The 144,179-nt window shown below is 42.0% G+C and overlaps 2 protein-coding genes and 1 pseudogene across 3 annotated transcripts in view; 2 read left to right on the top strand and 1 right to left on the bottom strand.

Annotated features, from left to right (window-relative positions):
- The window catches only part of cmtm7 (CKLF-like MARVEL transmembrane domain containing 7), a 15,054-nt gene extending 7,460 nt beyond the window's left edge, over positions 1–7,594 (top strand). The window contains exons 4-5 of the mRNA XM_033640237.2: positions 3,327–3,408; positions 4,845–7,594. Coding sequence (XP_033496128.1) covers positions 3,327–3,408; positions 4,845–4,858 — 96 coding nt within the window. The 3' untranslated portion in view covers positions 4,859–7,594. The remainder of the gene's footprint in view (positions 1–3,326; positions 3,409–4,844) is intronic.
- Positions 7,595–24,374: 16,780 nt separating this feature from the next.
- On the top strand, positions 24,375–143,806 carry nek11 (NIMA-related kinase 11). Its single transcript, XM_078171275.1, has 16 exons — positions 24,375–24,504; positions 26,275–26,445; positions 50,814–50,979; positions 61,005–61,123; positions 61,457–61,521; positions 66,218–66,344; positions 77,967–78,116; positions 78,694–78,772; positions 84,006–84,076; positions 88,864–88,986; positions 94,001–94,094; positions 94,639–94,762; positions 106,638–106,756; positions 118,677–118,737; positions 128,010–128,103; positions 140,874–143,806. The coding sequence occupies exons 2-16, from the start codon at positions 26,285–26,287 to the stop codon at positions 141,079–141,081; spliced, it is 1,761 nt and encodes a 586-aa protein (XP_078027401.1). The 5' UTR covers positions 24,375–24,504; positions 26,275–26,284; the 3' UTR covers positions 141,082–143,806.
- On the bottom strand, positions 36,666–38,759 carry LOC117265599 (uncharacterized; annotated as a pseudogene). The gene is made up of 3 exons (XR_013492112.1): positions 38,359–38,759; positions 37,895–38,182; positions 36,666–37,322 (listed from the first exon to the last, which is right to left on the bottom strand). The product of XR_013492112.1 is annotated as an uncharacterized LOC117265599 (transcript).
- Positions 143,807–144,179: the final 373 nt, after the last annotated feature.

Genomic DNA, 144,179 nt, shown 5'->3' with positions numbered 1-144,179 from the left:
TGTCTGTCTGTCTGTCTGTCTGTCAGTCAGTCAGCTCAGTGTCAGCCTCTGACGTACTGACCTCAGACCAGCTCTCACCCTCCCTGCAGTCTGAGCTGGGGTCTGTTCGCACGAGCTGTCGGAGCTGTTTGAAAAATACTCTGACGGTGCAAAACATAAAACTCAGGCCAGGGTTGTTTTTTCTTTCGTAAAGGGCAAATTCACCACATTTATGTGGATGTATAATCAGTGTTGATGGTGACTGTAGTCAGCAATTAATTTCTCAGTGTGTGTGTGTGTGATGGAGAAAGCTGAGTTCTGTTTGTGGAGTTGTGCCAGCGGTGCCTACGTGTACAAGGATACATTGCATGTAAGCCTCTGACACCCATAACTTCAGCTAGCTTATAACTATGGCTTTGTTGGTCAGAAGTTGGTTTGTTGGTCGTGACAAAAAACATTGACTGAGGAAATTACTGCAAGGTATTGAATCACAAGATCAAATTGTGATCAAATCACGAGGCTACTTAAATCAAATATTGGTTAAATTGTGTGCAGAACTGAAACAGTGTAAAGAGTATATGGCTGGCAACTCTCAGTTTCACAGTTACACCCAATTTATGCAATTTAAATGCTGTGTAGAAACCACAGTGTGCAGAAAGCGTGACATGGATCGGTGGTTTGGTGCGGCTTCTGCAGTGATGCAGACACTGCCCTGGACTGTCGCGGTGAAGAGGGAGCTGAGCCAAAAGGCAAAGCGTTCTATTTCCTGGTCCATCTCCGTCCCAACCCTCACCTATGGTCATGAGCTCTGGGTAGTGACTGAAAGAATGAGGTCACAGATACAAGCAGCTGAAATGAGTTTCCTCTGTAGGGTGTCTGGGCTCAGCCTTAGAGATAGGGGGAGGAGTCAGATATCCGGAGGGAGCTCGGAGTAGAGCCGCTGCTCCTTCATGTTGAGGTGGTTCAACATCTGATCAGGATCCTCCTGGGCGCCTCCTGTTAGAGGTGTTTCAGGCACGTCCCACTGGTAGGAGGCCCCAGGGCAGACCCAGAACACACTGGAGGGATTATATATCTCATCTGGTCTGGGAACACCTCAGGATCCTCCAGGAGGAGCTGGAAAGTGTTGCTGGGGAGAGGGACGTCTGTAATACTTTGCTCAGCCTGCTGCCCCTGAGACCTGGCCTTGGATAAGTGGTTGAAAATGGATGGATGGATGGAGTATGCAGAAATATTTAAAAACACTGTTTTGAAAAAGGCAATGCTCCTTTTTCCCTCGCCAAAATTTAGCGCAAAGTTGGATCATTATTTGGCCCTCTTTTCAACCAGATAGCATAACATGGGTGGTGCCAATGGATGCTCTGGGTGCTCCAGTTTAATATGATACCTCTACGGAAAATTCTGTGAGTACAGATTCTGTCTGGGCGGCTTATAAAGTCTGAACGTGCACTCAGAGCAGGGGCAGAGATGGTCACGGAGAAAGAACCACAGATTTTGCAGCTGCTGATCTCAGCTCTATTGGTCAATGTATGAATTAATTGCTTCTATTGGACATCCACATAAAAGATGGCACATTTTATCTTAATTGGACGGACTTTGTTTTTCATGATGCAGTTGAAAGTACAAGCCAAGGAGAGTAAGTTAGTCTTTGTCAGAGTTTTAGACTCAAGGTCAAGAATGAACATCAACAATCAAATGTGGTTGCTGAGAAGAAAAGCAGTTGCATATTAAATATGTTTGTGACAGGTTTAATTTATGTCCTGCAGGTTTGTACTCTGCACAAAATGTTATCGTCATCCTTTTATCTAATGATGTTGTGTGTGGCTGTGTAGAGCAGATGCAGAGTGAGCGCTCTGTCTGACCGCCCTCCATGCTAAAGCAAAAACTATTAAAATTCCACTGGGAGTTTCTCCGCCCTTCCTGGTCCTGTCAGTCTGTCCTCGCTCTTGTTACACAGGAAGTCACATTGACTTCACTGATAATATTGTTTGTCTGATTAATCTGTTCCCACATAACCTCACATCTCCCCTGAAAATCAGTCTTCATATTTTGTTGTTTTATTTGTAGAGCAGACTTTGCAAACTAACAGCTTCTGCTTTGTAAGAGAAACTAGTCCATACCCATTGAGTGCACAGTTGCCCACGTACAGTTTCACATGGTGTGTGTTTGGGATACAGGTCATAGGAAATTGCAGATTAAATAGTCAACTGAACCCATTAAGAAGAGCAATGTATTCAGACAGAGTGTTTGTGAATTTGATAGTACGATTGCTTTATTGAAAGTACAGTAGATTGACCACGTCAGTGAGTAGAAAAACGTGGGACAGACAGAATGACTGACAGACAGAATGACACACTGACAGTTTCCGTGATTATGTACAGCATACCATACCATGACTTAGTCATACCAAACATTAGAAAACACCAACATTGGTCCACAGGGGGAGCCACAGCGATCGGTCGCGTTTTAGCCATTTTGAAGCATTTTTCTGTTGTTATAGCGCCACCCAGTTGCCAATTAGAGTTAAATTTCTCCAGTCACCTTGAGGCGTCCTGTTCTACATATCTACCAAGTTTAGTAAAAATCCATATGGCGGTTAGGCCTAGATAAGAAATGAGCTCTCTAGCGCCCCCATTTTGTTTGATGGGGTCAATAATGGAGGGGTCCCCTCAGATTATGTGTGGTCATATGCCTACAAAGTTGCGTGGTGATGGGTGAAACCCTTGAGATGTTATACACCTTTATGTGATGAGCCACGCCCTCCGCAATATTCATTGCCTTATAGAAGCTCAGTTTTAGTAAGTTTTCCAACTTTTGCCAAGAGGGAACTTTAGATATTGGTCCCTAGATTATGTTCACCCAGTTTCATGCAGATCGCTCAAACTTCCTAGGAAGAGATCTATTTGAAGTGTTTTTCAAAAAATTCAAAATGGCGGAAAATCTATATAAGTGGAAGTTATGGGTTCTTGAGGCAAATGTGTTCCTCATGAGGAGAGGCATCTCTGTGCAAAGTTTCATGTCTCTGCGACATACGGGCCATGAGATATGCCCATTCAAAGTTTGACAGTGGGTTGCTATAGCGCCCCCCTTTGGCCAATTGATGTAATATAGCTTCATTGGCATCCTCCCATGACCCTCTACCACTGTGCCAAATTTCACATGGATTGACCAAGGCAGTGAGGAGAAAAACGTGGAACAGACACACACACACAGTTTTCATCATTATATAGTAAGATAATCTCACGGAAAAACATAAAGACCTTTGGTAACTTTGGTCTCTGTAAAATAACCTGATGCGTTGGATCAACATGTGACGTGTGTTCATGTTAACTTGTGTGTGTTTGCAGGTGTTTGGGTTCATAGCCACGTTCCTGATGGCCGTTAGTCTGTGGACGTCTTACAGTGTGACCTGCGGCTCCCATCCAACTGGTACGTCTCATGCTGCACCTGATTTTATGATTTAATATGTTTAATATTCAGGCTGGATTCAGTGAGGAATGCTGTTGTGCTCGAGGTCGACGGGGAACTGAAGAGCAGAAATTCTTACAAACACTGAACCGACTGTTTCAGACAGAATCTCTTGGTGATGATCAGAGACATGTGAGACGGATTCACATGATCAAATTATTTTTACTGCGGTCACAGTCTCATCTCTCTGTCTCCTTCTCTCCTCCATCTTTTCACTTCATTTCTATTACCCTTGCTATGTTCCCTCCCTCTATTCCTCACTACTCTGTACCCTTCCTTCCTTCCTTCCTTCCTTCCTATCTACCATCCTTTGCTTTTGGCTCATTTCCTTCCATTCATCGTCGCTTCCTTCTTTTTTTCCATCCTTGCTTTGCCCTGTTTTCCATACATCCTGTTTTCCTTCCTTCCACCCTTGCCTCCCTCCATCCTGTCTGCCTTGCTTCTATCCTTCTTTTGTTTCCTTCTTTCCTTCCCACCATTAATGCTCCCTTTTTTCTTCTTCTATCCTTCCTGTTTTACTTTCTTTAATCTTCCTTCTTACCAACCTTCATCCCTTCCCCTCATTTTTTCCATCCATCCATCCATCCATCCATCCATCCATCCATCCATCATCCCTCATTCCTTCTCTTCTCCTTCTCATCCATCATCCACCCTTCCTATCTTCCATTCTTCCTTTCTTCCATCCTTGCTTCCTTCCATCCATCCTTGTCTCCTTCCTTCCTTCTTTACGTACTTCCTTCCATCCTGTCCTCCATTCTTTCTTCCATCTGTTCTTCCTTCATCCTTCTTTCTTTCCTTCATCCCATCTTCCATTTTTGCTTTCTTCCATCCCTGCTTCCCTCCATCCATCCCTGTCTTCTTTCTTCATCCTTCCTTCCCTCCCTCCTTCCATCTTTCCTATATTCTCCCTTTCTTTCCTCCCTACATCTGTCCTTCCATCACTCCTCCTTTCATCGTTTTTCTTTCCTTCATTCCTTCCATGATTCTCACATTCTTCATTCTCCTTTTTTTCTTCCTTCCACCCATCCCTTCATCCATCCTTCCTTTCTTTTGTCCTCTATTCCATCCTGTCTTTCATTCTTCCTTTCTTTCATCCTTGCCTACCTTCATCCTTCCTTCCTTCCTTTCTTCCATTCTGTCCTCCATCCATCCATCCTTCCTTCCATGATTCTTACTTCCTTTATCTTCCCTTCCCTTCTTTCTTCCACACATCCTTTTTCCCATCCTTTTATCCACCCTTCCTTCCTTTTGGCATGCTGTCTTCCATTCTTCCTTGCTTCCCTCCGTCCATCCTTTTCTCCTTCCTTTCCTCCCTTCTTACATTCATCCTTCCCTCCATCATTCCTTCTTTCTTCCATGATCCTTCCTTCCTTCCTTCCTTCCCTCCCTCCCTGCAGGTGCAGCAGTGTAGTGAGTGACCTGTGATGAAGGACCCAGGTGGATGTGGAGGCAGTTTGCTGTGTCCTGGTTGATTTCCTGCCTAGCAGTCACCTGGATAATTAACCTGATTGGATGATAGTTCATACAAAGAAGTAACGGAGCAGCTGATCCAGGACCAGCCGTCGTTTCCAACAGCCTGAAACGTAAATATCCCTGACCATCACAGTAAAGCTCTGACAGGAAGTAGTTACAGTATTACTCCAGAACAAAAACATTTATTTACCTTCTGAAGTCACGTTTTCATGTTAAAGGTGCTCAGTCACATTTTAATCATCAGTGTACTCGTAGAATCAACGAATGACACCGCAGTGCAAATAATCCTTCACCTGGTACTGTTGTCATGACGACATTTCCCATCATCCCTGCTGTTTCCCACCCTGACTTTCCCTCCTTGGAGTGGTAGACATGTTGGTTTTTAGTTTTCCCTCCCTCCACCGTCTGCTGGTGAGGATTTAGAGAAGCTTTATAGAAAAGTTGAAGCAGTGTTAGCTCTACAAGAACAGCGCTCTCTTCCTGTCGTGTGCCATAAATCAATCCAGCCCCGCTACAATCTCATTAGTCAGAGTGCAGCCGCAGTCATGAGTCGTCTCTTCTGTTGTTCTTCCTCTGTGGTTTACAGTTCCTGGTTGATTTGCTCGATTCCTGATCAGATGTCTCATCCATTCCAGCTTTTTTACATCCTCCTTTCCTCGAGCTCAGTAAAACCCAGACTGGATCACAGATGTATTAAACTCTTTTTAAAAATCACTTTTCTTAACCGCCCAGCAGTGACATAATGCACAGTTTAGCCCTGTTAGCCTGCTATGCTAATGTTTGCTAGCATACTAAAGTATTCTATCATTCTAGTGTGCTGACAAACGTTAACAAGCTGAGAAGCTACAGAAAATACTTGCATGCTAATGACTTTGTTAGCATGCTAAAACATTACTCAGGGGCTAATGTGTGCTAAAAAACAATAGCATGCTAAAAAAATTATGTGAATTGAAACAAAAGGAGACGTTAGCATGCTAACAACGCAAACAAACACAAGAACTAGTAAAAAGTGTTGCATCTCTGTGATTAAAAGATAAACTGGTGATCATATTTTTGTTGTTGTCAACAAATCCCACATGCAGAACAACAATAAATTGATCTGCTAAGACGTACGCCTGGAATACTCACTATAGCACCCAGTGTGGATTAATCCGCCACTGAAAATAGTCCCCAACAAATGCACTATTTCCTCCTGTTTGTTGTCGTTTGTTGACAAGAAGAAAAATATGAAACAACACCAGCTGTATCCTTCAAATGTGATTTCACTGCTGTGTTAAAAATAAAGCGTGCCATTGATTGGAGACATCAGTGGTACGATCACCATCCAGTGAACTAAATCTTGTTTATCTGGGTGCAGCAGTAACTCCCATGAAGCATCACATTAACATCCTACAGTCAGACTGTGGAAATCAATCTGCTGTTCCCCTATAGCAGCCATGAGTTCAGTATCAAAGGACAGCACTTATTACAGTTTCATTACAGCGTGCTGTCCAGTTTCTCCTCACAGACGGGACCTGTGCGACTGTCCTCGGTGCTTTAAAGAAAACAAGCTGTTCCTCGTTTCAATTCAAATTCAATCTAAATTTTCAGAAAGCACATCAGTAACAGTTTTAAATGACGCCATGAAAGAGAGCAGTGTTCATATTAGACTAAAAAGTGATCATAAATTTGTACAGAGCCGTCAGGGGGTCATATGGTGCAGAAAACCACAACAGATTAATAAACTTCACAAAGGGTTGATAAAACATATAATGAAGAAAAATGTGCACATGGGTTTTATATAGATTGTAAGTACAGATTTGTATTTGTACATGTGGATTATACGAACAGATTAGAAACATTTATGCATGGATTATAAAACGTACACATTTATTAAATAAAGTTATGTACTGATTAATATAACCTACAAACAGATTTATACACGTGAGCAAAGATTTATAAACCATAAATCCATTTTCAACCGCTTATCCGAAGCCGGGTCGCAGGGGCATCCCTCTCCCCTGCAACACTTTCCAGCTCCTCCTGGAGGACCCTGAGGTGCTCTCAGGCCAGATGAGATATGTAATCCCTCCAGCTCATCTCTGAGAGGAGGCGCCCAGGAGGATCCTGACCAGATGATGAACCACCTCAGCTGACCCTTGACATGAAGGAGCAGCGGCTCTACTCTGAGCTCCCTCCAGATGTCTGACTCCTCCCCCTATCTCTAAGGCTGAGCCCAGACACCCTACAGAGGAAACTCATTTTGGCTGCTTGTATCTGTGATCTCATTCTTTCAGTCACTACCCAGAGCTCATGACCATAGGTGAGGGTTGGGACGTAGATGGACCAGTAAATCGAACGCTGGAGATCACGGTGTGATGAAGCCAACAGAACCACATCATCTGCAAAAAGCAGAGATGCAATTCTGAGGTCACCAAACCAGACCCCTTCCTCCTCACGGCTGTGCCTCGAGATCCTGGCCATGAATATCACAAACCAGATCGGTAACAATGGACAACCCTGGTGGAGGCCGACACCCACCAAGAATGCGTTTGACTTTGTGCCAAGTTTGCGGACACAACTTTCACTTTGGTCATACAGGGACCGGATCGCTCATAGCAGCGACCCCAGTACCGTGTAATGCTGCAGTAACCCCCACAAAACGAAAAAAACATGCCTACAAATTAAAACAAAACAATACACGAGCACACGCAGTAATAAATAAATGTATATTATTAACCCGCAGAGAGTGAAAACAAAACGCAGACATGAATTTATAAAAGACGTACAAAATAACAAAAGGTGCACATGCATTTATTGATTCATTTAAATATGAATCAAGACCTTGTATGTAGAGATAAAAAAGCAAACATATGCATGGATTAATAAACTGTATGTGCAGATAAAATGGAACACTGCAACATCCAGATTAAAAGGATATAATAATTATAATAGTTTTGAAAAGGTTTTAAAGTAACGCAGCATTTAACTGTCACAGCGTCTGAATGAAAGCACAAAAACTGCTGTCAGAAAAATAGTGAAAAAACTACAAATATTCGGTTTGATGCATTTAATCGAAAACAATCAGAAGTCACGAAGCGTTTGTACAATTCTCTCTGACTGTTAAAGCACAAATGTCTTAAAATACCTCTCCTGGTCTGTTCGTCATCCTCGCATGTTGTAGTGTTTTAACTATTTAGCTGACTGTGAAAATTCACCTGTGCTTTCATTTAGTGATTGTAAACTCTATTAATCTGTTCACTCAGATTTTCACACCATATGGCCCCCAGCTCGTCGTTTTCTGACCAGTCACAGTTCCTGTGCCATTAAACTGAAGTCCTCTGATTAGTTCACTAATGGCAAACAGTTTGGTTTTTAGTTCCACAGACATTTCTGATGGTGATTTGGTAAAGTGACACTGCTGCAAACTAGAGAAGTATATTCTAACCTTGTTAGGTTAGCTGCGTTCAGTGGCTTGAGAAAATCATTTGACTTTTCAATACAAGCTCTGGAGCTTTGTTACAAACTTTTTTGATTCGTCTGTTTGAGAAACTGATCAACAAAACTTTAACTTGACCAAAAAGGAGCCAGAGTTCTGAAATGGTAGATGTTTTGGGCCTCATTAGGTCCAAATTTCCAGACTTGGCAATTTCATCTGAACCTAAATTACAGGTGTAAACGCAGTCTGGACATAACGGCCGAACCTTGGTTGGACGAAAAGAGGTGATGTTGGTCCGGATCAAACTGAGTCATGGTTTGGGTTGTTTGTAGTGTGAAAATATTTTTCAGATAGGTTGGACTTTCAGACCAGTTGCAGGAACTTCTGGCAGGCTGTTGTCAGAACAGAAACCCCCCAAAATGAGCAGTGGAAGCAGACTTGGAGGAGACCAAATGTTTAACTGACATCTGGTCTGATGACTTTATAAAGGGTCAGTTGGAAAAAGTTATGACACTTTAAAATTATTACCAGAGAATGTGAGAAACAAGCAGAACCAACTGCATCAAATGTACGTACACAGTGTAAAGGTCAAAACACACCAGCGGTGACAGCTGCGCATCAAAAAATACGCCTCTATTATTTCAATGTACAACCCCACACCAACGATGGCTAGACACACGCCGGCGCTCATTGACACCCTGCCCCGTGGCACTTCATGCCACTGTTCTATTTCCAGCCTCGACGCCCCCAAAATTAAATGCCTTTTTCTTCCATGCACTCTCTGCTTGTACAGACCAGCTCCTGTAGCAGCTCTTTTTCTCTGCTCCTATGGCAGCTCAACTCCTCACCATGGATGTATAAAGAGAACTATATTCTGCGCTAAAAGACCCACAGTTTCGTCGTTATAAGGACAGTGGTCAAAAAGATACTTCCTTCTTCAGGTGAGAAATCAGTTTTGATTCGCGGCTGTCCCCACATGATTTTAAGCTAATGTAGACGTGGAGGAAGTACAGATCTGTCAGTAAAAGTAGTGATAACTTTATGTGGTTGTCTGTTGACGAGCTGCGACGCAACACATCCAATGTGTGCTAGGGGCGGCACTTGACATGGTCACATGGCGCGTTGCGCCGGTGTGTTTTCAGCTTAACAAAAACAAGAACCTTCATTCAGACTTTAAGGTGTGAAAAGACCCTTTGTCTAAAATCGGCACAATTTGATTTAAATCTGAAATTACCAAAGAATTCAACAGTCAAGAAGACTTTGAATCTGACACGACATTTGATGCCAACTTTCATCACTTGAAAGTTTTAGATACTGTGTGTTATGAACATACTTTAATCTGTAAGCCAAAAAAGTAGCTAGGCAGCTAATGTTTATAAGTTTTCTCTGAACTGTATTGCTATTATGTTTTTGCCAACAGCAGCTAACTTGTTTACGCGAAAGTTTTGCTCAACGCCAAAGGTAAAGCTTCATTAACTGGGCAAGATTAATAGGGAGGAACAATAAGCTAGTGGCCTAGAGTAAAACTATCAATGCTAACAGAGCAACAGCAGCATTTTTGTGGGGAATGAATCAAAACAACTTTGAAACACTGAAATAATTTTTGGTTTTGAATTTTGTGCTTTAGCTAACAAGCTGATTGTAGCCTCACTAGGCCCCGTTGTTAATTATATTAACACATTATTACTTGTTAGCCAGATAACGACTTCACCTCATTTTCTTTTAATGGAATTATGTCATAAGCTTTTCATTTTAACACGTATCTAAGTCACGTTAGCTAGCTTGCAGAGCTTAAAACAAACAGACATCAGTGCCATTTTCATTTAAATGTTAACCAGAGTTCTTCTTGTGACTTTAGAGTCAGTTAGCTAACCAATGAAAGTTCTGGAAAACAGCAAACTGAAGTTTAACTCAACAGATTAAATAACGACTGCAGCTGGAGCAGGTCTGCCTCTGAGAAATGTTTGTAGAATTAAAAATCATATTTAAACCTGGGTGCTGGAAGACAGAGGAAGTGGTCTGTGATTTCGTGGGAAACTTTTCTGCCATTTCTTGTTACAAAACTCTTGATGATGTGAAACTGAACTCTGCTTTAGGTCGGAGACGTTAATCCTCAGATTACTGCCTTACTGTTAATCAGATGCCAAAAATCTTAGTGTGATGCTTCGGACTTTGCACTGAATGTGTCCTTACGTTTCCTCTGAAGCAGCTCCGAGTACAGAATGAAGGATTTATGTCTAATCTGGTTAAAATCGAATGTTTCACTTTGACTATGACCACGTGGAAGTTTAGGTTTACTGAACAAAATTATAATGGACTTAAATAATTACTTACTTCTGGTGCATCCCTTAAAGCCCCCACACACTGTGTGACAACAGTCCAACAGCTTCACCTTGTGTCCCACTGTGAGATGCGTATGATGGAATCTTGGTTGAAGCATTACAGATTGTTTGATGAATGTCAAGGCCAGTTTATGCTTCCTGCAAGTCCACAAGATCAGCTTTGGTCCATGTGACATAAATGTTGTCATCTGCTGACGTCCACAAGGTCTACATTGACCCCAATGTGGACGTCTGTATGCACCCGAAAATTTGTTACCGTGCAGACTGTCTGAATGTATATGCCAGCTGCTCATGCTTCAGTTACAAACCATTAATTTACACACTAGTCCAAATGTTAGTTTGTGCACAGGTGGTTTGCCAAGCAGCAGAAGAACATTACAAAATGGATGCTTGTTTTGAAGAGCGGTTGTGCAAGGCCATCCTACGTCACCCACAGTTATATAATTTGTCTTATACAAAGACTGACAAATGGGGTTGAACTCCCGGTGAGAAATGACGCAAATGCTTGGGAGAGATGGAAATGCCCGTCATCGAAATGGGAAAAATCTGCAAGACAGATATGTAAAGGCCAAGAGAAAACTGAAATATAGGAGTGGAACGCCAGATTGTAGTATGTATCAGGGTTCCTGCAGATCCTTAAAAAGTCTTAAGTCATATAATAAGATCTTACTTGGTATTAAAATGTCTTAAATCAATCTTTTAAACGTCTTAAAAATGTGAAGATGTGGAAGGCAGGATTTTATGATCCTCTTTTTTTCTGATGTATTGTAAAACCTCAAAATAATTGGTTAAATCTACCAAATGTCTCCTGCTCTAATGTCACATAAATCAGAATAGTCGAACCAACAACACTCGGATCAGAAGATGCACAGTCTGCTAGCTAGCTGTCACTGTACCCTGGACGACAAAAATTGGCCATTAAACCAAGATTTGTGGCATGGCTGAAAACCGGTACAGGACAGTGCACATGAGGTGTGCAGTGTATTTTCTGCCAAAAAATTGTCTTAAATCTATCTTGCCATCAGCTGTAGGAGCCCTGTGAATGGAACTGTGTTCACATCCTCATGACCAGTACACGTCTGCAGCTGTCTGCGGAAAGTGACAGGGCGCTCGGGAGGCGTGCACTCTGGCATTGGAGTGCACCTGCCGCATGTCTACATTGAAAACAATGAATTCGAGGGCACAAAAAATCCGGCATGTGTACGGCCCCTTACAGTATTCACAAGTTTTCCATCTATGATGCTGAATCCAAAATGCCTCTATGCATCAGTCGTCAGACAGTTTGGTAGCGTGATTTTCAGTTTGTCATGATGTGCTAGCTTATTAGCAGAGCATCGGTTGGTCAGGTTGACATTTTAGAAATTAATCACACTGGAGTATAAACAGCAGTCTGCTGGCAATTGCAACCAATTTTGACTAAATGTAATTTGGACATGGTCTGAATCTGGTCTTGTTTTGGTACTGAGTGGACCCATGAAGACCTTTGGGTCCTATCCTCAGTACTAAACTTCTTAACTGATGGCTGAAGTTGGCAGACGTGCCTCACAGTGTGATTTACGAGCATCATTTCAGATTAACAGCCAAACTGTCAGCACGTCTCTCAGCCCAGAGTCACACAGTGTGTCGGGGTCTCTCCACTGTAACTCCCTGTTATAGTCACAAGTTTTCAAAAGCTTTTTTCTACAAAGTTAAACATTGCTGCTTTTCACTTTCAGATATTGTTTTTAACTTTCTGTGATGGAACAAGATGTTCACATATGCTGTGTATTTGCTGCTTCAGTGTACTGTATTTTATTTTTGGTCTGGACCAGTTTGACATATTAAAGCTTTATTTCATTATTAATGCACTGATACAACTTCTTAAACTGCTGATATCATTTTAGCTGAGCATAATTAAATGATCAAATCTGATGTAAATGAATGAATGAATTTCATTGTACAAAAATAATTGAGATCTTTGAGATTTAGTCAGTGTGCTTTGATTTCTTTAAGATTTTTTGTATTTCTATTGTTGAACTTTTGATATATAAAGTTTTTCCATCAGTATCTGCTCAGTATCCAGTTTTGGTATCAAATTAGGATTTATTTTTTTTTATTGGTGCATCTTTTTTTCTTTTTCTTTTTTTTTTTTTTGACCCTAACACTGGGTTTTATATTGCTGCCTGGACATTTTGTGTGGAACCAGAGTGAATCTGTCCGTCAGAGTTTGACTCTTTGTGTTTAAGAAAAAAGATTTCAGCTCCTCTGATGACGGAAACTTTAGCCCCGTTTCCACTGAGCAGTCCGGTATGGTACAGTTCAATTCGGTCATGATGGATGGTACCAACAGACCCGTTCCTTACCGTCCCTGACACACAGATCTGGTACTAAAAGGTGGAGCTAGAAACCCTGCAGTCTGATTGGTCAGTAGAGGACGCTCACTCTGGTTTTATGTAACCTCTGTTCATACATCAGTAAACTACAACTATAAAATGAAAGAGAAAAAAATAACTTCATTCACTGGGCCGACTGCCGGCAACTTTTAAGGTGGAACGTTAACTTGTAATGTTACTCAATGCATGAGTTGATGACGTGAATCCATCAGCACACCTTAAATTTCACTGTGACAACTTTGACCATCACTTTAGTTTTTATATGACACACACTTTTAGTAATGACTTTAAAAATATAGATTAATTTGGAGTGGATTATGTGAAGGTCATAGCAACACTAAACCCCTGAGCTTGCCTGAGAAGGACTAAATGCACAAAGCTGCTATTTTTCTAAGTGTTTGGTGGAAACGGGGCTTTAGAGCTGTAACTGTCAACATCTCATCATCATCATCGTCATCGTCTTTACTCCTTTTTGAAAAGATTCTTAACACATTAACTTTGATCAAAGATTCACTCTGGCTCCAGGCTGGACAAAACCAGACTGTTTACATTATTTATTTTGGCATGTCTGTATTTTCTGATGCTTAACGATGCTATCTTTTCTCACTGATGCAAAGTGACCTGATTTAAGGCTGTTTGTCCACTGGGGGAAACAGTAGGCTGGTAAATGGTTTGTAGTTTGGTGTCTAATGAGTACTGATCCAGGACCATCACATTATGATCTTAGGTGGACATTTCACGGCAGGCAGCTTAGAGACTTTTTTAGATCGGTGTAAACTAACAAAAAGGTGATTAACCCTGACAGAGAAAGGTCTCTTCCATTAAAGTTAAGAACAAACCTTGTAAAATCAAAGACAGCAGAGAATTTTTTTTCTTGATTCTGCAGGATTTTTATCAAGGTTACTGGAAGGGACTTTATTTGACGCTTTATAAATCCCTTAATGTTGAGCTTCAGAGTTAAATCTTGACCTTGACGACAGAAGTTGACAAAAAAAACCCATCAAACTTCAAGCTCTATCTACACCGATCAGCTGAAACATTAAAATCCCAGAGAGGTGAAGTTAATAATACTGATGATGTTGTAAGAATGCACTGTTCTGGTCCTGGCATTTGTGTGGATGCCAATCGATATGCACCACCCACCCAAACACTGTTGCAGACCAATTACACCCCTTCATGGCAGCTCATTCTCAAATGGCAGTGACCCCCCTCAGCAGACAATGCAACATGTCACACCATAAAGACTGCTCAGGAATGGCCGGAGGAACGTGACAAAGAGCTCAAGGCATCGAACTGGCCTCCAAATTCTCCAGATCCCAGTCTGATCAAGCATTAGTGGGACGTGCCTAAACCACAGGTACCCCCGATCCACAGTGGAGCGTCCTTGGATGGGACTTGCATCTGACATGTCAAGGGATGTCCTGTGGTGTCTGGCACTGGGGCGTTTGTGGCGGATCCTTTGAGACCTGTTGGTTGAGAGGTGGGGTATCAGCACGTCCCACGGATGCTTGATGAAATTGCAGTCTGGGGAATTTGGAGGACTCGTTGACACCATGAGGTCTTTGTCACGTTCCTCAGGCCGTTCCTGAGCCGTTTTTGCATTGTGGCATGGTGCATTGTCTTGTTGGTGGGCCACTGTCACCGGTGAATGCCATTACCGTGAATTGTACTTGATCTGCAACTGTTTGTGGGCGGATAGAGTGCATCAGGTGGCATCCACATGAATGCCAGGACCAAAGGTTTCCCAGCAGAACATTATAACGAGATGATCAATGTTTTACACTTCACCTGTCAGTGGTTTCAATGTTTTGGCTTGTTGGACCTTTTGATTCTATCACATGGTCTTATGGTGTTTTCTCAGCACTGTAAGAACGTCTCGTCCATTGCTTTAACATTATGTAGCCGGTGGTATAAGGAATGTTTGATTTTATTGAAATGAATCCTTTTGTTGAACTAAGTTTGTATTGACTCAATGAAAGGAACCTTTCTCTGTCAAGTCTTTTTGTTACTTTGCATCTAACTCCACCTCATTTTTATCACCTTAAAAGTCATCCAGAAGATTGTGTGCATCCTGCATTGAATTGAGAGACTGAAATGTCTGTGATTCGTGAGATGTCCATTGTCAGTTCTGGATCAGCACTAATAGCTGCTGAGCTATGACATGAAAAAAACACCAGTATGATCTGTAAAGCAGGAAGAGCCCAGTGGACTCAGATGCCCTGATAGTTCAGATTGTTTAGGTTTTTTTCCAAAGTGCCTTAATGTTCTGTTGTTGTTGAGATCGGTCCATTAACCTGCTGTTTGCAAGCTAATGGGGCAACTTGGATTCAGTGAGGAAAAACAAAAACTGAAGAAGATAATGGAACCACATTTAAAAAGGCGAAGTCTGTGCGGGTGGGATGGAGAAATGAAGCGATTTGCTATGTTTTAGAAGAAAAGATGTCCATAGTATTATAAGTCACATCACAAAGAGCTCACATGACTTGTGTTGTTTTTCTACATTTTTTAAAAGTGTGTTTAAACTACAAGTTGTGATTTGTTGCATGTTGTAAATTAAAGGCTCATTGCACCATTTCTGTGTCACACTAATTTCAGGGTTTGTTAGAAATGCAATTAATGCCAGATGAGATCTGAAAAAAAGCACAGTTAACCTGGGACATGGACATACAATTGATTTCAGGTGGAGCAGCTATTAAAATATATTTAGAAAATTATAGATGTTAATCTTTACAACTACAGAATATCCAGACACATTTTGATGTTTAACCCTGATGTACGTTTTTTGATGTGTGATGTTTAAATAACCCACCCAAATTAGGTTCCTGTGGTTTGGCCTTTTATCATAGCTCTGCTGCAGGTGACACAAAAAATATCTGGGTTGAACTCTTTTTCTAATTAATTTCTAAATCATATAGATTCAGTCTTCACTAAATATAGTATGTTTTACTATCAAAGACACATTTTGAACTCACAAAGCTTAATCATCAGTATATAGTAAAAAACTCCCAATGTTTATTATTAACATATTAGAAAGAACAAGGGTCCTAAGGTCGATCCCTGTGGAACGCCACATGACCGCTCCTGGATCTGATCTGGTAACATTTCTATCTTCATACTGAATATGAGGTTTTTAAAAAGGTATAGTGAATATCTCTTTTACAACAGATAAATATCATTGTAGCTGTTATATAATTCTGCATCTACCATCACTAACGCTTGAACCACACAGGAAGAACATCGAGAATTGATGATGTTTCGGGTGGAAAAAGCTCCAGTGTCTGAAAACTGAAGTGGATTTATCAGGTAATGCAAATCTTGTTCTAACAAAATCTCAAAACATCTTAATTTTTGCTCCAAGTTTGGTTTAAAATGCCTTAAATGTGTGAAATGTAATGACAGTAGCTAACTGTATGCTGCTAATTCAAGCTAACTGTATTGGGAGTTGTTAAACAGCTCATCTTTAGCCTCAAATTCCTAACTTTATACAGCCACCATTCAAGACTTGATACTAAAAACAGGTCCAAATGTCCAGTACTCGACAGGCTTAGATGTATTTTTCTTTTAGTGTCCCAGTTAATGAACTCACATAGAAGCACTCTGTGTGTTATTTTCAGTCTGGGTCATGAGAACATACATTATGGCAGCGTGAACAGACATCCAGCAGCTGATGGAAACAAACACCAACTCTCCTTGTGAGTTTACAGTCAGTGCTGATGTGCAGAGCCAAGAGAGTCATTTCCATGCCTGCTAATGGTAACTGCACTGAGAGCTGCTGTAAACATATGGACAAATGTAGACTTCACCAACCAGAGAGGAAAATCTGAATGTGGAATACACTGTATGTTAGGGCTGTTAGAGGAGCCATTTTGTCACGAATGGTTGATTTAATTTGGAGATAAATCTGAATGTGTATCAGTTTTACAAAAGCTGTGTTTAATGCACTGCATGTCAGGGCTGTCACTTTTATTAAAGCTGAGTCTGGACACATTTAGACTTTTACAAAATAACTATACTTATTTTTATCTTAAAACAAAACAAAATAAAACAAAAACACTTAAAAAAAACAAAGAGTAAAAAGAAAATTCCAAATTGGTATCAAAAAACAGGGCCATTTATTTATTTGATGTCTTGCATCTAAAATTGATGAATGGTTTTTAGTAAGAATCTCAGAGCTATCGATTATTGTCTGATGACGACAAAGCCTCAGCAGACCAGGGCCAGTATTTTGGGCTGCGACGTATTATTTTATGACTCAATTAGTCGCAGAGACAAATGCAAGACACAGGCAGAGGGTGGCCGTACGACCTTCAATTAAAGGCGCCGTATGTAAGAATGTGGCCACAACGGTTACTGCACTCAAATTCAAAATACTGCCGCGAGTCGTGTCCGCCCCCCCTCCCCTACAGATTCAAAGTTGCTGGACAGCGGCACGCTGGAGACTGATTTGTTTGCCCACGGGCGGCTGCCATGGCAGGCCGCGTCGCTGCGTCCTTGATCTTCGGTTTTCCAGCGGACCGTTTGAGCAAGTCCAGCTTCTCTGCTGCTAACGCTGTTGCCGGGATACAGCTGAGGAGGAGCCGGCTGCTAATTCTATGTACCGGGAAACTGCTAATGCTGCTTGCCGTGCTGCTAATGTTTGTTTCTCAAAAAAATCAGTCGGGTCGATGACCCACCTGCACATGGGCTACAATGTATGATCGAAAATGAGTAACAGTTGAAAGTATTGGAAATGTCCATCCCCATCTAGCTATGATGCTAGTTAGCCAGCTTTGGCTAAAGCTTACCTGTCGAGGAGAAGAGTAGCCACTTTGACATCCGATTTCAAATTCTTCTCCGCTTTCAACCGTCTCCACAAAAGCATCTCCTATATAGACCCTCGCTTTGCCTCGAGTTTTGTCTTGGCGTTTTTGGGAATTATAACGAGGTCGTTTGGGTTTAGTTGCACCGTCAGCCATTGTAATTCAGTCGTAACTGTTACTGATGCTGAGACTCTACTGACTGTGTGACTGGTAGACGGCGGTGGGTGGCGCAACAGGCCAAAACACAAATTCAAAACATAAACATGATTTGCGTACGGTAAAAAAATTTTTTAAGTGTGAATATTCTGGCTGTACTATTGTTGTTGGAGAGATCAGTATGTTATATGAACATTATTCCTTAGTCTCTGTGACATATTAGGAGGATTTTACGACTATTTGCTTTAGATTTCTTACATATAGCTCCTTTAACAAAATAGCTCCATCTACACTGGAATGCAAAATACGAATCTTGCCGGGCTGTAAAAGGTGATAAAGGCTACATCAGTGACACATGAAATACCACAAAAGAAGAATCTGAGCATGTGTAGTAAGCTTACTTTCAAAAACCAAACAATAGTAAAACAAAAGTAGCCATTCATTTATTTATTTATAAATATTTGATACTTATTTATTCAATATCTTTCTTGTATGTGGCCCATGTTGCTGCGAAAACGAAATGTGTCTTGTATTTAGATGCATGATGAGGTAAACACACACAAACTGGTGGTCTAATGTTGTTGTTGTTTCAGGAGCACGCCTATTACACAGAGTAACAACTGAGTGTTTGTGTAATTGAGGAGATGACATCATCGTTTCCAAAACGCTGGGTTTTACACACACGGAGACACAGTAACTGGAGTCTATAAAAATCTGAACCTCAGAAGGTGTTTTCAAAAATCTTTGAACCGAAATATCAGAGTGACTCACTGATGTGTGGGACGGACAACACGTAGAGGAAAAGATGTGTTTTCAAAAATATCTGTGTACAGGCCTGACTTATCAGTAAATGAGCAGGAAGGTAATTGATGGCATTAAATTATACATGTAGTAAAAACTCATATTTGAAAACATTTTGTTGCTCTTTTGCACTATGAGGAGTTACTGTTTCATATCAATGTGAACTTTGGGCAAAAATAAACAGTTTGAAGAAACAATTTGTTATTTTCGATGTTTTATAGAGCGACAGATGACGTACACGTTTCACTGAATTAAGTATTAAACAGTTGTAAGCTGCAGGTGAGACTTTGTTAAAAATAAATGCACTCCTTCACTCTGAGCACAGCGGCTTACACACTGCAGAGAGGAGTGTGTTTGTTTGGAGGGCATGATGGGAAGTATGAGTCACGGCTGCCTCTCCTCCCCATGGAGGCCGCTTCATTTCCTGAACTCAGCAGCTGCTGCTGATGGTCCGCTGCTCCACGTTCACAAACATCAACACCATGTTTTATTACCATGCTGATATGATGTGAATGTGAAGGAGGAACCTGAGCATGTTCACAGATACAGGACCTCGCTCCTGAGAGCAGAGCGCCAGAAACAACCCACATGACTCCAACAACAACTGAGAACTCACCTCCCCCATAAACTACATTCCTCTTCTAACAGTCCGTCACCCTCTGAGTCTGATAAATGTTGTTTTGTAATCTGTGATGAAAGGACACTTCTGCTTTATAATGGACACAGAGCTCTAAGTGATGCAACTTCAAGGCTTCATCTCTGAAATCAGAATTACTCAACAGTAGAATGAACATTTTTAAAGTTATGTTGAACTGAAATGTTCATTGTTAACTGTCGTATCTGTGGATATTCATCAGCTTTAAAGGGATAGTTCAGATGTTTTGCAGTGGGGCTGCATGAGGTACTTATCTATAGACATTGTATTGTCATTTTCAGCATGCTCCCAGTTTGGAGAAGCAGCAGGAGTACGGCCACAGACGCAGTGTACGGCTGTGGATGGGGACGGCAGCCAAACTATTTTCGCCACTTAAAAAAAATCCCATCCAAAAAAATCTGTCACCTCTCTCACTACTGTACTGTCTGGCTCCAAACTGTAGTTGGTACCACGCTGGTTAATATACGTTATGTTAGCTTGGCTGCAGAAGGAAGGATGGCGAGGCGTTGGGGTGCCGTTAACAACAGTGGCTTTACTGCAGTCTTCATCACAAAACAATAAAAACGGCCGTCTCATGAGGTCAAACAGCCCTGAGCTCATCTCGACACTTCAATCTGCTGACTGTCATCATTCTTTGCTGCGTGCATCTTCACCACGACACCCTGAGAGCTGCTTCCCTCCACATACACACTGAAGTACATGTCACACCTTCACAGGTTACCCACAAGGCCACTGCCCTTACAGAGGAATAAGGGTGAGCCGCTAACATGGTGCTAATTTTCAACTCTTGTCCTTAGGTAGGTTTTTACATGTAGACCTACAGTGTAATTAAAGAATGTGCAGTTTAAACATCACAAAACCACAAAACACTGGTATTTAACAGCTGCCTTCACGCTGCTCCTCGTTACTCTGTTAGTGTCTCGTCTTTGGATAAATCTGTGAAGAGGCTCTGGAGCCGGACTGTTGGTACATCTGAAAACTGATTTCAGGAAACAAAAGTTAATGAAGCTGTCAGAGCTGAGATGGTTGTCGCTCTGAAATGTGACAGTGATGCCACCAGACAGGCTTTTTGTCCGTCACTGTCAGCGCCTGATTTTATGAAGATGTACAGTGAGTGTAGACGGTGATGCTTTAGCCCGAACTGTCATGGAATATGAGAACTGAGAGAATCAGAGTGTGTATGAGTAACTGGGCTGCCTGTGTGGGTATATGGTGTCTTATTAATTAAAAACAATTAAGGTTTGTTGTCACTGTTTTTTTAGATCTTCCTCACATCTATCAAACTTTAACTGAGGATCTAAAATTACTGCTAACAACACTGACCTCCTTTGTATCCGGAGTAATGAGGTTTTACCACTGTAGAGACAGCTGGAATTAATCAGAGTCATTATCTGAAGCAGCTCAGCTGACCTTGGGTCTGTGTCAGAGAGCAGGTTTAACAAATGAATGGATGAACTTCATTTATACAGCTCCTTTCGTGCACAGAATGCAGCACAAAGTGTTTCACAATTCAGCATCAGAGACAAACAGCAAAGAGATAGAACCATACAGTTAGACAACACTCATTTAAGGAGACATGAGAAGAATAAATAATTTAATCAATTAAAAAAAAACAGATATTAGGAATATTAAAACAAATAACTGCTCGTTATAGATTATATTAAAGAGATTTGTTTAGAGTTGTCATTTAAAACTGTCCACTGAGCAGCAGGTCTGATATTTAAAGGCAGCGTGTTTCATATTTTTGGGGCGTAGCAGCTAAAAGAATCCTCCCAGAGGTTTCTGGAGTGACATCAGGAACAGTTAAAGAGCAGCTGCAGGATCTCAGGATTCGTGGAGGGACAGAAAGAGCCTTAAAAACCAGTAGAGGGACTTTAAAATCAATTGTAAAAGATACTTGGAGCCAGTGATGGTTACATAAAGCAGGAGTGAAATGGTCTCTGTTTTTAGTTTGTGTTAAAACCCTGTCAGCAGCAGCACTCTGAACGGTCGGCAGTAGTGCAGTGTCAGTTTTAGGTAGGCCGGGGTACAGGGTGTTACAGTAGTTAAGACGACTGGAAACAAAAGCATCAACAAGCTTCTCAGCGTCTCGCTGGCTCAGTCGAGGTCATACCTTAGCTATATGTGTGAATGATAGAATACAGTTTGAGTTAATGAATTAAAATGAGCTTTAAAATTGAGATCAGAACTTAAAATGACTGAGTTTGACAAGTGGTCTGCAGCTTTGGAAAGAGGACAGTCTGTTCCAAAAAGCTTTTGATACAGTTTCCCATAAAAGACTTCTGTCAAAACTAAAATCCTATCATATAGATGACAGAGTTACAGACTAGATACAGGGCTTTTAAAGTAGTAAGAAACAACAGGTGGTGGTAAATGGTGCCACTTCTGTCTGGAAACCGGTGACCTCTGGAGTTCCACAGGGATCTGTGTTGGGGCCTGTATTGTTTGTTGTTTATATAAATGATTTACCAGATATGTTACAATCTGATGTGTAACTTTTTGCGGACGATACTAAAACGTTTAGAATAATTACTAAGGACACCGACACAGCCCATCTTCAAGAGGATCTCCATAGCATGAGTAACTGGTGTGATGAGTGGTTATTGAAATTAAATTCAGAAAAGTGTAAACATTTACACACTGGGAAATCTAACGACAGTAAAATTAATTATACTATTGGAGAACTGGTGGTCCAGCATGTCGATGAGGAAAAGGATATAGGTGCAGTGGTCGATAGTTCACTTGAATTCCACACACATTTCAGAAAAAGTTAAAAAGGCAAACTCCATGCTGGTGATTATAAGAAGAACCTTTCAAAATTTGTGTAGGGAAATATTTTTGCCATTATAAAAATCCCTGGTGAGATCACATCTTGAATTTGCAAGCTCAGTCTGGTGTCCTTAGAAATTAAAATGTATAGAAAAGATTGAGAAGGTTCAGAGGAGACCTACTAAATTAGTCCCAGGTCTCAAAGAGTTGTCATATGAAGAGAGGTTAAGAAAACTGCAACTTCCAACTTTAGTGTACAGGAGACATAGAGGAGACATGATCGAGGTTTATAAGCTTGGTCATGGAATATATGATACCACAGTTGAGCCTGTTGTAAACTTTTGGTATAGTCGGTACGAGTTAAGAGGGAGCTCCCTAAAATTATTCCCACTAAGGTGTTTTTCTGAAAAGAGAAAACACTTTTCCAAAGGCATTTTTAAAGGCATGGAATGAGCTTTTAGAGGATGTGGTGCGGGCTCCTTCAGTTAACTCTTTTAAACACAGGCTGGATAGATTCTGGTCAACAAAGGCTGCTCTGTATGATTATACAGCTGATTTGTGATTATGAACTAATGTGATTTAGCTAAGTGTATTTTGGTACTGTATTGTATGATTTTGTTTTGTGCGTGGAGTCTGGTGGAGAGGATTTATGTCCTGTCCCAGAAATTTTCATCAAATTTCATTAAATCTCATTTAAATTTAACCCTGAAACAATAACTCAGAGTTTCCCTCCTCTCAGATTTAACTAACACAGACTTTTCCCTGAATCAGAGCCTCTGCTGTGTGAATCTCTGTCTCTGTGCCTCTCTGAAGAATCTGGAGTGAGAAAAGTCACCACCTGCTGGAGGAAACATCAGTGACAGCAGCAAATGTTGGAACTGTAAAACACAACAGGGACAGAAACAAATAAAATAGAGCAGATAAATTATTAAAAATGTAAAAATAAAAAAGTATATCTTTTATAAAGCAGGAAGGTGAACAAAGAGGTGATATTGGCCCACATTATTTTACAAATATTAATGTTTTGAACAGCAACACAGTCCTTAAAAAAATAGAAGCTTCGTTATTAAATTCACATTTGTGAAGGTAAAATTTTTCCATATATTGAGGTCAAGGATACTGAAATAAGTTTTATATTAAATGTTTAACAGTAAAAGTGATTTAATTACAGCTGGAATGATCAGAAAAATATTTTTGGAAACAAAGGAAACTATTTAATTGATTTATTTAATTTATTTTTCACCTAAAAAGTGATTGAAAATTTGATATTTTTGGACTGTTGGTTTTCAAAAGGAGCTGAGAACATCATCTCTGGCTTTAGGAAATTGTGATGGACTTTATCAAGTTATCAATAGGCTGATAAAATGATTAAGTGTTAATGTGTTTTCCAGAGGTGATAAATATCCAAATTTATTATTAAACAGGTTTAATTGCTCCAGGAAAATATAGGACACATACCTTTATTTGTGTGTGCAGTGCGGCCCTAACATGTGGTGCCCTATGTGAGTCTTCCCCTGACGCCCCATGTGTTAATTAGCTTTCAGTAACATCTTGTTCATGTGTTATAATAATCATATAAATCAATAATCAATAAAAGATCATTATAAATTAACTTGTTCACAAGAAAAAACAACAATAATGTATGAGATAATAATAATAAAAATGTACAAAGTAACTTTCTGATTAAACTAGGGATGCAGTGATTTTGAAATTCAAATTTAAAATAATAAACACAGAAATCTTCACTATAAAATGAATGAGCAGCTTTATAGTTACTCAGTCCTTCACCACACTTCACACCTTTGAATGAGCACAATTTCAACAACACACATTTGTAAAACAACCTGTAACACGACCTTCTTTCACATGAAAATCATCTTTAAAAATGAAAGTAAAAGACTTTTTACTTCAACACATTTCTCCTTCAAACAGCTGATTTATTCAAGTTTATCACCAAGAACTTCATTTTACAAGATTACACTGAACACGTCATGAGAACGTTATAATTCACCTTCGCCCAGTAGTACTCATTTTTACTGAACAGAGCTTGAACGCTTCACAGTGTAAATTAATGCAACCATCATCAGCTGTTGGGTGTGTCCACCGGCTGCTGACAGATAACGAGAACTAGCAACTGCTGTGTGTGTGTGTGTGTGTGTGTGTGTGTGTGTGTGTGTGTGTGTGTGTGTGTGTGTGTGTGTGTGTGTGTGTTCTCTTCCGTCTCCATGGAAACGGGCTCAAACACGGAAGTGCTCCGTCGCGTCTGCTGCAGGTAAACAAACCTCTGATCTCACCTGTTTATTTAACATTAAGCAGCTCACTTTAAAGTCTCATTATCGCGAGACGATGCGGCGAAATTCCCTTTGTTCTTTATCTGACACTTTTTGTCCCTTTGCTGGTTTAATCAGCTGATTAACAGAAACAAACAGCTGATTGTTTACGTGACCTCTTCACCCTGAGCTCATTAGAGTCAGAACCTGAAACTCTTCAGTTCCATTATCGGACAGAATCAGATAAATTAGTTTCAGTCAACATAATAAAGTCAGTGAGCTGCTGATACAAAGTGAAGAGGTGGAATAACCTTTAACTGCATATTGTAGTCCCCATAATGACTTACACTATATCTTTATTATATATTTATATTTTCTGACATGTTGATTGTCATTGAATGGTGGAGAGTAGGCTGACTCTGTTTTAAATCCATTCCTGGAACTGGGACCAATCATATCCTACAAAAAAAACAATCTCTTATATAACTTTTCAACACACAAAGTCAGTTTCTTGGGTGACACATTATTAAATGATTTATATTTACAGGTCTAAACTTGACCAGAATTCACAACTTCAAACAATAAAAAAATGTGTCAGAGCCATAGACTGTAAAAATAATGGACGTAACCACCGTGACCTCACCCACTGGTCTGTGGCATAGACTGTAAAAATAAAGCTAAGCTAGGTTAAAGCTAACAGTACGTACCACTAACATTGGTGTAAACATGTTCTGTAATAATCACGTTTGTTTTAACGTATTTTTTTAATGAAAATATCGGCCATGTTCTAAAACATCATTTTATCAGGTGTGAAAGGAGTTAGCTTTATGACCAAGACTCCTGTTTCACTTCCTGGTTTCCAAAAAGGCAGAAATGCTGCTCGTCCTGGTCAGCTTTATATTATTTGATAAATTCATTAAATCATTTTGCCATCAGGTGAGTCTCAACCGTAACGTGTCGACTCTGTCACTCTGACACGCTCCCTCAAAACATGTGACACCTGTGTCTATGGATCACACGTCACATGTTAGAGTGACCTTTCATTGTGACCATTCAGACACACCTGTGTGGTGATGATGCTGCTTAATCAGACACACCTGTCAGGTGGATGGATTATCTTAGAGAAGGAGAAGAGCTCACTGACACAGATTATAACAAACTTGTGACCAAGATTTGAGAGACATAAATCTGCTGAGTGTAGAAAAAAGTTTTAGATCATTAACTTAAAGGACAGCTCCGGCATTTTTTAACCTGGACCCTGTTCCCCCTTTAAACTGGTCGAAGAGACTGATGTGAACACAAGTATTGAAACTGTACTGAGGGAGGAGGCAGCAGCTGGCAGCCACGCAACGAGCTGTAATGGAGGCACATGGAGCAACTAAACATCATCACCGTTTGTCCATTAGACGTATTTTCTTTTGCCACAGAGCGTCTCAGATTGTTATTGTTGTGTTTCCTCACCTTTAATTTGATCCGATCTGTTTGTTGTTGCCTCGTTAAGCAGAAGTCTCGCTCTGAAATATCACGAGACGTCACAGATGTCACTTGTTGCAGGAAAAATGGGAGCAAAACAAAAGTGTTGCATTTAAATGTTTCTTCAGTGTATATTCAGAGGTGTGTTGGTGATGATGATGGCTGTGTTCCATTTAGTTCAGGTCCTGGTGTTGTGCACGCTCACGGAGCCTTCGTCAATGTTTCACCTGAGTTTTCCTACTGCGATGAGTCAAAATGTCCGCTGTAAAAAAGCTGTATCATCTGTCCTCGGTCCACAGGTGAGCAGACATGATGCCCAGGTTTCAGGAGGTAGAGTCAGGCCAGGCCCCGCCCCCTGGCACCGCTGGTCTGGTTGCTAAGCGATACAGCGTCCTGCGGAGTCTGGGCCGGGGGAGTTTTGGTTCAGTTTATCTGGTTCAGGACACCAAAGCTACAGACGGAGAGGAGCTGTGAGTACATCCACTTTTTATTTTAGTTTCCAGGTTTCTGATTCGTCCTCACGGATCTGAACAGGCAGCGCTCATGATGCTGCTGGTCTGTCTGTATGTGAAAGAAGAACTGAATCTACCTCTCAGTAATATAAAAATTACAACAAAGTTCTTGCACGTCAGAGAGTCTTATGACCAAAGAATCCTGCACACTGCACACCAGCGTTACGACCATTGAGCTCCTCTGTTTATAAACATAGTGAATTTACAAATGTGAAAATACACAAAAACAATAATGTCCAAGTTACACATCAAACAACAGGATATTTTATAATATCATTTTATTATGTGACTATAAACCAGACCTCTGCAAATCAGCAAAAGTAAAATAAGTGAGTAAAATGTATGTATTTAGAGCTTTTCTTAGACAGAGGTCACAAAGTGCTTCACAGGGACATTATACAACAAGACGGAAAACAAAAAGACAAAGTGACGACGTGTGCCACATAGTTAAAAGTGCACAGCTAGCAAAACTGTTTGTACCAAAAAACGTCACAATACACAAAATATGAATAAAAACAGATCACTGGTCTCATTTATAAACATTACATATACACAAAACGAGGCCTGAAGGAGTCGTACGCCACTTCACACAAAAACTGTGATGTATAAAAACAGACTTGATGGGAGAAACTCTGACACATGCTTAGCAACACTTTGGAGACGGGAAATTGGTGACACAGATGGTGAGATGGAGACCTCATTGTAGAAACTAGGGATGTCCCGATCCGATCCTCGGGTACCGGCTCCGATCACGTTATTTTTACAAAATCGGAATCAGTAATAAAAGATCAGAGGAATCAGGAGCAAAAGGCAGAGGAGACAGAGGTGCTGTGGCCAGATGCACATCACAGACTCTATTTTGTTTATGTTCATGTTGTCTTCAGTTCAGATTTGTGTTCATATTTACAGCGTGCTATGAATAAAAATGCCAGACAGATCTGTTTATTTGGTGTTTGTTTGTAAAGTTTGGAAGCAAAAGCATCATTTAAGAGGAGTTTATATAGTCATGAATGCAGTGCTGACTGTTGCAAGAGATGTTTTTTGTGTTTATGTTTTTGGTTTTTGTGTGTGGAGTCTGGACAAACTGGCCTAGTTTCAGGAACTCTTTTGCTATAGTTAAAAAACCTAAAGGACCATATGTCTGTATTTTGTGCCTGTTGTTATGTTAGTGTTATTTATTTCTACATCAGCTGCTGTTTGTCCCTGGAGTTCATGTATGATCAAGGTCAGTCAGCTGAAGCCAGTGATTGTCTAATAACGTGTTGTAAACTGGTGGAAAAGTTTCCACACACTTCCATGGACGTGTTGATGTTTGCAGCACCGTAAAGATGAAGCTGGGCGGAGCCGTGTTCATCCTGCAGTATCTAATAATAATATTAATATGTTCATAAAAAGTTGTCATGATGACATTATGGGAGTGAGGATGGTTCTGCAGAGAGTCACTAGATGGCAGCATCGACCTGTGAAGTGTCTCTCTCTCTCTCTCTCTCTCTCTCTCTCTCTCTCTCTCTCTCACACACACACACACACACACACACACACACACACACACACACACACACACAGGTATACTGACCAATCCTCGTCCAGCTGATCTGAGTTCAGGGACCGATGTCGTCAGGGTTTCACCACGTCAATTAAAAACCACATAACAGACTGAGAAACCTGCAGCTGTGAAACATCCAGTGTCTGACACGCTGACAGCAGGGCTGATATAAACAAGGATATTTGTACTTTGCTAAAATATTTCTATTTTATTCTACTTTATACTTCTACTCTATATCTCAGAGGGAAATACTGTACTTTGTAATGCTCTACATTTGTCTGAAGCTTCAGTGACTATTCAGATGACAGTTTTTCATTCACTTAAAGCCCAGCTTGCAGGTTGGAGACCATGGTGAATAAATGTGTAGGAAAATGATGTAGAAACAAACAAACAAAAAAAACCACATACACACTACAGTGACTTCTGGGGTCGTTTTTATGAGAGAATTTTGCTTCCGCATCTAAAAACCCACTAACTGGAAGTGACGTAGCGTAAGGGAGTCCGGCCGAGTGCGATTGAGTGTAACATTAATAAACATGGATCCCAGTACTAGTTTTGAGACTATGAGAGATTATGAGCCTGCTGGGCGTCCAAGAGCCCAGGAACAGATCAGGGTTAGGAGAAATAACGGCCACAGAACAGGTGTCTTCGTGAGCGACCAGCGCTAGCTAACGACAGCTAACGATGTCTAGCGCTGTGTTCACATCACAACAATAAGTTTGCCATCACGTATTAGGTTATAACAAAGCTACCAATAGTTCTGCCAGTATTAGATAACTAATGCTACTTACCCAGAACAGAAACTAATGCGCAAATATCAGCTTGTATCAGATGTATCTTGCTATGCGTGTTACATCTCTGCATTACGGTGTATTGATGAGAGATATGAAGATTTCCTGATAATGTTTTGTATGATAGGTGCTTGTGTGGGAACTGCCAGCCCACGGAGGCCTCCCTCTCCGCAGAGCCCGCCCGCCCTCGCACATACCCCCGAGGCTCGGGTCCCGCACATACCCCCGAGGCTCGGGTCCCGCACATACCCCCGAGGCTCGGGTCCCGCACATACCCCCGAGGCAAGCGGGCTCCGCCAGGAACATAATCCTCCTGTCCAAAATGAGCGCTGCACACGACAGCATTTTTGGTCACAGATGAAGGCGTGAAATTGCGCCTCTTCACCTGCACAAAATGCACCCAGGCACGAAAACTAACTCCACTCCTTTTTCTGTCCGGAAAACGGTGGACTCAATGTCTTGACAGACTCAAGTTTGTGCAACCTGCACAAACACAATAATTCGGCATAATCACAAATGGTGAAATGCACTGTTAACAACCGAAAAAATACTAACTCACAAGTTTACTACCACTCAGACTCATTACCACCTACTACTGCGCATTGGACAGAGGCAGGGTCAAGGACGCAGAGTCCCTCTCGTGACGTAGTATCAGGCCCTGTTAAAAAAAAAAGCGTTTTTAGAAGAGGAGCTTTCTCCTCTGAATTTTTGCCCTTATGTCGTGTAAACCATAATAAATTCTGAATTAACTTCTCATATGGTAATTTTCAGACAAGGTTATGTATATATTTTTAAAAAAATTTAACCTGCAAGTTGCATTTTAAAGAAAGTGTTTCAGCAGCAGGAGGCGGTTTCTGGTAACAGTTTTTTGTGAGAATGAAGCTTTTTGCTCGCTGTTTTTGCGTTTTTCTGAACTCCTCAAGTTGAAAAACTTTACGATTACAATAGAAAAAAACTGAAACACAACTCAGAGAGGAAAAGCGCCCCACATCATCTCCATTTTTTCTTCATTGTCCAGTCAGATGATCTGAGAGGCGGGCCTTCTGTGGTGGTCACGACAACACAGTTGGTAAACAATGGAGGAGAAACTGGTGGTAGTGGTTGCTGGATACCCAGAGCTATACGGCCTGATGATAGACAGCAGGTTGTCAAACTGCCCCTGAGTCATCCTAAAATATGCCTGTAAACGTCCATGATGGAGGAGAAGCTCCTGGACCAACTGGTGGTACTCCCCACAATTGCTCTGAACACAGAAAATAAAAGACAATAAGAAAGATTCAAGCAGAGGGCGGAGTCTCTGGGTGGGTCATGATAATGATGACTGAGGTGATCACATCTGTATGAGGCTAAATAAACTCTTTAAAACCCTCCTGGATCAGCTGAACAGTCGTCGTCACGAAGCTGAAAACAAGCTGTTTTTCTGACTTTCTAGAGATACGTGGTTCTCACAGGACAGCCACGCTACAAACACATGATGATCTTATAGACCATGATGCATTGCTGTAGATTAAACTACCCAACAGGATATAAAGGAGTTAAATGACACATTAATGCAGCAGGAATATTCATCCAGAAACATCAGACAGAACGCAGTTAATCATTGTGTTCAGTGTTCACCAGTGTTGATGTAGTTTTTTCCCATGAGCACCTGGGCTTTCTGTGTGTGCTGAGTACAGTTAGAGATTTAACACTGAGCTGTGTGATGTCAAACAACCAATCAGAAGTCACGGCTCTGGATGTAGATTTCTCCACGTTGTTACCGGCTTCTTCTTCTGTCACACATTTAATGCTGTTGGACTTCCTGATGCAGTGGACGGTGGTCAGTGATTGGCTCCCGTGTGGGGAGGGGATTGTTCCTAATTCCACCTGTCCAGGTCGGACACTCAGATCACAGAGTCACAGATCGATAGTCAGAGTTTTTCGCCTGATTGTTTGTTTCTCCGCATGAAAATGTGTCAGCAGCATCAGGTGGCTGAAGACTACACACTGACATACACACTGTCTGTCTGTCACGCTCTGTCGCTCCCACACACACACACACACAATCTCAGAGTGTTTCAGCTGTCTGACTCTGGGTGAGAGTCGACAGGATTCAGTTGGAGACAGACAGACAGACTGCACCCTGTGTCTCCGTCTGTCTGTCTGTCTGTCTGTCTGTGTCCCTCTCTCATGTGTCCACTCGCCCTCTGAGCTGAGAAGTCGGGGACGTGATGAACACGGAGGAGGTGAAGACTTCGTCATGTAAACCTGCAGAAACATGATGTCATCCTCTCCGTCTGGACTGACATGTGTGTGTGTGTGTGTGCTGCAGACACATAAATACAGAGCATTACTTATGATACCCCCAAAACATGTAGTGATATATGACTGATTGTGGTCACATTAACTAACCTGTAGATGTTTCCCCAGATCTGAAGCATTATGGGTATCACGTGAAGTACTCTGTTGGTATCTGTATCACTTCAGGATTACTGGTGTTGTAACTTTTTAAATGTGTTGTAACTCTGGAGAAAGGTTGCGTATTGGTGAGTCTACCTCTCTTGCATTTCACACAGCACTTAGAAAAAATTTGAACATCCACAACTCCACCTCCCTCCAAAGGCCTACTCCCCCCTCCTCCATTACGTCCTCATTACGTCTATGATACACGTAAGCGTTGGCAAAGTAACGTTAGATACACAGAAGAGGAGAGCGAGTGTAACGCTACAACCAAGACAGTCAACCCCGGAGTTTTAAAACTCAACCGGAGTCAGTGATGATTGATGAGTTTTAGAATAAAGTTACACTGCTAACATAAGTTAGAAGCGTTAATGTTACTAGTAAGTGGAAACGCACAAGGAAGATAACGTTAATGTTTCAAAGGCTATGCTACAGTAGGCTAACGTTAGCCATTAGCAACTGGATGCTGTGTTGTCATATCCACCTTATTTTTCACGGAAACACAGAGGCAAAACAGAACGCAGCCAGCTTCCATTTTTTTGTGCGACACTTCCGGTCCAGCACTCTTGACCACTGTGTAAATGGGAATTGCCTTGTTGTTTACCTTGTTAAGTTTAGCTATATATATATATATATATATATATATATATATATATATATATATATATATATATATATATATATATATATCACATTTTTCACGTCACTATATCACCGTTTAGACTAATCTGATGTTTGTAAAGTCTAAACACAATGATTGAACAAACGTTACTATTTCTGTGTGCACGTTTTGTTTGTAATTAATAACATGGTTATCGTAGATTAGCTGGGCTAACTGTTAGCTGTGAGCCGTTAGCCATTAGCGGTGTCTGTAACTCAATAACTCAATAAACGGTTCGTGAAAAAAATATTTTCTCCAGCGGATGTCTTAGTTACAACATGATTGAGCTAATTGGAGTAGTTTCATGTTATATCCGACAACGGGAGGCTTTTAACGGATGACGATCCTGATGTTAGCTTTGCTGCTAGTGTTAACGTTAGCTGTCCCTGTCAGCTGCAGCCACTGATGCTTTCTAGACATCGTGATTTCCCAAAACTGAATAAATACCACACATAGCAACACAAAACTGCTTTGAGCAGTTACGTCAGTCGGAGGCCTTCTCGTGGGGAGTGCAATGATTGATCAGAGTTTTCTTAGAACCATATGAGAATGGTAAAATTATGAGTTTGTATCTCTGGTGGAATTCACTTTCATTTCAGTGTGCCATCAGCTTATTAATAGCATTTTAACCCAAACAAAGAAAAGCGTAAAATTTCCAGAAAGGTAAGTGTCGATTTAACCCAGTACATTTCCACTCACCCCATCTCTCCACCTCACCTGCCTGTCAGCCTATCACCTGTCCACACATCTCTCACTCCTGCTGCTCCACCTCTCCACCTCATCAAGCTAGTGCCCCTCACCTGTGGATCATTACTTCCTGTCACTATAAAGACTCCAGCATCACAGACTCTCGTTTTCAGATTGTTCTGTCACTGAACGTCCTGCTGAGCCTGTTCATACTTTTAACTTTATGGGAAAAAAAAACCTGTTGAATATTCGTATTAAACGGCCAAATCTGATTTAGCTGACATCACTCTGAACTTTTTACCGAAAATAATTTAATGCGATGTCACATCTTTGTCATTTTTATCAGTAACTTTATTTTTTACTACAAATTTGTTCCCAAAAACTGTAATAGATTACATTTACTCTTTAATTTCATTACAGAATGTTACACGTAGTTCCTCCACGACACTAACATCATCACCTTCGTGTTGCTCTTCAGTGAGTTTCACATGAACGAGGATGAAGAGATGAACTTTAACAGAGCAAGAGGAGCTGCAGTGTGTTGCTCAAGGGCACTGAGGCAGGAGAGTGTTCTGTCTGTCTGTCTGTCTGTCTGTCTGCAGGACGCTGTACAGAAAGAGTTTTTGTGCTGTCGGAAAACAGATGGTGAGTCGGTGTTCGGAGTCGTCATCTCTGCCCTTTCACCATCTGAAAGGTCTCACCCTCCTCCTCCTCTTCCTCCCTGCGTCACTCCTCCTCTGCCAGATTTAGACACGATGCCCCGATCAGTGTGTTAGCGTTTACTCATAAATCTGTGTGTTATTGTCCGTGCGAAAGGTTCACCTGAGGTGTGAAGAAAAGATCTTTCACCTGAAAGGTTCTGAAACTCATCATCAAAACAAAAAGAAAGGTTTAAAGGAGAAAAAAAAACAATAAGAGCTCCGGACCTGTATTTAGAAGCTTCCTGACCCCGGCTGTCCGTCAAGATGTGGTATCCATGGCGACAGAGGAGCAGTGTGTGCTCACTTTTATCACATCTCAATGAAAGAGGAAGATCTTTCCTCATTGAAAACACTCATCATCCTCTCGTGAAACACCATGAGAGGAAGTTTTATTGTGAAAAACAGCTGGACTGACATGTTTGTTGACGGAGATCAGATCAGCTGTTTCCTGTTTGGAGGGTGTTTTGTTTTGAAACAATCAGCTCCATCAGTGGTCAAAGCACAAGTTTTAAGGTTCCTGTACTTTACTTGAGTATTTCCATTTTCTGCTTCTGTACACTTCTACTCCACTGAATCTCAGAGGGAAATGTCATACTGTACTTTTTACTGCACTACCTTTATTAAATAACTTTAATTATCCCACAGATTCAGATTATGAATACAAAATATAATCAACAAATAAAATATGATGCATTTTGTTAAAGTTAGGGTAGACAGAAAAAAAAAACTTAAAATCTGAATATACACCTTCTCTCCTCTCTGTCCTAAGCCTCTCCCACCAAATGACCACAGGCATGTGCACGCGCTTCATACAGTAAGGCAGTGTTTCCCATACACTGATTTATTTAATGCTATTTCATTGTAGATACCTCTCTCTGTTTATGAGACCACAAATGAGCGGTCCCTCCGCCTCGCTGCCTGCTGCTGTGGACGGCTTCTCCGGCAGCAGAGCGGGCAGCACCTCCGGAGACGGACCTTTGGTCAGCGGCTTTTGTAGCTTGCATTCTGGCAATGCAGACTCCCCAGGGCTGGGTGACACCGTGAGCTGGGGCCCAGCAGCAGCATCGAGTCTAACCTGTGTAACAGCAGCAACAGAAAGTTTGCTGATCTGGTGGACAGTCAGGGCTGTCCGGTCTCATTGAGCTGGAGTTTGTGCTGGCTGGATTCAGGTTGCTGCAGCTGCTAACTGGGGTCTGTCTCTGGAGTTGCTGCCCGCTCTCCTCCAGATGACGTTGACTGTAGCATCGAGGAGTGAGGCGGAGGAGTCTCTCTGTACGTTTCCAGTCACAGTGAAGTGTTTCTACAGTTCCAGCTGGACGAGGACATCTAACTGGCCTACTGTCCTTGTCCCAGTATACAAGCACGGGAGGGGAATCCATTTATTGAGCCAAGTATGTGCGACTCCTCTACGATAGGTGGAGATATGCCCCCTTTCAGCTTGTTAGTATTGGACCTTTTTCCTGTTGACCTATTACGTCACAGACCAAACAATGGACAAACAAGTTAGCTACGGTTAGCTAGCAGCTAACTGCTACCATGGTGGACAACTTTACAGCTCTGTACATTTGGTGCGTCCAAAAAGTCACGGCTCTGGATGTAGATTTCTCCATGTTGTTACCGGCTTCTTCTTCTCTTACACATTTAATGCTATTGGACTTCCGGGTCAAAGCCCGGGGCGGAAACTGTGGAGCATGCTCAGAGCGCCTCGGCCAGTTTGGGTCTGATTGACTGTATACATGCAGGAGTCACATGATCTGGGTGTGTTAGTCCCACTGTGACACATTCACTGCAGGACCATTTCACTCACACTGACATGTTTACAGGGGTTTTAAAAGACTGACACAATAAATCCATTTCCTCTGATGTCATGGAAACAGACTGAGTATGACGCCAGGCTAAAGCAAACATTTGCTACATTACCATCAACTTCAAGCTACAGTTGTTAACCTTTAGCTCTCGTTACACATTTTCTCTTCATCTCTAAAAACTCGGATCTTGACACATTTTATTTTGTTTATTGTCAGACTGTCTTTTAGATGAGGTACTCTTCCTTTTCTGGGTTCCTTTGCAGCTGGAACAGCAACTTTGAGCTGCCTACCCAGCTTTAAGATGAGACTTTACTGATCCCTGTGGAGAAATCCACGAACTACCCGGCAGTTTGTAAAGTAATTAAAATCTAAATCTACTTTTGAGAGCTTCATATTGTGCTCACACATGATGGATATCCCTGATGAAGCTGTGTTTAGTCAAACTAACACAAATGAAGCATCACTCCAGTAGAAACACTGGTTGTAGTGGACTAAATGGGAACTTTGAGACGACAGGATGAGCTCGTGTCTACATGCTGACAGTTAATTCTCTTCTGAATGAAGGACAAACAGCTGATGATCTCCATCATGTGTTGATCGGCGTTACAGACGCTTCTTCTTCTGCTGGTTAAACTCCGCTTCTCTCTCTGAGCTTTAATGAACCTTTTTCACACATGAGAAACATCGCTTCCTCATCCGTCTGTTAAAGTGTCGGCTTTTTGTCATTTACAACATTTTCAGACACAGAAAGGGAGCGTTGAGTTAAAATGTTGTGACAGTGAGGAAGAAGGCAGTTTTTTCTTCTCTCAGCATCACTGACGGAGTTTAAACTTATTTTGCTGTTGAAGATTAATTAATGAGGATCAGCGTGACTCAGACTCTGTCATCACAAAGGTTTAAAACAGACTCGGTTTAAAACGGAGAGCAAACCTTTTGTTTTAATCGGGTCAGTGAAACAACAGGAGGATTTGTTTATTCACATGATGGAAGTCTTGTGTACTTGTTTTGTCGTGTAACTTTGTTCATGATTATAAAACACTTTGTCCTGAAAACACACACAAGCATCAGCCTGTGTGTGATGACATGAAGGTGTCTCGTGAGGTGATTCCTCTGAGGTCGGAGCAGCTGTGTGACCCAGCTGATGAATCTTCCAGCTGATGGATGTCGTCTCTGTCGGCCTGTTTGCACCTGGACTTTCTGTTTTTAGCCGCTGAGTGAACACAGGAGAGCTGGCTGAGGCTGCTGCAAAGCACGCTGGGAACAAGGTTGTTGATTTACTTAAAGTTTTTGCTCAGTCGTGTTGCAGTCCAGAGGAATCTTTTATTTAACGAGATGTTTGTGGGTCAGAAGGAAACTTTTTTAAAGGTTGCTTCCTGTTAGTCAGGCGAGTCGTGTTGCTGTATCGAAGTGTCGACACACTGGAAATCAGCTCCAGTGTTTGTACCTGAAATTGATTGGTCACTTCTGGCACACCATTCATCACAAACTATTTTACAGTTTTTCTCGATTGTCAACACACGTTTCTCAATACAATAACGGCTTTCTCAATACTGCACACACAAAACTGAAAACTGCACACACAAAATGCTAAACCTGACACTCCCTTTGCAAGAAGACTCTTGCCATCAAATCTCTACATTGTGTTCACAAAATGGAACTCATGTTTTCATTTGCTACACACAGTCGTATTTTCCAATGACACATACCATTCATTGAGCACACACAACTAAGCTTTTGCTGCACACTACCAAGCATTTACAGCACATTGTAGTGCAAAATTGAAAACACTATTGTAAAATGGAACACACCATATGAATGACAATGACTCTGGAAAATAAGATATTTCTCCTTTTGTAAAAATGACTCAGTGTAGCCTACTTTTTTCATAAAACAAACTTACTGTAAAACAGCACACAAATATGCAGCCAAAAATGTCTTTTTATTGTACATGATTGAGGAATCATCATGATCAAGCATCATCATGCCTTCGGTTTCTGTCAGGCCAGAGGGCCTCGTCCACATCACAGGCGATGTTCTCCCTATCTAGACATCTCTGGAAGAACCGCCTTGAGTGGCGCATGAATCCCTGAATGGACTCGAGGCTGACGTCACCACAGGCTTCTTCCATGGCCTGGATGAGTGGGACCTGGGTCTGGGGGTTTCGCTCATACACCTTCCACCTCCAAGCAGAGAAGAACTCCTCTATGGGGTTGAGGAATGGAGAGTACGGCGGGAGGAATAACACCGTAAAATGTGGGTGGGCCTGGAACCACTGACGTACAAGCAGAGCCCGGTGGAAACTCACATTGTCCCAGATGACAACATAATTAATTCTTTGTGGATCATCAGTGTGATCTGGTGGAACAAGTTGTTCGTGGAGGTCATCAAGGAAGGCCAGCAGCAAGTCTGTGTTATAGGCACCAAGATGTACATGGCGGTGCAGGACACCATGGTGATTTATTGCTGCACACATGGTTATGTTCCCACCACGCTGGCCGGGGACCCCAACAATGGCCCACTGGCCTATGATATTTCTTCCCCTGCGCCTTCTCTTGGCCAGATTAAACCCAGCCTCATCTATGAAAATATATTCATATAGTTCATTCGCCGTATCAAGCTCCTGGATTCGCTGAAACAAAAACAGAGAGAATGCAAGTTACTGTATGGACAGAGAGGTCAAAAGACACTGTAGAAAAGGAAAACAAAATATATTGCTGTACATCACAGGTAGGCTACATTACCTGTATGTCAGTGCTTACTGTAATGTATGGGACTTACAAGCACAAAGTCGCGCCGTAGCTCCTTCACATGGTCTGTGTTTCTTTCGAAACGGGATCCTGTAGACCTGTTTCATAGCTAATGAATTCCTCTTGAGGACACGGTCCAGTGTAGACAGGCTGACATTCTGGATCGTATTAAAAGCTGCATTATCTGCTAGGATCTTCTGTTTAATTTGTCTTAGGGTAATTGCATTGTTTTCACGAACCACGTTCACAATTAGGGTCTCCTGCTCTGGTGTGAAAACACGTCTTTTTCCCCCACTGTGAGGTTGTCTTTCGGTCCTGCAAAATATAACTACTGTGAGCACACTGTATTATATTGAAATGCAGTATTGTATTACAGTACACAGTATATACAGTACACAATGTATACAGTACACAAATACATAGTACACAAATGCTGTATTGTTTTACAGTACACAAGACAAATAGATTTATAGTAAAGTATAAACTAGTACCTGTTCTCCATCCTGAATGTTCTTATGATGGCACCAACTGTGAATCGACTGAGATTGGGCTGGACCCTCAAACCAGCCTCCCTCATGCTCAAACCATGGTTCAGCACATGGTCTATCACAGTGGCCCGAATCTCATTAGATATAATGGTTCTCCTTCTTCTTACTCCTCCTCCTCTCTGTCCTCCTCCTCCTGCTCCTCTCTGTCCTCCTGCTCCTCCTGCTCCAATCTGTCCTCCTCCTCCTCCTCCTGCTCTCTGTCCTCCTCCTCCTCCTCCTGCACCTCTCTGTCTTCCTGCTCCTCTCTGTCCTCCTCCTCCTCCTCCTCTCTGTCCTCCTCCTGCTCCTCTCTGTTCTCCTGCTCCTTCTGCTCCTCTCTGTCCTCCTGCTCCTCTCTGTCCTCCTGCTCCTCCTGCTCCAATCTGTCCTCCTCCTCCTCCTCCTCCTCTCTGTCCTCCTCCTCCTCCTGCACCTCTCTGTCTTCCTGCTCCTCTCTGTCCTCCTCCTCCTCCTCCTCTCTGTCCTCCTCCTGCTCCTCTCTGTTCTCCTGCTCCTTCTGCTCCTCTCTGTCCTCCTGCTCCTCCTGCTCCAATCTGTCCTCCTCCTCCTCCTCCTCCTCCTCCTCTCTGTCCTCCTCCTCCTGCACCTCTCTGTCTTCCTGCTCCTCTCTGTCCTCCTCCTCCTCCTCTCTGTCCTCCTCCTGCTCCTCTCTGTCCTCCTGCTCCTCCTGCTCCAATCTGTCCTCCTCCTCCTCCTCCTCCTCTCTGTCCTCCTCCTCCTGCACCTCTCTGTCTTCCTGCTCCTCTCTGTTCTCCTGCTCCTTCTGCTCCTCTCTGTCCTCCTGCTCCTCTCTGTCCTCCTGCTCCTCCTGCTCCAATCTGTCTTCCTCCTCCTCCTCCTCTCTGTCCTCCTCCTCCTGCACCTCTCTGTCTTCCTGCTCCTCTCTGTCCTCCTCCTGCTCCTCTCTGTTCTCCTGCTCCTTCTGCTCCTCTCTGTCCTCCTGCTCCTCCTGCTCCAATCTGTCCTCCTCCTCCTGCTCCTCTCTGTCCTCCTCCTCCTGCTCCTCTCTGTCCTCCTCCTCCTGCTCCTCTCTGTCCTCCTCCTGCTCCTCTCTGTTCTCCTGCTCCTTCTGCTCCTCTCTGTCTTCCTCCTCCTTCTCTCTCTCCTCCTCCATGCCCTCCTTCTCCTCTCTCCTCCCCTCCTTGTCCTCTTTCTCCTTCTCCTTGTTCTCCTCCTTGTTCTCCTCCTCCTCCTCCTCTCACTCTTAGACTTCTCCTTCTCTGGTTGCTCTCTTCAAGGTTCTCCATTGTTCACCAAACACAGAGGAGGAGGCTCAAGGCACTTATATGCTGCAGTCCTGATTGCTAATTGCTCACCAGACCTGAATTTGTTGAGTTTTGAACACTTGTGTGTTGTAGGTTGATACCACTGAGTTGTCACATGAGAAGTGTGTGTAACAACAGAACATTGTGTGTAGTGTTTTGACAACAAGTTAATGTGCAATTGACTGCAGAGTGTATTGTAGGTTGAAGCTTTGAGCTTTTACATGAGAGGTGTGTGCAACAACTGCACATTGTGTGTAGTGTTTAGACAACAAGGTGATGTGCAATTGGCGTCAGAGTGTAAAGAAGGGAAGTCAGAGTCTAGGGGAGTCATAAGGGAGTGTGAAGTAGTGACAATTCGGGTCGAGCGAATGGTACGTGAAGTTAAGGTTGTGCAAATTGTGCCAAGGTTTAGATTTTTGTGTGTTAACAATCGTGAAAAACTGTAACTGCATGGTATGCAGGAGAACGTCTGAGCGCTCAGAGCAGCTGGTCCAACACTTTTAGTAAATGTCTGTTTAGGGCTCGTAGGTGTGTGTAGGAAGGTCAGGGGTCACTGAAACCATCAGGTGTCATAGATGAAAGCAGCACCTCTGGCTACTTTGACATGGTGACATGCCTTTGCAGAGGGATGGGTATTGTTTAGATTTTAGCGTGGTGTAAAATCACTCTGTCTCCCTCCAATTCTCTGGAAAATTCAGGTTCACTAGCTGCCCGGTGTGAGCGGAGACAGATGGTGAGTTGCTTTCAGATGTGTCTTTTCAAACCAAAACTCGATTTGAAATAAAGTTTACATCTCTCAAGTTGTGTTTCTGATAGATGAATTAAACAAAAATGACATGCAGTTTGGGGCTGTGCTGCGTAAAGAGCGCAGAGGAGGAGCTGTATGTGTCTGTTCTGTGGGACTCTTTAAGAATATTCAAAACTTACTTATAAAATAATTATAAGAATTATCACATGACCATTTTAAAAAGAAAGGAGGAGGAGAGAGGAGAGGAGACTCAGCCTGATTCTTGCAGCTGAGCGCTTTGTGTGCACACATTTTTTTTAAAGTTTTATTTTTTTTTGCACCAACACGCATGCAAAAAAATAATACTTAAGCCCTCTTTTCCACTAGACCACCTGCCTTGCAAAACGTCTGTGCACAGCACTGCTGGGAACAAAAATCAAATCAGTCTGGACAGAAAAAATGAAGTGAACTGAACTAAAACCACCAAAGCTACTGTGGCCTCTCAACATTTTACAAATATGAACCCTTTATGGTTTAATGATTCCTAATTCTGTACTCAGGAGTCAAGACTGAGCTCGTGTGCAGCTGGAGGTCTCTTTTAAAATGATGGTCTGTACTTTCTACAGCTTTGGGGATTTTCTTTTCTTTTCTTTTTTTTTGCTGCAGTTCTGCAAATTGAGAGACCGTGCTTTCAGAAAACTTTGGTCTACACCAGCATCTCACTAATTTATTTCATATTCAGCATCAACTGCAGCAGTGACGCACTGCTGATGTCCTGCCAGGCCCTTTGCTCCCCTGGACCCCTCAGTGCACTTCAGACAGGAAAAGACTGGAAACAAACTTCTTTTTTTCATTTAACCCGTCATGTTTAGACTCAAACTAACAGTTAATATATTTCCTAAACACTATGGTGTGTTAATCTGCAGCTTGATATGTCTCCTCCCTCTGTGCCATAGAGATCTGTTGTTGTTAAAACACTAAAGTTTGTTTTTTTATTTCAATCCCACATACACAAACATTCACCACAGCACCAAATGTGGATTCATCTGCTGCTACAAATAGTCCCCAGTAAAGTCACTATTTGCTCCTGTTTGTTTGATAAAAACTACAGTGGACAGCTGTTTTTAGGAAATCACTGATGAAGCTACATGTTTGCGTTTTTAAAGATTTACAGTAGGAACCAATGAGCTTGGAGCTGCCTTACACATTAAACCCACTCACTGATGGATGTGAGTGTTTACAGCTCTGATGTCCTGTGAATTCATCACAAACAGTCTGTCAGTGAGCTGCTGTGATCTGCTGCTGCGTGATCGATCGCTGTGCTCAAAGCTCGGAAACTTTACAGCGTCTCCTCGCCCACCTGCCCCCCGCTGACACCCGCTGACACCCGCTGACACCCGCACATCCAACTTTATGTTGTGTCAAATGTGTGTGTTTGTGGGGGTGCTGATTTATTCACTTCCTGTGTGCAATCTTCTGCTCAGCGTGCAGGCGGAGCTTCAAGGCAGATCTCCTCCCAGTAAACAACAAAAGTTGTACAGAGCCACCGGCAAACACAGATCCATCTCCGTCAGTGTTAAACACCTGCTAAGACGCAATGCAGACTCCCGTCGAGCCGCCATCGACTCCCAGAGACCCACAGAGCCCGGAGGACACACTGAGGCAAACACCTTCATCTCCCCCTCCATCATCACCCCCGCCTCCCCCGTTAGCGTCTAATTGTGATGTTAAAACGGGAGAGTCAGAGGGAGGAGTGACGCCTCCCGCTGCTGCTGTAATAAAGCAGAGTGACAGCCTGCTGAGAGAGGTGCAAATTGTGATCTCCCCTTGGTTTCATCTGATTTATTTCACTCAGACGTTCACTTAGTGCAGCAGCAGCTTCTGTGAGCCGAACTCTGCAGACTGAAGTTCATCTGAGCAACAGGTGAGAACAGGTCAAAGCTCAGTCTGCTGAGAACAGACAACAAAATGTTCAGAGATGGAGGAAGCTTTCAGATCCTTTACTGCAGATAAACACTACGGATACCACACTGTGAAAAGTGTTTTGCTTCTAACTGAGGTTACATATCCCTGCTGCATTAATGTGTCATTTTAACTCCTTTACATCCTGTTGGGTAGTTTAATCTACAGCAATGCATCATGGTCTATAAGATCATCATATGTTTAAAATGTGTGTGGAGGAGGGCTTCAAGTTAAGTACAGGTAGCTCAGATTTGTAATTAAATACAGTAATTGGTTAAAGTTCAGGAGTCAGACAAACAGCTGCAGGCTGAACTGTTATAAACCTTTCTTCACTTCTAAACTATCAGCAGATTGTTGTGACAGTTCGTGCTTCAGGAGGCTGTTCAGTGCTTTTTTTTGGACTTTCAGTTGGCACCATCAGACCTGCAGCAAACATGACATTTATAAGTCATTTCAGTGTTTGACAACAACAAGAATTTTCCCATCAACCCCTCTGACACCTTGAAATGTTTCACTTTTTGTTTTGACACATCAAGGGAGCAGAGGGTCACAAATCTCTGCAGATACAAGAGAGAAACTGTCAGTTCAACGAGTCCAAACAGGAAGTGTCACGACCACAGAGTATGCTAACAGCTTTGACTCTCTGCTGAAGCCAGGAGGCTGCTGGGAGATCAAATCTACAGGCTGGATTTATAATTATTTCATTCAGTCGCCACTACGATCTGCACTGAGGGGGTTTCCTCTTCTTTCCGGTGTGAAGCTCTTTGCGGAGCCACGAGCGCCGACTCTCTGTTGCTATGCAACTAAAGTGAAGGCCTGTTTGAAGTGTGACACTCTGATTAAAGCTGAAATGTTCCTCAGTTTCTAAGCGAGAAGAGAAACACAAGCTGAGCTGTCAGCAGCTCCGACTCTGAGCTGTGAATCAGTCTGAAGGTTTCAACATGCAACCATAGAGAAGCTGCTGGAGGGTTGAACTAGACTTTGATTGGACATCAACCAACCATATACACTGACCAGAGAAGAAGAAATGTAGTTCCTTTTGGAGGCGAACAGACACTCTAACAGGAAGGCTTTTTTTGGCGGGACAATTTGCAATTGTGCATTGATATCTAACAAATAAGCGAATCAGCCCCCCATCAGTTAGCTTAGGTTTAAGAAAAGAGTCGTAGTTGGGCATTGTGATGTCACGTACTTGGTGTAAAGTTACATGCTTAACCTAGAGTTACGTAGGTTAGGTTTAGGAAAGTAAAGTTTGGTAGTAGTGTGGCGGCACAGCAAAATCAAGACAATCATTCATTTTGTGATAAAAGCACCAAATTTGGTCCAAATATAGATTAATACATGTTGACGACATCTGGATATCGGGGGTTCGCAGATTAGCATTCTGATGACCATGGTGGCAAAATCCAATATGGCTGCCACTTGAAAAGCATTGCGGCTAAAACTTTTGAACCAGATGAGCTACACATTCAAGCTTGGTGTCTACTTTATGTGTTTTGGGAAAGCGGCCATATTGGCAATATGCAAATTAGAGAGCATGAACATAAGATGATATTATTTTAAAATAAATCATAAATCTGAATATTTCAATGTGTTTCTAATGCTTAAAAATATAAAATAGACACCAAGTTTGCCAAAAGAAACGTATTTTATGTAACTGCCATCTTGGAAATATGCAAATTAGGGGTCCAGATGCATCCAATCATAAAAATAAGCATTCCAGTGTGTTTCTTATGATCAACAAAATAGACACCAAGCTTACATTTGTAGCTCATCTGGTTCAAAAGTTATAGCTGAAAAGTTTTTTAGGTGGCAGCCATATTGCACGCATCTCGCCCGCACAGTGGGCATAGATCATGAGCTATACCTGGGCAGGGTGAAGCCAGAGGAAACTCTGGTGGAGGCCAGTAGCGGTCCTGACGTGCAAATCGGTTTTCCGACCTGCGTATAGGTGCGAAAGACTAATCGAACCATCTCGTAGATGGTTCCCTCTGAAGTTCCCCTCAGGACAGCTGGCGCTCAGAGTCTCACAGTTTTATCTGGTAAAGTGAATGATTAGAGGTCTTGGGGCTGAAATGATCTCAACCTACAGTACAGGCCAAAAGTTTGGACACACCTTTTCATTCAATGCGTTTTCTTTATTTTCATGACTATTTACATTGTAGATTCTCACTGAAGGCATCAAAACTATGAATGAACACATGTGGAGTTATGTACTTAACAAAAAAAGGTGAAATAACTGAAAACATGTTTTATATTCTAGTTTCTTCAAAATAGCCACCCTTTGCTCTGATTACTGCTTTGCACACTCTTGGCATTCTCTCCATGAGCTTCAAGAGGTAGTCACCTGAAATGGTTTTCCAACAGTCTTGAAGGAGTTCCCAGAGGTGTTTAGCACTTGTTGGCCCCTTTGCCTTCACTCTGCGGTCCAGCTCACCCCAAACCATCTCGATTGGGTTCAGGTCCGGTGACTGTGGAGGCCAGGTCATCTGCCGCAGCACTCCATCACTCTCCTTCTTGGTCAAATAGCCCTTACACAGCCTGGAGGTGTGTTTGGGGTCATTGTCCTGTTGAAAAATAAATGATCGTCCAACTAAACGCAAACCGGATGGGATGGCATGTCGCTGCAGGATGCTGTGGTAGCCATGCTGGTTCAGTGTGCCTTCAATTTTGAATAAATCCCCAACAGTGTCACCAGCAAAACACCCCCACACCATCACACCTCCTCCTCCATGCTTCACAGTGGGAACCAGGTATGTGGAATCCATCCGTTCACCTTTTCTGCGTCTCACAAAGACACGGCGGTTGGAACCAAAGATCTCAAATTTGGACTCATCAGACCAAAGCACAGATTTCCACTGGTCTAATGTCCATTCCTTGTGTTTCTTGGCCCAAACAAATCTCTTCTGCTTGTTGCCTCTCCTTAGCAGTGGTTTCCTAGCAGCTATTTGACCATGAAGGCCTGATTGGCGCAGTCTCCTCTTAACAGTTGTTCTAGAGATGGGTCTGCTGCTAGAACTCTGTGTGGCATTCATCTGGTCTCTGATCTGAGCTGCTGTTAACTTGCGATTTCTGAGGCTGGTGACTCGGATGAACTTATCCTCAGAAGCAGAGGTGACTCTTGGTCTTCCTTTCCTGGGTCGGTCCTCATGTGTGCCAGTTTGGTTGTAGCGCTTGATGGTTTTTGCGACTCCACTTGGGGACACATTTAAAGTTTTTGCAATTTTCCAGACTGACTGACCTTCATTTCTTAAAGTAATGATGGCCACTGGTTTTTCTTTAGTTAGCTGATTGGTTCTTGCCATAATATGAATTTTAACAGTTGTCCAATAGGGCTGTCGGCTGTGTATTAACCTGACTTGTGCACAACACAACTGATGGTCCCAACCCCATTGATAAAGCAAGAAATTCCACTAATTAACCCTGATAAGGCACACCTGTGAAGTGGAAACCATTTCAGGTGACTACCTCTTGAAGCTCATGGAGAGAATGCCAAGAGTGTGCAAAGCAGTAATCAGAGCAAAGGGTGGCTATTTTGAAGAAACTAGAATATAAAACATGTTTTCAGTTATTTCACCTTTTTTTGTTAAGTACATAACTCCACATGTGTTCATTCATAGTTTTGATGCCTTCAGTGAGAATCTACAATGTAAATAGTCATGAAAATAAAGAAAACGCATTGAATGAGAAGGTGTGTCCAAACTTTTGGCCTGTACTGTATGCTCGCTGGCTTGGAGCCGGGCATGGAATGTGAGCCGCCTAGTGGGACACTTTTGGTAAGCAGAACTAGCGCTGCAGGATGAACTGAAGTAAAGTTATATAGGTTTGGATTGGGGAAAGAATCATGGTTGATCATTGTTACATTACATTTAACGTTAAGTCACGCACTTCACGTAATGTGACGACATACCTTAAAATAACTCAAAGCTCCCTTTGGTTTCACACGTGACACTAACAGTGGTCTCCTGGGGGGAAGTCGTTTGTTCAACCTGCCTCCTTATGTGGACTTTTGCTCTTTATGCTACTTCCTTCTTTACTCCCATCAGCACATTTGTCAAGTGACCACAGCCTTCACGATCACGTGGGTTATATACGAATTCTGGTGCATTACTTTTTGTAGGTAAACATACAAACAGAATTGATGTCCAACATGTTGCAGAGCCTAAAGGGCAACACACTCTGGTCAGTGAACCCCCAAACTTTCTTTTGTGGAGAAGTACAAAAAGTCAGTGTGATTGTTGTCGCTGCAGATTTCTGGCCAGATGAGGAAATAGAAAATGAAACAGAGCAGGAGAAGTGAGCATGAGTATTTATGTGAAATATCTGCACACAAATTTATTGCATCAGAACTTTGGTTTAGGGTTCCAACTTTTATGCAGAGTGCATTTATGTCCCATTTCTACCCAAAGCACTTTTCAAAGTCATTAACATCCTGGGATGGCCCACCATCAACAGACTGAACTGCCGACCTTGTGACTAATGGACGACCTGCTTCCTCTCACGGGTCTCAGGGTTTACAGCTTTGATTCATTCAAATAAATCACATTATATTTCATAGGCTGGTGTTAAATTCTTGCTGAAGAAAAGCCAATATGCTCCATATTTTTTAATTAGACTAACTCATCTCTGAGACTCTCTGTATTAAAGCTTCCTCAGTCAGCTGTGATCTGAATGGATGTGCTTTGAATGGCTTTGACTAAATGCTTTTATCTTGAGAGATTTCCTGTTTAGATAAAACAAAACTACAAAATAGCACCATATTCGTCTTATTAAAGGAGCAGCGCCCTCTGATGCTGTATTTATCTGCTGGCTGTTATCAGGAGAACAGATTATCTAAATTGTGTTGGAGCGGAAATCTCTTTGATCTCTGTTTCTTTCACTCACTTTGTCAATCAGAGCTGCAGCAGGCAACATTTATGGAAACTCTGTGTGTGTGTATGTGTGTGTGTGTGTGTGTGTGTGTGTGAGTTGTACCTGTGTGTGAGGCGGACGTAACGAGGTCGACGAGGCCTGGAGCAGCTCCGTGACTGATGACTGATGTTCTGTCAGCATCAACCTGAACTCTGTTTCCCTGAAAGCATCAAACATGAAAGAAAGTGCCACAAAGAGCAGCTGTGACTGAGAGGATTCATTAATTAATAATGTTACCTGAAATAAATCTGTGTGAAGACAATGATTAGCTGCTAAATTTACAGTTTTATCCCAACAATAACGCTACACACAGCAAACATGGTTCTGGTTAATCATACTGCAGTTTTACAAAAGTAAGCTTTTATAGCTCGACCTGGCTCTGACCTGGACCCCACCACAGCACACGGGGGTGTCTAACCACGACTTTACCATTAAAACTCACACAAGTAACAAGAAATTAATTAAAAAAGAAGTATCATTCATTACAAAACAGCCCAAACCATAAATTACCATAGGTCACTAAACACACTACAAATAAAAAATAATCAGTCTGCTGAAAGAGCAACAAACACCCCTTCCTGTTTTACCACTTGGTCTCTCCCAGGACCTTCAGGTGACTGTTCACACACCTGACTCATTAACATCCTGCAGAGGACTGCTGACAGCACAGGTGAGGTTATATGTTGAATAATGAAAGCAACATCATGCAGAAACCAAACCGACCAAACCAAATGTCTGCAAACCACCACACGGATTATTAACGTTACACATGTAAATACAAAATGTAGAAAAACACAAACAGACTACACACCAACATTTTACTATTACTACGGTGGTTTTAACTGTATTTATAAATGGCAGTGTTGCCAAGCGACTTTGGGCTTGTTTTTCTGTAAAGTCGCTTACAAATATTGGTAGTCGCGGGTTTTTTTGGGCTTATCTCTAAAGCGTAGTTGCTTATTTGGGCTTGTTCCCAGCTCCATAATAAGTTGTCAAGCAGATATTTTTGATATGTTATTTAAACGTAGGATAGTTTGTCTTGCCTGTTCCCTCTGTCCCTCCCCTTTCCCCATACACACAGGAGACAGCAGAGTTTTTTCCCACCCGCATCCTGCTTCTAATTGGCTCTGACCCTGATGGCAACGAGTACTAGCCAATCAGAGGCAGAGCAGGGTAATGTGTTTTTTTTTCTGGTTAGGAAAACATCAGTCCTGTAACTAAAAGAAAAAAGTTAGATGAGTGCATAAAAAGCAATAATAAATAAAGAATTTGTGAATTCAGGATGATATTTATTTGTGTGTGCAAATTTTAATTATCAGAGGTTTACTGTGTATATAATGTACTTGGTACATCAGTCTATATTTGATATCCCATCTGTTTTCTAATGTTAAATAATGTTCAAAGGTGGTTTAACTCCCTCTTGTGGTCATTGTCCTGAAGCTCTATGATGAACTGTTAGCTAATCTGAACCAAGGTGGTTTAGCTGCTAATTGTTGGCTAACCCAACATTAAATCACAGGAGTTTCTGAGCAAACTGTTGGCTAACCTAATGTTAAACCAAAGGGGTTTAGCTGCTAACAATTGTTAGCAAAACTGAGAGAACACATTTAAGCTGTTAAACTGAACAATTTTATCAAAATGTATTTGTTTTACAGCTGCTGAACTGTTAGCTAACCTAAATCAAAGTCATTTAGCTGCTAAACTGGACCTACTGAAGGTTTGCTAACGGCTTTATTGTACCATTAATAAATAAATATCACACCATATTCTATTTCCTTCAAGTATAAAATGTAACACACTCTTATCAAACCTTATGTCACTCAGCAGTTTAAGCTGTTTAACTAAACCTGCTAAAGGTTTTCTAACAACACGCTCATTTTAGTTTCTAGAGACTATGCAAAAACACAGTGCGGGATGTTGGAGGCAGAGAGGACGACAGATGATTATTTGAAGGCAGTGAGTGGGTCATATTTCAGCAGTCTGCCTGGTGCTTTGTTCAGAAAGTTAAGATGGACGTGGAAAGCAGCACTGTGCTAATAAACCTGAGCCTCCACTTCACCTGCTGATCCTGCTCACCAATTTAACAAGAGAAGATGAGAGGCAGCGCTCACTCAGCGAGGAGCAGATGATTAACCTCCTCTCTCTGGGGGAGGTGGAGGTGAAGGTGGAGAGGACAGAGGTTTGATACCCACACTGCTCCACCATTCGTCTTTTAGCATTGTGCAGCCTGTCCTTCAGTGTGGATGTGAGGATGACTCAGAAACAGACACTTAACAGCCGCTTCACTCTGAAAACTCCAGGTTCATTTCAGTGTGGACGTGTGCACATCCTAGTTTAACCCACTGTGTGAAGCCTAATCCTGCAGAGGTGTGTGCAAAAACCTCTTCAGATCTACGCAGGGTGTAGTTTTGTTATTGTAATACGCTGAAACGAATGTATTTAACTGACCAAAAATCCTTAAAATTAAAAAGAAAAGTGCACTTCTCGTGCAAATGGAGGACATTTGCATTTTCCATTAAAAAAAAAAGGTTAAAGTGTTATTTTTAGCAGTTGTAGGGATGGCAGGGTAATTGGTTGTTCACCACTTTGGTCCAGACTGACATGTTAACAACTATTATCAGCTACTGTCATCATAAAAACAGCTCTACAACTTCTCCTGTATTTGACCGGTCTATAATTTCCTCATAATTTCACTCAGCTTTCCTGGCAAGATATATTTTAGTGCTAATTTCAGGGAAAACAAAGCAGTAATTTAAGTCAGTCAGTTTTGTGAAGTTTGGAAGCAGTTGTTTTTTCCATTTAAACCCAGTCAGTATTCTTTTATTATTTAAACTATTTTCTTGAATTAAATGCCTGCCTGTAGATAAATTACACATTTCTGCACGTTTAGCAGCTTACAATAAAAGACTCTTAATTAACTGGAATACGGACTGAATATAGTCCCCCTTTTCATATTATTTGCTTAAAATTCCTTTCCAGGATCAGTCATTTGAATTTACAGTCACAAAACCATTTGGGACTCTTATAACATGCCATCATTTTGAGTCAATCCAAGTCAACCCCACGTCCGTGCTCCCCAGTGTGGACGTGTGTCAGCCATATGTTTAGGAGTTAACTTTGTAGTTAGGGAAATCTCTGCTGACTTCTCTCTGCATGGCGAATAAAATATTGTTTTGTGAATTCTTCCCATGTGATTAGTTTTTTTTTTGGTGTTCTCTGTACAAACGTTGACTTCCTGTCTGTCCTGGCAGAGAGAACCGTCCTGTGATATAAAGTGTTTTCCCTGATCCAGTTAAACCCTCTAAGAACAGAGGGTGCCTTATGATGTACAGACTGTAAATCCTTTTGAGATTAATACACTTCATTTGACTTTTGGTGCATGGCTGGCGTGTGTTACCTCCCTCCATCTACAGTACGAGATGGTACCATGATTTTAAGTTTAAGATTTAAAGAGTTGTACTGCAACTTGTTTGGAAGTGAAAGTAGAAAGCTGGTCTCTCTCTTGTTTGAACTCTGACCTCCGCCTCCTCCAGGAAGGTGTTGAAGCAGATTCCTCTGGGTGACCTTCGACCTGACGAGACGGTCCGAGCAACGCAGGAAGCCCAGCTGCTGTCTCAGCTGCACCACCCGGCCATCCTCACCTTCTACCACAGCTTCCTGGAGAGAGACGCTTTCTGCATCGTCACTGAGTACTGCCAGGTAACACCAACACTTCTGTCAGACCATCACCTGGTGATCGACCTTGAGTCTTCATCTGAATATTTTTTGGGATTGTTTGGGTTGCACTGTTTCTGATGCCAACGCTATATTGGTTCATTACTTTGAGAAATCTACAAAACCCTTTTTTATTCTACAAAATGAACTCATCAAAATCCATCAGTGGCCTCTTTTACTGTTCAAGGCAGGAATGTTGCGCTGTTATTCTGCCTTGCTGTTCTGTGTAAAAGGTATGATTGTGGAATGGGGGCACAGATTAGTCTCGCCTTTAAGTCCGCAGCTGAGGTAGTGACTGCATCCAACTGACACTGGGCTGCCAACTCTCACGCATTGGCCGTGAGACACACACATTTGACTGGCTTCACATACTCTCACGCCACACCCCTGATTTCTCACGCTGAAGTGTCCGTCTGAGCCAAAACAAAAATAAGTCCCTGTTTCAATGCGCAATACACCTCCCGACCGCTACATTGGATGTTGGTGCCACTGTGGCCCAATTGACACCGGGATTGCACTCAGAAGAAGAAGAAGAAGGAGAAGAAGAATAATAAGAAGACTGATTTCCCCCGCTCTTTTCAGGTATGTATGTAAGTGTTTGTGCTCTTAAACTTTAAGTAACGTTTGCATATTTGTTTTTTGTGTGTTGTGAGATCATTTAAAGGCATTTCGAGAGCTTTGTACATATTATTTTGAGGTTTCAGTGCAGCTGTAAAAGTATACTGTAGGTTGATGCCTAATTAATTTTGTCTGTTTTATCTATACAAAACCATTCCTCTATGCTGCTTTATAATTGTATATTAATTACTGTATATATAGTAGTATATACAAATTAGAATAATTTGTTATGTATGTATAAAGCATCATATACAGTAGGTGCGTACATTTTGTTTTAGACAAAATTAATGATCAAACTTTACTCATCTTTCAAAGGAATGTGAGATTTTTTTTCTTGTTCTTGGTCCATTCTTCATAGCTGACAGGGTTAAGTCTGTTCATGAGGCTTGCCACCATTGCAAAGCTGGTCCTGGTGTTACCCCACTCCAATGCAGATGCAGAGAGAGAGAGAGACTAAAACCAGGAACAGCCTGGCTCTGGATGGAACCCTGTCATCAATAATGACAATAAAGATGGCTGGCCTGGAGTCCTGCTTCACGTGGGAGCCCTCCCCAGAAATCATCAAGGCCTCAAAAAAGGCCGCAAGCAAGTACAACAAAGCACACTGATCTTAAGGACTTTGACAGTAGCCTCCCTATTTTGGGAATTGTTTATATAAATGGTTAAACTTTAATTTTATTAAATGACACAATGACATCAGACGAACTGAGGTATTCCAGGGGCCGTATTCACAAAGCCTTCTCGCACTAAGAGTCACTCCTAGTGATGAAATTCTAAGAAAATTCTTAGAATTGTGATGTTTTCCCAGAATTTCCCCTTAAAGTTAAGAGTAGGTAGATAAAAGTAATTCACAAACCATCTTAACCCTTAAAAGAGCTCCTAAGGTGAAAAACTGTTAGGAGCAGGGAGGAGGACTTTTAAGAGACTTAAGAGTTTCCTGAGCTGAGGAGAAAATGGCAGAAACACAAAGAGGTCAGAGAAACGCTCTCTAAACACTGAACGACAGTGAATAAATAGATTAGATTTGTGCAGGGAGAATATCTGTAGTCGATCTAATTAGGGATATGCACGCCTTTCCCACCCAACACAGTATCATCATAATGGCAGAAATAAAATGATCACAATATTAAGATACTTGAAAAACTGAAAAAATGCAGCAGTGCATCAGTGATGACTTAGGTCTGTCTCAACCTTCCATCAGCAGTGATCACACTAACACTTTCACAGTCTGCAGTTCATGTCATCTCCACTGGGTGTCCTCACCCCTTGCAGGCTCACAGACGGGCCTGTCTGTGACAGCCAATCACATCTGTTAAAGGAATGCATCACACCTAGCAACGGTTCAACCACACCTCCTCACTGAGGTAAAAGCTGCTGTGTCTTCCTCGCTCAGAGTTGCTTTGATAACTTAGCTAAATCCCTCCTAAGCCAGGACTCCTTGCTAAAGTTTTTAGGCTAAGTTAGGAGCTCTCTGAGAGGATATTCAGAATGTTTGTGAGTACGGCCCCAGGTGTCCTCTCCCTGTAGCATTTTCCAGCTCCTGCTGGGGGATCCAGAGGCATGGCCGAGCCAGATGATTTATATAATCTCTCCAGCGTGTTATGGGTTGACCCGAGGGTCTCCTACCAGTCGGATGTGCCAGGAAAACCTAAATCGAAAGCTTTGTCCTTCAGCTCAGCTCCCTCTTCCCCTCAGTGGCCCTGATTCCTGCTGACACCGCACCGATCCACCTGCAAATCTCACGCTCCATGTTACCCTCAGTCATGAACAAGCCCCTGAGATACTTGAACTCCTTCACGCGGGGCAGCGCTGCTCACATGCAGGCTGCACAAATGGTCTGATGTACACAGGTATTTGTTTTGATGAGTGAAATGTGTCTAAACTAAAGGGTATCTTTTGATCAGGACACTATTTCCCAACGTTTTGTATCTGACTCATGGAGACAAAAGTTTTTGCAGCCAGTCAGCTCAGATTGCATAATAACTGACTTTTCTGTTAAAGAGTTAAAGATCCTTTTTGTACTTCTTTTACTGTTTATTTGAATTGAGTTTAGTGGATTTGCTGATCGCAATTTTGGGGCTGTTTCTGGTTAAACAAAGAGGATCTTACTGCTTAATATAAAGGTCTATCCCTGTACGGACCCTTTCCATGTTTTCAGACACCTACAATAACAACCTGAGCCCGTCAGTGGCATAAAAGTACTTTTAGTAGACATAGGTTGATGTGCACATTGCCCTATTGCAGCCTGTTGTTACTCAATACTGGAACACTTTCAAAAAATATTGGCCCATTAGTCACTTGAGGCATTTTCAGACTGAAGGAACGTTTTCATAGCTCTCAGAACCCCTTTTTTTTTGGTTATGTTTGCACCGCAAGACCTAGAAACCATCATTTTAAGAGACTTTTAGTTCCTGTTTCCGAGTATGTACTCTCACAGCATAAGAGGAGCCATGAGTCACACAAGTGTAGAGTAATTGGTCCAGACGACATGAGTGTACATTGACTGGTCAAACACAGCTGACGCAGCACTGGCAACTGGCATTTAAAGAAACCTCTTAGCCGTGTAAACAACAGACAACACAAAACACACACAACAGCTTGTGACAAAAAAAAGTGGAAGACAGACAGACAGACAGACAGACAGACAGAGTGACAGAGAAGTCGAGGCTTTACTGAGGAAATATGCAGCGGGGCAAATACAAAGTGATTTTGACTCGTCAAAGTGAAAATGATGTTGCTATACCAACTGCTGGCAAGCTTACAGTCCGTCACTTTAGTGTTTTGGATGTGAAAGCATTCAGAGAAAAAGCCCTTGATGGTATTTAGTTCTCGTGGGAGCTCCCAGTGGACGGTTCCTCTCAGAGAGTCCCCACAACTGTTCAGTGTGAAAATGCTTTTAGAGACAGAACATGGGAAAATAGCGTTCAGGAAAAAAAGAATAACATAGAATAAAAACAAAGTTACCCATTAATACAAAAGGAAATTATCTAATGTTAGTAATTACATACTGCAAGTTATAAATTTGGCGAATCAGAACTCTTGTTTAATGAAAACACTGAGACTGAACCAGAGCACAGACCCTTTTACACTGCCTCTTCGGGTCGGGAATTTCATGCCGTTATTCCGCCTTGCCCCATCATGGAATGGGGCACAGAGTTGTCTCGCCTTTAACACCAAAATGACGTCTGTGTAAAAAGGACAGCCAGCAGGACGGGACCATGGGCAGGATATGTGTGTGACTGGAGAATGTCCACAAAATGGAAAAACAATGAGGTCAGAGGACTCCTTCGCCTCCGAGTAGAGGACAAGATCAGCCGTCATATTAGAGAGATGGTAGATTGCTATTAATGTTATGCAATTGTTATTGTTTAGATAGAGCTGCCGACGTGTACGTTTCCAGTCACAGTGAAGTGGAGCTACAGTCCCAGTTGGGCGAGGACATCTAACTGGCCTACTGTCCTTGTCCCAGTATACAAGCACGGGAGGGGAATCCATTTATTGAGCCAAGTATGTGCGACTCCTCTACGATAGGTGGAGATATGCCCCCTTTCAGCTTGTTAGTATTGGACCTTTTTCCTGTTGACCTATTACGTCACAGACCAAACAATGGACAAACAAGTTAGCTACGGTTAGCTAGCAGCTAACTGCTACCATGGTGGACAACTTTACAGCTCTGTACATTTGGTGCGTCCAAAAAGTCACGGCTCTGGATGTAGATTTCTCCATGTTGTTACCGGCTTCTTCTTCTCTTACACATTTAATGCTATTGGACTTCCGGGTCAAAGCCCGGGGCGGAAACTGTGGAGCATGCTCAGAGCGCCTCGGCCAGTTTGGGTCTGATTGACTGTATACATGCAGGAGTCACATGATCTGGGTGTGTTAGTCCCACTGTGACACATTCACTGCAGGACCATTTCACTCACACTGACATGTTCACAGGGGTTTTAAAATTCTGACACAATAAATCCATTTGCCATTGCAGTGCTGTCTAATATCACACAGTAATGCTGCTGGTGTTTAGCTCTGTTTAAAAATGCAAAGGCAATATAAAGAAGAGACTTCCTGGCGGCAGTATAGCGGCATCTTTGTGTAAAAAGGGCGAGGAAAACAAAACTAGGACCTAAAAGAGGCTGAAAATCTGCAGATTCACAGCAGAGTGTATCAGTGTCTCTGCCTCTCCGCTCACTGTTGCTTCTTCTCACCTCATTTTTTCAAATCTATCATCTGTGAGGTGAAAGAGAAAATGAAGCAATAATGTGAAATTGAGTCTCTCCCCTCCCCCTCCATCTTTCTCTGTGTTTTCATCTTTTCATTACTTTTCTTTTCATCTCGGCTTTCTTGATTACAGTAGGTACTGTCTCCTTTCTCTCTCCTCTCTCCTCCACACTAATGAATCTCACGCTGCCTTCATCTCCACTCTCATATTTCGCTCTCCCTCCCACACACGGTGTTTTCTCCTCGTACACGTCACTCTGTGGTGATCCCCCCCTCGTTATCAGCTGTCCTCCCCCTGCAGCTCAATGACACTCTGCAGCTCCAGCATCGCCCGAGGCTTTAATTCCCCCTCTGAGCTTCACTCATTTCTCTGCTGGTTAACTTGTTTTTATCTTTTATTGCATTTGTGCATCAGTATAAATACAAACAGACAGGAAGCGACATCAGCTCTGAGGATTCATTTCTCACCAAGAACAGCTGATTCTTCATAGTTTGATTTTAAAAGAGGGAAACACACACACACACACACACACACTGAAACATGTACTCTGTCCAATCAAAGCTCTCATGCACTCGGAGACCCTCAGAGCTATTGTTTCTGATCAGACCATTACCCACAATCCCCTGCGGAGCTGTGGAGGACTCCAGGCTTTCACTGCAGCCCATTAGAGAAGAAACTGAATAAAGAAATTGAGCCTGGTTATGAAACAGAAAATGCATGCATGCCTTTTATTCACATGGAAGATTTTAAACTGTATTTACAGAGATGTGAGAACACACCGTACCTGATCCATCTACACATCAGACCTCACTCACATTAATGCTAATAATAAAAAATCCACCTTCGGATCAAAACCTTTCTCAGCAGTGTGTTATGTGTCTCACGTCAGATGGTTTGAAAAGGGCGGCCGGATTTAGAAAGACATTCGAACACCATTGTTTATTTAATACTCGTGGTCTTCAGCAGCCTTCACTGTGCTGATCTCAAATGTGCCCCAACGTCTGCTTTCAAATCCAAATTAAAAACAGTTGTTCTCCTGTTCCTTCGATCAGTTTCTCCGCTGCACTTTTATTTCCTCTGTTGCATCTGGGGCTGCTTACAACTTATAACCTCTGTGTAAATGTATTTCTGGTCTTTTCCCCCTTGCTTTCCTATTCATACTAATCACATTTTATTTATTTATAATGAGTCTAATTGTGAAACTAGAGAAGTGCACAGGCAGATCTTCACCAGGAGGCCGCCCGAGCTGATCACGGCCACTCTCCGCTGTTCTTAAGACGCACCACAGCTCGTTTCAAAAGCGTCCCAAAAGCTATTAAAAATACACGCCACATCTATTTTTGACAGAGCAGGTCGAGTTTACAGTACTGTATGTGAAATATAGATAAAATATAATTATGAGGATGAATGTATGTGTGTGTTGTTCATATCTGGACTTTAATGGTACTAACTTTCTCTGTAGGCTGCAGCACAAGAAAGAAGGATGTAACAACAATTAAAACTGACAAAAAAAACTAAGCATTTACTACACAGCATGCTGACTTAACTACTGATGGTAGAGGCACAAAAGTAGGCAGCTTAAACACTCTGGTAGCGATGGACAATATTGGATTTCATACCGATATCCAATATGCTGATATATATATATTCATTTGGCCGATACTGATATCGATATATCCACTATTTCCCACCTAATTTCAGTGATCATCAAGTCTCTTCTGTAGTGACATTAACATCATATTATACAAGCATACTCTTATCGTGACGGCCCACCAGCAGATGGAGACATGAAGTACAACTCTGTATATATGAAGAATTAATCTGCAGATGCTCTGGCTGAAAATGAGACCAAAGTTTTCCATGCATGTCAGTTTTTGAACCATGACGAACGCCAACATGTGTCCTGCAACAGATTGTAAAGTTTGTTGCTGAGACGATATTTGGAAAACTTTGGACTGTGAGAGGTCCTTGAACATACAGTCACACACGTGCACACAAATTTGAGGCTAATTGGTCCAGTAGTTTGCAAGATTAGCAGCAGACACTCACACACTTACACATGATCAAACACATGAACCCCTCCAGGCTTACGATTGGCGTAGATCATAAATTTCATTTAATTTGAGTTAAGACTGGGCTATACATCAATATTTTATCGACATCATGATATGATATGGATATCGTAATATCTAAAGTGTTTTCTTTTCTTGGTTTTAAAGGCTGCATCGTAGTAAAGTGATCTAATTTTCTGAACTTACCAGACTGCTCTAACTAACTTGGCGAACACATTTAGCATTTAGCAGTAGGAAACAAATCAAACAACTCCTGCAGTATAATCCAACTCTCATTTATCCGATCGTATGCTCAGTACTTCCCAAACCCGAGTTTTAACGGGTCCATGTCATTGGTCCGACAGCCCATTGGTCCGACGTCTCGTTGTTCCAATATGTGATTATACTAGGCTATACTGTATTTGTGAACCATAGAGGATCAGCAAACGCAACAAAAGTAGGCTACTGGTCGAGATACAAGTGTCATAGAGAGAAGAGAATGAAACACCATAACCTCCTGTTATTAAAGGGAAATTAATAACAAGAGGTCCTAAATTTGTTTCAAGTGACTAGTGACATAGAAATAATAGTTAACATGTTAGCCGTTAGCCTAGATACAGCCGGGGCGCATAGTAGCGTCAGACCTGTTAAAACGTAAGTGAACGGGCAACCTTCAAGTGCAAAGTTAGTCCACTAAACAAGCTTTTTTTCCACAAAGACCGCCTCATATCGTTAGGATAAATGTCAGAGAACATATAGAAAACGACATGTAAACGTGTTGTCTTACCTTACCGGTGTGCTGCCATGTTTGTTTACCATTTAGCTCTGCTTTCCAAAGCGCGGCCGAAATCTTGCGAGAACAAGCAGCGATCTCATATCGTGCCTGAAATCTCGCGAGAACAAGCAGCAACAGCTGGAAGGCAGAACCGGACAGTAGCCTGAAAAGTTCATTCATTTATTTTATGAAAGATTTATAGAATAATGGCTGACTTTTTGCCAGACTTCGACTTTGTGGAGGAGGAATTTGATTTTGCAGAGTTTGATGGCCGCCCTTATTTATTTGAGCCAGAACACACTGACGAAGAGCTTCATGAAATTGAAGAACGGAGGAGGAGAGAGAGAGAGGCGCAACAGGTAGAGGACGAGAGAGGAGGAATGGCTGCTGCAAGGCTGCGTAGCTCTGGAGATTGGTGGTGTACCTGTGAATGCTGTGCCCCAGTGCCCACAGAAGAGGAATGCCTCTGTTGCAAGGAATGGGACCGGTTGCAGCCTTATTTTCAAGGTCTGGATGTGACCGAGGACGAGACACCTCCACCTGGAGTAGTATCCAGCTGGGCTTTATCTAGAGCTCGCCAGATATATTTCGGCCGCGCTTTGGAAAGCAGAGCTAGATGGTAAACAATCATGGCAGCACACCGGTAAGGTAAGACAACACGTTTACATGTCGTTTTCTATATGTTCTCTGACATTTATCCTAACGATATGAGGCGGTCTTTGTGGAAAAAAAGCTTGTTTAGTGGACTAACTTTGCACTTGAAGGTTGCCCGTTCACTTAGGTTTTAACAGGTCTGACGCTACTATACGCCCCGGCTGTATCTAGGCTAACGGCTAACATGCTAACTATTATTTTTATGTCACTAGTCACTTGAAACAAATTTAGGACGATAGGAGACAGGTTGAAATAAACCGAAATCTCCCTTTAACTCTGGGGTCCGGGTTGTGTGGGGAGCTCTCCGCGGTGCTCAACGGCTCCCGGCGGGCGTATTTCTGCCTTGATGGTGCGCCGCGACGGCTCTGGGTCAGCTGGGAAAGGCTTGAGGCGAAGCAGGAGAAATCAGGATTTGTCGCACACAATGTATTGCTGCTCCCGTGCTTTATTCCCACACCAAAGCTTGAGGCGGAGCAGGCTCACGGCTTATGTGTCTGTCACTTTCTTTTTCATTTTAACCCACACCATGATCTTTTCCTGACCCTAACCAAGTGGTTTTTGTGCCTAAACCTAACCAGACCTTAACCACAGGGCATCATGATGATTTCGGACCAATGGGCTGTCGGACCAATGGGATGTCGGACCAATGGGCAGACCCCATTTTAACTAAAACCTTTGTGTTTAACACTGAACTGAAAGAGAAACTCATCTGCTCTCTTCAAAGACAGACAGGTTTTTGTTTGTTCTGCATGAGTTGTGAGAGTTTGGATGTTTTGATATAGTTTGCTATTGTAACATTTGGTCCTCAATTAATCAATAAACCAGTATGTTCACTGTTTTCTGTAGAGCCATGTGAGAAAAACAAGGTTTTCTTCACAAATTCAAGATAACACAACATGACTAATCGTCAACATGTGAGTGAAGTTTTCCTTTAAGTCGCGGCTAGTTGCTGTCAGAAACACCTCAGATTTACTGTTAAGTTAGGCATGGGTTAAATTAGCGGAAATATTTTAATGTTTTTAGTGTTATATGTCAGTACGGCAAACTGACACAGTTTGAGTTGCAGTGATGGAGTGGCGTTGTTCCTGTGAGCTATCTGCTCCTGTTCGTTGATTCCAGGAGAGTGAAGAAGGGTTCGGTTGTGCATATGTTTATCTGGCAGCTGTGGCTCAGGATGTAGAGCAGGTCATCCACTAATCGGAGGATCAGCACCTCCAGTCCACATGTTGAGTAAGATACTGAACCCCATAATGCTCCTGATGGCTGTCGCAAAACTAAAAAGGCTCTGTACAAGTGCAAGTCCAATTACTGTTACCAACAACCAGCAGTAAAAGTGAATCAGAGCCCTGAAGCCCCGAGACTGCTGTGCACTTGTATATTCAAAGTTTATTGATGTTAAATGTGTCGTGTGTTCAAATGCTTCTTGAGATATGCGGACACACACACACACACACACACACACACACACAGATTCCTTGCTGTATAAATAGAGCAGACTTGACTGAAGATGAATAGAAACATAGTAAAAAATAAAACAGATCCTCTTTAGTGTTTCTGTGCCGTCAGAAGAAACGACACCTTCCTCCTCCTCTGGACTCTGTGACAGTTCATCAGATCAATATGAAACTCTTCACATGTTTCTGACCCACGTCATGTGTGTTAACTTCAGCCTGCCTCCTGTCCCTCCCTCCGTCAGGATCGGGATCTGGACTGTAAGCTGGAGGAGGTGAGATGCGCCGGGCGGAGCCTCCCAGAAATCCAGGTCGTCGATTGGCTCGTCCAGCTGCTGCTCGGCCTTCACTACATGCATGACAGGTGGGGGATACGGTTGCCATGGCAACATGCATTTCTCCCACTGCCTCCTTGAGTGCATGTTCTTTTTTTCTTTTTTCCTCCTCTTCTTTCTGCTCTCGTGCATATTTAACATTTTCTGGATAATAAGTGTAATGAGCTCCATTAGGAAGCTCGCAGCGTCACAGCGGACGGCTGCAGGTCAAAGGTCAACTAGTCAATAGATGAAATGAACTGGGACCAGACAGGGTCAGCCTCTGCCTGTCACATGTGCTGTCCATCGCTAAACTGCGGGACTGATAAATGAACGTGATTGGCTTTTGTCCTGTTGTCTTGACGCTGCGCTGCTCTCTGCAGGCGAATCCTCCACCGAGATCTGAAGGCCAAGAACGTCTTCCTGAAGCGAAACCTCGTTAAAATCGGTGAGTTTCCTCCTGCTGCTGCAAAGGCTCATGGGACTCTCTCAATATTTGTTTGAAATCTCACAGAGCATACATGTGTGTTTATATGAGTGTGTGTGTGTGTGTGTGTGTGTGTGTGTGTGTATTCAGGGTCTCTTGTGCTGCGTTCAAAGCCCCCACCCCCCCCTCACAACAGAAACTCCTAAAAGTGAATCATAAATAGAAGCGTGCCAGCGGTTAATGATGAGTCCATATTAAACAGAGAGAACCAGTTTATATTTGGAGTGTTAGCTCAGCAGATTCTTCCTGCTGTCGGCAGTTTTGGACTTTTACCAAACTCTGATCACCAGCTGCACACACACACACACACACACACACACACACACACACACGGAGCAGAGAGGCTGTGGATCAGCTGAAAGTTACTCAGCTGACTGAGAAAATAAATTTGTATATTTGCATCTCAGTTTACACTGACACACGCACACACACACACAGACATGCAAGTGTTAGAGCATGAAATGAGCTGTGGATATTTAAATCTCTGTTTACACCACCACATATACACTGGCAGTATTTCCCCGTTATGAATTCAACAGGGCGCCGTCTCACCGCTAAATGATCGGCGCTGCTGCTATAAAAATCTCACTAACTCAATAAACTTGATGTCTTCACTTCGAGCAGCCAGAGTCGGGCGAGGCTGATAAATCCAACACCTGCAGACTTGTCACTGTATAACTCTATGAGTTATTGCTTATAGACCTGTTTACAGTTTACACAATGATGACAGATGTAAGGCTGCACACACCAGTGTCGTCCTGTAGAATAGGCAGTGTAGGCGAATGCTGAGGGCGCCGTCATCCACGGGGGGGCACAATTTATTGTTAAGTATTGTTAAGTATTTAAAACATTGGCCCAAAACACGGTGTGCATTCAGAGCTCTTTGAAGCCTTTAATCACAATCTTCAACAACCATGTTGGATTTTAAATGCCGTTGAAGTACGAGACTTTGTGCCGTGCAGTATGAATGTGAACATGTAACTCAGTCAAAAGTTAACCACTAAAATAACATCTAAAATAAATAAGTTGCCTCTGAAATGTGGGGCACACTGAACCCTGCACATTATCTGACAGAAACGATGCACTTCACTTTAAAGTTAATAAAACAATATGTAGATTATAATTAAGAGGCATGTTGCTGCGTGCAGTATGAATGTGAACCTGCACATTATCTGACAACAACTCTTAAAGTTAACAAATAATATAACGTCTCAAAAAAGATTCATTGCTGCTGAATTCATGTTCTACATCAAAGTGCTGCCAAACCGTGCTGGTTTTGTGAGAGGACATCTCTCCAGTTTAAACCTCCAGTCTACTGCAGCATTACCGCGGGGAGGGGGACTGCTGTCTGACGGCTCTGTAGCACCCACTAGTGGCGGGCGGCTGCATGACAGTTAAGCACTTATTGGTTTAACCAACTAATATTTCTGGTGCTGACTAGCGACGGGCGGACGTTAAATCATTTAGACGGCAAATCTTATTCATCCGCAGTTTTTACCAGGCTACGTTTTTGTTATGATGTGGTTGTTTGTTGTTTGGTTGTGTCAGCAGTTTGATATACTGATGTTAGTTATCAGCCACATTAGCTGTTACATATCAGCATATATTCCAGTATTGTGCATCTGTTCTGTAAATCTCTGAACACTTAGTTTTTTAGACAAATGATGGTCTTGTAGATCGCTCAGTCGAGAGCTTTGCTTCATGTACTCCATTATCAGACAGGACAACAAGTCGTACAGGTGAGACAGGACAGTATTGAACGAGGTGAGAGGAGGAGAGGCAACAAGTCTTGAAGCATTTTATTAAACGACATGTACAACTGAGTACAAATTACAAACCACAAGGCAGCACGAGAGACTACATCTGTGTCTTTCTAAAGAGATGAAAGAGAGACAAAAGAGGCACATAGCTCCTGGCTCTTTTCTCTGCTCCTTTAATCTGTGTCTGTGTTTACACCTGTTGTCTGTCTCTGAGCTGCACACCTTCCTCACACCTCTGTCCAGACAGCCGTTTACTCTCAGCTTCTGTTCTTTAACTCTCAGCTTCTGTTCTTTAACTCTCAGCTTCTGTTCTTCAGCAGGACGGGCTGAAAGAAAGGCTCTTTAATCAGTGTCTGTGTTTGGTCCTCTGATGTCAGTGATGGGAGAAAGACTCTTTTACTTTAGTAAAAATATTAATACCACAGCATAGACTCATTTTATAAGTAAAAGTCCTCCATATAAAACCTCACTTAAGAACAAAATTATAAGGCTCAAAATATACTCAAAGTACCAAAAGTAAAAGTAATTATAGCTGCTGTGCAGCGATGTGTCGGGTCTGGGCATTTTTAGGCAATTCTGAGCAACAAGCAGAAGAATTGGAAGACATTTAGGAATTTAGCAACACAATCTGCCTTTTGCATCAGCTGAGGCTTAAACTCACAACCTCTGAGACTAAGAATCAATTTCTATCTCACTGAGCTAATTAGTCAGTGACAATTCATGTGTAGCTTCACAAACTGACTAAGCCAGACGTGCAGGTTTAGCAGCCATCCATGCATGGAAAAGCAGATTTCAAACCACTGTAAAAAATTCAGTTATCAAAACAAAAATCTGAAAATACACATATTGCATCTAGACAGCATGGAGATGTTGGTAATTTGTTTGTAACAATGATTGATTTGCTCCATAAGTGAAAAACTGATGTTTAAAATTGCCATTTTTACATTGACTCCAATTGTTCACATTCAAAATTCAAAATGCTGTCAAAAATTCAGTTTTTGAGATAAAATTCTGAAATCTGCCACACATCATCTACCATGACTCTAGAATTTTGTCTTTTTTTCAAGAACATTGAAGATTTATTTAGCAAGAATTTGCATGTGTATGTTTACAGTACCGTTTACAGTGAAACATTTTGATGCACTGTAGGCTCAATTTTGAGAATCTGAGAAATCTGAGAAACATAGTTTGTGTAGGACAGTCTGAAGATGCTCTGTAGCAAGTTTGGTGTCAATTGAGCAAAAACTGTGGGAGGAGATAGGTTTAAGAAGTTTTACAGTTTTTGAAAAAAAACAGAGTGATGAACTTCATAATTTTAATAGGTTTAAATGTACAAAAGTTTCTTCAGTATTGGGGCTACAGTTTGATGAAAGTTGTGAAGTTGTAGCACGTATGGTTGATTTGTTTTGAATTTTCAAAGTTTTGAACTTTAGACGCTTGCTGTAGCGCCACCATCAGGACTATTGGCTTGAGTTTACAGCTGAGGATATCTGGCATGAGACTGGACCTTTGTGCGAAGTTTGGTGAGTTTTCACCCATGGGAAGTATGATTTCCTCGGAAGAAGAAAGAAGAAGAAGAAGAATACCTAGGATTACAGTAGTGTCCTGGCAGCTTAGCTGCCCGGACCCTAATAATCACTTCATGCAGAGTGACTCATTTCAGAACAATATACATTATATAATAGGATTCTAATTATTGATGAATTATTGTGTTCATCACTTTAATGTTGCAACTCAGCTCATTTTGATTATTTTATATTTTGTATTAATAATCTGAGTCTGTAAAGTAACTAAAGTTATCAGATAAATGTAGTCAAGTAAAAAATATAATGTGAGATGTGGCAGAGTAGATCATGTTCCTGCTCTCCAGAGGATGAACCCTTTATGACTTTTTATGACGTAGGTGCAGACATTTCCTGTGGCCTCTCTGTCAGTCTGCTAAATTTGGACTACCTGTAAATTTTGGCTAAATACAGGCTCTTGTGTTTATTTTGTAAGTCTTGGTGGTGCTTTTTGTGTTTGGCTTCGGACGATGATGGTGTGTGGCTGCGAGTCACTCATCAGGATGAGGACATGCACTCATCAGTCTGTAAACTCTCCTCCTGCGGACCTCTGCTAGGTTGGGGATTTCAAATGTAAACATCAGTAAACATCGAGGAAAAGATGGAGAAGATGGCTCCAGCCGAACTAGCATCCTGCTAGTTATTGTGCAGACATTGAAAATAAACTGTCACATCAGTTTCCAACAGGATATCAGGAACTATATCATCCTTTGATTCACTAAAACTTGGCTAAATCCTGGGCAGGTGACTCTGTAACTATATGCTGATCTGAGAGCAGAGGAGAGAGCGGAGTGTGTGTTACAGTGAAGAAGGACTGGTGTGACAGTGGGAATGTGAGGTGCTGTCCTGTTCCTGCCGTGGATCACTGCGATACGCAGAGGTGGCTGTAGAGCAGCACTGCTCGTGTTCAGGAGGAGCGACCATGAGGCCGTCTTGTTGGGATGTGATGACAGTTAAATCATTCCACAACCAGAGACCACAGATCACCAGAACCATCCGGAAACATGGACGATTACAAAGCAGCAGCCAACCATGTAGCAATATGCTAAAAAGGACTAAATTACGTTAAAGTTAATTAAGTTAAAGGAGCTGATGGAATCAAATCAAATCAAATCAAACTTTATTTATATAGCACTTTTCATATATTAACAATGCAACACAAAGTGCTTCACAAAATAAAAACATACAACAAAAATACTACAGATAATCACACAATCACATTTCACTGGAGTTGTATTTTGTATAGTTCCATTTAACAAACAAATAAATGATTGATTGATTGATTGATTGAACCCTTTAGATTTTAATGAGCCTGTTGTTTCTCATCTCTTCTAGGTGATTTTGGAGTTTCCTGCCTGCTGATGGGATCATGTGACCTCGCCACCACCTTCACCGGTACTCCGTTCTACATGAGCCCAGAGGTGCTGAACCACCAGGGCTACGACTCCAAGTCTGACATCTGGTAAACGTTACACAACATCTGATGTTATATTATTATATTTTTCTTATTGTCAGTGAATCTCATGAAAACACCAAAACCACAATGTGCGGCTGCGTCTCTTGACACTCTCTGACTCCAGGACTTTCTGTAAGAAATTAGTTTTTGTTTTTAGAACCAGTAGAGCTTGTTTTCCTCTGATGGGATTGGTTGGGAGCTGGAGGCTGCACAGGTGCATCATGGGAAGGATGGATGGACTGCTGCAGGTGGAGAGCAGGAATTCATTTAGTTTTTGTTGCTGCAGGAAGGAAACAAATTTGAGCCGACCGTGGTCTGCAGTTTAGAGACGTGTTACTGACGGACTGGGATCTGAGATGTGAGTTGGATGAGCGTTTCCTCTGGAGACTGATGGTGAGGCTGCAGATGTTTGTTCATTTTACAGTGAATTTCAGGACACAGCTGACAGAGTTAAACATGTAGAAATGACTCATGAAAGAACGAGATGAGTCTGATCTCTGACAGCAGAGACGTCAGTGTGCTGACAGGCAGGACGACAACTGAAACACAGTTGAAGTGAAAACAGCTGATATGATACTGATGAAGGAAGATAAGAGGAAGAAGAGGGGAGTTAGAAGACAGAGTGAAGATGAACCTGTCTGCTTAGTAAAGTTTTGTGCTCTGTAAAACTGATGATTACAGTTTCTATGTTATGTGTCAGCTCATGTGCTCCTGCAGACTGTCAGCTGACCCCGTCTGCACTCAGGAAACCTGACTGTTCAAACACCTCTAGAAAGGTTTAAAACTTATCTAGCCTGATGTAGAAAACTTGTAAATGTCTGTGAGTCAGAGATCTGTGACCTCAACACAGTCTGTGTAGATAGCTGCATATGTACGCAGACTCTCTGGCTTTGGTTGCCTGCAGGTAAACAGTCTGTGGAAAGCTGTCAGTCATCCACTGGATGGTGGTTAGCAAACGCCAGCTGAACTTTTGCTGTTGTAACTAACAGTAAAAGTTCTTCTTCTGTTCTCTGTCTGTTCTTTTTGTCACCTGCAAAACAGCTTCATGTGCATCACCACCTCATTCTGGACTTAAGGACCTCATTACACATAGCCAAAAAAATGTCAGACTGTAACCTGACCAACAGTGATGCCATCATGAGCCCCCTGGCCTCCCTCTGAAGTCGTCATAATCCGGCTTTTGGTCAGTGACTTCCAGTGTCAGACGATGAAAAAATTCATTCTATTACATCAGCACGATACATGGTCAGTTGCCGTTACTGTTTTATGGTGCCCGGCAGTATCAGGGGATAACGCAGTGGGACAAAAATTAAAGTCTGAGTCAGGCAGGTGGGAGGGGTGATTGATGGGTCCAAAAAATACCAACTTTGACCCAGGAGGCCAGCGCTCAGTTACTGTAAGACTGTAAAGCCAAACCTTGTTCTTTTTTCCTAAACCCAACCATGTGTGTGTGATGTTTAAGGGAAAACAATTTTTGGTGTTTTACCGCGTTTGTTTTAAAAGAGACTGTATGCAAACTGTACATTTCCTGTGAACGTCCCAGAACGTCAACAGCCAACACACCCAGGGTACTTTGGACGTCGTCTCTCGATGTGAAAAGTCCATGACTGAATGTGGATATGTGACGAGGTCGCAGTGAGAATGTGTTGTCACCTGCAGGGTTGACACGCCTGAAGCTCTGATTTTGAGCACTTGTCAAACAGTTGACCTGAATTATCCTGATGCAGTCGGTCAGAAACCTTCAGCAGCTGATGTATGAAAGAACTCTAACAGGTGGAATCAGAATTCTTGGGACATCCTTATGTTTGAACATGGTGTTCGTTATGGCCAAACTGAGACCCGCACAGAAGTCCAATAACTGAACACCACTCGGGTTCAGATCGGGCAGGCCGTTACCCCCAATCACGCCCCTCCAGGTCCTGCTGTCATTGCCTACATGAGCGTTGAAGTCCCCCAGCAGAACAGTGGAGTCCCCGGTCGGGGCACTGTCCAGCACCCGTCCCAGGGACTCCAAAAAGGGCGGGTACTCTGAACTGCTGTTCGGTGCAGAAGCGCAGACAACAGTCAGGACCTGTTCCCCGACCCGAAGGCGCAGGGAAGCAACCCTTTCATCTACTGGGGTGAACCCTGACGTACAGGCAGAGAGTCTGGGGGCTGTCAGAAAGCCCACCCCGGCCCTCCGCTTTTCACCCGGAGCAACTCCAGCAAAGGAGAGAGTCCAACCCCTCTCAAAGACTTGGGTTCCAGAGCTGGAACTAGTTCAGTTCGGGCTGGGCCCGGCCAGGCCACCAGGCGCTCGCCCATGGGCCCAAACCCCAGGCCTGGCTCCAGGGCCGGGCCCCGGTAACCCTCCGGGCCGGGTACACGAGTCCTTGTTAATATCCATCATGAAGGGTCCTTTGGGTTCTTCGTCTGACCCTTCGCCCAGAACCAATCTGCCATGGGAAACCCTACCAGGGGCAAAATGCCCCCGACAGCACAGCTCCTAGGGTCATTTGGGCACTCAAACTCCTCCACCACGATAAGGTGACGGTTCTCGGAGGAAACAGAAACATGTTTTTAAGGCTCTTTGCAGAGAAACAATAAAAACATCAGCACACAGTGGACTGCTGATGGTTTATTGTGTTTAACAGACCAGACCGAGGTTGCATCCCATAATAGTTATAAACCACAGCCTCAGATTGGTCTGACAGAAAACACAGCAAGAAAGCTTTTCAGTGAACGCTGCTGCACAGCAACACATTTACAGTGCAGATCATACAGCAGGCCACGTGTTCATTAGACACAAAGCAGAAACTATTCGGTGTAAATAAACATGCACGTAATTAATTGCTTTATTATTAGACTATTGTTTATTTTAGGAACTTAAATATACAGGAAGATACTATATTTTACATTTATACAGAAAAATTCTGAGCTTGGCTTTAGAGCAGATTCTGTATTTACATCTCTGCTACCTCGTAAACTGTGATGTGCTCCTGTATTAATGGGACCTGGTGCTCTCTGTGCTGCAGCTCTGAAACCTCCATGTTTACATTAGTGTTTTATTTCACAAAAACATTTTGTTGCTGCTGAGAATATTTTTTACAACACAAACTCTGGTCTGATTTATTCATGAGCTGCTGTCAGCAAAAAGCGTCCTCGTCTCGTCTGACAAACAGACTGAACATCGACTGTGGCAGCTGAACTTTAACCAGCAGAGGCGAGAGGTCAAAAGTCATTTTAATCACGTCTTTTAACGAGAGAAGAGTCCACCTTCGCTAACACACACACACACACACACACACACACACACACACGAGTGTTGGCAGGAGGTCAGCTGTTGTAATTAGTGAAGAACAGATCAGAGAGGAGGATGATGATGATGATGATGAGGAGGTAATTAGCAGCAGAAGGTGATGAAGGTATCTTCACTTTCATTCTGAAGTTGTTGCTGCTCAAACTTCAGTTTCACATGAAGGTCATCACCTTACAGGGAAACATTTCATTAACGTGCTGCGTGATTAATACTTTGAAGTTTTACTGATCTTTGACTCGCTCCGTCTTCATTATGTAAACCTGTACATTATACAGGTAGCCAATCAGAGAGGGGGGCGGGGCCACGAGGGGAACAGTTGGTCTGATAATTGAGAATTATAATAATGATCAAAACTACTTCAACAAAGCGTCATATAAAAGTTACCTTTAAAAATTAGTCAAACTTTAAGGCTGTATCTCTTCGTCTTTTGTCTACACAGCAGCAGAACAGTTTGTAAACTCAACATCTGATTTATTATTGTCTTATAAAGTAGTTGCCGCTGACATGTGGAGGTGTAACGGTACACAACAGTCATGGTTCTGTTTATACTCTCGTTGCACAGCCCAGTTGCAGGTAAAAAATGTTGGCATTGGCGTTTCTGCAAACCACAGATATCATTTAAGATTGTATGTTTCATACATATTATATCAACGTTTCCTAAAGGATGTAATTCAGATTACTAGTATATGAAGTGACTTTGTCAATGGGAGGAGGAGGGGCTGGTGGATGGTGGATGGTGTGACATCTAGGTGAGACGCTTGCCACGCTGCAGACCACAGTTTGAGACCAACAAACTCCAAAACTTGGTGTTTTTTACAGAGTCATCAGCAGCATTTTCCAGCAGCGACTGTGGCACAAAAGCCAGGTATTTTAAGGCAAAGTATAATGTTTTTCCAGCTATAACATAAACCTAACCAGGCTCAGACTGGCCATTGAGGGATTCTGGCAAATGCCATATGGGCCGCCCCACCTTGAGGGCCAAAGAACTACTACTAGAAATGAAAAACAAAGATGTAGGGAAAAAGAGGAAAGACCTGTCAGCTGCAGCCCGTTTGATGTTCGATCAGGAGAGACTCATTCTGAGAGAAAATATTCATTTATTTACATGTGAGCAAAAGTATGAGAAATGTGAAAAATCTTTGGCGATTAGTAGGGCTGTACCCAAATATTCCGATATTCGAATATTTGTTTCTATGGGTAGGTATTCATTATGAAAATTTGGTATTCGATATTCGTTTTTTTATTTACCTTTTTTTTTTTTTTTACATATTTTTTGGTGCTAAATGTAGTCTTTTTGTTGTTGGTAAATGTAGGTTATGAATAAAAATCAAAACTTTTAAATTGCATTGTTAAAAATGTGAAAATATAGTATCCTACCAACGGAGCTTGTGTGCACGTCACGCTTGAGCGCATCCGTCTGAGGCTGTGGATCAATGCCAAGTTTTACCACTTTATCACTATTCCCTCTAACTTGTAGCTGTTTTTTCGTTAGCTTTTGAATTTAATATGAATTATGGAACCGTTTTTGTCAACTTTTGTTTCCCCCGTTTTGTACAATAAATTATTGTTTAAAGTTTCAACAAGTTTCTTTTGGAGTGCGTGACACAAGTGTGTTTTGAAAACGGCCGCGGACTGTCACCTGCTCAACGCATCAGTACCTTCGGATGCCATGACAGTAATAGCCAATAATGTCAAAATATCATTTACAGACCGATTTAACAGACGATCACTGCTGCCCGACCTGCAGGTCCATCTGCGGGTCCCGCGGGTTACGGGTTGACCCGCGCATCACTACTCAGCTCAGTCTATAAAGGCTGTACACACAACAGTAGACATTATATTCTATTCAGGCCGGCAGAACCAGCAGCACATCGGCTCTACAGTGCACGGCACTGCTGATTAACCATTTTATTGCAGCACAGAGTGTCTGCCAGCAACCAGTTACTTGCAGAGGCTTCCTACAACTTGTTTCAACAGTTCCCATTTAATCAGAAGACAAACTAAACAGGATGAAGTCTAGCCAATGTGAAAATCAAAAGAAAGCACAGAATAATGTACTGAAGGAGACTGTTGTGCCATCACATTTTTTTGCGGTTTGAGAGCAAAGATCCGGTCGCTACTGTGCAATACAATTAGGTCCGAAAAACCCCCGGAGTCCCCCCCGCCGTGAAGGAATATTTGAATATTCATTATAAATTCTGCCGAAGGTCCGAATGTTAAAAAATGGCATTCGGGACAGCCCTAGCGATTAGACCCCGATCGTGATGTCATATATTCCAGGAGGGTGGTAAAGACGTAGTAGAACAGGTGGTGGTGATGATGAGATGAAGAGGGAGCTGAGGATCTGGATGTGAAGAGGAGTGGGCTTTTGATGAGCTCATCCTCAGCTCTGGATAAGATGACTGGAGGTGATGAGGTGGAGGAGGGTGCGACCATTCTGCCTACAATGATGCTGACAGGAGCAGAGAGGAGAACAGATTTAAAGTTTGGCAAAGTCTGACTGGCTAACCAGGAGAGGAAACACCCACAGTCAGCTGTTTGGTGGAGGCGGTGGGATAGAGAGAGAATTGTGAATAGATAAAGAATAAAGACAGTCTTCCTGGTTGATACGATAAATAACGTTGCTATGGATGCAGTTGTGATCACGGACGCTTGGTGATAGCAATGAAATCATTTTGAAATCAATGTGGGGTGATGCAGGACCCCTCCCCCCTCTGTGCATCACTCTCTTGAGGTTCATTTCCCATCATCCCTCACTTACTGTGCTGTTGGCTTTAAGTGATAAAAATAAGAAGAATACATTTTATTTGAAAAGCGCCTTTCAAAACACTCAAGGTCACTGTACAATAGTAAACAAAGAAATGAATAACAACAAGGACAGACAACAACACAGAAGAAACTAATAAGTAAAGTAATTTGAACAGCTGAGTTTTGAGTCTGGATTTAAACAGTGGAAGAAAGTCGGATGTGTTGCGGATGTCAGGTGGGAGTGAGTTCCTGAGTTGAGGAGCAGAGCAGCAGAAAGCTCTGAGGCAGGCGGAGGGGACAGAGAGGTGGATGGAGGAGGAGGATCGGAGGGAGTGGGAGGAGGTGGCAACGTGGAGGAGATCGGACAAATATGGAAGGGCGAGGTTATGGATGGCCTTGAACGTGTAAAAGAGAAATTTGAATTGAATCCTAGATTTAACCGGAAGCCAGTGAAGTTGCTGGAGGGCAGGGGTGATGTGGTGGAATGAGGGGGTTTGGGTGACGACACAAGCAGCGGAGTTTTGGACCATTTGAAGCTTATGGAGGGACCTGTGAGGGAGACCAAAGAGGAGAGAACTGCAGTAGTCGATGTGGGAGGTGACAAGGCTATGGACAAGAATAGAAGTGGTGTGGGGGCTGAGGGAAGGGCGGAGACGATTAATGTTGCAGAGGTGAAAATATTATTGACATGAGAGTGGAAGGATAGGGTGCTGTGGAGGATTGACACCCAGACTCTTAACCTGAGGGGAAGGAGAAACAGAGGAGCTGTTAATTTGGAGGGAGGAACTGTCAACTTTAGATGTAGATTAGTAGATTAGATTAGTTTAGATTTCGTGCCCACGAGGAGGATCTCTGTTTTATCGCTGTTGAGTTGAGCCAGGATTTAATTTCAGAAAGACAGGTGGTAAGGGAGGAGGGTGGGAGGGTGGAGTTTGGTTAAGTGGAGAGGTAGAGCTGGGTGTCATCCGCAAAGCAGTGGAAATAGATGTTTCATTTACGGAAAATATTGCCAAGTGGGAGGAGATAGATAATGAAGAGAAGGGGCCCTAGGACAGAGCCTTGGGGCACACCTGAAGTAATGGGGGAGGGCTGGGAACTGAAGGACTTGAGTTGAAACCAGTCCGGGGTGTGTGTGTGTGTGTGTGTGTGTGTGTGTGTGTGTGTGTGTGTGTGTGTGTGTCTGTGTGTGACAGATGCCAATGGAGGATAGTCTATTGAGGAGGATGGTGTGAGAAATAGTGTCAAAGGCTGCACTCAGATCAAGGAGGATGAGAATAGTGTGTAAACCGTAATCAGCTGCCATGAGGAGACCGGTGGTGATTTTCAGGAGAGCAGTTTCTGTGCTATGGGAAGGGCGGAAACCAGACTGCAATTGTTTGTAGAGGTTTTATTGAGTAAGGTGAGAGTGGAGTTGCGACCGTCTTTTCAAGAATTTTGGAAATGAAGGGTAGGTTAGAGATGGGGCGAAGATCATTGTAGTTGTTTGGATCTAGACCAGGTTTTTTCAATAGTGGGGTGACGGCTGCAGTTTTGAAGAGAGTAGGAACAACGCCAGTGTTAAGTGAGGAATGGATGATGGCGGAGAAGAAGAGCAGCAGAGAGGAGAGGCAGGATTTGACCAGATCGAGACAAGTGGAAGGCTTGGATTTGCAGATGAGGTCAGAGATTTCAGATGCGTAAGGGAGTTGGAAACTGGAGAAAGGCTGACAGTGGGGGAGAAGTTCAGAGGAGACTTAGACTTAAATACTTTATTTGTCATTGTAAAAGAATTTACAACGAAATTTCATTGCACAATCAGGATGTGGCCTCATAGCTAAAAAGAAAGTAATAATAAATATAAAAGAATACGTCCTTCCATACATTCCAACACACATTCACACAGTCAACCAATCAGTCAAATCAAAACAAATCAAAAGTCAAAAGTGCCATTTACAGTGCCAATGTGTGCATAGAGGTAGATTTCATTTAAAAAAAGTGACCATTTACTTTTAAAAATAGTAATATATTGCACATAAAAACATGAAAGTGCTGTATTGTCTACACTGCACGGTTTTTGAGTTCATTGTTCAGTGCGGTTATGGCTGTGGGGTAAAAAGTGTCCAGGAATCGTGTGGTGCGTGTTTTGATGGATCTGTATCTTCTGCCAGAGGGCAACAGTTCAAAAAGGTGATGGGCAGGGTGGAAAGAGTCTTGGATGAGGATGTTGTGTGACTTGTGCAGACAACGTGAGGTGAAGATGTTGTTCAGGGCTGGTAGTGGGGGAGGTGGTGATTTTATCTGCAGTTTTAATGATTCTCTGCAGAGGAGGAGAGAGGTAGAGAACCAGTACTTAAGTGCTGGTGGATTTTGTGATTTTGGCAGTGAAGAAGTGCATAAGGGAGGTCCAGGTGTCATGTGAGTACAGGTGGGGGGGCAGAGAGTCAGGGAGTTGGAGAATTTTGTTGAGGAGTGAAAACAGAGTCTTGGTGTTACCTTCATTGGAGCAGATCAGGCCGGAGTAGTAATTTGACTTGGTTTGGGCGATTGAGTCCTTATAGCGTAACAGGTGAGTTACGTATCGTTCTTTGTGAACAGCGAGACCAGATTTTCAATGGATTCGCTCCAGTTGACGACATTTAGCTTTGATGGACCGGAGTTGGGAAGGTAACAGACCATGTTTTCACTGGAGCAAGACAGTTGAGAATGTTGTTTAATCCATTGTTGTGATGAGTAACCAGTTCATCAGGGGTGGATGAGTGGTCAGGGATCAGATCTGGGTGATGCTGTCAAATGTGTGTTGGTTGTGTTTCCATTCACAGATCTTACACAGTGGAGCAACACCAACACCCTGTCCTAGTCTTACACACAACCCTCTCTGTGTTGTAGCTGACAGGAAGCTGCAGGAGGGTCTCCCAGCTCCACTGTTTCATTTTTCATTATCTAATACATGTTATAGTGGATTTAGTGTTTGTTTACTTACACTTATATATAACTCCTCAGCTCCAGCAGCAGAAATAACGTTAGTATTTATGTTTGATATTGTGGCTATAATGACCCTGCTGCCTGCAGACCCCACATGACCCTGTTAGTATGACATGATTTTCAGATATAAGTAATTAGCATGAATCAGCGATTACTAATAAACTGATGGATGCATGTTAAAGCCTTAATAATGCAACAGAAAGATGTAGTTAATTAGTAATTATTGAATGATATATCTGGTGTTTGTTCATGCAGATAATTAGTAAAGAACAGCTGCAGGTTCACTAACTGTTACTGTTACTGGGCTGATGGATGTTGTTCTGCTGCTGCTTACTGTGCTAATAAACAGACGGAGGTAATTAGAGAGGAGGCGGCAGAAAGTGAAGCAGGTCCTTAATTAACTGAACAAACATAGTGAAGACAACAGAAACTGAGAAAGAAAGGAAATACAAACAGACTTCTCTGTTTTATCTCAGAAACATCTGCACTGTTACTCCTCTGGAACCAGAAATCTCAGCTGATCACTGATTGTTCAGGTATTAAAATCATCTGTTTACTCACAGAGGGCTGTTTACCTGTTTGGAAAAACAATCAACCAATCAGAGATCTTGAGGCAGGTTTAAGAGCTGTGACTGTAGCCTGCAAAGCCACTGTATGTTTCTGCAAAGCACAGATACATTACATTTGTGTGCTTCATGGGTATCAGTTTGTAAAGCAACGTAGTCTATGAGGTGATGTTGTGGTCCAGAGCTGGAGGGGATGGTGGAAGGCGGCTGGAAGCTACAGACCACTGCAGGGCTGTCAAAGACCAACAAAACCTGTTGTTTTTTAGTGAGATATTGCTGCCATTTCCAGCTGGTTTTTAGCCATGAAACGTGGGTATTTAAAGGACCCGTCACTGTATTTCCAGCCAGGATAGTGCCATGAGAAGCAGTTGTTTTTTACCTAAACCAAACCACATGTTACGTACTGCTTCTTTGGAGTGTAAAGTTTCAACATATCCACTACATAATATACAAATGTAATGTATCTGCAGTTTGCAAAAACATACAAAGCTAACATTTATTCTGGTGATTGGTTTGTTAAGTGTCGTAGTTTTTGTACATGATCAAAATTTTCTTTAGTATAATTTCTCCTACCTGACGCTCAGTAACGTGACATTAGTTCTTTTTGGTTCTCTTTTGCAACATAACAGGATGCTTTCAGAGTATTTCAAACAAAGTGGATCATCTGGGGTAGTTAAGTGTGGATAATGTTAGTTGATTCATGAAATGAAGGGAAATGAATTGATTTGTGGCACACTTTTTAATCTTTGGGTTAGGGGATAAGTGTCAAGTACTTTTAAGTCAACAGACTCGAGTCCAAGTGAAGTCACAAGTCATCGGTGTTAAAGTCCACGTCGACTTTAACTTTTTTTTTTTGATTTTATCAAGTTAAATCTGAGGCTGCTTTCACACCTGCCCTGTTTGGTTCAGTTCAATGGAATCCACGTTGGTTTGTCCCCTCAGTGCAGTTCGTTTGTGCAGGTGTGAACACACCAAAACAACCAGACCGAGACCTTCTTGAAGAGGTGGTCTCAGTCCGGTTCCAAAGGAACTCTGGTGCGGTTGGTTTGTGGTGAGAAGGTGTTCCGACCTGGATGTGAAGCAACTGCAGTCACATGACACATTGTTTGGGTTAAACATGAGCATGTTACAGTCCTGGAGGATTATTAATGTGCACCTCCTCCTGTACTGCCTTAATATGCACATTCAGCACATCCAATGCATCAAAACATTGTTTTCTAGTTGGAGCCGCGCCTCGTTTTCAAACTGTATGGTTTGACTAAAATGAACAATGACAGCAATATAGTCCACGATGAGCAGCGCTAAAATCAACCTGCGTAGTTGTCCCTCCATTGTGACATTAGAAAGTGTCACATTTATCTTGCAAGTGTACTCTTCTTCAATGTTTGCTTTACTTCCTGGATTTTTCCCACATGGAAATTCTGACCAATCAAGAGCAGCTTTCTCACACAAGGCATTTGATCTGGTCCTCTTGTAAATGCTGCCGTGAGAACACGAACCAACTCTAGGCAATTATACAACTTTGGCACAACATGAGTCCCTGATTCAGACCAGAGGAGATGACTCTAGGGCTGACAGCAGCCTGAAGTCATCAAATTTATTGAAGTCATGTGACTCGAGTCCACACCTGTGCTCATATCACAGGAACAGAATGAACTAAAGTAGAGTTTCTCTGTTTTGTTTTCCATCAGAAATGTTGTGACAGTTCTGAGAAGCCTCTCCTCCGTCAGCTACCGTCTTTAATCTTCATAGTTTAACAGAGGAAATAGTTTTCACTCAGAGTGTGAACAAGACTGAGAGGCTTCACTGCATTTAAATTAGACCTCAGATCAGCCAGCTGCTGCTGCTGCCCTCATCCATTCATCCAAACCACACAGATCTGGATCGACCAGCACTGCAGACTGTTTTAAAAACAGGTGCAGTGAAACGTAGCAGAGGTTGATGGCGGGAAGGAGCGACGGACTGTTGGTCATGATGTTAAAAACAAGCTGACTCAAGGAGAAGAGATGGCTGCTCTTTAATGGAGTTTAAAAGTGTGTGTGTGTGTTGTTGCAGGGCTCTGGGCTGCCTCCTCTATGAGATGTGCTCCCTGACTCACGCCTTCCAGGGTCCAAACTTCCTGTCTGTGGTGATGAAGATTGTGGAGGGAGAAACCCCGACGCTGCCCAGTGGATACTCAGAGGATCTGAACTCTGTCATGCAGAGGTGAGGAGGACGCCACGCCAGCTTCTCTGAGACGTCACTGAGGGTTTGTCTCCTTTTAGTAAGACAAACTCCGACTTATTAATATGCAAATACAGATAATTACTGAGCACACAGGAGGAATGGCAGTGATGATAATTAAGTTCTCCTCAGAGGAGGAACAGATGGGCTGACTTATACACTTCCGTCTCATGTTACTGTGACGAGTTCACTATCATGTCTGCAGGAGGATAAAATGCACTTCATGTGGCTTTAGTTTTTCATGGATGTGAACCCAGGTTTTTGACCAATCAAAGAGTTTTCTGATCATCAGTTCTTTATAGTGTTGATGTTAAAAATGAATACACTGTGTGCAGGTCTGCTGCTTCACATAAAACACAGAGACAATGTTTGATATGCAAAGAAAAGGTCTGTGTGAAATATCAAACTGCACTACGTTAATAATTAAACATTAGCAATGAAACTGTCTCCAGACATGATGCTCTGTGAGGCTGCTTTGATATTTATATACATAAAAATATTTCTCTGCTTGTTGAACTCTTCATCGACACTGACCCACTGTTTTGTCTCTGTGAACCAGGATGCTGCAGAAACAACCAGCATCCAGACCTTCTGCTGCAGAACTTCTCAAGACCAAGTTCATGGAGGGGAACATGAAGGTTGGACTCTTTGAACACTGTAAACACGTGAACATGTTCCTGCCCGAATATGATAAGAGCTGACGTCGTGTTCTGATGTTTAATGTGGAGAATTTGTTGTGTGAAGAGCTGTGTGATGTTTGAGAGGAGAGCTTCAGCTGTTATTGTGTTTGATGACTCATAACAATGATGACCAATCAGCACAGCACTGAGTGTGCTTATCTTGAGTCCAGCTGTTTAACAGCTGAGAAACATCTGCTTCAGTTTGAGCTCCAAACGTGAAGAACATCAGTCGTCTGAGATCAGTGTTAATTTTGAAAACCATTTAGATTTAGTCTTGAGATTAAACTGTTTATTAGTTTTAGTCGCATTTTAGTCATTTTTAATCCTCATAGTTTTAGTCGACGAAAACTCAAAACCTGTCAGTCATTCTGTTTTCTATATGTTTTTTTAATCTTTAAACTAATCCAGCGAGGTTAATTCATAGATCATAAATGAGACTCAAGGTGTCAGGTTGTATAAAATAATGTGTGTTATGTCTCCAGCAGTGTGTGACAGGTTTAAGGGCTGATTTACGAGCACACACTTACTGATCATCATTTGAAAAGCTCAACATCTATTTATGCTCTCAACAAATAACTAATGTGAGACAACTAGGATTTGTCCCTAGGTTCATTGTAAACTCTGACTTATCCATGTGACTGTTAAGAAGCAGAAACATAACTTGTTTCTTCATGTGCAACATGTTAGTCTGGAGGTTTAAACTGGTGTCCTCTCACAGAGTTGGTGATTCAAACTAATCTTTGATCTCTGTCAGAGAAAACTGATCTGAGTTCAGACTGTTTACTTACAGCACAGCTACACTCACAGATAACTGAGCCTCCTACCTGCCTGTCAAACACCATCAACCCACAAACCTTCTCCAGTCCGGACTGAGTGGAGTCCTGCGGGGTGAAGCTGTGAAGGCTGCGAGCGGAGCTAGCTGCTAACAGCCACCGCTGCAACTAACAAACTCTACAAATCCATTCAGCAGCTCCACCATCCACAGTCAGACACACACGGCTGATTATTTACTGCTGAATTACAGCTCGCAACTCGCACCAACCCAAACATCCTGGTGCAGACTATTTACTGGAGTTTACCAGCCTGTCGCTCATCAGGCATCTGAAGATCATTACAAGCACGGCCGTTTTCTTCTTAGTTTTTATTGTCAAGATCTTTTAGCTCATTTTCTTCTTGTTTTCGTCACTGAAAAAAGGTCATTGACAAAATTAATACTTGTGCAGAGCAGCCCAGGCTCACCAGTGGAGAAGGGAGGGTGAGCCATGGGTGCTATGTTTCCACATGTAAATGTGGCTCGCCGCCTGTCTGTCAGCACAGCCAACATAAAATAACACAAAAGGCCAAACATTTATCTTCACCATCTAACAGTTCAGTCAAGAGATCCTCAACACGTCTCTTGACAAAACGAATTCAAAAGTAAAACACCAGTAAGCTTGTGTTCCTCCACCTGCACCCTGCAGTATTTCTCTTCAGCCAAATACTGACTTCAGAGGTTTTTCCACGAGGCAGTCAGACCATCAGTGTGTGACCACTCGTTAATTGATACCTCATCACGACAGCATTTAATTAAGACTTGACAGCGTCTGAAGTGTTTGAAGTGTGTGTTAAGTTCCACTTGGTGGCACTGAGAGCTGGTGGACTGTGATCTGTACAGTGTGTGTGTCAGCAGCACACGCATGTGCGAGCACTTTGACTCCATGTATTAAGGTACTTGTGGGTGCTTGCAGGCTGACCCATTTCATGCATCATGCACACAAACACACACACACACACACACACACACACACACACGTAAAGCCCATTACCCATAACACCATGGTATGAAATTACTCACATTCATGCATTTTCTCTCATTCTCACACACACTAACAGATGAAGAGTGTGTGTGTGTGTGTGTTGGTGTGAGAGCAGGATGTTATTGTCATACAGTTCTTCATAAATCACGGCTGCAGGCTGGATGCTCTTCTTCCTGTGTGGATGCGCGGGGCACCTGAAGAGAGATAACACACTTACGGACTCGGTTGCCATGGTTTCTGCTGAAATATCATTATGCTGATAGGATTCGTTACTGCGCCGCGGCACTGTGGGGCATCACAGCGGAGAGAGGGGCTCTTCAGCTGAGGGGAAAACATTTAGAAACCAGAGTGACTGTCAGAGAGAGGAAGAGAGAGGAAGAGAGAGGAAGAGAGAGGAAGACGACTGGTCCGTTATCTCATTTATTCTCTTGAGCTCATCTACATGTTAGGATGTTTCTTAAAATTGGTTTTGGTCAAAGTGGATTTCATCATTTTGGGTTTTATCATACGGGATAGAGGACCAGACACTAGGAAGATACTCCGACCTGAGGGAGAATAAAGCATGTTTTTTTCATAACTTACGTGTTATGAAAAAACTCTGACTGATCTCATGTATCCCTGGAAATAATCATGAGAACGTCACCAAACTCACATGCAAAACACACACATGAATTACAGCCGGAAATTAAACAGGAAATCAAAAATCCAAACGGTTTGTACATATAGGCCTGTGTGTCTGTCATTAAAGTGAGGAGAGTAATCAAAGTGTCATTTATATGAACCTGAGACTGTTATCTTATTATGAAAGTAGATGATTTGCCTCTTCACTTCTCCCTCTGATAGTTCTGTTCACATCAATACCAGTGAAAGTCCGATTTACTCTGCAGCTACAGATGAAAACACACTCTGGGTGCAGAGCTTTCATCCCTCAGCTGTTAATGAAAGTGGACCTGTGCTCCGCCTCGCCACGCTGAAAAGGAAACGGGAAGACTCAGAGGAGTAAAAGAACATTGAGAGAGAGGTGTTACACAGAGGAGTTGGCTTTTATGTCCAAAAAACAAAGTGGAGTCTGGAGGTGTGCTCAGACAGAAAGAAGTGAATTCTTCCGGGTGGATTCAGCAGCTAATTGCGTCCACTCACATCCTGCTGCTGACTCTGTGTGCAGTCACAACACCGCACAGTAAGAGCTGCTAAATGTCTCTACAAGGCCCTCGGAGTGTTTTTCATATACTTTGAAATGAGGTTTAAATTGAACTCCTGTATGATGTATAGACTCCCTCTCAGTCACCACTGATTAGAGTCCCCACCCTCACTGTGATTATCTGCAGAGACTCTGCCCATCTGCCGGGGTTTTTTAAATTTTCCTCTAATGTGTTGAGGACGTTGGCACAGAGCGCTCAGATAAGGGTCAGGACTTTATTAAAAGGTAGTGACGGTACAGGTGCCAGAACGTAAGCGACATGTATCCAAGAGTATGCAAATGTAGAGAGGCTACACGCCAAGTGGACACAGCTTCATTTTCACTCTCACTGGCAATACTGATTACAAACAGTAGCCAGAGATTGTGGTGCAGATTACCTTTAACAGTAGTAAATCGCTTGTAGAGTCTCTGGATGGAGCTGTGTGGAGTGTAGTAAGTGTCCTCAGGTGACGTCACTTGAGTCAGTGTCAGTTGAAAAGTACAAGTTTGAAAGGTTAAAAGTTTCAGAGGTGTGGAGTCGGGAAGAAGTGAGACCTCTTTAGTCCGTAGCTCATCTCTACAGCAGGTTACAGGTTAGCTGCTAACAGCATATCAAACCTGTATTCACAGCACAACTGTCAGGGGAGAGGTGCATTGTGGGTAATGTAGACAGCCAGGTTTTGACACGGAAGACGAATATATGGGATAAAAAAGACGATAGTGTCTGATTAATGACTGTATATAGAGGTGGATGACTTGTCTTCACGTCCTCGCCCTGAACTGAGAAAGAAGCCCAAACATCCTGAATACAGCCGCTGCCATCTTGTATCTGTTCACATGTTGAGTCAGTAGCCGTTTCTCAGTCTGTGTTCTTGTAGACTTGTGAAACATCATCAGTTGCAGCCAAAGTACTGATCAATTAAAAGTCCAGCCAAGTACAGTCCAAATGCCCAGATGTGAACTTGCTTTGCCCGTTCCATCGGGGATACATCGAGAGGGGACTTGTATGGACTTTTGACAGCCAGTCTGAACTCCCAAGTGTGCAAGTCCGAACTTGGCATACTTGGTATTGAGAAACGCCTAGAGTCTGCACAGTAGTGATCTCCAGGGTCTCCACCCATTCATCTGTCAGACCAGTCGTGAGCAGCGCCATTGATCACGAGCGCAATGATTGGCCCACACAGCTGTCAATCCAACCCAGTCTCACTCTCAAGTAGTGGCAAACCAGCGCTTGGTCAGTGACCTCCGGCGTCAGACAGCGATAAAAGAAGCCATCCTTTCACGTCGGCATGATACATGGCTGGTCGATGTTACGGTTTAACAACACATCAGGGCATCAGGGGAAAACACGGCTGGATAACAACAAAAGTTAAGCTGGCAAAAGCCCTAGTAAGGCAGGTGGGAGGGGCGGTGGATGGGTCCAACAACCAACAACGTTCACCCAGGAGGCCGGTGTTCACTTCCTGCAAGATTCTTAAGCCAAACCCTGTTCTTTTTTCCTAAAACCACGTCAAAAAACATCACTTTGCAGTGTTGTACTAATGTAGTGCTTTTATTTTGAAAGAGACTGTATGCAAACTGTACATTTCCTGTGAAAACAGAAGTGTATTTTGAAAACAGACAATGCATGTAACAGGCTGAAGTTGACACGGCGTCCCAGAACGTCAACAACCAACACACCCAGGGTACCTTGGACGTCATATGTGGACGTGGAAAGTCCATGACCAAACGTGGACATGTGACGAGGTCACAGTGAGGATGAGTTGAAACAGAAGCCCAAACATTCTGAACACAGCTGCTGCCATCTTGTGTCTGTTTACATGTTGAGCCCATTAGCCGAGGCGCTAATAGGTACGTTCGGCGTCATTATCACCCCCTGAGGGGCGTGACAAAGTGACAAAGTGACGAAGTGACAAAGTGACATTATGTGATGACCCAGGAATTAGAACAGGATGTTTCACTGCAGGCAGAACAACGTGTTTCTTTCAGTCGGCGGATTTACTGACATTTTATTCATTTTAACTTCATGATTTGTGAGGAATAAAAATCAAAAACACTAATTTTATTTCATTATTTTCTTCACTGAAGTTGTGGACAGATGTGGAGGAACATTTAAATGATTCAGATTAATAATAAAGATGATTTCTGATGTTGAAATCGTCTGTTTCACAAACATGAATCATCAGTTTCAAAATGTGTCTCTGTGTTTCTCCAGAAAATGAAGGACCGGTTTGTGTTTGTGTCGTCAGGAGGAGAGGAAGATGCTGAACTCATCGCCAAGAACATGTAAGACTCCTCTTCCTCCTCCTCCTCTTGCTCATATCTGTTACTCCTCCTCACCATCATACACCTCAATTACATTTTCCTGTTTATCATCCTCTACTCATCTTCCTCTTTCCTTTTGTTCCTGCATCGCCTCCTTTCTCCTCCTCTCGTTTCTCTCCCCTCCTGCTGTTATTTTTTTTTACCTCATTATACAACTTCTTCTCCTCTTCCTCCTTCCTTATTCACCTCACTTTCCTCTTCCTCATCCTCTGCTTCCTCTCTTTCACATCTTGTTCTTCCACCTAATTTTTCCTCTTTCCTCTTTTCTCTCCTCTCTTCTCCCTCCTTCATCACCCCCCACTAATTTCCCCTCTTCTTTTTCTTTGACCTCCTTTTCCAGCCACTGTTGCTCTTCCTCACACTTTCTTTCTCTCGCCTTCTTCTTGTTCTTCGTCCTCCTCATCTTCCTCTTTCTCCTGTTCCTTCTTTTTGATGTTACTCACCTCCCCCTCTTATTCTACCTTCTCCTGTTCCTCCTGTTTTCCAGTTTTCCTCTCCTTTTTTCCTCTCATTCATTGCCTTCTGTTTTTCTTCTTTTACTTCTCAGCTTCCTCCTCCTCCTCCTCCTCTTCCTCCTCATCTTTCTTTTTCTTTTATCTTAATCTTTCTGCCTTTTCTTGCCTCCTTCCTATTTTCTTCTGCGCATTCCTCCTCTTCATTATGCTTCTTTGTCCCTACTCTCTCAAACACACACACACACACACACACACACACGCTCTTCAGTGAGTGGTTGCTATAATTAGAGCAGTGAGATGTGTCCAAGTGTTAATCAGTTGTGTGTGTGTGTGGACACACCACTCGCTGTCAGCTCATCCATCTTCAGTACTGCTCACCAGACCCGCGGGATGCCCCCCCCCCCCCCCGCAAACCCAAAATATAGATTGTTTAATTCAAACAGAAGCATGCCCACACACACACACACACACACACACTCCTGCCAACTCAGTGACATTCAGACTCTAACAGCGACCCCCGCTCAGAGTAAACTCAGTCAGCGACTCCTCCGGCAGCAGCACAGCGTCTCTCCCTCTCTCTCCCCTCTCGCGGTGCACCCCCCTGACAGAGTCAGTTGCTATGGTTACGGGCATCGGTGTCGTCAGGTCATTTTGTCAGGGCTTAACCCTGAGTGTCTGGAGTGTGGGCCCAAAAATAATTCATCACTGTCAGCTAATGTGGAGCTCGACGAAAACGTAATGTGTTTAAATGTGAGCTCGTCCTTGTAATATAACTGTGTGTGTGTGTCGGAGTGTGTGTGTGTGTGTGTGTGTTTCTGCCCTGAGTGATGACACACACATATTTTTTTACATCACAGCAGTTTTTGAGGTACACGTTTCAATTCTTCAACGATAAAGACATTTATTATGAATGTAAATAAGTGCATAAAAAAATCAGAGCAGAGCTTGTTAATTAAAAAATCCAGGGGGAGGGTTCCTCTGACCCTCCTACAGACGTCCAGGTTAAGAGTTTATGTCATATTTACTTGTGTTGCTCTGCCGGTCTGAATCTCGGCAGCGATGCAGAAAACAGCTTTTCGATTCCCACTGACCTGCTAAATATGTTTGCTGTCGATGACTTCACCGTGTTGTTTCCAGATCAATGAAGATTCAGACAGAAATACAAGCTAACACGACGTATGAAGAGAGAGGAAGCTTCTAATTGTTTAATCAGCCTGATCAAAACACAATTATTGTGTTATTGCTCACAGATTGTTGTCTGCTGCTGGGTCTGCTGCACACACACACACACACACACAGGCAGGTTGGTTTTAAGAACACAGGTGAGACACTTCCTCTGTACGAGCAGGCGGCCACGTTGACTGAGAATAAGAGAGGGGGGACAGTTAACACAGGTGGATAATGATAATAATAATAACTTTATTTGTAGAGCTTAAAGTGCTTATTGTAAAGTAACTGGTAATTAAATCAATTGGCCACTTTATTAGGTACACCTTGCTGGTACCAGGTTGGACCCCCTTTTTAATTCTTGGTGTCACAGATTCAACAAGGTGCTGGAAACATTCCTCAGAGATGTTGGTCCATATTGACATGATGACATCACACAGTTGATCCATGATGAGAATCTCCCGTTCCAGCACATCCCAAAGGTGCTCTATTGGACTGAGATCTGGTGACTGTGGAGGCCATTGGAGTACAGTGAACTCATTGTCATGTTTGAGATGATGTGAGCTTTGTGACATGGTGCGTTATCCTGCTGGAAGTAGCCATCAGAAGATGGGTACACTGTGGTCATAAAGGGATGGACACGCTCAGCAACAATACTCAGGTAGGCTGTGGTGTTTAAACCATGCTCAGTTGGTACTAAGAAAATCTCCCCCACACCATTACACCACCAGCAGCAGCCTGAAGCGTTGATACAAGGCAGGATGGATCCATGCTTCCATCTGAATGTGGTTTTTCCAATCTTCTATTGTCCAGTTTTGGTGAATTGTAGCCTCAGTTTCCTGTTGTTAGCTGACAGGAGTGGCACCTGGTGTGGTCTTCTGCTGCTGTAGCCCATCTGCTTCAAGGTTGGACAAGGTGTTGTTGCTTCAGAGATGCTCTTCTGCACACCTTGGTTGGAACCAGTGCTTATTTGACTTCCTGTTGCCTTTCTATCATCTTGAACCAGTCTGGCCATTCTCCTCTGACCTCTGGCATCAACAAGGCATTTTGGCTCACTGGATATTTGCTCTTTTTGGGACCATCCTCTGTAAACCCTAGAGATGGTTGTGCTGAAAATCCCAGTAAATACTCAGACCAGCCCGTCTGGCACCAACAACCATGCCACGTTCAAAGTCACTTCAATCACCTTTCTTCATCATTCTGATGCTCCGTTTGATCAGCATAATTAGCAATTTGTAATGAGCATTTGAACAGGTGTACCTAATAAAGTGGCCAGTAAGTGTATATCGTATTGGTCAAATAAACATAATAGAGTAAAAAAGTATAGAGAAAATTCAAATCCTCAAGTACAGTGCAAGTGACTTGGAACACTTGGTCACTGAGCTCCACTGGGATCAGACGGACCCAGCAGAGACTCAACTTTCTCAGGACATTAAAACGAGCGTCACGTTCTCCAAACATTCTCACTACACTCTACAGAGCCACAGTTGAGAGTGTGCTGACATGCTGCATCACCACCTGGTCCTCCAGCTGTTATTTTGCAGACACAGAGGCCTTACAGAGGGGAGTCAGGGGAGCCGAGGAGCTCACTGGAGTCCCCCTACGCTCTGTGCAGGACCTGTTCAGAGTCGACGCCTTCAGAAGGAGCTGAACACTGTCAAAGATCCGTCACGCCCCCTCCACAAACTCTTTGATCCTCTGCCATCAGACAAACAGTGCAGGAGGACCACAGGACTGATAAACAGCTTCCTCCCTCAGACTGTCAGGCTGCTGAATCCACCTGACTCTGCTGCTGAGATTTGATTTGCACTTTGTCCCCATTATCTGTCCTGGACACTTAATTTAATTAGTACACGTCACATGGCACATTTTATCTTTACACCTGTACCAGTACTTTTTAATGATGTTATTTTTTTGCATTGCTTTCACGGACTGTTTGTTTTTAGTGTTTGATTTTATCACTACTGTTTGTTTTTATAGTGGTTTGAATGCTGAAGGGTGGTTTTAGTGTTCGTGTCCTCTCATGATGATATTTATTTCTGTATTTTGCACCTGAGACTGCCGAGAAACTTTCATTCTGCTCTGCACAACAAATGTACGACGAAATGACAGTAAAGCAGAACTGAACTGAACTGAATTGAAAGCACCAGGGATGAGCGAGTACGCCATTATCTGTATCTGCACTTGGAGTTTATGCCAGAAGTGGGTTGGGCCTTCTGCAACACATCCTCACTGTGACCTCGTCACATGTCCACATATGACGTCCAAGGTACCCTGTGTGTGTTGGTTGTTGTCGTTCTGGGACGCCGTGTCAACTTCAGCCTGTTACATGCATTGTCTGTTTTCAAAATACACTTCTGTTTTCACAGGAAATGTACAGTTTGCATACAGTCTCTTTCAAAATAAAAGCACTGCAAATTGACCTTTTTTTTCCTTCAACAAACACATGGTTGGGTTTAGGAAAAAAAGAACAGGGTTTGGCTTTAGAATCTTACAGGAAGTGAACACAGCTCTCTCAGGTGAAAGTTTGTTGGACTCATCTCCCACCCCTCGCTCGCCCCACTCTGACTTTTGCTGCCTTAACTTTTGTTCTTGTCCCGCTGCGTTTCCCCTGATGCTCCCGGGTGCCGTTGAAGTATAGCGGCAACCAGCCGCGTATCATGCCGACGTTAAAGGACGCCTTTTTTTGCTGGTTTCTGATGCTGCAAGTCACTGCCCAAGTGCTGGATTTTGATGTTTTCATCGTCGTCGTCATCAGAAGTTGTTATTTTGAGCCTGAAATTTAAATGGATTGACCAGAAGTTGTGATATTTACTACTTCCAAGAAAAGCATTTACAGAACAGCCTCAGAACCGAGCTTCAGATCATGTTGTAGCACAGGAGTAACAGATTGCTACCAAAACAAGGAACAAGTTCAGATGATGACACATATCACTCGTGTGATACTCGTACATCATCTGTACCAGATACTCATTTCATCCAAGTATTTGGCTCAACCCTATGAAGTACAGTGCTTTGGTGAATACAGTTGCTGTCCATATTTTGTGAATTATGCAAGGTTATTGGACATTTTTAGATGACTGACGTGTGTGTGTGTGTGTGTGTGTGTGTGTGTGTGTGTGTCAGCAGGCAGACAAAGGTTCACCTACAGACACTAATGGAGAGGTCAGAGGTTGACAAGATGACGCCAAGAGAGAGAATGAGGCTGCGAAAACTGGAGGCTGCTGACGAGAAGGCAAAGCGACTCAGGTAACACACACACACACACACACACACACACACCCACACACACACACACACACACACGCACTCGTCTCACTTGTACTTTGCTTGAGTATTTCCATTTTATGCATCTGCAGACTCCTCCTCTTCATCTCAGAGGTAACTGTGGTACTTTTACTGCACCACATTTGTCTGACAGCTTTAATTACTTTTCATCCCCTTCCTGTCCAGTGAAAACCATGTATCTCCAGATGTGTTGATGTTGAGTGTTTGTGATCATGAGTTGAGAAAATTCTCCCTCTTAAGCTACATAAAGTCTTTAAAACCTCTCCTGGATCAGCTGAAAAGTCGTCGTCACAAAGCTGAAAACAAGCTGTTATTCTGAATTTCTAGAGATATGTACGTACGTATGTATTTTCACAGTGGTATTGGCACTTTTACCTGAGTGAAGGATCTGAATACTTCCTCCACCTCTGCTGATTTATGTGTTGAACTCTCAGTTGCCAGTTTAGTTGATTATATTTTGTGTCAGTAATCTGAATCTGAAGGGACTAAATCTGTCAGACAAATGTAGTGCAGTAAAAAGTACAATATTTACTGCTGATGTAGACGAGTAGAAGTATGATGTAGCAGAAAATTAAATACTCAGAGTAAAGTGAAAGTACTTGAGTAAATGTAATTGGTGTGTGTTCAGGAAGTGTGAGTGAAGCAACAGTGTGAAAATGGGCTGATTGACTCAGACAGACTCTTCTTCTTCGGTCCCTCTGAGCTGTCGTGTTAATTGAGTTTCGTGACGCTGAGCGGCTGTTGGACCTGTTGGTTTCTGGGTAATAAAGTGTGACTCAGCTGTGACTCATCAGAGAGTCGTCAGGTCTGAACTCTGAGCTGATTCAATCAGATGGTGATCAGATTAGAGGACGAGACGACAGCAGGACTTTATATCTGATACACGACTTCAACATGGCGCCATTCACACAACGCTGATGGTTGAAAGAGAACATGAAGCTCTGAGGGGCGAATTCTCAAAAGGTTTGAGCGACTATTTGCAGTCACAAAATCTGCTCAGATATGACAACAAACTGAGTAACTGTCAGAGCAACCACAAAGGGTTAATTGCACCCCACACTGTGCTGCCAAGCAAACAGCGTCTTGCTGCTCCTGTGCTGTTTACACATGTTTGAATTAGGTTACATGAAATCACTTGGTGCAAAATTAGCCCCTCTCTATGCACATGAGCCTCATGGCAAAATGGTAAGTGGACTTATATTGTGCTTTTCTAGTCAGCTGACCACTCAAAGCACTTTCCATACTACATGTCACACACACACAGTCACACACTGGTGGCCAAGGCGACCGTACATGGTGCCACCTGCTGCTTATTAACCATTCACACACTGATGAAACAGCCGTCTGGCCATTTGAGGTTCAGCATCTTGTCCAAGGATACTTTGACATGTGGACTGAAGGAGCCAGGGATCGAATCATCAGTCTTCTGATTAGTGGACGACTCGCTCTACCTCTGAGCCACAGCCGCCCCAGTCCATATAAAAAAAGATATGGCGCGAACAGCTACACACAACTAAAATGGAGTCTTCAGAGAGTTGGTGGTAACTGAAGGGGTGTCACACCCAGACTGTTTGAAGTTTTTTGTCTAGTGCCTGTTTAGTGTCTTTAGTGCACCGTGTCGGTCAGGACTGTAGCTCGCCATCTGAAAATGTGAGTTTTCTTTCCTCCCTGCCGTCGTTCTGCCTGCTGTGTTGTCGGCACAAAGGAGACATGTAGCCTGATTAATGAAAGGGTGCTCGACACTTTGGATAAATGCTGCTTGACAGAAATTAAAGAGTTGTGATATTTTTCAGATCTCCATGGTAACCAGATGCTATCCTGCAACAGGTTTGTTTAGTGACATCATATCTTCCAAAGCAGGACATTATAGATCCTTCTGACAGCTGTTTGTTTTCTATCTGCATTTGTGCTTCTTTGAAGAGACTTATTGAGAAAATAACAGGATTGCAAGAAAATGAGACGCTCAGTGCGTCCAGTGAACCAAACCAGGGCGCTACAGGACGTTTTGGTCCAGGACATGCACGAGGAGATCAGTATCTCAGACGGCTGTTAACTGGTTTGATGTTTTGCTCACACAGATCTGGCCCTTTCAGGCTCATGCTGAGACACACAAAACTAGTGTGCAACAAAATATGACAGTGTCTGAATGTTGGCTAAATTCTCCAGGTGGGCGACATGAAAGGCACTTCTGGAAACTTAAGACGTGACTATGGAGAAAGTTTGCTCTCCGAACAGGAGCTCCAGCATCGTTTAGAGAAGATTACTGCCATTACATGTTAATTACTCCTGACACACAGCATCTCAGGACGCGTGGAAATAATTGCCAGTTTAAAAGAAACACCTGATGCCTGCTGCTCCAATACTGATTATAGATCTGCTGCAGCGTCAGGGCGCCACACAAGGTGACAAATAACACTAATTAATGTCTTTTGTAGCTGAAAGAACAGAACAGACATGAGGGAGACACAGAAATAGACGTTTGTGCGGTAAATAAAATCCTGATTTGTTAGTGACACCTTAGCTCCACCTGGTATTAACATGTGATCTGTATCTGATGATACAATCTGATCCACGGGTCATTTACACCTGCAGTAATGTGTGACTGATCCAGGTACAGATCACATGTTAACACCAGGTGGAAACTGTCAGTGTGACTTCTTCTTCTTCAGGCTGATATCAGACAACTGACTCTTTCAACCTAAAATACAGCTTAAATAGAAAATAAGGGAAGTAGAGAAGAAGAATTGTTTTGCTTATTAAGATAAAGTTTTTCATGATTCCACAAATAATATTTTTTATTCAATGAATAAACATGAATAACATCAGAGCTGCTGTTTCTGTTAGTTGTTCTGCAGAATCATAATCATGCATTCATATTATAGAGAAGCTGTTTGCATAACAGCAGGCTGCTGCGTTCACTGTCCCACAGGAGGACGCAGAATTAGCAGGATGGAAATCAGTCACATACACTAACGCTCGTGTGTCGACCTTCAGTTCATTTAATTAAGCTGTAGCCCGGCCAAAAATAAATCAGCACAGGATACAGAGAGGTTTTTAAATAAGACAAGAAAAAATAAAAATAAAACCTGAAACAAAACAATGAAACAGTGCGGGAAGTTTCCAGCTGTGAGCACAGTTCAACAAAATCTGTAACAGTCGCCCTCACTGACATCCAGTCGGTTTAAAATGTCTCCTCGTAGCTGCGTTTACATGCACAAAATATTATAGTTTTGTTCTGTAAAAGACGATATTCCTACTGAGCTGTTTCATGACTAATATTTTGTGTCCATAAAGCCAAATGTTTTCTGGTTAACGTACCCCAACATGTCATTTATCACATCAAAATATGGAGGTGGAACGAAGTGGAATTTGCAAGTCCTATCGGTGGCTGTCAGTTTTTGGACAGCATGAACACAACCGCCCTCTGTCATTTCTTCGACCACCTTCTTGGAAGGGTCAGCGCTGTGATATTTCAACATCCATATGAGTGACAGCTGCGTTAGGGGCCGTGCACATGCCGCATTTTTTGCTGCGAATTGCTGCAGTCATTGTTTTCAGTGTAGATGTGATACAGACGCGCTCAAATGCCAGAGCAGTGCTTTCGTGGACTGTTAAAGACGCAGCATGTGTACGCCCCCTTAGAGACTCTGCAGCTCTGATTGGTTGTTTTTGTTCATGTGTGGTAACACCATGACAGATTTTTTCTGTCTCATTTAGTGCTGCGTGAATATTGTGACAGTGTCAGTAATGTTACCAACTACAGCTTTAATTCATCAATAACTGTCTTACATTCATCCGTTATCTGTGACCATCATCCTATTCAGGGTTCACCATGGACAGGTCGCCAGACTTTTACACGTAAGCCCCTTTCACATTACCGTTATGCCGCCTCGCTCTGCTGCATATGAGGTACGATTGCGGAATGGGGGGACAGAGTGGTCTCATCTTTAAGCCGCTATAGGAGGTGGTAAGAGCGCCGAAATGGTGTCTGTATAAACAGGACAGCTGGTAGGGTAGGACAGGTGTGACGTTTTGACGACGTGTTATGTGTTTGACCCACCAAGAGAGATTTAAAAAGTAGCCGATAGCAGTTAGCAGCTAACTCAATGAAGAAGAACAGTGGTGGTAAATGTCTGCAAATGGTGAAAGCAGTGAGGCCCAGGAGCTCCTTGCCCTCCGAGCGCAGGACGAAGATCAAAATACTTCTTCTGGGTCTCTCTATGTGCTGTATGCAACATTCTTTGGGGTGTCCCTGATGAATGTCCTTGTTTTGGTTTTTATGTAAATTGCGGTATTTTTCCACCCAGCTTCAAAGGACGTGGATAAAAAGAGTGTAACAGACTTGGTGGGTGGTGAGAGTCTGTCTGCAGCCCTGCTGGAGCTCAATACGAACACATGTGGATTCTTAAAGGACACAATGGAGTGTTAAAATGTGTTTGTCTTGTTGTGTTATTGGGAGCCAGAATAGAAGGAGTCATGGCTCAAAACCAGCCGCCACTGCCCGTCAACAAAAACAAAGACAACTATGGTTAAATGTGATAAGACCAAAGGACTGGACGGAGGCCATCATCAAAAATGCTCACATGTGCAGCGCACACTTCATATCAGGTTAGGGAAAAAGTATTTCCTGTTGTAGGGATGAATAAGGTTATGTGTATTAAGGGTTATCATGTCCACCTCATCAGAAACTGGGGAGGGATTAAGAGGAAGATTGGATTTCTCTGCAACGCTAACTTTTTAGCACATTAGCTAACGTTAGCTTCCATAGCAAAACAAACAAGTGTGGTCCTCCTTTGTAAGATTGGCTTCCTGTGACATCATCCATCCACTGAGTGAGAGCATACGGGTCGGCCAGTCTGGTCCCGTTGGTCAGTGATCACTAATGTCTGTGGAGAATTGTTTTGCCTCCAGCTAAGCCCCGCCCACCAAAAAACATCCTTCTGTTTACTAACATTGTTGGTTTGTGTCTCTGCAGGAAACTGGCTGAGGAGAAATACAAGGAGGTTCACACTCGCAGGAGAGAACTGAGGAGCCGCCATTTTGAAAAAGTCAGCCTGGATGTTCTGAACGTAAGAAAATATAAATTCACTGACTTTAAGCACAGTTACACATTTATACAGAAGAGGAGGACGTATGCAGATTCTTTATTGATGTTAAAATACTAATCTCACACTGTGAAAACACTCCACTACAACTTGATAGTACAGTAAAATGCAAAATGTAAGTAATAGTTTTTGGATTAATATTAGCCTACTGATGCAGTGCAGTAAAAAGTACAATATTTACTAGATGTAGTGGAGGAGAAAGATACAGTTGCATTAGATGAAAATACTCTCGTAAACTACATAACAGTACAGTAAATGCACTAAATTGCCTCCCACCCCTGTGTTTGTGTCATATTGTCGACCTGCAGACCACAGGCTGCTTCTCTTCATGGATTTCTGTTGAATTAATCCTCTGGCAGGTTAATTAGTCCTGAACAGCTGAAACGTCTCTGAATGTTTCCAGTTCTCACTCTCTCCTCTCTCTGAGTCTGTGGACGTTTGAAGTGAGCTGAACTCCGCTGGGTTTCACTTAAAACGAGTCAATTAGCTCTTTTCCTCCAAACAACAGGAGAGCAGAGAGGATGGAGCCTGTCACGGTCAGCCAATCAGCATCCAGGACCACCAGTCACCAGGAGGGTCGCAGCCAATCATGGAGCAGGATGACAGCGAGACGTCAGAGTCAGAGCTGCACGGTGAGAAAAACATCATCACATTCAGTGTCATAGTTTATTTTTACTACATGGTAATGGATACAGTTAAAAATGAAAAAGGAAATGTTTATCTTCTCTTACACTTCTGATAAAATACCCTGTTTCCAAAAGTAATTTTCTGCTCAGAAAACTTTCTCATTCATTAAAAAAAAGCCCTTATTTCCTCTAAAATGTCCTCACTTTGAAAAAAAATTACTTTCCAAATGTTAATCATTTTCACAGAACTGTTAACTTCATCCAAAAACATCTTAACTTTGTAAAAAAAAAATTGTCTTCCAATTAAATCGTCCTCGCTCATCACATGTTGTCACTCTACAGAAATGTCACTTCACTTTCTACAAATGTCACAATGGTCTAAACTTGTCCTCATTAAGGAAAAGGTCCTGACAATCCTTTGATGTCCTCACGTCCCTCAAAATGTTCTCACCTTTTAAAGTTGTCCTCACTTTGCAACTCTGACGCACTCCTTTATTTCAATCAGGAGAGACCAGGTGAATGAAATAAAGATGATTGTTTAATACAGAGTGGAGGTGAACAGATCAACAGATCATATGATAAAGATGAATTTACAGAAAGACTTTGGCGCCTTGATTTGCAATCGAGCAAGATCAATCTAGACACTGGTGCTCATGGTGGCTGATGACTCTGAGACTGAAGGCTGATGAATCTGCGAGGACACTGCGATGATGGGGAGGTGGAGATTGAGCACAACTGCTGCATGAAAGAGAACCATATTCAAAACAAGAAGCAGTAAGATGATAGGCTAACAGAGAGGATGCATCGCTGTTCTGTTGGTTAACTGTGATCAGCTGACAGAACAGCTGATGTCACAATTGACAGCCCCGATAATGACAGAAAGAAATGAGTGAGGATGCGCGCAACGAGTGAGTGGTAGATGTTATGAAAAATAGTTTAAAGACATAAGCATCGTCTTCCCGACTGAACTTTCATTAGAGCATCATCACGAGTCTCATTAACATCACATCCTCGTGATCAGAACTTCCTGATGATTAAATGAAACCTGTCCTGATCCTGAAGCTCAGATCAGCTCCTGACACTGGACAGTGAATTACACTTAATGTGTCTCATCACACTGATTTAATAAATCCTGATAACTTTCATCAGTTTACAGATATGATTTGTCTTCGGATTAATATGAACTGTCATGTTCTCTGTCGCTGAATCAACTTAGCAGCCAGCAAGCCGAAACTAATGAAATTTACAGCTGATCTGAGGCAGAAAAACTCTCCGGAGATTTCCGAGTTCAAGCAACTCAATCAGGTGTTTATCTAGAAAATCCTCCAGGAGCTGTCGGGTATTAAAAAGGCCATAAGCCATGAATCTCATTAAAACTGGTGTCACTTGTGACGGATGGCTCAGACTCTTAGACTCCAGACTTCATTGTTCCTTTATTGTCCCCTTTTTCCTTCCACAGCAGCGTACACATCAGACAACAGCACACGGTAGCAACATACAGTGACGGACACACTGCACATTATCGGCTGAATTACATGTGGCAAGGACACGAAACGTCACATAGGTGGAGTAGAGTTGTGTTTTTATGTGCTACACACACTCCATCTGTGCAGTGTGTGGTTGCTGCCACCTTCACTGTGTGTGTATTAGGTTTTGGCAAATGATAATGGAGTTGGTGACGCAGGGTTTGGAAGCGTATGGTCCAGGGGGAAGGCAACCTGAGTCTCTGGAGCCACATTTGGCTCTTTGACAAAACAATTATATGGAAATGAAAAAGTCTTTTTAATTTTTTTTAGTCTTCATTTTTCATTGTTGTTTGCCTGAAGTGCTTCTTACATTCCCTAATTGTAAAATATTTACAAGTTATGGAGAGACTGATGTCATTTTTTACAAAAAATATCCAAACTGGAAATGAATCAGCTCGCAGGAACCGACTGTGAAAAGAGTTGGTCTGCCCATCACTGGGCCGTTAGAGGTGGTGACTGACGAGTGAGTCATGTCCTGTCCTGTTGACGTTGTACTGTGTGCAGTGGACCAGTTCTTTAGCGCTGTAATGTTGGGTGTGAGGAGGCCAGTTATGATTGTGCTGGGATTTTGATGTGATTAGTAAGAGATAACATGTTAAAGAAGCAGGTGGAACAGCAGGAGGACGGGCTGAATGATGCTCTGCTACAGCAATAGGAGGAGATTGGGGTCAACATAGAGTCCAGTAAGGTCAGCGATGCCTGTTAGTCTTTGGTGGCTCCTTTGATGGATGTTATTAGTGTGCTGGTTGAAGCTGAGTCTATTGTCCATTGTCTCTCTGAGATATTTTTAACTGTCAGCCATTAAACTCTTTGGTTATTGATTGGATTGGGATGCTGAGCAGTGGCGGCTGCTGGTCTTTCAAGGAGGGGAAGCTCATTTTCGGCCTACATCATAAAATGTGTCTGTTTATTTATACGTAAATTCTACCCTGTGGGGCTGCTGCACGAGGCTAGTGTGACCGCCTGTGAGCGCTTTGGGACGGTGGAGGGGCTCACAGCAGCACCCGCTGCTCGTTGGGGACAGTAACTGCAGAGTGACAGAAGTCAGAGTCTCCATTAACACCAGAAAAAGATGCTAGATTTGTCGCTAATCGTTTTTAACAAAGAAAAAGTCACTAAGAGGATTGGAAAAGTCTCCAGATCAACTCGGAACAATGGAATGAAACTTGAAAAATGCTCCGGTGGTGGTTTATATTTCAAGATCGCTGATTCGCTCATTTCGCTGTCAATCAAAAAGGGATTCAGCCTCAGACAGATCATCCAATCATCATGCCGAAGCCCAGCGTCCAGTCCAGCCGAGGCCAGCCCACTGCCCCACAGACCCCCAGAGACGCTGAGCGTCCGATGGGCGGGACAAAACTGAGCATTTATCCAATGACTGTGTAGTTTCGCTGCAGTGGAACAACCCACTCTATGCTTCCCCACTGAAATCTTTGGACGCTGAACTTCCACTGTTTAATGCACTGTGACGCTACGGGAATGAATGAGAAGAAAGTCGCGTCAGTGACCTGTGATAAGTAGCTGATTCTGAACAAAAGTTGAATGCGTTCTGGCGCATATTTAGTCATTGAAATGTAAAGACAACAGTACATATTTGATCACTTATTTTTTGACATTTTAGGGGAAGCTGAGCTTCCCTTGCAGTCTTAGAGCAATTGCCACTGATGCTGAGGTGACGGAGGACCAGTTATTATTTCATGTTTGCCATGTTGTGATGGTCCATAGCAGAGGGGTTATATGTGAGTTTGACAATAATGGCTGTGTTGTCTGAGTGTTTGAGGTGAAGTGATAGGTGATAGAGCAGAGGTAGGTAACCTGTGGCTCTGGAGCCCCTCTCCAGTGGCTCCCTGTGGCTTTGGCAAAAAATTATATCGAGATTAATAATAGCTAACTTTTAATTTTTTTCCACTGTTGTGGGCCTAAAGTGATTCTTATATTCTGCATTGTAAAATGTAGCTTATTCACAGAATTTAAAAAAAAAGTTTTTACACAACTGAATGTGCGTCATATGGCCTATCACCTTTCCTTTAAAATTTGCCAACCTCAATAGCCATGGCTTGTCTCAGATCTTCCTAGCTAAGCTAGCTATGGATTCTAGATCAAAATAAGTCTTGAAGGACAGTAGAAAATTTAACAGTGCGTGGACATATTTGTTTGCTTTTACTGCCAACCCTGCAAAGTTTAAGTACCAAACAGTCAAATGGCCCACATAGGGTTGCCACCTTGGATTTGTGAAAAAAAGGGACACTCGACCAAATGTTTGAGGCGGAGGGCTCGGCCATTATTACTAGTTCAGACTGACCAATGAACATGAAATTCGGACATAGGAGACCAGATTTGCCATCATTCCATGTCCTTCTATGTGCCTGTATTTTATATTAATTTTTATTTCAATGAAAAAAAACAAATCTGTGTGACTAAATTCTTACATTTTTACATGTATCTCAGCATAGCAAGTTGGAAGTTGACATATTCTGCCATATATGAAGAGGGGAGACTCTCTGGAATCTGGCAACATAAGAACCATGATGCTGGGACATTCTGTCACTTCACAGCTGTCCAAAACATGTGGTTTGTGCCAGACGGACATGATTGCCAGTATTTTTTCATTATTGCTAGAAATTCCATTGACTCATTCACAAGTCAAAAATGTGTTTTATCTGAAAGAAACATGCAATATTTACATCTAAGATCATAGAAAAATAGTCACCCAAGTGCAATGATGTCCTCCAAGATAATATTTGCCACTTTGTTTGCAGTTAAAAAGGGGGGGGGGGGGGGGGCACGTGTCCCCCTCAATGTGTATGGTGTCTACGGCCCTGTCAGGCATGCATGATTAGGCTGCAGTTGTCTGGGTGTGCAAAGGTGAAGTGGCTGGTCTTGTCATACAAAGTTTGATGGAGTGTCAACTGGACAATATGGAGATATTTGCATCTTGAAAGCTGGACTACAAATGTGGATAGACAGGGAGAAACACACGCAAGCCTAAGACGTGGTAAGATACGATATTCCTCACTATATGAAGTGACTGATAACAAGATCTGTATAATGGATTGTAAAGAAATTCGACAGGATTTTATTTGGTAGACAATTGATCTGTATTTATAGCGTGATGGGATGACAGCACAATGATGTGTGTGGTATCATTGGAAAGCTCTGCTCCTGCGCTTTCATGTGATATGCGTGGCATTTCTGTGCGATGCTGCATTCGCGAGTAATCCATCCAAGAGTAATGTGTGTGCAAAGCTGTATGAAAGCTCTGTTATACATCATTTTAGTGTAACTTTATCATTTTTTTTCGCTGTGAAAACATTCGGAAAGCTACGATTCCGCTGTTTCACGTGATATGCGTGGCTTCTCGCTATGACGCACGGTTGCGGAGAAAAACCATAGAGAAGAACAGGTGTGAATTTGGACGCACTATGCGTCGTTCTGGATGGACTCCTTGGCCTGCTGCTGCTGCATTTTCCCCAAAAAACGGGACAAATTGTGTCCCGGGAGAGATTTTTTTTTTCCCGGGACAGCTGATGAAAAAAGAGAACAATTCTGGGAAAAACGGGACAGGTGGCAACTCTAGGCCCACAGCGGAGGAGCCACCTCGTTGTACAACATATTAATAAAGGTTCATTTACACCTGACTTTAATTTAATTTAATTTAATTTTTTATTTAATTTTAATTTTATATACTTTATTCATCCCCGAGGGGAAATTCAATTTTTCACTCTGTTGTCAATTACACACAGGTCCGAACACACACATGCACAAACTGGACCTATACATGCACTAAGTGGAGAGATGTCAGGGCTGCCCATGACAGGCGCTCCGAGCGGTTGGGGGGTTCGGTGCCTTGCTCAGGGGCACCTTGGCAGTGCCCAGGAGGTGAACTGGCACCTCTCCAGCTACCAGTCCACGCTCCATATTTTGGTCCGGACGGGGACTTGAACAGGCGACCCTCCGGTTCCCAACCCAAGTCCCTATGGACTGAGCTACTGCCGCCGCCCCGACTTACTGTTCCCTTCATTATAAGGTGTGAATATGTTTTGCGGCTCCAGGCAGATTAAGAGCTTTTTTGACCAAAAATGGCTTCAGAGGCCAGGCGCCTAGAGCGCACATCACAACGCAAAACAGTGAGCAAAAAGCTTCATTCTCATTAAAAACAACCACAAAAAGCTGCCACAAGCTGCTAAACACTCTCGGTGTGATCAGGGCCTAAGTATGCTATAGCTAGAAAGCTAACCACCGTAGAGGCTATTCACAAGCTAACGCTAGCTACTGAAATGTTTGCTGTTAGCCTACGAGCTAACCATATGTTCCAACTTAAGATTAATAGCTTTAAAAAATCACATCTTGTAACCATTCACATGAGTGAAGCTAGAAATCTTCAGCTAAAATGTACGCTTTGCTTGCAGGCTAATAGCAAACATTCAAGTAGCTAACGTTAGCTTACAAGCAGGCTAACTTTGTTTGGGATGGGTAGGCTACTTAGCTAGCGAGCTAACTAAATCATAAAGCATACTACTCCCTGGAGATTTTGAGGCAACAAAAACATGTCCACTTTAATTTTCCTTTTTGAAGCTAACAGTCTCACAGATAGTGACTCTGTCAGATCCCCAGTCTTGGCAAAATCTTATTCTGTGACTAAAAGCTCTCTGACTCATGACACATTGTCTTTAGACATATGAGCGGGTGTCATACTTTAGTCTTTTCAAGGTATTCCAGTGTGCAATAGGCATTTATCACTTGTGATGACTCATAGTTTCTTTTAAATATATGAAACTGCATCACATCTTACTGAACCCCAACAGTGAGACTTTATAATGAAGCATGCATTATTATTGATGCATCAATATGTACTTCATTTTACTGAACACATACAATGATAAATTATGATACTGCATGGACTATTGTACTATGAGTCCTCACTACAGTAGATTGTTGAGGTGTGTATCGGTGAGTATAGGTATTCATAATCAACATAAGCCCCTTCAGTTACTTATAATTCATTATAGGTCACATCTATTATGTTTTATTTCTGTTGATATTGTGCATTAGGAAGCATCATGTGTGTATACGAGCGCAGTCATTGAGCATTATAAATGCATTATAATTCACTATGAATGGCCTCATAATATATTATAGATGTGGTCTTTATAGAAAGTGTTACTGGTGATAGACTGGTGATATCGATGGTGTGTCCAGTGCTGACCTGTGGCATCGGCAACATAGGCAAATGCTAAGGGCGAGGTCATCCATAGGGGGCGCCAAAAAAGGGGGAAGGAAAAAAAAATCTAAATGTTTATTTTTTACTAAAACTACTATTATAGTGACACCTTCACAGTGTTCTAACACAATATACTGTGACATTCTTCACAGGATAGGTTTGTGAAGCTGGGACCATTTAAAGTTTCTACATGAAAAGTGTTAATAGTTTCACTTTCATTTTCTGTCACTCGACCAACTGATTAATGGACTAATGCTCTTTAACTGTAGTTGTATGAACTGTTTGGGAGTTTAATTTAAATCATTGTGTGTAAAAATATCAGCACAAAAGTGGCACGAAAAGAAAATACTCAAGGTATTACTATTATTATTAAGTAGTATTATAATTAGTATACCTGAAACACTTACTATAGTACAGAACTTGAGTGAATGTCCTCAGATTCATTTGTTTCCTGTCCAAACTTTTTCTTGTCTAAATTTCAAGTCTGATGCAAAAAAACATCTGAAATGAGGTGAAATCAGAGTGTTTGATGTTTCGTTGGGGACCTCAGAGTCTCCTGGAGACTTCTCAAAGTCCCTGGAGGCCTCTCAGAGTCCCAGGACCACAGTTTGGGCTCCACTGATGTGAGATCTAACAGGCTTGATTATGAAATGAATCCTTTCAAGTTTGTTGAGACGTTAAATGTGTGAAACTCACAGCTGGAGAACAGAAGCCAGCCAGACGCTCCTGCAGGGAGCTCCAAAATAAATTCATATTTAGTACAAAAAGACTTTCTATTAAACTGTTATTGGACTGAAAACAGCTACTTGTTTTAAGTTTTCTGAGGATGCAGATGTAATTTTTTCCTGTGAGTTGTGAGGAGCCTGGAGGGCCTTTAAACACAGGAAATATAGATTCACATGATGAAAACAAAAGTTAATTTAATGTTGTTATATTTCTGAGAAACAGGGTCGGTCTGTTCTCCTCCCTCCAGCAGTCACAACAAACGTCTCATCTAAAATTAATTTAACATTCATGTTCAGAGTTTGATGTGATCAGCTCTGTGTGACTGAGTGAGTCCGACAGGTGAACAGGTGAGTTCATGTTCAAGACTCTGACAAACAGACAAACAGACGCTCTGAGTGAAGCTCCACATGGATTTAAAGTCGGAGGGAAGCACTGATGAGCGCTTTAGCTCATTACTGAGTTTACAGAAGTCTGATTGCATCAAACTGCTCAGGGACACATGATGAAACCTGAGAGCAGAGTTTCTCCTGTTGCTCAGAGACAAATGCTCAAATGAAAAATAAAAGCTCAGTTTGGGAAGAAATTAAAATTTTAAGTCGTCATGCTAGAAATGTTTTTCAGTGACTTTAATTTCACGTTTTCTCACACACAAAACACAATTAGTTTCTGCTTCTATCCCTGTGAGGACCCCCGTTAACACAGAACAAACCTGAAGCCTAAAACAGATGGCCGCACAAAATGTCCTCGCTTTAAAAAAATATCTTTGCTTTTCAAATGTGTCCTCACTTTAAAACATGAAATGATTAGATGACTTTATTAATCCACAAAGGGGAAACCAGTTTGGTCGCCCACGCAGTGTTAAATTAACAGAAGATGCACAAGAGTCTTCACTTTGAAACATTTCATGATGAAAAGATGCTCTGGTTTCCACAAATGTCCTTTTTTTATTTTTTAATTTTATTTTTTTACAGAAATGTCTTCAGCTTCCAAAAAGCCTCACTTTGTAAAATTGTGCTCACTTTGAGAAATGTCCTCACGCCTCTAAAGTCTCTTCCCTTTTTGTTGACTTGTGACTTGTTATATGTCCTCACTCTACACAAATTTCAAGACTGTGTAAAATGTTTTTATCTCCCCAAATTACTCAGTTCTCCCGCCAGGTTTTCCCATTTAGCCCAAAATATCTATAATTTTCCAAAATTGTTTTCACTTTTCAAAACTATCCCAATTTGGAAAGACGCCCTGGCTCCCCATAAATGTTTTCATTTTTACAAAAAGTCCTCACTTTTAAAAAACATCCTCTGTCCAGACAGTGTCACTCTTTTCTAAATAATTTATTTTTCAATAGCGTCATTTCCACTAAAAATGTCTTCACTTTGAAAAAAATGTCCTCATTTACAAAAATGTCCTCACTTTCCAGTTCAAACAGGAGAGACACGTTTTTATGGTAAAAGAACATTTATTAACATGTGAACAAATGAATAAGAATGTGGAAAGTCTTTGGCGATTAGACCCTGTAGAGATGGTTTGATTTAAGGAGGGTGATGAATCCATAGTCGAACAGGGAACCCCCCCGGGGTCTAGACGCTGGTGGTGGTAGAGGTGATGAAGATGAGATGAGATGAGAGGAAGATAGAGAAGTGCCGATGATCTGGATGAGTAGAGAAATGAGTCTTTGAGAACTCGTCCTGGACTCAGGATACGATGGCTGGAGGTGACCAGGGTGGAGGAGGGTGCGAAGATTCTGCCTAAATGATGGCTGACAGCAGCAGAAGAGAGAGAGCAGGTTTAAAATGTTGCAGCGGCATCCTGATTGGCTGAGAGATCGTGGCAAAGTGTGATTGGATAACTAGAGGAGTGAACACCCACAGTCAGCTGATTGGAGGGAGTAGTGAGAGTGGGATGGAGAAATGTGAAAGGGTGAGCACGAGAAAGGTCTTCCTGATTGAACTTAAGCTGAGCTTCATGTGAGTGAACTTAGGAAATGTCCTCACACCACTAAAGTGTTCTCACTTTCCAAAAGATCTTCACTCTACAAACTTTTTCACAAATTTTCCAATTTCTTCAGTGTCCCCATTTATCAAAAATATTTATAATTTTCGAAAAATTTCTTCATTTTCCAAAACTGTCCTAACATTGAAAGACACCCTCGCTCTCCAAAATGTCTTCATTTTCACAAAATTTCCCAAAACGTCCCCAGTTTCTAATTTCCCCCAAAATGTCTCCATTTAAAAACGTCCTCATTTACAGAAGTGTCCTCACTTTCCAGCTGTGCTCACTTTACAAAAATGAAATATTTAAAATGTCCTCCTGCCTTTAAATGGCTTCAGTTTTCAAAAATAACCTGCTGTTGGATATGTTCTTACTTTACATAAATGTCCAAAATTACCCAATTTCCCCAAAGTGTCTCCATTTTCTTATATATAATTTTCCAAAATTTTCTTTGCAACGCTGGCCTAGTTATTACTTTATTTCCTTTCCAAAATCTTTCCATTTGATAAATAAAGCACTTATTTCCACCAAAATTATTTTCACATTAAGAAAAAATGGCCTAACATTTACAAACTTTTCAGTGTTGACATCGTCCAAAAACATCGTAACTTTCCAAATAGTTTTCACTTCCCATTGTGTTGTCCTCGCTCATCAAAATGTTGTCATGCTACAAAAATGTCACCTGAGTTTCTACAAATGTCCCAAAATTGTCCTCAGTCCTGACATTCCTTACATGTTCTCACCTTTAAAATTGTCCTCACTTTTTGATGTGGTCCTAACGTAACATTTTTTGTTTTACACAGGATAATATCCTCAAACAGATCTTTATCATTTGTTTTATATTAATGATAAAATCCTCCAGGAGCGTGTCCACAGAGACACGACTAGTTTAAGAACAAACTTCACTGACGACATTATTTTCAGACAGTCAGCGTCTTATTTTAGATCTCTCCTCCAGCTCTCTGCTCCTCAGACTGTTTCCAACCTCCAGGAGCTTCAACACGAGACACGAAACTCCTCCGAGACACAAACTGTTAGCGTGATGTTCAACAGCCTCGACGATCTCACTAAATGTTTTCAGCTTCAACACAAACAGACACAACACCTGAGCCTCAGTGTGACATCACATGGTGCTGCAGCTCAGCCAATCAGCTTCCAGTCACTTACTTTCACTCGTCAAGTCAAATTGATGTCACGTGTAGAGCACTGACTGAACTCATCCAAGTCTGGAGACATTTAGTGTAATGTAATATAACAACAGATACGACCTGAGCAACATGTGAGTCTTGGACTTGTTTTATTCAGCTCTCAATCCCTGTTGCGTCTGCTCCCAGAGCCCCGCCCTCTGTCTGAGTCCAGCCGTGTGATTGGCTGACGGGGGAAGAATAGACTCTGTCGGGCCCTCAGAGGGCCACATGAATTAAACATCCTCATCTGCGTAGTATGGGTCTGACTGGATACGAGATATTTTAAAATGAGCAGTGTGCAAGATCGAGCAGTGAGGTCACAGATCAGTGTTTCTACTGCGCTGTTTGGCTCGTCAGAGGGGCCGCTGTGGCCGTCATGAAAACATGAACGGTCCTATTTTAGAGCCAGTGTTTGGTTTGTCTGTTCTGGGCTACTGTAGAAACATGGCGGTGCAAAATGGCGAGGTGTGCAGATGAGGACTGCAGAGATATATACGGCTCATTCTGAGGCGACAAAAACATGATGATTCCTATTTTAAGATGATAATACACTAAAGAAAAACATACTTATATTATGCCAACACATCCTCACTGTGACCTCGTCACATGTCCACGTTTGGTCATGGACTTTCCACGTCCACATATGACGTCCAAGGTACCCTGGGTGTGTTGGTTGTTGACGTTCTGGGACGCCGTGTCAACTTCAGCCTGTTACATGCATTGTCTGTTTTCAAAATACACTTCTGTTTTCACAGGAAATGTACAGTTTGCATACAGTCTCTTTCAAAATAAAAGCCGGTACAACACTGTGAATTGACGTTTTTATCCCTCAACAACACACGTGGTTGGGTTTAGGAACAAAGAACAGGATTTGGCTTTACAATCTTACAGGAAGTGAACACCGGACCTCTTTCTGAAAGTTGACATTAGACATTTCCTCCTTAACTTTAGTTGTTGTACCGCCACTTTTCCCCCTGACGCTGCCGGTCGCCATTAAACAATAACAGCAAATGGCGACATGACAAGACAGCTTTTTTTTGTCAGTGCTGACCAAGCGCCGGAATTGGACGACTTTGGAGTGAGACTCAGTTGATTATATTTTCTTTCTGCCAATATATCCCCCTAAATCCTACACTGGACCTTTAAATTAAAGATAACCTAGTGAACAAGTGATGGACAAGTGTGTGTGTGTGTGTATGTGTGTGTGTGTGTGTGTGTGTGTGTGTGTGCAGACATCCCAGAGGACCCTCAGGCTGCAGAAGTTTATTACAACCAGGACGGATTTGATTCGTGTTCAGAGGACGAAGAGACAACAACACCTACAGAGACTCTTTACCTGTCTGACCCTCAGGTGAGTCTGTCTGTCTGTCTGTCTGAAGTGACTCATTTTACTGTCTTTACTTCTTCAGCTAAATAAACTCTTTAAAACCCTCCTGGATCTGCTCAACAGTCGTCACAAAGCTGAAAACAGGCTGTTTTTCTGACTCTTTAGAGATACGTGGTTCTCACAGGACAGCCACGCCGCAGACATATAATGATCTTAAAGACCATGATGCATTGCTGTAGATTAAACTACCCAACAGTTAATAAACCAAATCACAATGTTTCTTTACAATAACTTCTGGGTCTCTTCTCTCTGATAACTACGGTGGCTGACATGACAACGTGAATGTCCCTATCTAGAGTCAGTGTTTGGTTTGTTCAGTGACCTGCTCACTACGTAGATATAAACGACTCATTCTAAGGTAACAAAAACACAACTATTCTTATTTTCAGGTGATTATGCACAAAAGAAAACAAACTTATTATACTTATATGAAATATACTATTCCATTTCTGCCATTATATCCCCCTTAATCTGACACTGGAGCTTTAAAATAATATTGATTTTTTTTTAAGGTATCTAAAATAAATATTTCTGCAACACAGCTTTACACAGGAGTTAAAATGTGCACAACTCTCAACATCCAACAGTAAAATGTAACTTACACATTCAGGAATTTTAATCCAAAAACATCAGATAGGAAAACTGCATTACAGTATCAGTACTTTTACTTGAAGTTCTTCAGGTACGTTTTGCTGATACATCTTACTATATAATGACGAAAACTGTGTGTGTGTGTGTGTGTGTGTGTGTGTTCCACGTTTTTCTCCTCACTGACTTGGTCAATCCATGTGAAATTTGGCACAGTGGTAGAGGGTCATGGGAGGATGCCAATGAAGCAATATTACATCAATTGGCCAAAGGGGGGCGCTATAGCAACCCATTGAAATGTCAAACTTTGAATGGGCATATCTCATGGCCCGTATGTCGTAGAGACATGAAACTTTGCACAGAGATGCCTCTCCTCATGAGGAACACATTTGCCTCAAGAACCCATAACTTCCGCTTATATAGATTTTCCGCCATTTTGAATTTTTTGAAAAACACTTCAAATGGATCTCTTCCTAGGAAGTTTGAGCGATCTGCATGAAACTGGGTGAACATAATCTAGGGACCAATATCTAAAGTTCCCTCTTGGCAAAAGTTGGAAAACTTACTAAAACTGAGCTTCTATAAGGCAATGAATATTGCGGAGGGCGTGGCTCATCACATAAAGGTGTATAACATCTCAAGGGTTTCACCCATCACCACGCAACTTTGTAGGCATATGACCACACATAATCTGAGGGGACCCCTCCATTATTGACCCCATCAAACAAAATGGGGGCGCTAGAGAGCTCATTTCTTATCTAGGCCTAATCGCCATATGGATTTTTACTAAACTTGGTAGATATGTAGAACAGGACGCCTCAAGGTGACTGGAGAAATTTAACTCTAATTGGCAACTGGGTGGCGCTATAACAACAGAAAAATGCTTCAAAATGGCTAAAATGCGACCGATCGCTGTGGCTCCCTCTGTGGACCAATGTTGGAGTTTTCTAATGTTTGGTATGACTACGTCATGGTATGGTATGCTGTACATAATCAGGGAAACTGTCAGTGTGTCATTCTGTCAGTCAGTCATTCTGTCTGTCCCACGTTTTTCTACTCACTGACGTGGTCAATCTATGTGAAACTGCACATAGGCATTGAGGACTGGCATAGGTAGAAGGTGACAAAGCTACCAATGGCTATGGAGTAGTATTATTAATTTAAATAAGGTTCTGAATGCAGGACTTTTACTTGTAGTGGAGTATTTTCACAGTAACTTCAGAGAAGGATCTGAATACTTCTTCAACCTCATGAAGACAGTGTGGAGGTTTTATGCTTGATTAACCCTTTGAAACTTGGAGCAACATTCCTTTTCTTGTGCTGCTTTCAGGCGCCTTTCACAAGTATCTGAACCTTTGAACTCTGAGCTAATTAGTGTGAGTTCTTTCAAAAACATGGGGAAAAAGGCAATGAGCAACTTGGTAAGAAATGTCCCACAAATTGAAAAAGAATATATATATATATAGAAAATTGATAACAAAAGGAAAAAGCTCTCTGGTTTATATTAAAACAACATTATTATATTTTTAAGCACTCTTTCCAGGTTGTTTCCTTCTTTCTTTGTTTTGTAACTTTTTTTTAAAATGTATTTCCTGTTTTTTATATTTTGTAATTTCTTGCTCGTGTTTTTGGGTCATTTCTTCTTTCGTTGCTCACAGCCTTCATCCCATATTTTTAAGGGAAATAAAATCAGTTTGCTCGGGTTTCAAAGGGTTGAAACAAGACGACAAAAGGCAGCCGTGTGCCTGTAAAGATACTAATTGATAGAAAACAAGTTTAATGAAATTAAATCTAAAATGAATTCTTTTACAATTAATATCTGAATGATCATCATAAAGCATTGAGGTCTCTCCTCGGGCATCAGATGTCTCTGTGATCCACGACTGATTCACCCTCTGATAGTTTGAGCACTGAATCACTCTGGATCTTCATATCTATAATTATATCAGGATTTTATGCAAAGTAATAAAAAATATGTGGCCCGCGATGTGGGCAGGGTTTGTGTATTTACACTCGGCTCATCCTCGTTATTATCCAGAGCTGAAAAGGCCAAATATTATTATGTATAGCTCCCTAATTAGGGCAGCAGAGTATAATGCGTGTGGATTAGCATTAGCACGGATTAGCACGAAACGCACAGTGAGGACTTTGTAGGTGGAGGCTGAGAGGGAGCTTTGATTTCATGTTTTAATGTGACGAGAGTTCAGTTTGTGTTTGGGCTCAAATTATCATAATATGATTCTCACACACTGAGCTGAGCCCTGTAAGTCCTCTAATTAGAGACTTAAACACACACACACACACACACACACACACACACACACACCACAAGGACAGGGCGTTCTGACCTGTTGTTAACTAACATGCACATTATTAGCAGCTCATTTGCTGTTAAGGAAAAATAAGCAAAAAAGTGCATCAGTGCATTTTATTTTCCAGCTGACTGTTAATGTGAACTTAATCAAAACAGTCCTGGTGTGTGTTTAAAACCAAAGTTCATAAATCTGCCTCTCAGCAGATAAGATTAAGACGCAGAAACTAAAATCTGAAACACTAAGAGGGAAAAACAACTCATGAAAAACATCACGCTGGAGGAGCGAGGGATTAAGAGCACAAACAGCAGACTTTATGGAGAGAGAAAGCAAACAGATTATTGTTCACTGCTGAGTTTTAAACTCCTGCAAACCCACACAGCTGTTTACGCTTACTGTGCCTGATTGTGTTCAACCTGTGGACTCTAAACTCAGAGGACAGGGTTGTAAATACAGGAGCTGAGACGAGCTCAGCTACAGCAGCTCGTTCTTATTCTCAGGTTGTGACAAACTGACACTCTGTCACACCCCTCAGTGTGTGATGTCGCTGCTCAAGGCACCGTTTGACATCTCTGTACTTTACCTTTCCCACCGAAATTAGCACAAGTAAGTTTTTTTTAAAAACAAAAAATAGGCAATACACTCCTTTCAAAGGTTTGTCTTTCTGGTGTTTTTACTGGTGTCACATTCAGCGTCACAGACAGACAGACCAGAGAATATGTTAGTAAACAGTAGAAAGCAGCATGTAGGTCAGTTTATCTTTACTTGATTCTTACTCATAGAGCTAAACTGTATGATGTTTGGTGGGCGGGGCTTAGCTGAAGGCAAAACAGTTCTCCACAGACATTAGCTAGAAAATGTCCAAAAATTGTTCTTAAAATTTTCGCAAAAGTTAATGAAATGGCCAAAAAAAATTATGAAAATGTCTGAAAATAATCAAAAGTTGAGTGAGCTCTATAGAGACAGAGCGCAACGCATCATAATCTGAAAGCCACGCCCCCAAATGGGAAACGAGGCCCACTTTCCCCTCCGCTCCTCCGCTCCTTCGCTCCTTCGCTCCTTCGCTCCTTCGTTGTCATTCTGCCTCCGCAGCCGCGCCTTCAAGTCTCCACAACTGAATTGCTAGCTAGCTAAAATTATCAGCTGTAGCTTGCTAATAATTAGCTAATACTAAGATGGCAAAGGATTATTTTAGCACGCTATGCCTACCAGAGAGGCAGCGGTACATTGATAAGCTTAATGTTGCTGCTCTACCTCAGTGTCCCTTCTCCTTACCTTGCTCGTCTTGGAAAAAACATGATGTGGAGATTCTTTTTTAAGAAGATGAGCATGTGGGCATGCTCAGCCGTCAGCCTGCTCCTACTACCGGCACACGTTGTTGTTTTGAGACATGCCTTTAAATGCTGGTAGACTGATCAGAGCTGGAGGACACATCATACAGACAAGGCTTCACAAGCTTTTCCTCTTTGTTGGAATCACACACATTTGTTTTAGCGTGTTTTGCCTCCATGGTGAGCTGCTGTCTGTCTGTTAGTTTGTTTGGCTCATTTCATGCTGTGTTTCTATTGGTTGGTTAATAGACATAGGTGGTAAGAGCAGTCACACAGTGAGATGGTCATCCCAAATTTCTGTCACTGTCCTTGAACCTCTCTGACTGTGTGATGTAGGACCAGTGTTTTAGAGCCACGACCAAAGATATCGCCACGTTTCTTCCATGATGGTCATCTTTCGTCTGGGGCAGCCCAAAATCACACACAGTATACCGGGCTTTGATTGAATGGGAGAAACAAAGTGAAACCCACATTTTATTAAAGAGTTAAAACATAAAGTTTTTCACTTTTTAAGATTCATTTTTGCAGCACAGAAGATTCAGTTTGTTCTAGTTCAGTCATCTCACACACACACACACACACACACACACACACACTGTTCCAGGCCAATAGCAAAAGGACGAGTCAGATCCCATTTTTTCAGTAAATAGCAGCTCTGCATTCCCGGACGATTACAGCCAATTTATAACAGCAGACTGAAGGGACCGGTCTAATATACTGTCTGCAGAGGGAGAGCGACCTTATGAGAGTCCAGCAGCGAATGGTTGTGGTGTGTTTTTGGGTTCAGAGAAAATGGGAGGCTAGGAGAGATTAAACCGATTTGTCACTGCTGATAGTGATGACAGAAAGAAAGAGAAGAAAAGAAATGGAGCGAAACTGGATAATTAGTGGAGCTGAGGCCGAACAGAGCAGCAGCTAAAAGCTCTCTCACACTATCTGTGGCTGTTGTGCAAAGGAAATGTGATGCTCCTGTTTCTCTGGTTTATATCTGTGGCAAAATTATACCTGAATCTGAGGACACCAAACAGTACTTTGAAAGAATGTAGTTTGGGGAATATCATCAACGTGTTTTAACCTTAATTTTAAATTTAACAAAATGTACCAAACTCTTCAAATCATCTGAGTTCAATAGACAACTTAGAAATAAGACATTTATACTATATTCAGGAATGTTAACTACTGCAATGATAAGCTTTAGTTAAATGTGCAATATATAATTTTTTGCCCCTTTTCAATCAGAGCAATGACCAGTTAGAGTCTCCAGTGGTGGAAATGTTGGACGCTGGAACAACAGACGTGACTGTGTTGTTAGTAGTTGCTCTGCTCTGAGGAAGACGAAACGATTTGATTGTCTGTTTGACAGCGGCACCAGCAAATATTCAACCTGGAAACACTACAGGGGGAAAAGTTACAGAGCAAGGATCATTTTAATGCAGATGACACCAGAATTTATATAAATCAGTCACCAAGCAAGTACAGTCTCTTAAGCCTGCATTGTTTCTGTTCCCACAGTGAAAGTTGTGGATGGTCCCAACAGCAGCGTTCCTTAGCGTCCCCATGTTTGGTCCCCCCTCTGTTGGGGTACCTAGCACACAGATCTGGTACTAAAAGGTGGAGCTAGAAACCCTGCAGTCTGATTGGTCAGTAGAGGACGCTCACTCTGGTTTTATGTAACCTCTGTTCATACATCAGTAAACTACAACTATAAAATGAAAGAGAAAAAAATAGCTTCATTCACTGGGCCGACTGCCGGCAACTTTTAAGGTGGAACGTTAACTTGTAATGTTACTCAATGCATGAGTTGATGACGTGAATCCATCAGCACACCTTAAATTTCACTGTGACAACTTTGACCATCACTTTAGTTTTTATATGACACACACTTTTAGTAATGACTTTAAAAATATAGATTAATTTGGAGCGGATTATGTGAAGGTCATATATTCTAATCCTCACTTCCTGTGGGCTACAGCAACACTAAACCCCTGAGCTTGCCTGAGAAGGACTAAATGCACAAAGCTGCTATTTTTAAATATCCCATGGAGAGAGACTCTCACTGCAGCCTGTTCTATTTTGTTGTGAAAATGTGGGCGTGCAGCCTCGTTCTGTGGACGATAAACCAGGTGCAGACTTCCATCTGTGTCACCGCTGATGAGGAAATACAGCGAGTGCTGGACGGAGCAGTGAGTGACAACAACCCCGCCCACATTTAAGAGGACTGTCTGAACACACCGAGGGTCTAGGTACCATGTCTGAAGGCTTACTGCTGGTTCCAAAGGTGCTGGACTGAAAGGGTTTGGAGGAAACGGCTTTAGACTTTCTCTTTAAGTGCATTGAAAATAAATCAATGATTGGATTTAAAAAACTGACACTGAAGAAAGAAAAAATGTCTTTTGCACAAAAGAAAAGCCTCAGCACTCGTCTCAATCCTCTGGCACAGTCTGAGATCCTGATGTGATCAACTGACAAAGCAAGTCAGAGGATTAATGGTGTGATTTCGAGAGACCAACTTCAACACTTTGCTAAATGAAGAACACGTGACTTCCTGTGTCGGTGCTGACCTTTAGCCTCAGAGATAAATTCTTAAATATGATGAATATGATACAACTTTTTATCCAGGCTGTGTTAACGTGGCCGTCTGGCGTCAGAGCTGACACACATCTGATCAGTGACTGTGTTGTCAGAACAGCAGTTTTTTTTTTTTTCACCGTCTCACTTCCTACTGACTGTCTGTCCTCAGACCTCCACAGCTGATCAAACATGTCCATGAGGTCTGAACCGTCTTCGACACATGTAGGCAGCAGGAAGTCCGTTCAGACCAGACGTCTGTTCACACGCTGCTGGTCTCATGTTTGAGTCACCGCTGGTTTGTGTAGAAAGTTGATTTTAAAAAAAGTCACAGACAGACATTTAAATTGATAATTTGGTCTTTATTCCCTTAATGCTCAGCACTGTCAAGACACCGAGTCAACGGTTTGAATTTACATGTCAGCTTTCACCACAGCTGGTCAGTGACACAAACACAGACTGTAGAGCTCATTAACCAGAGGACAGACAAACTCTGTTTCGGCCTTTTGGAAAGTAACTTAAGGCATGAATGGACTGGTGAAACTGGTATTGTTCCTACTTCTAGCTAAATAATCCCAGGTTCAGACTTAACGGTATCAGTCCAGACCAACGCAGCGCTGTACGGTGTCAGCTCCTGACAGAAAGTCTAGCATGTTTGATTTTCCTTTTGTCTTCCACGACTTCTCCCGTCACTGCCGTCACTTTGACCAATAGGATCACAGAGCGATCTGCTGCCGTGGAAACTGTGCGACAACAACAGCGCAGCCTTTTAGATATTTCCTGTAGGGACGTTAGCACACAGAGTAAAAAGGAAACAGCAGAGGCACTTTATCAACCCGCTGAGTACTGCCATTAGCATCAAGCTAGCAAACAATGTTCTTTCTTCATAATGGAGGATATAAAGGAATCAAACTCACAGATAGTGTCTGGGCCTTTACTCAGCACAGCTGCAGAGGCTACCAGCTGCATCTCAAACACACCACATTAGAAACAGGCCCTCATTTCTCTTCTATTTTTAATTTCAATCCTGTTAAATTTAATGCATCACACCGCCATTTCAAACTCAACACTTCCTGTATCCATTTCAGATTAAAAGCCCCTTGTTATTTCAGCTGAGAGAATTCCTTCATTTTATAAAAAGACTTTTATTGTGAAATACTTGCAGGAACTTCCTGTGAAGGATTCAGTGACCGTCTTTGTTTGTATGCAGTACTTCAAATGTAGCTCTGCCTATCTGGTGACACTATTTACATTTCTACAGAAACAGTGCAGCTGGTGTAACAAGTTGTTTCAGGGTAACTTTAATATTAATACTGAAATTTTATTCGTAATTAGTTACACTACTTGTTACTAGGGCTGTGTGATATGACGATATATATCGTGTGACGAGAGAAAAATGTCTGTCGTTTCATATTTTTGCTCTATCATTTATATCGTTGTGACGAAAATTACACTTTATACGGCAATATTTTTCGTCATTTGGAGTCTGTCCATCTTTTGCACAGATCACATTGATAAATTACTCTTCGTGGCTTTTTAATTTGCGAAGCTTTTACAGCACTTACAACTTTTTATTCATTGGATTAAAATGTGCTATATATCGGGATATGAAATGAACTATATCGTGATAGATTTTGGTCATATCGCCCAGCCCTACTTGTTACTGGAAAAAGTAATAATAGTGTAACGCCCAACACAGGCTGTATGCTGGAACTCCGGGATTCAAGCAGCACAGACCATCAAATGTTGAAGGCTGCAAAGGATCAAGAATTTTGCCAGCTTCTACATTAAAAATAACTCACAATGTTTATGATGCTCATTCATTTATGACCAAATCTGTTTGGCCACGCCCCTCTGCAACAACACCAACTTTGACCTACTGGTCAATAGTGAAAACAGGCAGATTGATGCTTTCTTGTTGAGCTGAGCTGGAGCTGTGTGTCCAGTCTGAAGTCAGTCAGACTTACAGTGTGAGGGGCGTGGCCTCTCTAAAACTGCATTTTTGGCCCTTAATTATAGCGCCCCCATCAGGCTGATTGGGGTTGTGTTTGTTGAGCATCATTTGGTCACAACTTCAAGTCATTGTTAAAAATTTTATGCGTCTACCATGAACCATCTTATGAGGATTTGTATAGAGGAAGAAAAATAATAACAGGCCAACATGATTAGATTTCAATCCTCTGGGCCTGAGCCTCTGATGAGAGCCATAAATGTTCCTGAATGATGAACACAAACACAAACATGAAGAAGAGCAGCAGAGTTTATTGTCACAGATAATGAAAAATCGTATTTATTGTTGCTTCAGTCGTCGTGTGTCAAGCGGACGGACTGCTGCAGAGTGATAGAGAGAGCTGAGGGAGCAGCTTCATCCCGTCAGTGTAATCAGGTGAAGAGAGAGCAGCAGCAGCAGCAGCAGGGTGAAACTCCCCCAAGACTTGAACATGTCAGCTGAGACTCTGCTGCAGAGACACAGGCAGGCTTTCACAGCCCCAAGCTACAGCACAAAGTGAACATAGAACATCTGATGGGAGTTTGAACTAATGAATCAGAGTCCTGGATACAGTCATATTTAAATGTGAATTTATTATTTATATCAGTTTATACATAAATCTGCAGGTGGATGTGTGTGTTACACTGTCAGTGCCATCGTCACTGTGGCAGTCGCACTAACTGTGCTGTCAGTAAACGTGAAGCAGCTGATTGTGTCGTTGATATTCTGCCGTATGTCTGCACCAGACAGACTCTGACCAAACATCCTCTGCTGCCTTAAATGAAACTCTTTTAATAATATTTTACTTGTCAGAGTCAAATCATCAACACAGTCATTAAGTTCCATCCAAATAAGCTCAAAATTTTATCCAAAATTTCCCAAAATGATCAGAATAAAACTGAAGTCCTGTTTCTGTTCACTCCTGTTGTGTGAATATTAATATGATGCCGTTAAACCACAGAGGAAGAAGAAATGACTACAAGAGCTCCAGTGTTAATGCTGACAGCTTTTTTAGATTTATTCTTAGTTTTGAGATGAAAATATTTATTAGTTTTAGTTTGTCATTTTTATCCTTCAAAGTTTTAGTCAAGTTTAAGTCGACGAAAATTCAAAACAATGTTGTTAAAGTAAATTTAAAATGTTTTAGTTGATGAAAATTAGAATTTTTTTTAGCTGACAAAAACTTAAAATTTTTAATCTAAAAATTTTTAAAACATTTTAGTCGACGAAAATTTAAAATCTTTCAGTTGAAGAAAATTCAGAACATTTTAGTTAAAGAAAATTAAAACGTTTTAGTTGCCGAAAATTTAAAGCGTTGCAGTCTTTAAAAAATGTGAACCATTTTAGTTGATGAAAATGAATCATTATTTTTTTCCCCGTGTTTTTTAATCTTATATTCTGGCTGCCGCTCGGTCTGTGATCTGAAAGTTTTGCTGTATTTCCTGCTGAATTACAGCTCACAACTCGCACCAACTGCTGACACTGCTCCGCTCTGACTGTGAAACATCCTGGTGCAGACTATTTACTGGAGTTTACCAGCCTGTCACTCATGCAGCATCTGAAGATAATTAAGTGACCTGTCGTTGTGTTTCTACGACAGAAAGTGCCACAAAAAGCCTTCGTTTGTTACCGAGACATCGCCGTGTTTCCTGCTTTGACTGTTCCACACAAAGTGGATGTTTTAAGCCACAACATGATCTTTTCTGAACCATAACCATTTGGTGTTTGTGTCTAAACATAACCACACTTCAATCACAGCATCATTGAAATGTAAAAAATAAGTAAAGTGTCAACATTTCCACGACGCACTACTTTACAAATCTGACGTATCTGTGGAGACATGACCGCCTGAGATGAGATGAATTAAGACCAGAGGGAAGCTGTTGTGCAGCAACATATTAAATATTTACTATTATTCAGTTTAACCCTTTGAAGCTGAATAATTTAATTGTGTCTCTTCTTCTTTTCAGTGTCATAACTCAGTCATATCAAACACACTGATGTCGTACATGAGCTGTTAGAATCTAATGGTCATTAGATGTCTATTAATTGAAACAGAAACCATAAAGAGCAGCTCGTTATAACTTGTGCCAGTGCATCATCACTGACCTGCACAGCGTTGTCACGTCTGAGTAACTTACAGGAGGCTCATGTGAGGATGGAGCTGAATATAAATATGATTCGGGTGTGATGACTAATTGGACTGAGATGTTTTTAGTGTCGGTCAGTCGGGAGATAAAATGTGAGGAAATGCTGTCGAGGATGAAACAGAGACACTGTGTGTTAAACTGGTGTGTGTCTCTTTATCACATCTTCACGTCCCACACGTCCTCCAAACTGTCCTCTCTGTGCTTCGCTCTGGAGCTGCGACCGTACTGACTGTTTGACGCAGTTTGAAAATGTTTAAATCAACTTTAATTGGAATCAGATGAAACTGGATTAACTTCACTCTGTTTGTTTTATAGAAATAATGAGTGAAATCAAACTGACACATTCTGATGATGCACCATAATAACGTAGTGACACACAAGTGATTTACACTCATGTTTTTGTCTATTCAATAATGTAAATGTGATATTTCTCTCCTGCAGCAAAGAGCACAGAGGTGAAGTGCGTCAAGTAGTTTTAAGGTGGAATGAGTTAGGGCTGCATGATACATATATTTTTTATTTTGTTTAGGTTTGGGCAGGATGGATGGTGGTTTAAAAAATTACTCAAAAGTCAAAACTTGTGAAATGTTTCAGTATTTAAGAGACATATTTCCTGAACTTGCTTTTTGTTGTTAAAACAAAACCATGAAAACACTGATCATGTTTCAGTCACCAAGAAAAAAGTTGGTGAATAAATGATTTGCAGATATTTCCTTACATGCATTGAAAAAAATAAATGTAATAAATTTCATTTCAAGAACTTAAAACATGATTTGAAACATAAAAAACTTAAAAAAAAAAAAATATATATATATATATATTTTGACCATTAAAAGAAGCTTCACTGTTTTCCCGTCACAGAAACTACACACTGCAGGATGAAATCAACTATAATTGTTAAAGAGAATAATATCATAAATAGTTTTTGGTTTCTGTCGTCCTCAGGTCAGCGAGCTGGAGGCCATGATGAAGCACATGCAGGAAGTTCTGGAGGAGGAACTGAGTGGTGAGTTCAGACCGTACACATAAAGTACACATGCTCAGTGTATGTTTAATGTACACACCGGGGACAGAGACAAAGTACTTTGAACAAAATGATATGAAATAGCTTCATGTGAAACAATGAATGAATGAATGACTCTTTAATTTTCAGTTAAAGCAGAACATGCAACACATCACACAAACAAACCAGGGAAAAAAATCAATACAATAAAGTATCGCAATATTTTTGTGTGGCTATATCACACCGTTACACAGTGCCAAAGATCAATTTATTATTATATAATATTACAAATACAAATTAAACTTTACTAGAATAATATAATCAGTTGCTTTTTCAGTTCACTAGACACATTTTACTGCTGCGAAAAAAATGGCTGAAGTCAGACGAACAGACTGAAAACTTTATCTTGTTAGATAAAACAGATGTTGACAAAGTTTTCCTTTTTGGGAACATAATTTAGTGTTGAGAAAAGGTAATCATTTGCAATATGTGACAATATATTTCATCACAACACTTCATCAGCATCCTAAACACACCTCAAAACCCAGTGGCCTGCCTCAAGCTGAAGGTTTGGCCACGCCCCTCACAGTCCCCCGACCTAAACATCATCAAACATCCGTAGATAGAGCTCAAACAGCAGAGCATGAAGACGGCCCAAAAAGAAATCCTCCAAACAAGAACTGAAAGACTCTGAGCTGGATACAAGAAGGGTTTGGAAGAAGAGGGCGCTACTGAGCACTGAGCATGCAGGGTGTCCAAAGTTTTGCTTCAGGCTCTTTTCATTTTGTGTTTTTTTGTAAAAGATTGAAGTTAAAAAAGAGAATATTGAAGAAATTCTCCATTTTTAACTTCATAACTTTAGGCTCAGTTCGTCTTATAATGACTTACTACTCACATTTAATGAAATTCTGAGCAGGGGCCCAAACCTCTACCCTGGAAATCCAGAGTTCTCACTGGAGCACAATTTGAATTTGCTCAGCGAGTCACTCTGGCAATCAGTAATGATGCTCATTACCCATGCCGTTGGCGGGCCAGAGGCGAGCTAAACAGATGACGACAGCGCTGCGACGACGAAGTCTGGAATCGGTCAGTAAACATTGCAAGATGGCTACGGATGAACACCAGTTGTTTGAAACGGCTTTGGCCGCTACAATGAACGAGTTAGACTTGGCTTTTTCTCTAAAAGAGGAACAGAAGACGGCGCTCGAGTCTTTCCTTTGCAAGGACGTTTTTGCTGTTTTGCCGACCAGATACGGCAAGAGTCTAATCTACCAGTTAGCTCCGCCGGTAGCTAAGCGTATACGTGACCCCGTGTATTGTTCTGATTGGTCGTAGTGTTATCCAATTGCTGCAGTGATATTTTCAAATGCATGCTTGGTGCCGCCCCTCGAGTTGGGCCATTTGCATTACTCATAGCCAGACCCTAAATCTTTCTAGATTTGGGTCTGGATTTCCAGGCTAACAAACCTCAGCATGCTACTCTATTTCTTTGTATGGTCACCTGCTCCAGACACACTACTGCAAGTGTTTACATCACATACACTGCTACATGTAGCTACATGCTAATGTCAGGGAAACATGTAACCTTTGTTGCTGCTTTGAAATCATAATCCTGCTGGAACATGTTTGGTTGTTTACAGAAGCTGTTATTGGTGATTCTTCACAATAGAAAGCGCCTCTATTGTCCGCTGCAGTCAGTCCCCAGCAGCAGAGACGGTGCAGAGACGCCAAGATACAAAAGACCTGGAAACGCTTATCAGTCAGAGCAGACTGGGCTTTTTCGAGGGGTTGGATTAAACAGGCAGGAGCTAGAACGTAGCATGTCAGCGGGTGAATGCACAGCTCAGTCCCCCGGAGAAAATATTGACACTATATGTTGCTGCAAACCACAGATATGTTTCAAACACGTACATACATATCAGAGTTTACATAGTGACGCAGTACAGAAGCTGATGTCAGCTAAATTGAATAAAAACCTGAAGACGGTCTTTCCTAGTTCACTTTTCATACGTGGGATGTGAAGTCTAAGCTGTGTCTGTGAACATGTATTATAACCAGGGGTACAAAGTTTTAAAAGTAAGGTTAAATATAAGGGAAGCTTTCCACACAAGGCTTTATAAATGAATAAAAGACAGTGCTGTTCTCTGCGAACTTCGAGAGAGGGCCAGCCCACTTTTTCATATAAAATGCAGTGATGGGTAAGATACCGATCCCCAGTGATAAAACGTAAGGCACTGTGAAAAACTGCATTAAGAGGTTTCAATGTGGAAGCTGAGGCATGCATGTATATGACATCACCAAAATCAAAAACAGACATTATTGTGGATTGTACGATGGTCTTCCTGCTGGGTGAGGTGAAACATGATTTATTTCTGTATAAAAAAACAATTCTTACTCTTAATTTCTTTGAAAGGTGTTCCACATGGGTTTGAAAAGAAAGCTTGGTGTCCAACCAAATGCCCAGGTATTTATAAGACTCAACAGTTTCAATTGACTCACCATACAGGGTTTGAATACTGAGACAGGAGTCATTTAGTTGTGACCTTGTGAACCACATAGCTTTAGTTTTACTGGGATTCAGGACAAGCTTGTGGGAAATAAGAGACAACTGAAAACAGTTCAAAGCAGATTGCAGGCTTGCAACGGCTGATTTAAGAGTGGGGCCAAAACTGTATAAAATTGTGTCGTCCGCATAGAAATGAGCATCACAAAGTGGTGAGGGGAGTAAAATGTTGTTAATATAAAGAGTAAATAAAAGTGGGCCCAGGATGGATCCTTGTGGAACACCTTTGCCCAAAGAAAGAGAGCTGGATCTAGCACCATCTGCAACTACCGCTTGTGTTCTACTTGAAAGATAGTCAGAGAACCAGCTGATAGAGAGACTGTCTAGGCCAATGGATGATAGTTTGCCTAATAAAATATTATGGTCCACCGTATCGAATGCCTTAGACAGATCGATGAAAAGAGCTGCACAGTGCTGGTGAATATCAAGGCCGTTTATAATATTATTAACAACAAGTGTTGTACAATGGCAGCATTTATCCTGGTGGTGAGTTGGCGTACAGGTGTTCCAGCAGAGAGAGTCCGAGGAAAATAAAGTGTTTTTTGACCTGACAATGAGCCGGACAAATGCCTTTAATCTACCAGTGATGACAGAGTGGTCTGATTGAGATAAATGAGAATGAGTGTTTTTTCACACAGAGTTAAAGTCAGGTTGAACATGGCCAGATTCAAAGTTCAGATCCCACTCCTCCTCTTCATCCTCCTCCTCTTCCTCCTGGTCCTCCAGCAGCAGCTTGAGTTCTGTTAATAACTGTGTCCTTCCCGTGGAGACCAATGTTAATGCCTGGATGTTTATCCCTGCAGTCTTTAACTGAGTGTGTTCGTCCTTCTCCTCCTCGCAGTCTTCAGTTCCTCTTGGCTTGGTTCAGTCACAATCTGTCCTCTGCTGTGAAACCTGTTCGTCTCGCTTCACTGACCTCAGAACAGGAAAAAAAAACCCACCTGAGCAGCTCAGCTGTAGATGTCAGAGGAAACAGTGCAACAACACAGTGACTTCTGCTGCTGCTCCAAACTCTAACTGTGGAAATGTTGAATAAAACAACTATATATGAAATGATTAGGAACAGATTTAACAGAAGTGTGTGGAGGATTTAGGGGGATAGGTTGGCAGTAGTGGAATATCATATGTTTAATTTAGTGGTTAATCACCTTAAAGAGGAAGAAGCATTGTGTTTTAGTTTCCTTAGAATGAGCTGTTTATATCTACACGGAGTGCCGGTCCTTGTCTATAGAGTCCACCATGTTTCTACAGTAGCCCAGAACAGACAAACCAAACACTGGCTCTAGATAGAGACATTCACGTTTTCACGTTGGGCATTGTAGTAGAAGCCCATCTGCCACCAACAGCCTTGTAAAAACACGTGAAAATTCTTTGTCACGTGAAATGTCTTCATTCTTTCCTGGTGTAAATCAGCTGCTCAGTCTGTTTGTTTCTGAGAGGAAGAGACTCTGTGGATCATTCAGCTCCTGAACAATGAACACTGAAGGAATTTGAACCAGGAGAAGTCTCAGCTGGTTACGATCTGTAATCTTCTCCACTAGATGGCACTATCTGACACACTGAACCTTTAAAGGAACAGTTGCACATTTGGTGGAATCATCTTGCGGGTGATGACAGTGTCAAACTACTTTTAAAACATACTGTATGATCTGTGTATTACTCAATACAAAATACTTCATTAGTTTCACAAGGGGGGAAACTTAACGACTGCCCAGGTTCATTCTGCAATAAAAACAATAAATTATGCTACATGCTAACAGCTGCTAACAGCAGGTGGAAGCTTAAGTTTACGCTGCTGAGATAACGTTATAATCTACAGCTCAGATTGTTTAACTTCTGATATCTGGATCAAGTAGTTTTGATAGAATTCAGCAAGTTTAGTCTGACGATTTGTGACAACTGTGATTATAACATGTTTAGAAAGCACTGAAAAATGATTTTACTCTTTGTTTTTGACATGAAAATACCTTAAACCTACAATATGTAATTTTCTGCTGCTAGGGGTCTCAAACCAAAACAATAACAGAAGACGGAGTTGGATGGGATCATGGGAGTTGTAGTCATATAACAGATACAAATCTGATGTTCCTCACTCCGTGAAACCGAAACCGACCGTGGCAGCTCTCTTCTTATCCCAGATTCTTCTGGGATCGCTTGGTTGACCCGTACGTTTCCGTTTTACTGGCTTGTTTACCGGGACAGCTTCAGTGTCAGAAGGTGCAGCAACCGTCAATGCATAATCATGATCCATGACGAGTTAGCTTAGCCTAGCAACAGTAACGTTCATTCTCTGACGTCTCATCCAGTCTGCCTCTTCTTCTTCTCCTTCATTTAATGGCTATGGTAACTGGAGTTACGTCGCCATTGACATGCGACCTAATGACACGGTCGGTAACTTTTAATAATATTTCATATTTATCTGGGTTTGAAAAATTGTTGGAAACATTTCTGATAATCAAAGTACACAACTAAACAAAATATATAATATTGGTTTAGTTGTTTTTAGACATTTTTATGTGGAAAAACTACATATTATACCTTTAAGTGTTTAAATAGGATGAAATAAGAACAAATTCCTCTGAATTCTCAAATAACAGGTAGAATCTCACATCCTGAACTCCTTCAATACAACAGTGACCTTAACTTTGCATTTTCTTCTGTTGCTGTTGCAGCTGCAATGAAACACAAAACTTCCTATGTAAGTTTCAAAATAAAAGCTGACCAGGAAAGGGAGGGATTCTGTCTTTAGAGTGTCTGAGATGCTTTTAATGTGAAACATCTGTACAGGAAGTTTTAAGTCTCAGTACCTTGACAGCTGTTGAAAAAAACAGCAACGTAGAAGTGGAACAAATTAGTGAATGAGAAAAGTAGTAGTTCTGTGGTGAGCGACATGACTGCTGCACTAAAGAAACTGTTGCTGTGAAAAAATACAAGGAGGCTCTTTACTAAATATGAATCTATAAAACAAAGGAAATCAAAAATGAAGACTTGAATCTGTGCTGGAGGGTTTGAAGCTGCTCTTTAGGAAATTAATTCTAATTCTGCTCGACTGGTTGAAGCTCCGTGAATAAAACACATCTGATTTATTCTAGTTTAATGGAAATGTGTCATTTACATGCAAATCAATCTGACACATCGGAAATGTTTTAACATATGAATAAAAAAAAACTGCTGACATTTAAATTCATTTAATTTGTTCTGCATCAGTTCTATGTTTTTTTAATTAAACATGAGATATAAAGTGTGGAGACAGCTAAACTATAAGTAGATTTATATACTGTAAATATGTTGTCGACAAACTGCCACTGTGGGTTTTGAAATATGAATGACAGCATGTTGATGTGTATTTATTCATGAATGCGCTCATGTTCTATGTATGTACATATTTCTACATGTATCTGCAGGTTGTCATGGTAACAACCAATTTACATGAGGAGGCCTCAGCTGTCTGACGGTCTGTCGTCATGCCGACTCTTTGGTTCATTCTGGTCATCAGGGTTTGTTTTGCAGCCTTGTTGGTGGAGGATGATGATGATGATGACGATGATGATGATGACGACGATGATGATGTCAGACTTCCTGTTCAACACTTTGAACTGTAGTTCTGCAGATTTCTGGTGCTGGATCAGATTTTTCGGGATGTCTGTTGGTGATATTTCAGCTCCCCTGAGGATGAACCCCTCACATCATCATCAGGATGAAGGACAGACCTGTTTGTGAGTCTGTAGCTTAGCAGCACAGTTTGCAGCCACACGTTGTTGCTTTCTTGAGGTTGGGGATGAGTTTCTGCCTCAAGTTCAGTAATTCAGGTGTCAGCACACGATCTCTCAATTAAAGATTAAAAGCAGTGAAACTGTCACTCGGTGCTGAAAGCATTTGAATCATCAGCAGAGATGAGGCTGTGGAGCCGTCAGTGGACATGAAGCACTGAAAACAGTGGCATTGTGAAAGAGCCAAAGATGAAAGTAGGAACTGTCAGGTGATGTGCAGCAGGCCAGCTGTTATTGGAATACAGGCAGGGGCACGACGTTTTCAAAAGTGGGCCCTCTCATCCACACCCGACGGGGGATCCTTTTACGTTTTTATACGTCTTGTAAATATCCAATTAATCATATTTCCACATGTATTGTGTATCTGCTGTTAAAACCTTATATTCTGACATTAAAAAGTTGAGGTAGTCACACGTTTGTCCTGGGCTGAAAAAAGCCCTCCACTGAATAGGGAAAAACAAAATACAACATTGATTGAGGAAATTACTGCAAAGTATTAAATCATAAGATTAAATCAGGAGTGAACAGATAATTCTTTTCTTCGTTCATTCATTCAATCTGTAATCAAATATTGACTAAATAATGTGCAGAACTAAAACAGTGTCAAGAGTTTACGGCTGTCAACTCTCAGTTTTCCAGCTATACCCAATTAATGGAATTTTAATTTGAAGTTTAAGTTTAGTGACCCCAGTATGCAGAAATATTTAAATACACAATTTTGAAAAATGGCATTGTTCCTTTTTCCCTCGCCAAAATGTAGCGTAGCTTGGAGTGTTATTTGGCCCCCTTTCTGACAAGATAGCCTGACATGGTTGGTACCACTGGATGCCTCAGGTCCTCTTGTTTGATATAATACCAGTGTCGTCACTGTAGCTTTAAAACTGAGCTAATACAGCAGGTTGTGTTCCTAAAAATGACTCTTCATCATCTTCAGCTCTGCCTGTCACACCTGCTTCTTCTTTTTCTTTTGCTAGAGAGATGGGCCGATGTGTTGAAATGATCAAATTACTTTATTAATCATGTAAATACATATAAATAGTATTGTCAGTGATTTAAGTCAGTAAGTAAATTATTTTACTTGATCCATTTCAAAGGTCAACCACACACCTTTTCATGGGCCCCTCTTGACCTTGGGCCAGGGGCTTCTGTTCCCTCTGACCCTCCCGATGATGTGTTGTTGCTGTACTAATACCAGTAGTAATTTATACCAAAGAGCTAATAATAAGCAAACGTCAGATAAGAGCTGAAGGGATTCAAGATTACATTGTCACCACTGAGTTTCGCTGCTCCACATGGACTGTTTACCTGCTTTTCAAATGTGATTGGTTAATACCATTGCTGCCTATGGAAATGCATTTCCCTCTCTGTTGTACAGACCAGCTCCTGTAGCAGCTCTTCTTCTCTGCTCCTATAGCAGCTGGACTCCTCTCCTGTGTGTAAAGAGAACTCTGTAGCTGTTGTTGTGTTTCATGTGTGACGATGAATGAATGAGGAGAGACTCGTTGAGTTTCACGATCTACAAACCCATCATTATAAAGACAATGGTCAAAAAGATACTTCCTGGTGAAGTATCTTTCATGGTCACAGCCCTGTCCACACATGATTTGAAGCCAACACAGAGAAGTAGGAAGTTCAGATCGTTCAGTAAAAGTAGTAATAACTTTGTGTGGTCATCTGTTGACGAGCTGCAACGCAACATGTCCAGTGTGTGCTAGGGGCGGCACTTGAAGATTCTGTAGACATATGCTGATCTGTTTGTGGAGATCAGCTGATATGTGACCAATGAAAGTAGTGACGTGTCAGTTCAAGAGAGAAATGAACGTCAGAGAGACGTAGGTTTAAGAGATGAAAGCAACTTATTCGTCAGCTAAGGAGCTAAAGATAAAAGCAGTACGTTGTCTCTTGATGTGTAAGAGCGACAGTCCACCCCAAAATCATAAATAGGCTACATATTTTTCTTTTCTCACTGAGGTGCTATTCATCAGTCTAGATTGTGTTTTTTGAGTTGCAGAGTGTTGGAGCAAGATGTCTGCCTTCTCTTCAGTACAATGAAACTAGATGGTAAAAGAAAAAGCAGCAATGTTCAGAAATCATGACAGTTATTCAAGATAATCCACAGACCTTGTTGTGAGCAGTTTCATGTAGGAACTATTTTCTTTCTACTGAACTCCACCCACCAACCGTATCTCTGCACAGAACGAAGCGTAAATCTACTCGTGGATGAGAGCCTTGTGTTGTGCGAGATGTAAACATTCATGGCGTCCTCCTCGGCTGACCTGTAACACTAGCTCAGTCAGGCTAGGACGGTTAGCAGTAGATACGAACTTCCTTCGACTTCTTCCCTCTTGAGTTTGTGAGTATGACTTGACTTGTGACTTGTTTGACCTGAGCAATGTCTTGACTCGACTTGACTTGCTCAGTTTTCCCCACAGTGACTCGGGACATGCTTGAAACTTGAAGGTTAGGACTGAGACTTGCACTCGTGACTTCCTCCCACCTCTGACAATTAGAGCTCTTTAGGATTCAGGGCTCATTACAGCTCAGAGTTTCTTATAATCAAGCGCCTCATTAAGACTCTGAGCTCGTTAAGATTCACGACCTGTTGAGACTGTTTTTAACTCAGACGTCACAGCGGAGGAAAAACCACATCTTTACTTCTTCAGGATGGTTTTCTGCAGCCTGGTCATGTCTCAGCTCCCACAGCTCAGAGTGTGTGTGTGTGTGTGTGTGTGTGTGTGAGTGATATCCTGCCATTATAATCCCATCAGATCACCTCCACAGACTCTGTTGTGCTTATATTAATGGAGTCGGAGCCGCTCACGTCAGGAGAGACTAAACTGCAGAGATACAGTGAAACAAGATAAAAATACAGGATTTGAAATAAAATCTCAAATTTATGATGTGTAATATTCTTTGTTGTGTTGTTTCTGTGTTCAAACCAGGAGACCCAGCAGAGCCTGAGGCCCCTCAGAGCCCTCAGGGGCCCCCAATGATCAACAGCAGCCTGCTGGAGACCAGGATCAAACACCTGAGAGAGTGAGTCTGAGTGAGGCTTTTATTTTGTAGTTTTGATATAACAGGAGCCCTGATGTGTGCAGAGCGCCCTGCAGTCGATGCAGTTTGAATATTTTGCACATATTGTTCTCCGTCGTTTCAACAAGGCAACAAACCTCTGCAGCTCACAGCCATGCAGCAAAGAAACTTCCTCTGGTCCTGGTTCTGCTGAACTCTGACCATAAAACTCAGGATTCTGCAGCCTTGTCTTAAAGCTGTTTTATTCAACTAAATATTTGCAGTGTTTTTCATAATAACAGTAACATTTGTTCTTTATGTCTAATAATCCTGATGTCACAGCTCACTGTTGGACTTGTGATGATGTCTCCTGTTGGTAATCATCTTCATGTGTGTTTAATCAAGCTGCTGACGACTGAGCAGGTGTGTGCACCTGTGTGTGCAGGCCTCACTCTGCGCTGACGACAGTCCAACATGGACTGAAATGTTTCCACTTCTTGCACATTTTTCAGTCTGTGCAGCCCTGCAACATGTAGAGTACAGATTGTTGAAGTCTTTTTTTGTTCTGTTTTGCTCCATGATGACATTTCTTTGTGTTCCACTCCAGAAAACAAGACAAACACAGGACAGTTTATTAAAGAGCAGCTCATCCTATGTCTACCATTTAACTGACAAAGGAAATACAAATTGGTGCAACGTGGTTTGACTCTGTAGCATATCTGTGGTTTGCAGTAATGTACAATGTCAGTATTTTTTTCTGGGGATTGGGCTGAGAGTCTCTTTAAGCTGGTATTCTAAGCTATTTTAGTGGGAAACAAAAGTCCCATTTCTATCGAGCAGTTCAGTTCGGTATGCATTGTTTCTGTCTCCACAGTAAAAGTTGTGGATGGTACCAACAGAAGCGTTCCGTACCGTCCCCATGTTTGGTCCCCCCTCTGTTGGAGTACCTAGCACACAGATCTGGTACTAAAAGGTGGAGCTAGAAACCCTGCAGTCTGATTGGTCAGTAGAGGACGCTCACTCTGGTTTTATGTAACCTCTGTTCATACATCAGTAAACTACAACTATAAAATGAAAGAGAAAAAAATAACTTCATTCACTGGGCCGACTGCCGGCAACTTTTAAGGTGGAACGTTAACTTGTAATGTTACTCAATGCATGAGTTGATGACGTGAATCCATCAGCACACCTTAAATTTCACTGTGACAACTTTGAGCATCACTTTAGTTTTTATATGACACACACTTTTAGTAATGACTTTAAAAATATAGATTAATTTGGAGCGGATTATGTGAAGGTCATATATTCTAATCCTCACTTCCTGTGGGCTACAGCAACACTAAACCCCTGAGCTTGCCTGAGAAGGACTAAATGCACAAAGCTGCTATTTTTAAATATCCCATGGAGAGAGACTCTCACTGCAGCCTGTTCTATTTTGTTGTGAAAATGTGGGCGTGCAGCCTCGTTCTGTGGACGATAAACCAGGTGCAGACTTCCATCTGTGTCACCGCTGATGAGGAAATACAGCGAGTGCTGGACGGAGCAGTGAGTGACAACAACCCCGCCCACATTTAAGAGGACTGTCTGAACACACCGAGGGTCTAGGTACCATGTCTGAAGGCTTACTGCTGGTTCCACAGGGACTGGACTGAAAGGGTTTGGTGGAGACGGGGCTAAGGTTGTCAGTGAATGTCTCACTGATACATTCAGGATCCACATTTTTTGACTTCCCAGATACGTTTATTAGCAACAGTTCCTCATTGTGTTGATACATGTAATGCGGCTGACTTTATGTTTTCTGCAAAACACAATTCAGTGCCGCCCTCCTGTCGCCTCACAGTCAAGAGACGGCTGCATTCTGTGTGGTGTTTCTGTTGACTGATATTTTATTTAAAAAATATATTAAAATATGTTTTTAACTTGTTTAGTATTACTTTGACATTTCCAGCATATTTCTGACTTGTTTCTTTTTCTATAATGAACGATATAGAAACAAACTGTGGATGTAACAGACGGGGAGCTGTGGCTCTGCAGTCTTCTACTTTAATGATGATAAAGCTGACCTTAACTTTGACTTTGCACAGCGTCTTTCCTCTGCTGACTTTCTTGTTTTGGTTTAAGGAACCAGCTCAGACTTAAGCTCCATCTCTCAGCGAGCATCTGTGAAAGTTTAATTTAAAATAATCCAATTATTCCAGACAAACATGTTGCCTGGAGCCGCAGCGTGTCGACTGGGTGGATCACAATGTGATAGGAACTAGATTGGGTTTGTTTGTGCAGATTAAAATGAAAGAAAGCTGAGAAAACAAACACACACACAGATAATGAAACACAAAGATGTTTTAATAACGGCTTTGCTCCAAAAACACAAACACAGAAAATTTAACATGACAACAAACATTTTGACGAATTGGAATCCAGTGTGAGACACAAACACAATAACGGCTTTAGAAACTTAAACAAACACACTGTACACCTGTTATTGTCTTCATCAACCCCCTCCTCCTCCTCCTCCTCCTCCTCTCACCTGTAACCAGTAAAGGAGGACTTATCTCATGAATGAAGGTAAAAAGGTGTAAACACTGTGGAATAAATAGAAACAGCCTGAGTGAATAATTGATGACGTACATGAAGCATGATGAGCTGAAAACATGAGATGTGAGGTGATGAGGAGATTGTCACCTTCCTCACATTAAAGACCCAGTGAAATGAAAAATACATTTTCCCAGTTTGTATCCTGTGTTCCCGTGTTAAATAATCGTCGTTTATATCTTGTTAAATCAATCAATCAATCAATTTTATTTATAAAGCCCAATATCACAAATCACAATTTGCCTCACAGGGCTTTACAGCATACGACATCCCTCTGTCCTTATGACCCTCACAGCGGATAAGGAAAAACTCCCCAAAAAAACCCTTTAACGGGGAAAAAAAACGGTAGAAACCTCAGGAAGAGCAACTGAGGAGGGATCCCTCTTCCAGGACGGACAGACGTGCAATAGATGTCGTACAGAACAGATCAGCATAATAAATTAACAGTAATCCGCATGACACAATGAGACAGAGAGAGAGAGAGAGAGAGAGAGAGAGAGAGAGAGAGAGAGAGAGATGCAGGTAATGACAGTAGCTTACAACAACATTATTGAAAGTAATAATAATATAGTTATAGTTCTGGTTAAATGCAAAATGTATGCACAAAAAATTCTGTGTTTTTACGTCATTTCTCTGTAAAACAGTTTCAGATGTTTGATGACTCATCCTGAGCTCAGGAGCATTCACAAATGTTCATTGAATCTAATGAGACTTTGGGCCACAAACCAGACCAGTTATATAAAATCACACTCCACTGTTTGTGGGGAGCGAAAGCCCACTGGACCAAAACCCACCAACATCTGGCTTTAGTATTTAATTGAAAAAAGCTTATAAATATATTCCTGGGACAAATGACTCTGCAGTAGTAACAGGTGTTCATCGGCTTCTGCTAAGGTCTGTGTCCAAGCATTGCTTAAAAATTAGTTGGCATCGAGTTCGAAAGAGAGACCAGTGTTAATTTTGCTGACAAAGACTATGACAAGGTCAACAACCTTTCAATGAAGAAAACGAGACGATCACGCTATGAGCTAAAAATAGATCTAATTAGAATCTATGCTTCACATTCGTTGAGCAGACGTGGCTGTTGGCAGTTTTTATTGGAGCTCTCTAACTCACCTCTTCTTATTTTACTTCTTTGAGCTCTTTTCTTCCTCTTCATCAAGCACTTTACGTCTTCTTCTTCTTTGTCTTTGAGCTCTTTACATTTTCTTCGAACTCTTTATGTCTATTTCTTTGGGCTCTTTTCTTCTTCTTCAAGCTCTTTACTTTGTCTTTTTCAAGTTCTTTACTTTTACTTGAAGCTCTTACGTCTACTTCTTTGAGCTCTTGACTTCTTCATTGAGCTCTTTTCTTCCTCTTCAAGTTCACCACTACTTCTTATTCAAGCTCTTTGCAACTTCTTGGAGCTCTTTACATCTACTTCTTCAAGCTCTCTTCTTCTTTGAGCTCTTTACTTCTTCCTCCAACTCTTTTTTCTCCTACACACTTTTTCTTCTTCTTCAAGTTTTTTACTTTGTCCTTTTCAAGCTCTATTCTTTTTCTTCTTTGAGCTCTTTTCTTCTTCTTCTTCTTCTTCTTCTTCTTCCTCCTCTCCTTCTTCTTCAGTGGTTTAATGGCTCCAACTGGAGTGAGCTGAGCAGGCAGAAACACAAAAAGTAGTTTCATCCCAAACTGACACTGAAACAAGAAACAAACCAAAACCCTCCAGCTAATGATCTGAGCTCATCTGCAGTCGCATACATTTCCTCTCGGTGAGTTTTCATCTGATTCATTGATTAAAGTTTTTATTATTTTATTCACATTTTCCATTCAGCTGTTTAGAGTTCAGTCATTGGTGCTGAGAGATCATTTAAACCTGCTGCTCTGCTCTGATTGGCTGCTGGTGGAATGTGGGGTCATCTGATTGGTGGCAGGTGGCAGGGGTTGATGAAACTGCGAACCTGGTGCTCCCTGCTTCAATTAGGGTCAGCTCGTCGCCATGGTAACAACATCAGGCACATGCACACACGCATGCACGCGTGCACACACACACACACACACACACACAGCTGCTCGGTGTGGGAATTAAAGGCTGTCAGCTCCTCATAAAACACACAGGAGGAGGAGGAGGAGGAGGAGGGTTGAAGAAGAATAGAGAGTCACACAGTTCAGAGTTTCAGCTGCTGTTGTGTGTTTGGAGCTCTGAGAACATTCAAGTTCTCTCAGGTGTTCTGATAAAGAAAATTACTAACGTCCCAAAAGATGACATTTTTAATCTTCAGCAGGGAAGTTATTATCTTGTTGGCACCAGATTAAAAATGATCATCTGTCGGGACGTTAGCAAGAAAATAACAGCTTTAAAGCTACAGGTTGTGTTGATAGTTTTGGTGGGTAAAGATGAAAATATTGACGGGTTAGTCCATCTGCGCTCTTTTAGGGGTTTTACAAAGACAAACATCCTCTCAGCGGACAGCAGGTAGCAGTGATGGAGGCGGGGGGTGGGGGTGGTAAACGTTACAAGTAACACACATGACTAAGAAAGTACATTATTTAAAGATGGAGTACTCTGTTTCCACCAAACCCTTTCAGTCCAGCACCTTTGGAACCAGCAGTAAGCCTTCAGACATGGTACCTAGACCCTCGGTCTGTTCAGACAGTCCTCTTAAATGTGGGCGGGGTTGTTGTCACTCACTGCTCCGTCCAGCACTCGCTGTATTTCCTCATCAGCGGTGACACAGATGGAAGTCTGCACCTGGTTTATCGTCCACAGAACGAGGCTGCATGCCCACATTTTCAGAACAAAATAGAACAGGCTGCAGTGAGAGTCTCTCTCCATGGGATATTTAAAAATAGCAGCTTTGTGCATTTAGTCCTTCTCAGGCAAGCTCAGGGGTTTAGTGTTGCTGTAGCCCACAGGAAGTGAGGATTAGAATATATGACCTTCACATAATCCGCTCCAAATTAATCTATATTTTTAAAGTCATTACTAAAAGTGTGTGTCATATAAAAACTAAAGTGATGGTCAAAGTTGTCACAGTGAAATTTAAGGTGTGCTGATGGATTCACGTCATCAACTCATGCATTGAGTAACATTACAAGTTAACGTTCCACCTTAAAAGTTGCCGGCAGTCGGCCCAGTGAATGAAGTTATTTTTTTCTCTTTCATTTTATAGTTGTAGTTTACTGATGTATGAACAGAGGTTACATAAAACCAGAGTGAGCGTCCTCTACTGACCAATCAGACTGCAGGGTTTCTAGCTCCACCTTTTAGTACCAGATCTGTGTGCTAGGTACCCCAACAGAGGGGGGACCAAACATGGGGACGCTAAGGAACGCTTCTGTTGGGACCATCCACAACTTTACACTGTGGAGACGGAAACAAAAAATGGGGCATACGAATTAAACTAAAGTAGCCTTGCGGATCAAGAAAAACATCCTGTTCATGTTTCAATCAACAGCAATGAGAAAATGATTCTGGCCCAAAGCCACAACACCATCAGCCTCTGACCTTTGGACAGTTGTGGCTAACGGGGAATTCAACCCCAATCAGTGAGACAGGGCTGCCAGTATTAATCTGAGACTGTTTGATTTAAAGGCTAATGTTACAGTTAATGAGTCAGCGGCTGACGTCACTGATACATTGACTGTGAGGAGTCAAAACTGCAACAAGTCATCCAACTAAAGTTAAGCACGTACTAACTTACTGAGTCCTCTTCATCCTCTGTAAGACTGAAGGCTGCAGTGAGATCTGTCCATCACATTTTGTCCTTGTCAACACACTGCTGCTCTCCCCACGACAGCTGTGTCATGTCCAGTAGACACCAGCTAGCAGGGCAGTTTCTGGCTTTTTTGGGGCCCTGTGCAAAATCTTGTTTTGTCCCCCTGTTTCAATCACTCATGAATACACACCAAATCTGCTTCATATGTCATGTGCATATATGAGACCAAGTGCTTGAGAGCTTATTTTAACTTCACTTTGAAGGCTCTAGATCAGATCTGGGGCTCGAGGGACTCTGGGACACAACAAGGTCATATTAAGTGAATTTGCTCCAAGATGTGTGTTGATTCATTTGGAAGATTGATGACACACAGTTCTCAAAGAAGGCTTGGCTCTGTGTCAAAGGGGCACACTGGGGGGGTTATATGTTCATGTTGGAAAACATTTCTAGAAAGGCTGAGGAGCATTGTGATGCTTAAACATACAAACTTCAACCAAAGTTTGTATGTTTATATTTGAATACATAAAGAGCGCTGCAGGGAGGCTACAGAACGATATATAAAACAAAACATTAATAAATAATGGAACCTTTATTCTAACTCCTGCTCTCATGTTGCAAAATACACACAAGTTAATACATCAATCTGTATTAACTGAGACGTAATGGACTTTAATTAAGAGATACAGAGTGTAAACAGACTTAATAGAAAGCAGAGCCATGCAGCAGTGTGTGATTACAGTTTGTTTGTTTGGTCCGACTGTAGAATAACAGACATAATTAAAAATTAAGCATTAATTGACTTTGATACAGAATGAGCACATTTTCACAACGCGAGCCTCCGTCAGTGTGCACTGAGAGAGGATTAGTCTGCAGAGTGAAGACTGAGCACACAGTGCACCTGCCAGCTTTCACTGCATTTAAAACTGTGTTTCTTCTGTATTCATTGCCTGATGTGTGTGTTATATATTCAGAGTTACAGAAAACATCAAATAACATAAAACTGAGCAGAAGATGTTTAAGCTTTATCAAACGAATCCGTTTCACATGGTTTAACATCACTTGCACTTCATGAAATCAGCCTGTTCTCACTTCTAATGCATCAAATACGACTGTTTTGTAAATGGACCTCGGCGTCAGATGCCTACGCACACAGGCATCATTTATGGCGGTATGATACGCACCATTTGTCTCTGAGGCAGACGGCACCGTGGTGTAAAGAAGAAGAAAGTCTGTATATCTGCAGTGGATGGATCAAACAAACTCTGGACTGTCACCTGCAGTTTGAACGTCCACAGCTGACTCAGGAAGGTACCTAGTGCTTCATGTTTTGAGTATGTGGACTGGACTGTCTTCCTATTGGCTCACAGACATGAGGTCTGCAGTCGGACCTTTATTGATTCAGCACTTAAAATTTGTAATAAACGTTGAAATGAGTTATTGATTTCAGACAGACTTCCTCCAATTTCCTCTCATGGTCACCTGTAGCTCATAACCTTTTTATCCATCAACACAAACTCCCTCAGCTGCTTTGTTTTATCAGGACTGGCAGGTGTGGACTCACTGAGGTGATGTACACTGAGCAACATGAACGCAGCACTCTGCTCTCATGTTTCACAGGTGTCATTTAAAGGCACACTTCGCAGGATTTGTCACTTACTGTTTGTAAACACAACATTCACACCAGGCCCCTCCCCCTCCTCAGCTCAACGACACTGAGAGAGCAGCGGTGAGCATGAGAGTGAATGAAGAGAGGGAACGAATCAGTGAATCACAAATGAAACATTATTTTCTGATTGTTTCACAGCAGTTACGCTCTAAAGCACAAATAAACAACCCAGTGACAAAAACGTGTTGATTAGCTTTCAGCAACATGTTGTACATGTGTTATAAGAATCACAGAAATCAATAATCAATAAAACAAGAATAACAGTTGAAGTTGTTCAGAAAAATAAACAATAAAAGAATATATCTCATTTTAAAGTAATAATAAAATGTACAAATTAACTTTTTAATTGAACTAGAAATGCACCTATTTTGAAATTCTAGGCCGATACTGATACCACTGTTTAAAATAACACTTTCACCAACAGCCAATACCGTTGTTTTAATTTTGGTGTTTCTTTTGTTATTTACTCTTCTTTTGTTGCCACGGAAACACAGACATCTACACTATAAAAAATAAATGAACAGTCCTTTGTTACACTTCACACCCTTGAATGAGCACAAATTCAATAATACACATTTATAAAACAACCTTTAACACGACCTTCTTTCACATGAAAAACATCTTTAAAAAATAAGTAAAAGCCTTTTACTGTATGTGATCCATCATAGTTCATCTCTAATATCTAGTTCATAGTGCTGTGAAAACATCAACACATTTCTTCTTCAAACAGCAGATTTATTCAAGTTTCTCACCAAAACCTCCATTTTACAAGATTACACTGAACACATCATGAGAACGTTGTAATGTACCTTTGCCTAATACTCATTTTAACTGAACAGAGCTTGAACGCTTTACAATGTAAATCAATGGAACCACCGTCAGCTGTGCGTTGTGGCCACCAGCTGCTTAAAGGTAGCGATAACTAGCTGCTAACAGCTAACAGCTAACTTAACAAGCTTGTTTTTTTTATCATGTTCTTTCTCTGCACATACACTCCTCTCAGTAGTGAAGTGGTAGTTAAGTCGTTTTGACGTGGAAAAGATACAGCGTGTTTCAGAGTTCATGTGACGTGAGATAACTCTGCCCATTCCCCCCCCCCCAGAGAGCAGGTAAAGTGTACCGAGCTGAGGAGGGGGGCCGGGGGGCGGAAGGAACCCAGAAAAAAAAGCCGTCTCTAATATTTACTCGGCTTTGATATGTGGTTATATTGTTGTGTCTCATTTCACAGTAATATTAGTAACAGTATCAGTAAAAAAGTAGTAGTTATTTTGTATAGGGGGGTGACAAAGTAATTAAGAGAGATGATTCGGACTGGGTATTGGACCGCAGTTGGTTGTGTTTGCCATGACAGTCGTTTGGTTTTCTATGACAACAGCAGATGTAGGATGCTTTCACTTCGATGGCTGCTCACATTTTGTCCTGAATCAACCTGGAACATAAAGACAGAAGGAAAGATTTGGCTTCAAACGGAGACAACGGGAACTGCATTTCGTCCAGTGTCTCCTCTTGCATCTACAATCACACTTCAGTCTCTGGAGGAAAAAAAGAGAAGATGATGACAATGTTTTCATCTGACCTGAGAGCTGCTGTCTGTCACACTGAGAGGAAGAAGAAGAAACACCGTTTACCTGCTGACAGCAGCTCAAACACAGAGTCAAACACCTGTGACGGGCTCAGATAAACAGAAAGGAAGTCAGCCGTCCTGAGCCCCACCCTGTCAGTCACAGCACCTCCCCCAGGAGGAGGAGGAGGTGATGAAGAGGAGGTGAAGGTGGAGGAGGAGGTGATGAAGAGGAGGTGAAGGTGGAGGAGGAGGTGATACGGAGTCAAACAGCCCAAAGATATTAAGATATTCGCACGACAACAACCAAAATGACTGTCATGATTACTACAGTGAGGAAACACACACACACACACTGTCATGTTTTTCTATCAATGTGAGGTCCTTGAGAATGACAGTAATTGTGAGGACTTTTTAGTGACTGAGGACAAATATGACCAGTGGAAACATTTTTGAAAAGTGAGGATATTTTTGAAAGTTAAAGGCAGTTTTGATAAGTCAGGACTTTTTTGATAGATGAAAGTCGGGACATTTTTACAAAATGGGGACATTCTTGGAAAGTTAGGACATTTTTCAAAGTATGAACATTTTTACAAAGTGAGAACATTTTTGACTAGTGAGGGTAGTTTTTGGTGATTGAGGACATTTTTATAAAGTGGGGACATTTTTTGGAAAGTGGGGACGTTTATACAAACGATTCCAGCAAAGACAGAAGATTGTTGACAAGTATTTTTGTTGTGTGAGGATTTTGTGACAAAGCAGTGACATTTTTGAAAAGTAAGTACATTTTTACAATTTTTTTAGGCAGAGGCATGCTTTAGGGTTAAGCTTGAGGTTAAGTTTAGTCTAAGGTAAGGGTTAATATCCTATAATTTGTGATGTCAGTAGTCAAGTATTGAATTACAGACACACACACAGAAACACACAGAGATATATTCCGTCCTCCTGCTGAGCTGTCACTCAGGTGGAGCGTGTACTGAAACAGCAGGTCACATGATCAAACACGAACCAGACGACCTGCTGCTGTGAATCTATTTGAGCTCATTTTAAAATTCAGTCTGAGCTGAAATCCTGCTGAGAGTCTATGGGTTGGTTCAGTCCATTTCTCAGTTCCTAAGAACATTTCTGAGACAATGAAGGGTCACTTAAAAAATGAGTCGCAGTTTAGAGTCTACTTTTTCTATCAATATACAGTCTAGTTTTAAATAGCAGAGAAAAAAAATCAACATTATTTCAGCTTTAGTTTTAGATGAACAAAGAAAATGTGGTCTACATGTTGTTGAAAATACCCTTGAGGTGCAGTTTCTTTATGTTTTCAGGTTTACTAACAATTGTTTTTGGAAGTTGAAAAATAGTTTGAAGCAGAAAACACAAAATCCTAATATATAATAACATTTAATTGGTTCATTCTTTTAGATTTTAAAGTGAAGTCTGTGAAAACCAGAAGCTCCACGTGCTGATCTACAGATTCACCAACTGTAGGCACAAAAAGACAGATAAATACTTTATTAAACCCCAGAGGCAAAACCTCATGTCACTGCAGCAGTGCCCAAATGAAACCACTGCAAAGAACACAAACACTGACAAAAGAGTTGAAAGTTAAAAGTATGCCCTTAAAAGATAGAGTGTGCAAATTACTGTAAGGTGTTCAAAGTGAATGTAATTAAGAGTCATAAGTTAAAAAGATGTTTGGCACTTTGCCAGAATTTAAAAGGAAAGCAACAGAGGAGGAACACTGCTGGAAGGAAAACTCTGATGCTGAATATGGTTTATGACCTGATCTTTAGTACATTTATTTTTCATGCCAAAAGAAACAGAAAATGAGCGAAACTCACATGAAACCAGGAGGAAGTCGGGGTGAACTGATGGAAGTGTCTAAATGCTAAACCAGAGACCAAAGTTGTTGTTTGCTGTTTGTCTCCCACCAACAGACACAGCTGCTTTCTTTTCAATCATTCAATGGCGAACACAAATTTCTTCTTCTAAACCCGGGGGCTACAACCTTTACTAACAAAAGAGGCATTTTTGCCCCAAACAAAGAGAAAATAAAAAATGCCTGGAGCCACAAAAACAAAGCCTTATATTGAAGGTTACGCAGCCTGTTAGGGTTTCTACCATTTGTTTCCCCATCCAAGGTTTTTTTAGGGAGTTCTTCCTTATGTCTTTTGTGAGGGTCCCAAGGACAGAGGGACGGCATATGATGTAAAGCCCTCTGAGGCAAATTGTGATTTGTGATATTGGGCTTTATAAATAAAATTGGATTGAAATTAAGTCTAAATTAGCCAACAGGTCTAAATTAGCACACATTAATATGTTTTAACTCAACATGGTCACTATGGAGTGGTCTGTTTAATGATTATTTGGTTCTCTAACTTTGCAGTGTTGGTGGTGAAAGCACATGAACCTGTTCACACATTATTAAATCCTCTTTTTTTCCCCCTTTGTGGGATTAAGAATTCAAAGCTATCTGAGCACGACCGGCCAGCGATTGAGGTTTGGCAAAACTTAGGGTGCTCTCACACCTGCCCTGTTTGGTTCAGTTCAATCAAAACATTGTTTTCTAGTTGGAGCCGCGCCTCGTTTTCAAACTGTATGGTTTGACTAAAATGAACAATGACAGCAATATAGTCCACGATGAGCAGCGCTAAAATCAACCTGCGTAGTTGTCCCTCCATTGTGACATTAGAAAGTGTCACATTTATCTTGCAAGTGTACTCTTCTTCAACGTTTGCTTTACTTCCTGGATTTTTCCCACATGGAAATTCTGACCAATCGAGCAGCTTTCTCACACAAGGCATTTGATCTGGTCCTCTTGTAAATGCTGCCGTGAGAACACGAACCAACTCTAGGCAATTATACAACTTTGGAACAACATGAGTCCCTGATTCAGACCAAAGGAGACCACTCTAGGGCTGACAGCAGCCTCAGAGGAAAAGACACTCGAGGCCTTAGAGTGACGGAGCAAATTTTAGTTGATGAAATGTTGAAACATTTTTTTATTCAGTGAAGAGGCTACACACTTTTACAATTGAAGAATTTAAGAATCACTTTCAAGCAACAACAGTGATGAATGAACATTAAAATCTTAATTTATTTCTTTGACGTCACAGGGAGCCACTGCAGAGGGGCCAAAAAGGCCACATGTTGCTCCTGACCCAAAAAAGACACAGCAGAGCGGTAGTGAGATGTCCTGACAGACACCCTCTTTAATTGTGAGACTGTAGATTGATGTCGACTTCTGTTGTGTTAATTAAACCCGAGTGTGTCCTCCCTGCAGGTCAATCCACTGCCGTCTGGGTTCAGACGTCTTCCAGAAGCTGTACGAAAAGCTGAAGGAGGCCAGACAGCGTGACAGCGGCGTCCCCGAGGCTCTGAGTCACCTGGAAGACAAACCTGATGATGGTTTCCAGGTGGACCAGCTGCTCTTCTACGAGGAGGAGCTGCAGAGAGTGAGACAGCTGCAGGAGGACAGACCACCTGTCTGACTGTCTCTGAGAAACAACTGAACTGTAGAAAGAAACATCAGAGCAACAAGAAGCTGAGGAAGAACCAGGTGTGATGTATGACAGGTAAACTGTGAGCTGTAACATAAGAAACATTATACATAGAAATGATTTGAGATTTTACATTAATTCATATTCTACCCGGCAGTTTATAAATTAAAATGGGCTCCACTTCTACATTAAACTGATGAACACATTAATGCATCAATAATTATTATCCAATAATATGATATATTACTAACAGCAGTGCTCTGTGCTTTAAGAATATTTTGATTAGGGCTGCTCCCTAACAGTCGGCCAAACGTTAGTCGACCAGGAAGGTCATTACTCAGCAAGACTTAATTGGTTGCTTAGTCGCAGGAAAAAAAAAAATGAAACTCTATGAGGAGCTGCTCCTTGTCAAAATAAATCCAAACCTATATGACTGGACCATGTGGGACTTTACTTTGAAAGGACAGACACAGGAAGTGTCCACGCTCAGCAGTCAGACAGGAGTCAGGTTAATTTCCAGGGCTGGTACCTGCGGTTATTCCACAGGCTAGTTAATAACATGTCGGGCAGGAAATCCAAAGTGTGGGATCATTTTGAGAAGGTGAAGGACGAACCCAAGGTGATATGTAAACTCATCTTCATTGGTCGACTACAAACATGACGTATCATCTGAAACATGGAAGTAGCTACATGCCCATTAGCCCACAGCGTCATTAACAGGCGGCTCGCTCAGTGTGTGACGTGCACTTGGAGATAAAATATAGGCCTATATTAATGAAGGTTCATTAGTACGGTTTGTATTTCTCTGTAATGTAGCACAGTGTTAACAATGTTACTGATACTATTCTTTCTCACACCTTCAACTCAAACCACCAAAATATATCATTTCATCATTACATTCATATCAGAAACATGCAGGAGACTAGTCCACTGATGGACCCTAATGAGGACTGTTGGTCCACTGATGGACCCTAATGAGGACTGTTGGTCCACTGATGGACCCTGATGAGGACTGTTGGTCCACTGATGGACCCTGATGAGGACTGTCGGTCCACTGGGAAGATTTCAAATCAGGGTCAGCCCTTCATTTTGATGCTATTTTGTACTTTTACTTAAAGCCCCTACAAGGAACTTTCATTTTGAGTTGATTTTGGCGACCCTGTGGACAAAAGCGGTAGTGTTTTGCCGGAATGAAGCCTACATTTCCCATGAGCTCTAGCGCGTATTGTCGTAAAGACGCTTACCTGGCTCGCACATGTGTTTGTTTTGGGGATGAATGAAACAACAAGACGGGAAAACTTTGCCCCCGCTCCTATCGGGGATCCCAGCTCACCTCTGCCGTGACCCAGCTCCACCTCTCCGGCATAAGCGCCACCGCCGCCGGGGTAAACGCAGCGGTTGGCTGGTAAGGCTGAAGGCCTGTTTGGCGAGCACTTCCACGGCTACTTGGACTGAGTATGGAGCGGTGCCTCGTCTCTTTATTTCTCGGCACTCGCTGGACCCTGTCGGCGCCTGGCTGGTACCTGTCGTTGGCCCGGATAAGGTGTTCCAGCCCCGCGGCCCCTGCTCTCCTCGTCCCCACTGGCACGGGGTGAATCTGCGCAACCTGCGGCCTCTGTGTGTGGCTCCCCGGACAGCTAACGCCATGGACCCACCGGCTCCTGCCAGGATTGGGCTGGTAAATGCTAGATTGCTAGGGAACAAAACGTTTATCCTGAAGGATTTCCTGACTTCCCGAGGATTGGATTTTCTCTGTGTGACTGAGACGTGGCTGACTGTTGGTGAGTCCAGTGCTTTCACAGAACTTTTACCCGATGATTGCTGCTATTTTAACTCCCCGCGGACGTCGGGTCGAGGAGGAGGAATAGCGACTATTTATAAGAGTCACTAAATGTAAGCAGCTAGGTAAGATGACGTGTGCCGTCTGAGTGCCGTAAATCGTTTCGTCCTGGAAGCGACCTGGGGCGGACCCGGACACAGTTTCCTAAAGGTATGGATATACACTATATAGAAATAGCTTATCTTCACAGCGATGGTCTCATTTGCTGTTGTAGGTCACGCACAGACATCAGAGACTTTTGCATATCCAGTTAAAAGTTCCTTGTAGCGGCTTTAAGTAAAAAATTGAATGCAGGCTTTTACTTGTAACAGAGTATTTCTACACTGTGGTGCCACTAATTTTACTGAAGTAAAAGATCTGAGTACTTCACTTTGTAAGTTTCAGCACAGACTGATCAATACATACACTCTCTGATCTGCTGTTTGTGTTTGTTGACATCAGTCTAATTCCTGCAGACAGCTGGTGTTACAGTAGCTCCGCAGCTACATGCCTGACTGAACTGAGAAGTACATCTAGTGGTAGAAGTGGTAGAAAGTAGGTCAGCCAGCACACACAGAGAGTTCAGATCACAGTCTGTTGGAGAGCTTTAGATTCACTACGAGGGACTCTGAGTCAGCTGGTCACCAGGAGTAGAAACACTGGAACAGAAATTAACTTATTTATTATAACTTTGCTGATGTTTGATCAGCTTAGTGTCATAATGTGGGCAGTATGTTAAATGAATTGTGGTAAACTCCCCCCGTGCTTTCCAGTGCTCAGATTTTCACTGGCTCCAGGGCTGTTGGTCAAACTACATATTGTACTTCTTCATTTTTGTGTGCACGTCACCACTGACACAAAGAGACTAGAAGCAGATGGAGAGAGAGACCTGCCACCCCCCCCCCCCCCCGAAACACAGACCACACTATGAAACTAAGCACTGTTGATCAAATTTAAACAATAATTCATCTACTGTGTTGCCTTGTTCTCACCTAACAACATGCCTTCAGAAACATATTTTAGTGCACTGTTTAGCTGTAATACAAGAGGAACAGGAAGTGGGTGCCATGCTGTTTCCTCCTTAAAAATGGAGGCTGAAATACTAAGAAAAGTTTAAACATTAAACATGGACAGAGATTCTGTAACTGTGTCATCTGTTTCTCGCCTTAAATGTTTTAGCTTATGGTTTCACTGTAATACGAGATTGTTTGTTCACGACCAACCTCCATATTGTTTCCTGTGACAAACTGGCCAAGCTCGCATTACTTTA

The sequence above is a fragment of the Epinephelus lanceolatus genome, chromosome 10 (genome assembly GCF_041903045.1).
Source record: "Epinephelus lanceolatus isolate andai-2023 chromosome 10, ASM4190304v1, whole genome shotgun sequence".
Lineage (NCBI taxonomy): Eukaryota > Metazoa > Chordata > Actinopteri > Perciformes > Serranidae > Epinephelus > Epinephelus lanceolatus.
The sequence above is the reverse complement of the archived record's forward strand: the minus strand, read 5'-3'. Positions and strand labels throughout refer to the sequence as shown.

Coding starts and splice junctions, on each gene's coding strand:
- nek11 (XM_078171275.1), top strand. CDS start 26,285: ATGATGCCCAGGTTTCAGGAGGTAGAGTCAGGCCAGGCCCCGCCCCCT. Junction 118,738..128,009: donor TCTGGAGGAGGAACTGAGTG/GTGAGTTCAGAC, acceptor TGTTCAAACCAG/GAGACCCAGCAGAGCCTGAG. Junction 128,104..140,873: donor AGGATCAAACACCTGAGAGA/GTGAGTCTGAGT, acceptor TCCTCCCTGCAG/GTCAATCCACTGCCGTCTGG.